At 35.8% G+C, this 144,179-nt stretch overlaps 1 protein-coding gene across 4 annotated transcripts; it reads right to left on the bottom strand.

The window, feature by feature from the left end:
- Positions 1–26,748: 26,748 nt before the first annotated feature.
- On the bottom strand, positions 26,749–129,642 carry HTR1E (5-hydroxytryptamine receptor 1E). Of its 4 annotated transcripts, XM_074187113.1 has the most exons (4): positions 128,471–129,642; positions 104,983–105,087; positions 37,043–37,185; positions 26,749–36,253 (listed from the first exon to the last, which is right to left on the bottom strand). In XM_074187113.1, the coding sequence occupies exon 4, from the start codon at positions 36,080–36,082 to the stop codon at positions 34,985–34,987; it is 1,098 nt and encodes a 365-aa protein (XP_074043214.1). In that variant the 5' UTR covers positions 36,083–36,253; positions 37,043–37,185; positions 104,983–105,087; positions 128,471–129,642; the 3' UTR covers positions 26,749–34,984. The 4 variants fall into 4 exon arrangements, with proteins under 4 accessions (XP_074043214.1, XP_074043216.1, XP_074043215.1 ...); XM_074187115.1 differs by lacking the exon at positions 37,043–37,185 and having other exon boundaries at positions 104,915–105,087; XM_074187114.1 differs by having other exon boundaries at positions 26,749–37,185.
- Positions 129,643–144,179: the final 14,537 nt, after the last annotated feature.

Genomic DNA, 144,179 nt, shown 5'->3' with positions numbered 1-144,179 from the left:
TTTGGAAGGAGTCTTGCTGAAAGAGAAGAAAAAGTAAGCTTTAAATAGAAGGATATGAAAAGAAAAAAGAGGAAAAAAAAGAACAGAAGAAGTGGAAGAGGAGGGGGATAGGAGAACAGAAAGAATAGGTAGAAAGAGAAGGTAGGGAAAAAAAGAAAGTCTTGTAACTCAAAAGCTGGATTGGCCTCTTTGTGTCTTCCTTCCATATATTTTCAGACCTCTTGATGAGAATACTGAAACAACTACTTTTCTACCTGATAATTACATTAAAGAATTGTGTTCTCTTTTCAGAACTCATATGTAAATTTGGACAGAGAATATTTCCAGATGTCAAAAAGGAGGATAATCACCCATAATCATTTGCATGTATGCATGTTACTATTAGAAGAAAACTAAAAAGTATTTCTAAAGATTGTAAAGTATTATGTAAAGCAAATGAAGATCTTAGGGCCACAGGTAGTATTACTGTTGTGCTAGTTGAAGGCAAGGGATTCAGAAGAGAAAGGTAGATAAGAGAAGTGAACATCTGATTAATATATAATGTTTGAGAATGGGATTTAGATTTCTGGGTCTTGGTTTAAAAAATAGTAATGACAGTTTCCTGGTTAGAGAATGAATACATTCAACAAAGAGTAGTAAAAATGAATTTCCCTTGAATCTTGCAAACAAGAAGCAACAATACAGCCCAGATATATAGTATTTTGTGCTTTGCAGTTTGAATTAAGAAGATTTTAAACTGAAAAGGACAGAAAAGGGAGAAAATTGTCCATACAAAGCAACAACAAAAATCAATACACCTGGGGGTACATGGTAAAGTATCCAACATAAAATTCATGTAAAATGTCTAATTTAATTTGATTTCCTAGCTATCACTGAGACTTGGTGGTATAAGTCTGTGAAAGGGTATAATTCAATCAAAAGAAATGGGAGAGATATAAGTGGGAGTGGAATAGTATTGAATTTAAGAAGATATACTTCTACGAGGAAATCCAGGAACCAATGTTGGAATTATACAAATAAAGTGACTAAAATACCATAACTTTTGGACTAGAGACTCCATTTGAGGTTATCCAAGGAAGTTATCAATAAGAAGAAAGTTCCTATATTTATAGCAGTACTTTTCATGATAGTAAAGAATTGGAACCAAAGTAGATGGCCAACGATTGGGGAATGATTGAACAAATTCTAGTACATGAATGGAATGGAATATTACTATGCTATAAGAAATGATGTATATGAAGAACACAAAGATGTATGGAAAGATCCACATGAACTTATGTAGAATGAAGTCAAGAAAGCAGTGTGTGCAATTATAAGAATGTAAATGAAAGGAAAAAAGTAATCACATATAAAAAACAAAAGTTAACATAATAAAATTATAAAGATAAAGCATAACTTTAATGAAAAGATATTAGAGGACACCTCCAACTTACCTCTTCATGGAGATGGAAGGTTCACAAGAATTACACATTTTGCATGTTTTCATAATTTTTTTCAATGTATTTATTAATTTACTTGATTTTTCTTTTTTCTTTTTTGTTTTGTCTTTTAAACATTTTATTATATGAGATAACTCTCTGGGGGTGGGTAGAGAAAGAATACTGGGGATATCTATAATTATGTAAAAAATAGAAGACATCAAAAAACCTTTTTTCAAAATGCTCAGCTTACTACTTTCTATTATGCTGCCTTTTCTGATCTCCAGATACTAATGCCCTTCCATACAAAATGATTTTTACACACACACACACACACACACACACACAGAAATACAAAAGCACATATTATCTCACTTGATTTTAAAATCCTTGAGGGAGGGGACTATTTCATTTTTAGCTTTTTATATCCGGGTCCCAAAACAGTGCCTAAAAGACATGTAATAAGCACTTGATAAATGCTTAGTGATTTATTATTAACCCTGACCAATCACTTAACCTCAAGGTTTTTAGGCAACTCCTGGGATTAATTAAGTCATAGACTGGTTTTGATTTGTGTAGGTAGAGGTAGTTCCTACACTTGTAGTCTCTCATCATGACATCATTAATTTTTTGCATATTCCTTCATGAATTCACATAAGAGACTGGTTGATGGGGACCAAGTCCTTAGAACATATACAGTGTGCTCTGCCCTCTACCTGTCTACTCATATAGGAGGCTTTGTGAGCTTGTTTCTATAAATGTGTAATGACATTTAATGGAGGAGACTTGCCCTCAATTCAGAGAATGCATAGGCATTCTGTAATTGTTTCTAATCTCACAGCAAAATGAAGATGAAACCTTTAAATTGACTCCTAAGCCAGAACTGAAGATATATACAAATGACACCCTCAGGTTAAATCATACCTTTTCTTTCTCTTGATGTTGAAGGTGGAGGTGAGGGAAAGTTTGAAAATCCTGTCTTCTTTTTTAAATGTAATTTTTTTATCAGCAAAAATATTATTTTAATCTGCCCACTTCCTTCAAAAAAATAGAAAAACAAAACCCTTGTAACAAATCAGTTTTGAAGTTGTTTTACCTCTCTTTTTATATTTTATATTTTTATTTTATATATTTTATATATATATTTATATATTTTATATATTTATTTTATATTTTTATATTTTATATCATAATTGTATTATTTTGCTATTGTTAAGTCATTTCCAATCATGTCTAAGTCTATGTGACCCAATTTGCCAAAGATACTGAAATGGTCTGTCATTTTCTTTTACAGATCATTTTAGAGATGAGGAAACTGAGGCAAACAGAGTTAAGTGACTTGCTCAGGGTCACAGAACTAGTAAGTGTCTGAAGCTGGATTTGAATTCAAGAAAATGAGTCTTCCTGATTCTAAATTCAGTTCTCTGCTTTGTCATCTAACTGCCTCAGTTGAATTACAGTTATGTGTGTGTGAGTGTGTAATTTTATCCCCTTCACTATCCCGAAAACCCAAGAATTATATCGTTAGAAAGTACTTCTGTGACTAATCTAGTCCAATCCATACCCAGAAAGAATTCATTTTATAGTATACCTGAAATTAATTATGCTTCCCCTAAAGACTTCCAAAGAAGGGAAGTAATAATAAGATGGAAACTTTGTTCTTCCTTGGTTTTCAAAGAGACCAGTAACATAATGGGGTGATGTCTTGACTTCTTGTGAATTGGATTTAAGTGAGGCACAGTTGTGAAAAGTCATCAACCTCACTCTATCTTCTTGAGACATTGAAGTTCACCGGCAAGATAAAAATCAAGACTATGATCCAGGATGCAGTAGATGAACCTTGGCATCTTTGATGCCAGAGACCTTTGTGTATGATTAATTTATGTGTTGAAAATTTATGGGTGGACTGCTACTTACAAGATCTCATTCCCCTTTCAGCCTGGCTTAACACACACATGATGGAAACGTAAAGAATAGATAATGGGATGGTTGTTTAGATTTTGAACTGGTTAGAAGATGAAACTCAAAGAATAGTTATTATTGGATTAATGGGAACCTAGAAGTCCCTGGTGATATGTCTTAAATGGTTTTTCTTATGCTACTTAATATTTTTAATCAATGATTTGGATAGAAACAAGGATGATGTACTATCATATTTACAAATGATGAAATAGGATTAATAGCTATTCTATGAATGATAGACTCATAATTCAAAAAGATCTTATGGGCTAGAGCAACAATTGTTTGTGTACTTCTGGGGGTTGCTGAGATCTTTTCAGGGGATCCTGATAATTCTAAGATATTTTAATTTCAATAGATATAACTCACATAAATAAAGCTCTTTTAAATTTCAATAATTTTTAAGAGTATCAAGATTTCTGGAGATTAAAAAGTTTTCAAACTATTAGACCAGAATCTTGGGTTTGATCTAATAAGATGAAATTTAATAGGGATTAAAATAATGTTCTATATTTTAATTTAAAGTTTACTTCAATTCATGAGAAAAAGATGAAGGGGTTTTCATGATGAGTTGATAATTTATGAAATTATGAAAAGGAACAGGCATGCCAAGTTTTGAGGGTACTTGCTCAGAAAGACTATTACTGACATTGGGTAAATGGGGTGGCAAGTAAACTTCAATAATCACAGAGTGTAGAGATAAGTGGTGAAAGTTATAAAGAGGCAGACAGAGGGATGAAGAAATGAGATAGAGAAGGAAGGCAATGAGAGGAAGAGAATGGGAGGGGAAGAGGCAGAAAATAACATTCATGGAAGCATGGATTAGTTGGGAGCACTAGGCAACATAGTTATTTTTTAAAATATTTTATTTGTTTTCTAATTATATACAATAGTAGTTTCTACCTATAATTTCTGTAAGGTTTTGAATTTTATAATTTTTCCCCCAACTTCTCTTCTGTCCCCATCCCCCCACAGAAGGCAGTCTGACAATCTTTACATTATTTCAGTGCTATACATTGATCAAAATTGAATGTGTTGAGAGAGAAATCATATCCTTGAGGAAAAAATAAAATATTAGAGATAACAAAATTATGTAGTATGTAAGATGATTTTTTTTTTTAAAAAATTGAAGGTAATAGACTATGGTCTTTGTTTAAAATCCATAGTATTTTCTCTGGATACAGATGGTCTTTATCATAGGTACTCTAAAATTGACCCTGATTATTGCATTGATGGAACGAGCAAGTCCATTAAGGTTGATCATCATCCCTAAGGGCAACATAGTTCTAAAGGAGATGGAGGCATGCTCAAAGGCAGTAGTTTGAAGTCTCATTTTTAATATAGTTTTTTTGGGAGACATTTCTATCTGTGCCACTTGGGGTTAGTTCATTATCCAAATTATCCCAAATTTATCAATAAACCTTCAAAGTTACATCTCAAAGGTATCAGCACCATTTGATGTTTGGCTATCTGGAATTATGAAGGTCTAGATTTTGTCTGGAATTTAGATATTATAGAACCAGAAAAATTAGTTAGCAGTGTGACATGGCAATCAATATGGTTAATGCAATTCTAAATTATATGAGAGGCTCAGTGTTATGAAATAAGAAAATGATAATTCAGCTATACCTTGCCCAAATCAGAGCAGAGATGAAACAATGCCTTCAGTTCTTGCTCTACATTTTAGGGAGAAAGCAAAAGAATATCCAAAGGACAGTAACACTGAGGGACCTTTAAACAATGCAATATGAGCATTGGTTTAAAGAATTTGGGGATGATTAGCCCTGGAAATTTATGAAGGGCATAGTAGATATCTTCAAGAATTTGAAAGAATTGGAAGAAGAATGGAAGAGAAATATGAGAAGATAAATGAAACTCTGTATGACTACAGTGGCCAGATCTCAGAATGATACATGGAAACTGTTTAGAGGACTTTTAAGAGATAAGGAAAAACTTCTCAACAATTTCAACTCAGTGTGAAACTGGTTGTCTTGGGATATATGTTTCCTCTTATTGGTATTTTTTGAGTTCGGTCTATATGATAACTCGTTCAGAATGTTGTAGGTGGAATTTTTATTAAAGTCCATATTGGATTAGATGACTTCTGTGATATATTCCAACTTTGAGATTTTGTGATTTTAAAAGTGCTAGCACTTGCAGACATATAACTAAATGAATTATTAAATATTTAAAATATTTTTTAAAATAGCAATTCTGTTGAGTGTATTCTTTCAGACAAATGATGTTTCTGAAATCAATTTTTACCTGGGGGAAAAATGGTTAGCAATTCAGGTTCACTAATAAATTTTATTATTTATCTCTTGATTATATTAATAAGCAGAAATAAAAAAGTGAACTCTAATCCATGTATCCTAGGGTAGTAATTATAATAGTCCTAAGCAGATCTCATATAAATAGAGAGATGTTGCTTCCTTTCCTGGATGCTTTGTGAAGTAGAAATATGGTTCAGGAAGTTTTTATGCTTTATATATACATAGTATATACATATTAACATACACACACATACACACACACACATATATATATATATATACATATATATATATATATATGTACATGGGTCAAGTATAAGTAGCAAAAAGTAACTTTTCTCTTAAAAAGTAGCATATACAAAATAACTTTGAGATATCATCTCACACCTATCAGATTGTAACCAATGTGGAGAGAAGTGGAAAAATTGGGATACTAATCCACTGTTGGTGGAATTGATCATTTTGGAGAGCAATCTAGAATTATGTTCGAAGAGTTGTAAAACTAAAACTGAATACAGAATTAATGTGAGTTAATTTTGGGTGAAGAAATCATGGAGAGCTCTCTGACTTAGGAGGGTAAGAAAAGGCTTAAATTTTAATTCACAGGTTACTATAAACATTCACAGGTTAATTCACAGAGTTCTCCGGTAAGGTAAAGAAGGTGAGTTTTTAAGAAGACTGTAAGTTTAAGAAAAGAAGAAACAGCTACAAGTTGGGCTGATGAGAGCATTAAAGACAGTTAAGAAAGGGAAAAGAGAAGGGGAAAGGAAACAGTCACTAGACAGTAGCTGGGCTGGGATCACATGAACCTAGCAGCATGGAGAAGAGGGTAGGCAGAACTTGGACAGGCAGCCTAGCCCACCTCCTGTGTGGGAAGGAGTCAGAAGAAGAGGGTCAAGGAGTAACCCACCTGCATGTGACTGGAGTCAGGCATATAACCTTGGAAGGCTAAGAGGTGGAAGAAGGGTAAGGGTAAGGTTGCTTTGTATTATCTTAGGGAATTTATATTTGAGGAGAGGGTTGGACTGAACAATGGGGAGGAAGTCAGAGGCTCACAGAAAATGCCAGACAAGCACAAATAATAGTTTCTTATTATTTCAGGAAAAACTAGACAAACATTTCTCTTAATATTTCTTCTTCAACACTTTGATCCAGCAATACCATTATTAAGGTGATCAGAAATAAGGAAAATAAATATATTCTAAAATATTTATAACAACTTTTTGTGGTAGCAAAAACTGGAAATCCTGGGATTGTGTCTCAATTGGGGAATGGTTGAATAAATTATAGTATATGTTTATGATAGGATACTACTGTAAGAAAAGGTGAATAGGTTGATTTGAGGGAAAAAAATGGAAGCATTTTCATGCAATAATGAAGAATGAGATGAGCAGAACCAAGAAAATATCATATACGGTAATAGCAATATTATTAGAATAACTATAAAATCTAAACTATTCTGGGTATTATTTTATTTTTTTGAGAGATAATCAGGGTTTAGTAACTTGTCTAAGGTCACACAGCTAGTAAGTGTCAAATGTGTGAGACCTTAACTGAAGTCAGTTCTGACTACGGGAATGATTCTCTATCCACCGTACCACCTAACTACTCCTTCTGAATATTATTAATATTCAAATTAACTACAAAGGAACTATGAAAAAAAGATTCTATCTACTTCCAGAGACAGAACTAATAAATAGAAATATGCATAGTAGGTTTTATATACATACACACACACAAATGTGTGTGTCAAGAGAGAGGGAGGGAGGGAGATAGTTCTCTGGAACTTAAAAATAACAAAAATAAATTAAATAAATTAAATCAAAAGTAGTATACATATTCCTGAGGAATTAATTAGTTGTCAGATGACCATGTGGTTGATTAGTCCTTTTATTCATATCTGACTTCATGTAAACCTATTTGGGGTTTTGGCAAAGATACTGTAGTAACTTGCCCACAGTCACAAAGCTAGTAAGTGTCTGAGACCATATTTGAACTCAAGAAGATGAGTCTTCCTTATTCCAGGTCTAGTATTCTATCCATTGTGCCAGCTAGCTGCCCCTTAAACTTCTATATAGTGTAGTAGACAGGGACTGGACTTGAGAACCCATTGGTCTAAGTTTGAGACCTTTCTCTGACATTTCCTAGATGCCCAATCTTAATCTTTACAAGCCACAGATTCCTCATCTCTTAAATGGAAGTAGCAATATATATATATATATCTCTATATATCTATATATAGATATATATATATATATATATACATATATACACATATATATGTATATATTAATCGCTTCATAGGATTGTTGTGAGGATAAAATGAGATAACTTTGCAATTGTAGTTACTATATAAAGTCCAGAGATTATTCTAATAGTGGTTTCCCAATAGTGTGTGAAGTATATCAGGACTGATCAGATTTAAACATCCTCTTTAAGCTTATTTATCTGACATTTGAAAATGAGGGGATAGTTCACATTATATCCTAGCACTTAGCATAATGCTTTAGGGCAGAGCAGGTATTTATAAATGCTTGTTGAATTTTAATTGCATGCTAAAATTCTTTTGCCCTTGTGAAATTTTTGTTTTAATTTTCTCTGTCCTCACGGTGAAAATATGTCAAAAATGAAAGGGATATGTGCTTAGTCTTAAATTAGTGACTCTGTACAGAAGTCCTAAAGATGAAATCTCAACATTTGATTCTTCTTTTTTTTTTGTTACTTCTGGGCTCTTAAATTTGTATCTAGGGTAGTGGAATGGAGTTTCTGACAAAGCTCCACATCTAACATACGATATTAAGCCCTCACTTGAAAACTGAACCCTCTCTACTTTCCATTATGGTAATGGCACCAAAAGATGCATCAGGAGAACAAATCTCCAAAGGAGTCATACACAAACAGAAACATATGTCTGACTTCCTACCTGTCACTTAGCAAAATGAGTAAAGGATTCAGTCATATAGTGATTTCAGGGTAATTTCTCCTAAGGGAATCCAGTCATTTTAGCAGTTCAATTTATAAGCCCTGGAGGTAAACCTGGGTCTTACTCTCAACTATGCAAATAATCCAAATCAAGACTGAAGAGTGAATTAGAGTTGCCTTAACCAGTAATTATCTCTTTTCCAATTATCTCATTCAGGAAATGTTATTGCCTGAGGCCCATTCTGAGTGGTGAGCTATTGGGTACTACCTGAGTAGCCTGGGTCATACTGACTTCACTTCTGTCTTTGCTTCTCATTTGTAGACATTTGATTTCCTCCCTAGAATAGTTTTGTCCAATTACCTTTTGAGATTTGGGATTGTATTATTATTATTTATTATTATTATTATTATTATTATTTGTTATTATTATTACTTGCATTTGAATTCCTTGAACTTAGTGACTGGTGTATAGTGAAAACTTAATTAATTTCCTATTTATCCATCTGAATAGAAATTGCTTGTTTTATCAAATATTACTTCCACATTTTACCTCAAATTGGCCTACTGCATCTTACCCAGGTCAACTCTATGGCTCTCAGGTAGGGAAACTACCTGAGTCATAACCAAACTGTGTAAGTCTTTGGTAAAAGTGCTAACAGTTTCTGCAACTACAACAATGACAATTATAATGATGACATAAGTAAGTAAAATTTATATAATATTTTAAAGCTAGCAAAGTGCTTTATATTTCATTTGATCTGCACAGTAAGCCTGTTAAGTATGGGAAATAAGAATTCTGAGAGTTAAATTTTCCAGATATTTAAAGTCAATTAATTAATAAGACTGGCTAATGATCAATAAATTAATGATCAATAATTTCTCTCTGTAAACAAAGACAAAAATAGCTGAGTCTTGAGACATCTTAAATCTCCCTCTTCTATTATCTAACTTGCCAATTTGAGCAGAAGTTGGGAAATGCTGCTTTTTTTTCTCCTCTGCTTCCTCTACCTCTTTTTCTTTCTCCTTCCTCATCAAATGTTGACCCTCAATGCACTTGAGTGCCATATCTTTACATGTGGGTGCTCTGGCCATAGGAATATAATTAATGATTGCTTATATACTGTGTAAGATATTTTGGGGTTTGCGATCAGATTAAAATTTTTTTTCAAAAAGCTGGGACAATTATTTTTTGTCCTGTACAGTTTCCATTTATGATTTCTTGAAATATAGGTCTGAAAAAACAAACTTTAAAAAAGCCCATTGTGTTTCAAGTGGAGTTGATTGACTGTGCCTTTAAATTGAATCACTCTGGCTTTCATTGAATGGCCAATAACAGTACTCTTCCCCATAATCTCTGTGGTTCATTTTTTAGGTTTTGATGGACTAAAATGAGTATAAATAGCAATGTGTTTTGTTCAGGCCAGAAACTCTGAGGAAGACTCCTCTCTCAGATCTATATCTTTGTGATAGTAAATTGAGTGATCCTTTGTCTCAATCTCACCTAGTCACTGAAGGAGCATAGCCTCAGATAAATTGAGATCTGGGAAAGACCTTAATTTACAAAGGCCAAGGTCACCCACTGCATTTTGGACCATCTCCATTCTTCTTGATTTTGATAACCCTGGAGGAGAGAGTGAGGCTGATGACTTCAAACCATCCTGTCTCATTTAAATCCAATTTACTGGCAAGTCAAGGCATCACCCTCATGTTGTCATTGTTCCTCTTCCAGATTGAAGGAGAAACAAAAAAAAAGCCATCAACAACCTTGTTCAGTCTTCTGACAGGGTCCTCCCCTGAGAAGTGAAAAACAACTATTATTGGTGGATATTTAATGAGAAATGGACTGAGAGCTTTAAATGCTTCCTTGATTATTTCATCATGGCGGGGGAGGTCAGAAAAAGGTTTAGTCATGAATTTTGAACCTCCTCTAGCAATCTGGGTATTCCAATTAGGTTCTCTCTAGTTTTATTTCTCCTTCATGAGTAGGCCACCTCAAACTCAAATAAGGAACCAAGATCACAAGCACATCTCCACTGTCCCTCCAAACAGGGATCCAATGCAAGCTGGGTCCTGGTTCAGGTTTCCAGTTCAGTGAGACCCATTTTAACCTAGTTAAGGAACAAATGCTTTGGGTCAAAATGTCAGCATTATAGCATTTTGGAATTAATTCCAGACTTATTTAAAAGTAATAATTTTCTTCTATCCAAATCATGCTTCTTGAGCTTTGTTAATTAAGCAATCTATTTAAAAGAATTCTATTTCAGGCAGGTGAAGCTAGTAGATAATGGATATAAATGAAGGATGTAATTAATATTGCAATTCTTATTGTTATCTGTATGGAGATATTTTTTGCCTGGGTGACTGTGACTGTTCCAAGGTAGGCTATTTTTAAAATGTAACAGATCTTTGTCTTTTCCAAAAAACCAAGACAAAACATTGGGTTATAATGGGGAAAATATGTGCAGTTTAATTCATAGATTTATGTTGTTTATCATTCCTATTGATCTGCTTGGTTCTTGTTTTTTAGAAATAATCTTTTCCTGTCTTCCTCCTTGTCCTATTCCTTGGATGACGGAAAAAAATCAAATATTAAAAAAACAATGAAATAGGATTTGAAACCTAAGTTTTAGTGTTGGCCTATTCACTTAATTGGTTTGAGACCTTAAATTAGTCACCTAATCTCTCTGGGCCTCATATATAAAATGAGGAACTGCTAAGTAATCTTTAAACTTCTAGTTCAGATGTTTTGTTATTCTAAGACAATGACTTCTAGGAGATACTGTGGCACAATGTAAAAATAACAAATAACAATGGAGTTTTGAATCAAAGGATATTGATAAACTCTGGCTCTGTAACTTTTTATTCATATGATTTAAATAAAATAATTTCACTTCCCTCAATCTCTGTTTCATCATATTTAAAATAGGATTTTCTGCTAGAACATCTATAAAATTCCTTTCAATTCTAACAAAAAGCTCCTTTAGTTTCTTAAACTACTCATGTCTACTGGATGACCCATTGTTTCTTTCTAAAGATATTGCAAGTTCTTCATATGGTGAGTCTTTCACCTTCTCTTTGCTAGATTTTGGTGACTTTTTTTACTCCTTTTTTCCCTTATTCTTTTAGGAGTTGTTTGCATTAGTAATTTAATGAATTTAAGTCTACAGTTTAATTATCTTTTCTTTGAGGTGAAAAATGTTCCTTACCTTCTAGGACAGGATTTCCCAACAAGTTAGTAGAATGAATGAATGAATGAATGAATGAATGAATGAAAACAAATACATTAAACGTGTCAAGAGTTGTTATGCTTTTTATACTGATTCGTTTCTAGAGATCTTTTTAATAGGCAGGCTTTGGGTCTGAATAAACAGTGAAAGCAAAGTAGCAGAAATCTTCTATCAATCATGACAAGTACTGCCTTTTCCCCCTTGCCTGTATTAAGTGAACTATAATAAACTGTACTGTACCCAAGTAATAATAATGTGTCCCCAAACTATACAATCAATTTAGCCATTCCCATAGAATTCAAGAACACCTCTGTTGTCCTGGATGGTCATAAGTGATAGAATTGAAATATTGTCCTGCTGGGCTTGTCCTGGGAAGATCTAGGCCCCAAATTGATTGTTTTATGACCCACTTCCCCTTCCCTTTCCCAATTACATATTCTCTACCTGAAATACAAGGCAGAGAGCCACGGAAGGAACAATTCCATGATTTGAAAATCAACTTTTTTTCAATGGAAGTCATTAATAAGCTACCACTTGATTACTGGCACTCACTCTCTCTGGCTTTCTCTGTCATGCCCAGGTGAGAGAATGTCTCAGTAAAAATTCTGTTAACATTAATTAGTGGCAGCAGGTCTCTAAGGGAGTGGTCATGGAAGAGAGAGCCTTAAACTTTCCACTATCTGAATTGAGATTAGCTGCCCTGGAAAACTTGTTCCAGAGTCCCAGTTCACCTATCTGGTGGGTTCAATGCTTCTGTTTCCCATTCCACTTTGAACAAGTCCTATTTTTATTGTGAGAAATGTTTCAGAGACCTGTTCTTGACCAGGATCACTCAGGGGTAAGGAGAAGGTGAAAGAGAATTATTAGAGAAGTGAGACAAGAGAAGGGCAGGTAGTAGCAAGACTACTGGTAAGGAAGTTGGAACAGAGGTGGCCGGAGAGGAGGGAGTGAAGTGACACAAAGCTGGGGTTTCCATGAAAGAGTTCCTAGAGAAGCACCCATTTCATTGGTCATGAAGCCTAGCCAACCCAGATGTAGGTGCTATAACCTAATTCTAAAGTTTTCAGGGATTCCTAATGAGAAAGGGTTGACTTCTGCCTCCAACCATTTTATTCTAATTTCAAGGGAAGGAAAAATCATAGAAAACACTTTTAGAACCATGCTAATCAACCATGCCCAGGTCAAGGCAAACATCCATAGTCATAATAATCCACTCACCTGTAATTACCATCCTAAAGTTGCAATTGATAAAAATAAATCAGATAAAGAGTGTCCCTCAAACTTGTACTTATTCCCTTTACCTACAGCTCATATGGTGTCATAGAGGACAGTGACAGGGGATCTCCAAGGAGGTAGCCACCTCAGTTCTTTTGTATCCATGTTGTTCTATTTACTTGCATTCTTGGCAGTCTAATGGAAGAAATCATACATGTATGAGATGTATGAGGTGGGAGTCTTGGTCACATAGGGATAAAGGAATAATTGTGGTCTACAGTCCCTTCTCTCTTCCCTATTAATCCTTTCATAGACTTTATTAAAATAATAATATTTAACATTTATGAAACACTTTAAAATTTGTAAAACACTTTACAATTATTATCTCAATTGATCCTCAAAACAAACTTGGAAGGTAGGAACTATTATTATTATTTGTTGTTCAGTTGTTTTCCAGTCATGCCTAACTCTTTGTGACCCCATTTAGAATTTTCTTGGCAAAGATACTAGAGTGATTTGCCATTCCCTTCTCCAGCTCATTTGGGAAATGAGAAAACTGAGGCAAAGAGGATGATGAACCCAGGGACATTCAGCTAGTAAGTGTTTGAGGCCAGAGATGAACTCCAGAAGTTGAGTCTTCCTGACTTTGGGACTATGCTCCCCAGGTGCTTGTTACTATGTGACCTCTAATAATATAATAACAAATTTCTGGTTTTTTGGCTTCCTAAGGAACAGAAAGACATAATGGATTCAATGCTTCATATCAAGGACTGGGATTAAGGCCATTACTCCCATGCATTAATGTTTTTGGTGGAGATGAGGCAGTGCTGTTGGGGATTATTTAATACTTCAAAGCTCCAATGATTCTGGGATTTCTTCAGCATGGTGCAGATTGTCAGCCATCTGGGCCTGTTTATCTTATGCTGCTTATATCCATAAGTTTACCACAAGGCAACCTACTAAAATTCTGGGGGCCTTCTATCATTCTCTCTTGACATCATAGAGATACTAACAAAGAACATGAACTGTGGCAGATGGATGGTACAATGAAGCATGGATTAGAGCTGGAGTCATGAAATTCTAAATTCATATTTGCCTCAGACATAATTTGTTCCAGTTTCCTCATCCATAAAATGGAGCTATAATAGAAATTACCTCATAGGGTTGTTGTAAAAATAAATAAGAATATTTGTAAGGCAATTTGAAAACTTTAAAGTTCCACACATATTCTAATTATTATTATCTATTTTTCATTCTGTGATGGGACCACCCTATCTGCTTTTTAGAGCACTTTTCTTTGGCAAGGTAATGGGGTTAAGTGACTTGCCCAAGGTCACACAGCTAGGCAATTATCTGAGGTCAGATTTCAACTCTGATTCTCCTGACTCTCTATGCTTTATCCACTGCACCACCTAGCTGCCCCTCAGATCACATATTTCTTTAAGGGCATCATTTATGCTGCCTGTAGCTATTTTTAATGTGTTTCAGCTTGCATATACTCACCATGCTCCTCTTCACTAACCTTTGAGAAATTTTTTCAAAGAGTTAAAGAAGATATTTCAAGACTGATTGGCTGAGTACCCCATTCCAAACAAAAGTACTTATTGAGGTAAATGATCCCCAATGAAGACTTGAAAAGGAATTGAGAGGAAGAGAAGTTGCTTAAGTGGAAAGGAGAGCACATACAGCCCAAATAGCCCTCATATTTGGGAATTAAAGTATTCACTTTATTGTCCCTCTCTGCAAATATCCCAAATCTGGGTGCAGACAACACCTCAGCCATTCCCGGAAGTGGTCCCATTTCAGACTGCAACCCATTCAATTACATTTAATAAAAGCTTTATTAAGGATCTACTTAGATCAAGCAACTGTGCAAGATACTGGAGGTACCAGACTAAAAGCCAAAATAATACTTTCATTCAAATAGCTTCCCAATATTTATGTAGTAGGGAAATCTTGTAAATTCATTGTGCAGTTTTACCTTTTTCATAAATGCAGATACTTTATCTTTCTGGATCAGAGTAGGAATTTGAGGACTTTGTCTTCATTTGTTCAGACTCTGTTTTTCATAATTGTTTACCAAAAAATGGAAGCTTTAGAAGGACTTTTTTGTTATTAGATGAATTTCATATTTCCTACTACTAATAAAAATGGAAATTCCTACTTTTAACTCAAACAGCCTTTCAAGTAGTTTGGCACAAGAAAGCTGGCATATTTTACAATAACATAGAAGCACCATGTACTTTGCTCCCACTCAATTTTTCAAAGAACCTTGCTTTTAAGGGACTGTTTTTATAAATTTGATTATATTTGTAATAATTTTAAATAAGGTATAGAAGTCTTTTACATAATTGATTCTTTGTGAAGCATGCACTATGTTCAAATGAGGGACTACATTTTAAACTATCTTTTGTACATTTGCTTTTCATTCTTGCATCAACTTAGCTTCCTCTATGAGTAGTTCAACATAATTCTCCCACATTATATGATTTTTATTTAAAAAAGCAAATTATTTGAATCAAAACAGCAGTGTGGTCTCACTTTACATTCAGCAAATTGGCAAATATGATAAAAGATGGTAATAGTGTCAGAAGGGCTGTAGAAAATTAGAAACACTAACACACTGTTGGTAGAGCAATGAATTGGTTCAATTATTATGGAAAGCAATTTGGAATTATGCTAATAAAGTGAATAAAATATTTGCACTCTTTGTTCTAGAAATCCAACTGCTAGTCAAAGAGGGCAATGATAAAAAGAAAGATTTCACATGTGTCCTAAAATTTATAGGAACACTTCTTATAATAGTAGAAAGCTGCAGTCGGGGTGGGGGGGGGAACCAGATGCTTATCAATTGGTAAGTGATAAAACAAATAGCATGAATGTAATGATGAATATGGAGACTACAGAAAAATGTGGAAAGACATAAGAACTGATGAAAATTAAAGTAAGCAGATGGGCAGCTAGGTGGCACAATGGGTCGAACTCCAGTCTTGAGTTGGGAAGACTAGTCTTCCTGAGTTCAAATTTTGCCTCAAATACTCATTAGCTGTGTGAGTGGGCAAGTCACTTAAACCGTTGGCTTAGTTTCCTCTTCAGTCAAATGAGCTAGAAAAGCAAATGGCAATCTAATATCTTTGCCAAGAGAACACCAAAAGGTTCATGAAGATTATATGAGCAAAAAATGACTGAACAGTAACCACAACAATAACCAAAACCAGGAAAACAGTTTATAAAATAACTTAGAAAACCATAATTGACAGAATAACAATATAATTGAAATTGAATACTGTGAAGTTATATTGACCAAGCTTATCCTTATGAAGAGATATGAAAATGCCACTCTTTGGCAGACCTGGGGAGGGAGGAGTATGGATGTGGAATAATATGTACAATGCCAGACATGGTCTATGTGTTGATTGGTTTGCCAAATCACACTCCCCCTAAATTCGCCTGAATTTTTTAATAAATAAAGGATGACTCTGGGAGTAGAAGAAAGAATTTTTGGCCAATCTTTGAGAAATGTAAATGATATGAAAACAAACAATATTCTTACATGGCATTGTTGTCAATAAATTTACAAAATTGCAGAGGGAGCAATTCTATATTGTACATACATATTGTACATATATAATCAAATGAACACTTGCTGCTTCATCCACTTACAATGCAACATAGATTTTTGTTTCTCAATTGCTCATAAGGTCTTCAAACATAGAAAATTCTTTCTATTACAAACTTCAAGTAGAATGATTTGAAGATTCTTTTTATCTGTTTTGCTTTGCCTCTGACTACATATTTTCCCTACTGAATAGAGTCTTTGTAAAAATCTCTAACCAATTTTATAGGAAGCAAATGTACTTTTCATATCAAAGATAGGATTTTAGAAAAAAAATTCATTTATTTATAAAACATCTGATTTTCCCTGGAAAATTTAATTGTATCAGGTTTCATGTTTTCTGCAACTAAACATTGCTATATACCTTATCTATAACAGTACTTATGGATTGTCCTGACAAATGTAGTAGATTACATTTTCTAGGTTTGGGCTATTTATTTTCCTGTATTTTTGTTAAATTGTTTCTATTAGTACTAGTCCTGGATGTCTCTGGTGAACTTTCTTTTCAAAGGAATACCATTTCACTCAAAATAAATGAGACAATGGGCCTCAGACTTAATAATTGCCTTGCTGTATGATCTTGGGCAAGTCATTGTCAACCCCATTGCCTTAAATAAATAAAATAAAAAAAATGAGACAATAAAATTTGAAACAAATTTGTTTAATTTTTGAAAGTTTCAAAAATTATTTCTATTCTTGGGTTATCTCAATTAAAAAAGTTTCAGGATTTGGGGAACCAAAATGAATGGCATTGAGAAATATAGAAATTTTTGGTTTTAATTTTTTAATTAAAGAAAGGACTTTGGTTTTTGTCTTTATTTCTATTTTTTTTGCAAATCAATTGAGGTTAAGTGATTTGTCACTTTTAATTTTTAACACAAGTTTCCATACTTTGATTCAAAAATAGCTAGTTGTGACAACAACACAATTGACCTCTATCTACCCTATGTTTGCTAATAGTGATGGTGGCAAATAATTTCATCACAAGTCAACTCAAATTTGATCTCATTTGTGGATACCATATTAAATAATCAGTGCTCAGACACTTTTCCTTTCTTGACTTTCATGATGTGACTCTTTATCCTCCTTTCTATATTACTAATCCTCCTCAGGTTCTTTTGAAGGACAATCACAAATCACATTTAGATGTCCTTGTCCTTACCCTTTCCTCTTTCTTTTCAAAACACAAAATAAAGGGGAAGGAGGAGAAGGTACCCAAATTGGAACATGGTAGAGAAAACCTGAAGAATCAGTAGTAGAACCTGGAGAGAAAGACATGGTTGACTTGGGGATTTTCCTTAAAATGGAGATTCCTGGAGAAATCAGTCAATCAGAAGAAGGGGCTGGAGTCTACTTCCAGTGCCAGGAGTTTAAGAACATAGTATACTTCTAGGAGTCTTTCAAGTATTTTCCTTATTCTTTTTAACCAATGACAAATTTTTCTCTTTTGACAAGAATTCTTAAATATCATCCTCTTTTCTTTTTATTTTCTTTTTCATAGCTGGTTTTCTTCACTTGTGTCAGTAGATTTTTTACCCCTTTGAAACTTCTAGGTTTTCTTTTTTCAACTCAATTTCTCTTATTTGGAAATCTGGTGGTGCCCTTCATAGAAAGTGTTGATGTCTGTGCAAAATCACCATTCTTACTTTTTTCCTCTGAAGCTATCTGGGTCCAGTGGTGAAATGTGGATTAGAATGAGTGGAGATGGCCTTGGATACTGTGGGAGACTTTAATCTTTTTAAGCTAATGCTCATAATGTGTTTAAGGCAAAAAAGAAAAATGAAGCAAAGAATGGCCACTTTTGCTTAGTCCAAAGGAGAGTAAGATTCCCAGGATTTCTGGCCAAAACAGAAATATTTGGAAGGGGAAGGGAGAAAAAAGACATTTATAGCATTCTGATGGGCTAAGCACTTAAAAATATTATCTTAGTTGATCCTTATAACAATTCTGCAAAGGTAGGTTCTGTTATTCCCATTTTATCATTGAGAAAACTGAGGGGAATGCAAGTTGTGTCCCGGGTCACACAGGTAACAACTGGCTGAGGATAGAGTTAAACTCAAGTCTTCCTGAATCTAGACCCAGTGCATTATCCATTGTATAATCTACTTGCTTCTATAAGGAAGAGAGATGGTTTGGGGTTAAAAGATAATAAGTTGTGTTTTGGAAATGTTGAGTTTAAGATTCCTAATTGATACAAAGTTAAAAATGTCCAAGTCAGTTAGTGATGTAGTGGTGCTTGGGGGAAAGGGAGAGAGAAAGGGAGTTTAGGAGAAAGCTTAGGGATGGCTAGGGAACAAAAAGAGAAGAATGCTTCAACCCACAACTCTCGAAGTATGGTGATGATACAACTGAAGTTTGTATCCTCTCAAATTCAATCATTTGATATATCCGTTTTCTTTCAATAACATTTCTTGCCTCTGTTCCCTTCTCTCTACTCACAGGTCCAAATCAAATCAGGCTGATGATTTCCTATTAAACTAGATTCAAACATCTGGTGGTTCTTATTACCTCTAGGAAAAAAGGCAAACTCTTCAGCATGATTTTTAAGATGCTCTATAGCTTGGCTCCCATCAGTCTTGCCAACTTTACATTCCTTTCTTTTATTCACTTTATGTGGTAGTACAACCACACGATTCTACTTCTTATCTCCCTGTATTCACACACATGTCCCTTGTGCCTGGAAATACTCTCCCTCCTGCTTGCCCACTTGCAGATTTTTTTTTCTAACCTATCAAACCTTAGCACAGGTGCTATCTTCTGAAGTTTCCCAACCCCCCCTGGAGCTGGTGTTCTTTACCTCCTTAAGATGTCTGATATTAAGGTTCTGGTAGAACCAAGATGGTAGAGCACAGGCCAGGACCCAACGGAATGCTCCCAATAATCCCTTCCAAACAGCTTTAAAAATAACTGCTCCTGTCAAATTTTGGAACAGCAAAGCCACCAAAAGGTCAGAGGGAGACATTTTTCCAGCCCAAGATGACCAAGGAGGACAGAAGGAGATGTCTGTGACACCAGGGTGAGCATAAGCCCAGAGATTTAGTGGTTGGGCCTTGGAGGTGGTCTCACCAGTAGTAGCAGAAGCAGCAGCAGCATCATTGGGAGCCCTCAGCCAGAGACAGTAAGGGGTTCTGACAACTGATCAGATAGAGGTTATCCTTTTTGGGTATAGAGGGTGCTGGTGGCAGTTCCAGGCCAGGGAAGAGGGCTTGTTATTGATCACAAGGGAGTAGGGGCTCTGATCACAGTTCCAGAACCAAGAGGACTACTAGCATAGTAGTTGTGGCTGCAGGAAAGCAGGGATCCTTCCTGGGCAAAGAGCAGAGCTAAGGCCAAGAGAGTAGTAACCACACTTTTCCCAGGATAAATACCACCTTGGAAGCACTGAAAACTTGCTGACCTCAGAACTAACTGAAAATCTCAGCTCAAAAAAGCTTAAAGCTTGGCACAATGCTAGGTGAGCAAAATGCAGCCTTAAAGTTCAAAGTGAAGAACCAGGTTGGGAAAAGGAGCAAATAACAAAAAAGGAACTTGACTGTTTTAAACTATTGTGGTAGAAGGGAAGGGAAGGTAGAAGGGAAACCACTGTGATAGCTATATGTCCAACAGAGCTTATTTAAGATAATTATTTTACTAATTTTAGGAGCATGTTAGTAGTGGCAATTAAAGTTTCAATCTTGGAGTCCAATTATGATTTGTGAATATATGTATTAAGAATTTAGTCCTGTTCTTACCCAGGTAGACTGAGAGGGGCTCCCTGAAGTATATATCTCTGTGTATATTTAGATAGGACACCTGACTCACCAAGAGAGAGACAGAGAGAGAGAGAGAGAGAGACAGAGAGACAGAGAGACAGAGAGACAGAGAGAGAGACAGAGAGACAGAGAGACAGAGAGACAGAGAAAGAGTGAGAGAGAGATCAAAAATAAACAGCACGGTATGATATATAATTTGGGGAAATTGGAGCTTTTAGAGCTGTGAATATGTGGGGAAAACTGGCACCCCAATATATCCTATGATTCCTAGTGTATAACAATCCAAAAGACTGCATAGAGTGGATTCTTCCAATAAGATCATTCTCTTCTTTCTTTCCTTACACAGTAGTCAAGAGACTTGGCTTTCTTGGCCTCTCAGTCAAGCAGGAGTTAGCTATCCTTCCAAACACAAGTTGTTATTGATCCTTTGTTTTTGAAGAAGACTAATGAGATCATGGGACTATGTCTTGACTGATGCATTTAAGTACTGTGGTATTTAAGTATTTAAGTATTAAGTATTATTGCATTTAAGTAAGGCAGAGTAGCATACGTTTATCAGCTTCACTCTCTGTTCCAGAGTCATTGAAGTCGGGTGGCAAGACAAAAATCAAGATGACTGGTGATGGTCCAGGAAGTGGTGGATGACCTTGGCATCTTCAATGTCTGAACAAGCTCTGTGCACTACACAAAACCTGCTTCAGCCATCTTTGTGGCCACTGGAACAAATTGTTGTCATCTTCCCATTCCACCAGAGCAAGTCTTCCTATTCTTGGGGTAGACTTCTACCTACTTGCTAGTGGGATTGAGACCTGTTGCTTACCCTCCACCTTGCTGAACTTGTCTGTTGAGATGGTTTTAATGGAGTGTGACCAGTGCATATACTATAACTTCTTGAAGATACAGGTGAGAGTTGGGTAATGGGTGAGCTCCACAGGTGGATGAGAGACCGTGAAAAATATTAAGCAAAACCTCACACCAGAGCTCCACATACAAGTAATTCACAGTCATGGGGCGTTTATCCATCCAGAAGCAACATCAGTTCGCTTCAGTAAGGGTAGAATTACAGAAAACTGCAAAAATATGCAATGCCATTGAATTTTTTTGTGTGAATTGGGAAAAAAGTAATTTTTCAATTATAATTAAATATAACTGGTTTTTGGGGGAACAAAGTATATAGGGTATCCTCAGGAAAGAACAGTAGAAATTGTTAGGAACAAAAATACAGTTTTGAGCAAGATAGGTGATTTAATTAGGCTAGTTCTACTGAGCTGTGAATATCTTTTTTTTCCTCTCCTAAAAGAGGAGGTGAAAATTAGGTTCCTTCTGTCATTTAGTTTTAATTAATCTCAGATTATCTTAAACTTCACACTAATTGACAAGAATTTAAAAATGTGGTGACATGTGGGGATGCTAGAAAAATAATTGTTTTGCTAAATATTATGGTTTGCTTGACAGCTAAAAAACTCGTAGTGCAAGTGTAAAATGTGATTTAGCATGTTCTACTCTGTCAATAACATTGCATGTCTCATCACCTAAAAGGATGCTATTTTCAGCTTACTTGATGTTTACAACATTTTTCTTAACCAAAGCTCTTTATGTCATCTGAGTATTTTATATGAGACCATACCAACCTTTTATATATATTGAGGTCCTTCACTTTTTTATTCAAAAAAACAAGCATCATAAATTCAATTGCAGAGACTCTATCATTATTTCCTAAAGATACTGCTTCTCTTTGCCTGTTCAAGTCCTCTTGCATTTCCTTTTCCCCTTCCCTGCTTCCTGAAAAAAATGCAAGCATTTACAGTTGGAAGTTAACTTTTAAGTTAGAAGTTACAGTTGAAAGTTATCTTTTAAGTCATTCAGCCCAACTCTCTGATTTTACAGGTGGCCTAGATTTTTAGAGGCCCAGAGAGTCCAGATAATTTGCTTAATACCACCCAGGCAGAACTGTGTTTGAGTTCTGTGTTTAGTTCATACAAAGGGTTCAAATGGAACTGGACTTATTCTCTGTGGGGAAATGTCCACCGCAGTGGTATCCTTTCAGCCATAACTTGACTTGCAAATCCTTCCCTTGTGACTCAGAGCAAGCCTCATCTCTAGGAAGCCTCTACATTAGTGTTTCTTGTCTAGGATGTAATATCAGACAGACAGGAAGCACTAAAACCGAAATTTTGACATCACAGTTAGTCACAAATGATTCTAAAAAGAAACGAAGAATGAGACAGCTAAAGAAAACAAAAAACAGGGACCCCCTAGGTGGTACAGTAAATGGAGCCCCAGCCCTGGAATCAGGAGGACCAGAGTTCAAATCTGGTCTCATACGCTTACTGTGTGACCCTGGGCAAGTCATTGCCTCCAAAAAGGAAGAAAAAACAAAACAAAAACAAATTTTTAAAAGATATTGAACATAAGAGACCTATCCAAATATAAATCTCAAAGATTCAAAACATATTAGATTCAGAGGGTACCTTAGAGACCATCTGGTTCAAACATCTCACTTGGCTTGAGGACCAGAAAGGTGAAACAAAACAGACAAATAAATGCATTTCTATAGATATGTTATATACATGTGAGGGGCAGTATGGGATATAGAGTTGGCCCAGGAGTAAGAAAAAGCCAAGTCAAACTCCCTCTGTCACAATGTCTATTTGACACTGGGAAACAATATTAACCCTTTTTTATCCCAGTTAACAACTCTGTGATTATGAACAGAGAAAATGTAGTCTGTATTGGGAGAGGACATTCATAACCAGTTCATCATCTTTTATATGTTTCATATATGTATATATATATAATATTCTCAATAAACATGTATATGTATATGTTTACCAATACACATTATATACATATTTACTCATATATATATATATATATATGTATATACTTTTGTATATATATGTTTTCCTATTCCTAAACCAATGGTTTCATGATTAAAGAGAACATGGCATATGAGCTCATAGGTATAACTTTTATAAAGAATTTATATTTGCCTTTCAGGAATACCTAGAAAAGCATTCTTTTTAAATAGAAGGAACCAAAAAGTTTGTACTTTTTTCCTGTACTTTAAATCAGTCTCATTCAACAGAAAAATAGTGGAAAATTTGTCATAGGCATGAAAAAAGGCACATGCAGATTCTTATAAATGGATGCTTTTTCTCAAAAGGGAATGTCTTCCAGTATGAGGTATGTATAGATGGAGGATTACTTAAATTTCTCAGTAGTGATGAGGGGGAGTAACAATTCTATTTAAGGTGATATCCATACCTACACTCACTCACACACATGGACACACACACACAAACACACACACATTGACAACTGTCAATTCAAAGATAGTTAGTATATAATAAATCTTTCTGGAGCCAGTTCCCTCCTTCCTCCAAATGATAGGCTCAGGAAGTAATAGGAATAGATGGCTGGGAGGCTGATAGGAGAAGTTTCTGAGAAAAGGGTCTGAAATACATATTTATTAAACTATTTCAATAGTCAGTTAACTGTACTGAAGAACACAAAACATGGAGACATATCTATCTTCAAATTCTGGAATACATATTCAATTATTATCATGACTCTATGGGCTCCTTGAGTCCAGGGAACCACATTTTTGTCTTTTGTTTTTTTTTTTTAGTCCTCAGAACTTAATTTTGTTGCTGGCACATTTGTTGGGAGCTTTCTTGGCAAAGACAATGAAATGGTTTGCCATTTCCTTCTCCAATTCATTTTACAGATGAGGAAACTGAGGTAGACAGGGTGAAGTGACTTGCCCAGGGTGACATAGCTACTAAGTGTCTGAGGCCACATTTGAACTCAGGACAATGAGTCTTCTTGACTTCAGGCCTGGCTCTCTATTCAATGAACTGCCTAGTACATAGTAGGCAACAAATATTTTTCTGACTGAAAAACTGCTACTTTTAGGATCCTCAGTTCATTCTACAAATTAACAAGATCTAGGAGCCTCATTGAAAAAGGAGGAATTTTTCTGAATGCAGAACAGGAAAACAAAAGAGTCGATCTCTAGCTCTTTGAGTGGTGAAACATGAAGGAAAACTTTGTTTCCCTTTGTTCATTAAAGGGTTTCTGAGTTTGATCTCATTGGCCATGGAAATCTTTTTTTTTTTTCAAACTAGTAGGCATCTAAACTTTGAGTTCGGTAGTGAAAGTGAAGTGATAGTTTACACAGAGTTTGCTTAATGAGGGACCAAGGATTTCTTACTTTGGATATCTTGCATTCATGACATATATCAGCAGGCAAATACTGAGGCTAGAAAGGACTCTCATAACATTTACTTGTCGACCTTTGCAGATGATTCTCTTTCCAAAGTAAGTGACTAGTTTTTGAATTCTAGGTGAGTAATGAGAATGTATTTTAAGACTAGGAAAAGGCAAATGTCCTCTGGGTGTAGTTAGTCACAAGCTTGTGTGAGGTTGAGTTTCTAAGATTGGTCCCCATAGAATAATTTTTATTATTTTGTGACCTATTTTGAGAAAGTTCTTACAGATATTAAATAACTATACATAACTTAGTTTTACATAGGTTTAAAACTAAAATCTCTGCTGTTTTGGAATATATAATGATAATGTATAAGCCTTGATCTCCATTATTATCAGACCAGATAAAAATTTTTCCAAGACTTAACTAGATCTTCCTAAGGGAAATCTGTTCCCTTTTTAAAATAGGTTTTTTTTTAAAAAAAATAACTAAAAACTGTATGTTTTTGTCCATTTCATCTTGTAGAATTTCTTCATTTTTTTTGTCTTTATGACTACTCTAAAATGTGAGTCGGAAAATGGGTCAGAGTTCTTTGTTTAGCCAGAAAAACTGTCGGTCAGACTGTCTCTCCAAGCAATTGCTGGTAAAATAACAAAGTGTCTTTGACAGATGTTAGCTAAATGAAGAGTGTAGATTGTTTATTCCTCTACATCAAAATGGCAGAGTTCTGAGTTCTTGGTAACCTCTATGTGGGAAAAGAGAGCTCCTGGGGAGAGGCTAATGGCTCAGAGCTCAGATATGAGTGGCAAGTGGTGATACATTTAGGAGGGCATAGGAATGGGGTCCCTGTCATTTGGCCTCTAAATATTACTCCACTTGGGCTTTAGTCCACCTTGTACTAGTCTCTGACAGTTGTTTTTTGTTAGGAGCCTGTCTGTTTAGCCATCCTTGGGAATACCTTAATTATTAGCTGTCACCTCATTACCTTCTACCTATTTGAAATAGGTAAGACATAATAACATACTCTCTTTCTCCCCCAACACCCTGTTTTATCCTCTCTTCGACTTTCCTCCTCCTCCTCCTCCTCCTCCTCTTCCTCTCTGTTGTGTCTATTTGTCTCTTTCTGTCTCTCTGTCTCTAGCAAGAACAATATGTTTTAGGAGAGTGGATAGTAAGGTTGTGTGACTGGCTCTAGAAGGCACCTTTCTATTGTGAACAGGGTTGGAGCTCCTTGATTTAAGACTGAGCTTGTCTCTTGAAGATGGGAATAGGTCTACTTATTTCTAGAAGAGAATTTGGAATACCAAAGGTGTGATTCTGCATCCAGGTCCCAGGGAGTGCTCAATGAATGGCTCTAGGGAGAAGGAAACCAATTATACATGATCTAGACTGGAAGAGATAGGCAGGGCTTTTAAAAAGGGTTTATGAATGTTTTCTCTCTTTGCTCCATTGGGGGAAGAGTAGTGGGTGTGGCTTTTCACCTTCCCTTAAGTTTCTTCTTGGGGGAGAAGCAGCATCTAGACAGTTAAGCTCAATTGGTCCATTCAGGACTTTTCAGAAGTAGTCTGTTTGTCTCTGTACCTTTCTCTGAGCCCCTGTCTCTCTCTTCTCTCTCTCTCTCTCTCTCTCTCTCTCTCTCTCTCTCTCTCTCTCTCCTCCCACCCTGTCTCCTACATAAAGTCTTTTCTGATTCCCACCTCTCCCAGGTACTAGTGTCCTTTTCTTTAAAAAATTACCTTGTATTATATATATATATATATATATATATATATATATATATATATTTTTTTTTTTTCTGTTCAATAACTTAAATATATGCTGTTTCTTCCAAAGGATGTAAATTACTCCTTGAGAGCAGGCACTGCTTTATTTTTTGTCTTTGTATCTCCAGTGCCTACAAAGTACTGGCACAGAGAAGACATTTAATAAATGATTGATTAATGTTAAGGCAGGTCAAAATGGTACCAGGAGAGGTAATCTAAGGTTATCCTATTTATGTGTCTTACTATCTTTAAAGTGACTGTTAAGCAAGGATGACCTAGAGTCATCTCTAATTGGCTTGCAAGAGTCATATAAATTATAAATAATAATATTTAATAATATTTTGACAATTCCAACAAATTTTCATTTAATCTGTTTTATTGATTGTCTAGACTGAAAACAGTGTTAATAATACAGAATATACTTAAAAGAGTGTTAGCTTATATCCACTTTCCCTCCCAACCTGGTTGTTAAATATTTACCAGAACCCTAGTATTGTCCTTGAGCTTAGCAGGAGGGCAGTAGAAGGCTCAGAGAGTGATATCCTCATCAGACTGGAGACTTGATGACTGTAGACTAATAATAATAATAACAATAATTAATAATAATAATAACTGATATTAATTTAGTTCTTTAAGATTTGCAAAGTACTTTACATCCATTATTCTTTTGAAGTCTTATAATATCCCTACTGTTAAGAATTATATTTGTTTATAGACTCATAGGGTCACAGGCTTTAGAACTGCAAAGGACCTCAGAGTTCTTCTAGTCTAGTCCTCTCAACTTTATAAATGATAACATTAGGGTTCAGAGAAGTTAAATCATATGCCAAGGCCAGACAGCTGTAATTGGAGAGCTGGGATTTGAGTTTGTGTTGGATTTTTTCTTATTAAGATTGAATTAGAAAATTTCCTCCAAAGTCCATGTACTTCCTATTCCTCATTAAATATCTTTCTTCCTCTCTTTAAAATATATTGGTTTTATTGTTTCATTCAGTTCATCAAGCTAGGCAAATTATTCTCCACTCTCTAAAACTCTGTGTGGGAAAGAGGATGCTTGCTTGTACTCCAAGATCCCTTCCTCTCTCTCTCTCTCTCTCTCTGTCTCTGTCTTTGTCTCTGTGACAATATTCTATTAGTTATCTTTTAACAATCCTCATTGATTCAAACTTCTGACAAAGGGCTTTGTATTTATCTGTCTTTCTGTCTTTTTCTGATTCTTCTCTGTTTCTATCTCTTTTTCTCCTTCCTTTCCTTCTTCCCGCTCTCTCTCTCTCTCTCTCTCTCTCTGTCTCTCTCTCTCTCTCCTCTATCTCCATATTTACCCCTCCAAGACACCCCATCCCCACAAATCTAGGCCTCTATGATTCCCTTAGTTAAGATCCCTAATAATTCACTTGTTTCATGGCCCTAGAAAGGTGGCAGAGATAATGCCTTATTCAAATCTAAGTCAGGAAGAACTAACTTGTACATAAAAGATCATTTGCATATAATATACATTCCTTGAAGAGTCAGCACTTGGTGTTCCAGGTGCAGTACTGGACTGGGAGTCATCAAGATTGGAGTTCAAGTCCCATCTCTGACACAGTGTCCAAATACTCACAGCTAGGTTAAAGTTTTTATTATAGGACACAGGGAATGATGGTTCAGACCTGAAAATATGGATGGTTAATAAGTTTGCTTCTGGGGTCTGTTTTCCCCTTTAGTCCCTACCCCAAATCAAAATCACCAAGAAGAAAATAGGACACTCCATTACTCATTTTTGGAAACTAGTTTTTCAAACATCCACATGCTCCCAGCACTTATCAAATACCCCATGTATTCTCATTGACCCAATCTTCAGTTATTTTTATAAAAAAATAAAATGAACTAATTTTTAACACCCCATGTCCTCTTTCCCATTAGTCTGCCACCATTACTTTAGAAGCTGAAAGACTTCTTTGAAGAACCAAGGGCCACTTTAAATTTTTCTTTGTTTCAGGTGTTACAATACCAAATACTGTTAGTAATGAGTTTCTGTATTAGTAGTCTGGTGCTTTAAGGATGCAGATGCTTGAGTACTCAGAACTGTATTCAAGGTCTTTCCATCCTGATTGAATGTACCAGAATTTGTATTCCATTAACAAAATCTTCAAGAACTAAATACTCTCTTCATACTATGATGTCAAGAAAGAGGATTTTATGAAGAAAATCTTTGAATATTTTGTTGTAACTAAATATGAGGTTTTCCTGAATCTTCTGAAGTTCTATAAAAATTGCTGAAAACCTGAACATCCTTATTTTTAGATGTCATTGCTATTCTGGTACTTTTGCTTTTGGTTTTTTGTTTTAGGTTTTTTCAAGGTAAATGGGGTTAAGTGGCTTGCCCAAGGCCACACTAGGTAATTATTAAGTATCTGAGACCAGATTTGAACCCAGGTACTCCTGACTCCAGAGCCGGTGCTTTATCTACTGCACCACCTAACCATCCCATACTCTGGTACTTTTGAAAATGATCTAAATCTGCCTAGATGTCAACATGGAGAACGCTAGTTTAAGGTAGGATTTGTGTAATCTCTATAAACTTTCTAGTGATTATTTTAGCTTACAAACCCTTCCATACCAGTCCTGACTTTTTTTATTGTTTAGCCACTTCAGGCATGACCAGTTCTCTGTGACCCCTGATTTGGAGTGTTTTTGGACAAAAATCCTGGAGTGGTTTGCCATTTCCTTTTACAGATGAGGAAAATGAGACAAACAGGGTTAAGTGACTTGTCTAGGATCACACAGCTGTTAAGTGTCTGAGATCAGATTTGAACTTTTGAAGATGATCTTCTTGATTCCTAACCCAATGCCCCATCTATTGCATCTCCTAGCAGTCCTATCATATTCTTTTCTGAGTTATTTGCCTATCTATCTCATCTACCTCCCTTCCCCCATTAGGTTCTAAGACCCTTGATGACAATGTTGTCTTTTTGTTTTCATCATAGGATCCTTGGGTGTAGAGTTAGAAGGGGCCTTAGGGCCATCTAGTTCAATCCCTTTATTTTTCAGATGTGGATATTGAAGCTGGAGAGGTTAATTAACTTATTCAAGGTCATTCTTTTTGCTCATCACAGAGTTCTGCCCTTAGAATACATGAAATAAATGCCTACTTCTGAACTAGGGAAAGCAACATGGTGCAATGGGACATGTACTGACTTTGGAATCAGATGAGTGATGTTAAAATTCTTCCTCTGATGTTCCCTACCTGCATGACCTTAGTTGGTCACTTCACCTTAAAAGGTCTTGATTTCCTCATTTGTTAAAAAGGTTTTTTGAGGTGTCTTTCATCTCTAAGTTTGAATCCAATCTAGTGAGTCCTCTACAGTGACATAATTTTATAATATTAGTACTAGGTAAAGTACAAGGGCTAAATAACCTTATAGGCCAATTGTGGCAGGGGGATGAAGTCAGGTTATACAATAAGACTCTATGCAGTAATCCAAATTATAACAGATTTCTATTCCCTGTCTAGGAGAATGCCCTGACCTTTTTGATAATATTCTTATCAATCTTGATAATGTTCTTATTTAGCAAATCTACTTTTTCTTGAGACATGACCACCAGGAGACCACAAAAGCAGATAATCACCATTAGCAATGACAGTTCTCAAAAGCAGTAGGCAAGGCTTATTCCTTTATTTTTTAATGAGATTAAAATTCTTGGGTAGGGAAAGGATAGATAGTTTAATAGAGCAGCTCTGAGACATGCACAATGTTGATAATGGCTAGCAGCACCATTGGTCTAAATAAGCATCAACCTAGCAAGCCCCTTAGTACAGATATGAAAAATATACATGGGAATGTGACCTCAGTTGCAGTCTTCTTTCCTAAAATATTTAATGCAGAGTTGTGTGTTAATCTTAGCATTTCTGTGCCAGCTATTAGCAGGGGCAGGGGACATGTACTACATATATGGTCTCACCTCCAGATTATGGATTCCTTAGCTTCCCTTCTATATGGAGATTCCTAGGGGCTCAGAATTTTGCAAGCCACTGCTCTCCAAATGCTGATAGTATTATATAATAGTGCATCAAAATATAAAGTTGAAACCCATTCCAGGGTTTGAAGCATTAGTGAAGCAAACCAGTCTGCTCCAACAGTTCTATCTGTACTTCCACAACCTAGGTATTAGCTCCTAACTCTAGAGCCAGGGCTCCATTCTGGCCATGTATTTCCTAGCCAGATGCTCCTTTTCACAAGTTTGCAATAAACAGTTTCTTTATAGACAAAGCCATTAACTAATCACTCAAACTCCACTCAGTTTTGTTAGAAACACATTCAGTTTCTTACTATACTCATTCAACAACCACCCCATGACCTATGATCAATATATGCAGGGACTGGATCTTGATATCACAATTTGGCACTCTTTTTCTGGGAAATGAGAGATAATTAGTAGCTTTTAGAAAGCTGTTCTCTGTTTTGCTCTGTATTCTAAACAGTGGGACCACTTTTAAACCACTGATGGATCTCCTCCTGCCTAAACAGCAAGTAGTTTCAGATGGCAAAGTGCTAATAAGCCCTCCTTTGGGCTCGGAGTTCAGGCCTACTCTATAATGCAGCTCAGGTTGCCCAAACATCTGCCTTGACCTATTTCTACTTGCTCCTGACTGTTTTAACTGAAACCATGAGCTCTTTTCTGTTTAGAACAGGGGTTATTAGCTCATGATCCATCATGTTCAAATCAAAATTCCATTTTGATTTTCATGACTGAAATTTGAGAAGGTTGAAAAAAATGTTATTTTTAGAAGGGGTTCACCTTCTTCATTAGCTTGTCAAATGGATCCATGACACAAAAAATATTTTACGATCCCTTTGCTAAGACCATAAGCATTGGCCAGATCTCTCTTGGTTAGCCAATTTCGTGGTCTTTGCTTTCATTATCTTACTTACACCCACATGAAAGTTATCCTCATGTAGGAAGATGATATTGACCCAGAATGTACTGGGCTTGTTTTAGGTTTTTGTTGATCTATCAATACTTTTACACTCGTTCCATCTTTGATCAAGTACACAGATTTGTGGGGAAAATAAAGACCTTAATAATTAGAACAATGTAGCACACTGGAAAGAACCCTTGATTTAGAGTCAGAGGACTGGGGTTTTAATTCAGATTCTGCCAATTACTATCTCTGATATTGGGCAGGTCGTGTAACCATTCTGGGTTGGATTAAATGGCCTCCAACTTAATTTTGCTCTCTAAATCTTGTAATGCTGCATAGGATCCTGCAGAACTTGAATTCTGAACAGGCTTAGGAATACAGTATATGACAATGAGAAAAAAGTTAACTAGCTTATATGCGTCAAAGGTCTAACTTTGACCTCATTATGAGGTAGCCTAACAAACTGTTCAATATTCATTTAGTATTAGATTAAAATGTTTGGTGCCAGCAACAATTTTTACAATTCACTAGTATTCTCATTTTTCTTCTAGGTGTTTCAGTGGGTTGGCACATTAGCTTTAGTTCTAGGCCTGAAGTCTGGAAAATTGGAGTTCAAATCCAGCCTCAGATACTTACTAGTTGTGTGGTCCTTGGCATATCATTTAACTTCTGTTTGCCTCAGTTTCCTCATTTGTAAAATGGGGATAAACATTGCACTTCCCAGAGTTGTGAGGATCAAATGTGAACATTTGTAAAGTGCTTAGTATAGTGCCTGGTAATTAAGCCCTCTATAAATTTTAGATATTATCTACTATTCTTCTACTCTGGGTTTTGATTCAGAAAAACACTCAGATATATAAACTCAGCTAGATCCAAGCTTTCATCACTCATCACTCAGAAATTGGAGAGAAAAGATTAATTCCCTAGTCTCTTTCCTGGGCCCTCAAATACACCTGGAACAATAGATGGAAATATTTTTCAGTTGCTTTGGTCATGTTTGACTCTTCAGGACCCTATTTGGGATTTTCTTGGCAAAGATACTGGAGTGATTTTTTCCCCCATTTCCTTCTTCAGTTCATGTTACAGATGAAGAACTGAGGCAGATAGGGTTAATTGATTTGCCCAGGGTCACACAGCTAGAAATTATCTGAGGTCTTTTTGATTCCAATCTCATGCTCTGTCACTTTATGAATGACATGATGAAAGAACCATGGAATTGGAGGCAGAGCTCCTGGTACCTGGATTACTGTCATTTGCTACTTCTATGATCTTGGGTGACTCAAGTAAACCATCTCTAGATTTCAGTCTTTTCATTTGTAAAATGGGACTGGATAAATCTGAGGGTCCATTCAGTTCTAGATTTATGATCATATGATTTGTATAAGGACCTCTACCTCCCATGGGAACATAAAGTCAGGAGAAGTTTCCATGGGACTGCCCTTTCTTCTAGTTCCTTCCTGCCACTGGATTAGAAGTAGTCAGGTTTGAGGTCCTTTGTAGATGCTATAGCAGTGACTTCAGGGCTTGCTTAGACCTGCTTAAAAAAGAATGGGATTTTGTGACTGCCCTGTTCCTTCTTGGTTCTGACCTACTGTCTGGTGATTACAATTTACATAGATACAAGATATTTCTAAAACTTCACAAAAACTTTTAGGAGAATGCTGTGAGTTTTTGCAAAGCCCTCTAGTCCACAATTATGTGAGTTAGGTAACAAAATCATTATCACCCTCATTTTACAGATGAGGAAACTGAGGTTCTGAAAAGATGTGTTTCACTGATGTCTGAGATAGTATTGAAAATCAGATCTTTTGTCTCTAACTTCATTGCTTGCTTTACTGTTCCAAGATCTCTCTTTTATTGATGCAAAAAATTCTAGGAACAATTTTTTCCATATTTAATTTTCTTAAAATTGCAGGATTCTAATGTAGAAAAGGAATTTAGAGATCATCTTGATTCATGGTCCTAAGTAGGAACCTGGGCCTTAATTGCTTTCTGCTAACCTAGTTCACTAGTAAATTCTAACATTTCACAATAGAGGTCTTTGGATGATGATTTCTCCTTAGATGAACATGTAACATTGGGTTTCTCTCCGTGTATGCATCTGTGTATTTTTAGGAATTTCTGTATACAAGATTGCTATAACCTTTCAAGTCGATTGGAAATTTTAGTGTGTCTGGAATATCATGTAGTTATATTATTCATAATTGCTGTTATACAGAAAAGTTTTGGGGACCTAAGGTTTATCCAGTGGGTGACTTCTGTCATGGCCAAATATTCTTATTCTGTCTGGTATACTTTCTTTTCTACTCTGACCGTTCTGAAAGCCCAGCCTCTTATCTTAAGCCATCTCTTCCTTTACACTTTCCAAATAGAAACTTGCAGCTAATTGGTGACACACTGCTAATCACACCAAAGGTAGAAAACCAATCAGACATCCATGAACAGAGTGTTGTCTCCCCAAAACACTGGGCCTTAATGTGTTTCTGGGGGCTACTCTGATACATGCAATAAAGATGGACTCAGAAATCCCATTAACCAAATAGGTGATAACCAAGTGTAACACTGTGCAAAGTTCTGGAAGGAACTTTTTACAAAAGCCTTCCTTCTCTTGCCTTGAAGACCTGATGACTTCTCTGGTTGTATACCTCTCCTCATCTTCCTTATCCCACTTTACAGGCTACTACCCCAATTTGGGGGATAAATAATGACTTAGTATCCTTGTCTTGCTGCCCCTTCTTCTCCCTCCATGCTCTTTTGGATATCTCCAACTAAGTTGTTTTTTTAAATGTGCCAAATAAATGCTCCAATTCTATTCAAGAAAAATTATCTTGCTTATTTCTTCAGTGAAGCCTCCAAATGGCACCAATAGATCCCCCTGTCAGACACTAGCTCTGGGACCTTTAGTAAATGACTTCAGAATTTCTGGTTTCTTGTACACAAATTGATGGACTTGGACTGGATCTCTCCTAAATCCTTACCTCTCACCCATAAGCCCTAGAAACGGAAATATCCCAGCAAGCAAATGTACTGAATAGAAGACTTTTTCTCTTGTTTCTCATTTGTTTATAAATTATTCTCACAATAAACAACTTATACAAAAATCCCCAGAACATTCTGGGTTCTTTCTGAAACTTGATCTGGTTTATTTTATCGTGGACCATGGGAAATAAAAATTCTTGTTTCTCTGGTGGATGTTTGGCTTATTGGGCTGTGGTGAATACTTTCATTGCAAGGATGCAAGCTGGGGTTAACAAGACAATGATTCCTCTCTATTTGTTATATACAACCATTCATTTTCTACTTGGATCTGTATGCATACAGACACACAAGGTCAAGTTTTATGCAAATAGTCAGACATTGGTTTGGCCACAAACAGACAAAAGAATCCACTAAAAAACATTCCTATGAGCAAGAGGACTCATTACAGGAGTCACTGGGGCTGCTAAGATAAATTATTTTCCTTTTGGTCACTTCCATTTTGGTGCCACATTCTAGACCCGATATTATGTACCTTACATAACACTGGAGGTAGAAGACAGCTTCCTGAATGTTGGGACCCTCAAAAAAAGAGCAAAAGACCACCCACAATATCCTGCTACATCCCTTTCCCCACTCCCACAACCTACAAACTGTCTTGAATCATCCATCTTTAAGAGTTCACTAGTTTAATGTCCTTTGTGCATTTCACAAGACCAGGTAAAGACACTTGGTTTTCTCGCACTTTTAGGAATGTTCTCTGCACCTGATAAGCCTTTTAAAGGCCAGTTTAAAATCTTCATTAAAACTTGTGTAAAGTAGAGGGTTGATAAGAGAATTCACATAACCAAGCCATGTCAAAAAGTCAGCCACTTCAGATGACACAGTATAAATACTCAAGCCTACAATGAGCTCCTTGATGAAAAATGGCAGCCAGGATAAAATGAATGCCCCTAATATCAGTCCTAGAATGCGAGCAGCCTTTCGTTCCCTCGTGCTGGAGATCTGTTGGCGATCTCCAGTCTGATCCAAGTCATTGTCAAAGGGGGGCATCCTGACTGAGGTGTGGATTTTATCAAATTCTGTGGTTGGATCAGAAGTAGAGAAGTCAGACACGCAGAAGGTCTGGGTGAGCTTGCAGCTTGCAAAAGAATTCTGGCTGTCGGTGCTTCTGTTGCTCAGGTGGCGGCTGGAGCCACGTTTCTGGTAAAGATTTTTGGCGGCATGGTAGATCCTATAATAGAGAATCAGGATCAAAGTCAATGGGATGTAAAATGCTCCAAGTGTGGAGTAAATGGTGTAGATCACATGGTCGTGCTGGATAGTGCATTGGCTCGGGGGAGGACTGAGAAGACGGTGACTTCTCCAGAACAGAGGAGGCATGGAAATGAAAACTGAGATGGTCCACACAGTGAGGATCATCATTCCAGCCCTCTTTGCAGTTCTTTTCCTGGCATATTCAATAGCATTGGTGATAGCCCAGTACCTATCCAAGGCAATAACACAGAGATGGAGGATTGAACAGGTGCAGCAGGTCATGTCAACACTCAACCAGACTTCACAGATAAAGTAACCCAGGGTCCAGGTGTCCATGACAATGTATGTGATACTTAAAGGCATGACGAGAATGGCAACCAGGAGGTCAGTCACAGCCAGGGAGCAGATTAAATAGTTTGCAGGTTGATGGAGCTTCTTGGTGGTACAAATTGCAATAATTACTGCTGAATTCAGGAGTGTAGTCAAGGTAGTGATTACCACCAAAGTCATAGAAATAAGCATCTTCTCTGTTACTGATTTAGATTTAATGGCCACACTGGCTTCTGTTGTACAGTTTGTGAAATTCATTTTTTTAATCCTCTTTTTCCTAGAATCTACTATAGGAAATATGGAAGTTCTCTCCTTTAACCAATCATTCAGACTTCAACACATCTGAGTCATAAAGAGGTTCTAGGTGTTCACATGCTTTCCTTTATATGGCATTTTCACAGGGTATGAGGAAGGAACCCATAGTTTTTCCTGGGGGGGAGAAACAAAACAAAAATCTGTTGGTTCAGTTAATGGACAATAAACATCATAATATCATTTGTGAATAAAAATAATTGCTTTATAACATTTTTCTTTTATTTTCTGAGTAATCATAGCCAGTCCCCCCTGCCATCATTTTAGATACTATTCCCTTTCTCCTATCTATAAAGAGAATTCATCTTTATTTCTTTATTTGTTGCCTTACTGGAATGAGGAACAGACAACTGGTTTTGAAGCCAGTAAGATATAGTGTGCTAGCAGAAATGCTCTTGCCATTGGATATAGGCTAGTGTCCCTCTCAACTCCCATATTTGGTCACTCTGCCTCTTTTTGTTTGTTTGTTTTGCTTTGACTATCTTTTTGATTTAGTTTTTTCTTTTCCTCCTCCAGTCCTGCTTATGCTTGGTTTCCTTTAATTCTAAGGTTAGGATTACCCAGTGAGGGACCTAAAATCATTGAAAAGGTAGAAGATTTACAAGATCTTGCCTTGCCACAAAGGGGATTGATGTGGTATGAGAAATATTTACCAGGGCCCCACAATGATTGACCTGGGCTGGTTCCTGTCTTTAAAAGTTTTTGAAATTGTTCCTAAGATTTTGGTTTTAGAAAATTAAAGCCCAAATTTTGGCATGACTTTCTGGTCACATAAGAATATAGAAAAGACCCATCCATGTGGAGTCAGGGCCTTTCAAACTTTCTTCAAATTACCACACCATATCCTGATGACTATATATGTTTCCATATGGAGATAAGGTAGGAAGACATGTATCTTTTTCTTACCTTTTACCTCATTTCATTCTTATTCTGAATCTGAAACAACACACTGGCTAGAATAAGCTTGGTCCCAAACACGTAGTTTTAAGTTCCATTTCTGAATCATGCTTCCTATGCAAGCCTGGACAACTTCTCAGCAATCTAGACAACTTTCAAAGATTAAGAGTTACAAGAAAAGTATATACCTGCATTTGTAGAGAAACGTTTTCACTGAATATTTATTCTTATAAAGTAAAATTATCAGATCATTACCAAGTAATGAGTCTATTTTTCTACTTGAATTAATGTTTCAACACATTAGATTTGAACAATTCAATTCCATAAATATATGTCAAGAATCTACTATGTCCTGGGAACTGAGGATAAGATTCCCTGCCCTCAAGGAGGTTATGATCTAACATAGGGAATAAGATACATACAAGTTTTGGGTGAAATGCACAAGAGATGTGAAAAGAACGATTCACTTCCAGGTTTGCACCTGGATAGGGGGACCTTCAATGGATAAGGAAGAAAATAATTTTTTAAATTTAATTTTTAAAAAGTTAATGAAAATCCATTTTTTCTTCCTACTATCTTCCCCTTACTATTGGAAAAAAAAAGAAAACTTTTAACAATAGTCAAACAAAAGAAATTCTTATTTTGGCCACATTAAAAAAATATTCATCTCAATGTACATTTACGAAATCCATCACCGCTCTGTCAATGAGTCAGTAGCACCTTTCCTAATGAGTCCATTGGAATCATGATTGTCATTACCTTGATCTCAGAGTTCCTAAGTTTTTGAAAGTTGGTTGCCTTTATAATAATTTTGCTATTGTTTAAATTTTTCTAGTTGTGCTCACTTCACTCTATATCAGTTGATACAAATCTTCTCGGATTTCTCTAAAATTGTCTCATAATTTCTTGTAGCACAATAGTATTCTATCACAGTCATATATTTGTTCAGTCATTCTCCAGTTTAGATTCCATTTATTTTTTGCCACCACAAAAAAGCTGTTATAAATATTTTTGTATACTTGAAGTCCTTTTCCTCTTTTTTTGATTTCTTTCTAGTATAGACCTAGTAGTGATATCTCAGGGTCAAAGAGTATGTACAATATAGTAACTTTTAGAGAATAATTCCAAATTGCTTCCCAAATTGGCTAGATAAGTTCACAACTCCATTATAGTGCATTAATGTACTTAATTTCCCATAGTCTCTCCAGAATTTTCATTTTTTGGTTAATTTTGCCAATCTAATGGGTATAAGGTGGAAGCTTGGAGTTTATTTAATTTTCATTTTCCTAATTATTAATGATTTGGAGCATTTTTCATTTGGGTGGTGATAGCTTAGATTTCTTCCTTTGAAGATTGCCTATTCATACTCCCTGACCATTGTGAATGTTCAGAAAATAGATTGGGGAATGGCTCCAATTCTTTTAAATTTGAATTTAATGTGTAACTTTGAATCAGAGAAACTTGATGAGGGAAAGATTTCAATAGGCAGACATGGAGGAGACTCTTCTCCAAAAATGAGAACATGGTGTTCAAATGCATGATGACGGGAGAAGATAAGCCAATTTTAGGGAATACTTAATAGTTTAGTTTGGCTTTAGTTTAGCATGCTTGAATGAGAGTAGCATGAAATAAGAATGGAAAGATAATATGGGACTAGATTGTTGAGTTCTCAAATCCTTAGTTAAGGAGTATATAATTTACTTAGTTGAAAATGAGAAGAAATTGAAGACTTTTGAGCACAGTAGTAATTGTTGTTCATTGGAAAGATTACCTTGCCAGCTGTGGGAAAGTTGGATTGGGAAATAGGAAGACCTTGTATGAAAGTAATAAATCCAGTAATCTATGAGAGAGCTAATGAGGTCTTGAACTAGGCTGCTGATAGTGGGAGTAGAAAAGAGGAGAGGATATAAGAGATATTACAAAGGGAAAATTTAAAGGATTGGCAATTATAAATATGAAGAAAAAATAACAGAATAAAAAAGTAAAAAAAGAAAACATAACTCCAAGCATTTAAACTTCAGAAAGTAATGGTCTTGAACATACTGAATTTGGTGTATTTATGGTATCTCTTCATGATATCCTATGGACTTTTGAATCAGTAGGACTTGAGCTCAAGAAAGACTCAATTGAGAATGGAAATATAGATTTGGGAGCCATCTACATGGATAGATAGTATCCTTCTTGGGAGTACATGAAGTTGCCAAGGAAGATGTTGTTGAGGGAGGAAGGAAGATGGAGAACAGAGTCTTTAGATGAAACACACATATGAGGCAGAAGCAGTTGATGGACCCAATAAGGAAAGCAAGAAATTGAGGGAGATCAAGAGAGAACTATATTTTAGAAGCAAAGGGAGGAGGGAATGTCAAGAAGGAAAGAGTAGTCATTATGTATCAAATACTTAGAAAGGATCAGGCAAGGTAAAAATTGCAAAAATGTTCATGTAATTGGGCAATTAAGAGGCCCTAATAAAGAGGTGGGGATTGAAGCCAGGTACCAAAAGGAAGGTCATTTCAATTAGGTCTTCTTCACACTTGAAAGCAAATTTTAATATTTGTGTTACATGACAGCTCTGCTTTTTTCCTGTGACCATGCACAAAGTGATTTCAGTCTTCTAGTCTTGTAACCAGATCTAGAGAATGAACCAAATAATGTCTAAGGTCTCTTATAGCTCTAATTTTCCATGATTTAAAAAAAATACCTTAGGAATAACACATTAGGGTAAAATACATATTTTTCTAATATGCAGCCTTTAACCAAATTTAAACTTTTACAAGCAAATAGTTTCAAGAATTCATCAGTGTCATAGGAGAATTATACAATGAATCTAATTTTTCTTGACATTTTAAAATAGCTGATTATGCCTTTCTTTAGATAAAGAGAAAAAAAGAAAAATATTCTTTACTTTGAGGTTTATGGTAAATTGTTCTCAGGCAATTCATTAAATGTGAAAAAAGTAGCAGCACTAAACCTTAAAACAGTTACCCTTTTAAAATAAGTTCAAGAGGAAATGGATATTTATGATAAAAGCATTTCCATGAGGCAGGCCTGAAAGCCAAGCTTTCATTGATCAGCCAATCAACAACATTTATTGAGTGCTTCTCAAGAAAGTTACACAAAGTTCATCTGGGCTAGGATCACAAAGTATTCATCTAGAGTGATGCTGTCCAGTCCAACACAAAGTATTGTTTGCGTTTTTATTTATTAGTCCAGTCAGTTAATAAACTCTATTAAGTGTTAAGTGCTGGGGTACAAAGAATGGTGAAAAACATTATGTACTTTCAAGGAATTTACAATTTAATGGAGGAAGACAACACAAAAAAGGAAACTGGAATAGAGCATGGGAGGTTATCTGATGTGGGAGCATAATGATGAAGTTCAGAGGAATGTAGCTTATGGGAAATGATGGATAGTTGCCCTGGGTTCCCTCCTTAAATGAAATATCTGGAAGGAGCCTCTACTGTCCTCTGTCCATCCTCTCCAGTAGGGATAGAGGTGACGTCAGGGGCAGGAGATATAATTTTCACAGATGAAAGGAAGCTTTTCTAGTGACTGACCACATCCTAGAAGACTATGATCTTAAGTTCTTTTGAGGTACCTAAATATACAGTGAAAAGAGTACTGGTCTGGAACAGGGGCTCTTAACCTAGGATCCATAGACTACTTACAGGTATTTATAGGTAGATTTCAAAGAGTTTGTGAACTTGAATGGGGGTAAAATACATCTTTTTATTTCATTATTTTTTTGATTTTCTTTGTAATCCTCTTCTTATTTTAGAAATGAGAAAGCTGAGGCTATGAAGGTTAAGTGATTTAATCTAAAGACATACATGTAATACATGAAAATATGATTTTAATTCATTTTTCTATTACTCTAAAGCAGGTATTCTTAACATGTGTGTGTGTGTGTGTGTGTATGTGGTGGATGCTTCTGATAATCTAGAGAAACCCATGGTTCCCTTCTCAGAATTTTAAATGTATAATATATATGTGTATATATATATATATATATATATATATATATATATATATATATATATATATATATATGGAGAGAGAGAGAGAGAGAGAGAGAGAGAGAGAGAGGATTACAAAGAAAACCAAAAAGTATTGAAAAAAGACATATTTTTCCCTCATTCAAATTCATAAACTCTTTGAAATCTACCATAAATACCTTTAGTAGTCTATGGATCCTAAGTTAAGGACTCCTGTTCTAGACCAGTACTCTTTTCATTGTATACTTAGATGCCTCAAAAGAACTTAGGATCATAGTCTTCTAGGATGTGGTCAGTCACTAGAGAAGCTTTTAGCTATAAAGTTTCACAAAGACATCTCTATGTGATTGGCTTCCTCAAAGTCCTCCTATGCCCCAAAATTCCTATGTTGCCTATCTCTTTCAAACTAGGTACTACTCTTGCTGGTCGCATAGAGTACTATGCCGGGTACTATTATATTTGGATTTGTACATTACAAATTCACCTCAAATTTATCTGGATGCAACTCTTTTTGAGGATCTGATCATGAAATATGGTAAATATGTTATTATTCTTTTAAAATATTTTATTTATTTTTCTTAATATATACAGTCATTATTTGTAAGAATTCAGGTTTCACATTTTTTCCTCCCCTTCCCTCTCCCCTCGCTCTGATAGAAAACATTCTAATATAGGTTATACACATATGAAAAGGAAAAAAAAAACATCAGAGAGGAAAAAACACAATAAAGGAGATAACTTTAAAAAATTAAAGATGGTAAGCTTTGAAGACAATATTATTCTTGCAGTTGTCTCCAAGGAGGCAGTGCTACGTGGGCTCTGTCTGCCTATACCTGCATGGGAATTGTCTTCAGGTTTAGTGAATAGAATGATTGGTTAAATAAACTGTATATAGAAGTAGCAAAGACCCAATAGGCTAACTCTGGTTCTTGACTTAACTTTATCTGAAGTCATGGGTCAATACCAAGTGAGGTCTAATCCCATCTTTTTATGCCAATAATTATGAAAATGTGACACACAGTTTATAAAAATCATGAGATAGGGCTACTGTTCTATATACTTTGTGATTCTTTTTGTGCCTTTATAAGTCCAATGGGTGTCATCTGAGCTTTACTTGCTTTGTTTCTGACCTAGGTCAGTCCAGCCCTTCTTGGTGGCTGAGTTCCTTATCTTAATGTCAGACTTATAGCAAATACTAAGCCGATTTTAGCCTTATTAGAGCTCAGAACTCCCAAACTCAAACAAACAGCCTCAGTCTATCTCAGAAGCAATGATCACAAATACATGCCCCTACCCTTGGTTCTTTTTTGTTTGTTTTCTATTTAGTGACATGGTATTCCTCTGCTTGGTTCTTCTCTCTGTGCCTTGTTTTTCTGTTTCCTTCAACAATTGCTATCACCTTCTTTTGGACTCTCTCACTATCTTAGACATAGCAAAACACTGAAATTATTTCTTGTTTATTTGAAGAACTCTGTGAGTATTATTTATTGTATTTGGTGGGTAAGACATTTATTCAAAAATATTTTTGAACATCAATTAGTAAACATTTATTAAGCTACTATATGCCAAGATATATTAAACTCTGGGGATTCAAAAAGAGGCAAAAGACAGCTACTTCTCTCAAGGAATTTACAATCTAATGTGGGAGAGAAAGAGAGAGAGAGAGAGAGAGCGAGAGAGAGAGGGAATGAATTAAGAGAAATTGAGAAAAGACATGATTTTAGATGGGGGAGTTTTGGAAACCAGAAGGAAGAGATGAAGAGGGACAACATTCTAGGCATCATAAAAGACAATCAGAGATATTGCCCAGAACTGAGAGATAGATTATTTTGTTTATGGAGCATTAAAGAAATAAGCATTACTAAATCAAAGAGTACATAGCTAAAAGTAAGGTATAAGAAGAATGGAAAAGGGAGGGGTTGGTTATAAGGGCTTTTAATGACAAACAGAGCATTTGGTATTTGAATCTGGAGGTGATACTGAGCTACTAGAGTATATTAAGTAGAGTTGAAACATGGTTGGATTACACTTTAGGAAAAATCACTTTGGTTCTGAATGGAAGATGGATTGGAGTGGGGAAACACCTGAGGCAGTCTGATCCACCAGTAGATTATTGCAAAAGCCCAAGCATGAGGGGATGAGGGACTATACTGGAGTGTGGCAGTATCATATGATAAAAGGAGCTGTTATTTGAGAAGTGTTGCAGAGGTGAATTGACAAGCAACAGATTGATTATGGGGGATGAAAGGAAGGAGTCAAAGATGACTCTTAGTCTCTGAGCTTGAGGGACAAGGAGGATGATATTGCCCTCTACATAAGATGAAGATGAGATTGGGGGAGGTCCAGGAGGAAAGATGAGCTCTATTTTGGACTTGTTTAGTTTAAAATGTTCATTGGATATGTAATTGGAGATACCTGAAAAAGAGTTCAAAATACAAGATGGATGGATAGATTTGAAAATTATTGACTTGGGGCAGCTAGGTGGCACAGTAGATAGAGCACAGGCCCTGGAGTCAGGAGTACCTGAGTTCAAATCTGGCCTCAGACACTTAATAATTAATTACTAGCTGTGTGGCCTTGGGCAAGCCACTTAACCCCATTGCCTTGCAAAAACTAAAAAAAAATTATTGACTTGAAAGTAGTAATTGAATCCATGGGATATGATAGGGAGAACACCACATGAAATAGTATAGAGGAAAAATAGAAGATGGCCCAGGACAGAACCTTGAGAGATACCTTATGGTTGGAAGGTGTGACTTGGTTAGATTTAGCAAAGGAGACTAAGAAGGAGCAGTTGGATAGATAGAAAGAGAACCAAGGAGAGAGTGCTTTCCCAGAAACCTAGAGAGAAGAAAGTACCAAGTTAATGATAGTGATCAACAGTGTCAGAGGCTGCATAAAGGTCAAGGAGAAGGAGGATTGAGGAAAGGTCATTGGTTATGGCAATTAATAAATCAATGGTAACTTTGCAAAGAACAATTTTGATGGAAAGCTAAAGTCAGATAGTAAGGTGTTAAGAAGAGAGTAAGAGGAAAGAAAGTTGAGGCACCTATTGTAGATCGTCTATTCCAGGAGTTTAATTACAATGGCAGAAGCCTTATAAGAGGATAGTTAAGAGGGATGCAAGGATCAAGTGAGAGTTTCAGCATGGTGGGGGGCAGGGGAGAGACATGGCCATGTTTGTAAGTAGTAGAGAATTAGACAGGGAGAGATTGAAAATAAGTGACAGAGTGGGGAATGACATAGGAGACATTCTCTCGAAGGAGATAGGATGAAATGGAATAGCTTGTGCATAATTGAAAATCAACTCTATTTCTGACTGCATTCCAGAAAAACTTGCCACCCCTTGCTTCCAATATAAAATAAAATTTGTCCTTGCTAGCCCTGAAAAAAATCAATAAAAACATTTATTAAGAATCTACTTTGAACCGGGGAATGCAAAAAGAGGCAAAAGACAGTTTCTACCCTCAAGGACGTCACAGTCTAATGGAGGGGAGGATAACATCAAACAAATCTCTGCAAAGCAAATTATGTTCAGGATAATTAGCAGGAAACTCTATAGAAAAATTCAACTCTCACTTTCTAAGTGTAGGAATCCCTCAAGACTTTTCCTTCTCTCTATTCTTTATTCCTTAGTGAGCACCTTTGTAAGTATAATTCCTAGAGTTGTAACAGGGGACCCATTATGTCAGCTCCTCCAGGATACTTACATAAGGGGTATAATTTTTCTCTGTAGAGGCATTCTTATAATTTGAATTATATGATATAATTTTTTTGCCCCTTTGATTGATTCCAGAACCTTGAAGTTTCTATCATAATGTCTTTCTCTCAGAGCCTACCTTCCCTTTTGCCATGCCTTCATCCTTCTTGAGACCAGGGGTTCATAAAGCACCATTCATGCTAAAGGGACATTGATCAACTTATCTGAGAATAATAGCCAACTCCTCTCCTGGCCCAACTATGCCAGGATTGTTTATCTTCTGAACTGTTCCCTCCAGAACCAAATATACCCCAGGTACAAGGACTCCTATTTATGACTCTAATGACTCTGGATCATCTATCTTGTCAATATGGATTATATCTAAATCTATCTATCTATCTATCTATCTATCTATCTATCTATCTATCTATCTATCTATCTAACCTTCATAGCTCCAACCTTCAGTTTATTATATTCTAAAATTATAGAGGATGGACAATATTATTTTATAAAGCAACAAGAAAAGTTGAAAGAAAGGATCAGATTTATAGAATATTTGGCCAGATTTTCATCTGCCTACTGGACATCTCCACCTGAATGTTCAGCCAAGCATATCCTAAATCAGACTTATCCTTTTCCTTCTTCCTCCCTCTATCTTCTTTTTTTTAGCTTTTTTCAAGGCAATGGGGTTAAGTGACTTGCCCAAGGCCTCACAGCTAGGTCATTATTAAACATCTGAGGTCATATTTGAACTCAGGTACTCCTGACTCCAGGTCTGGTGCTCTATCCACTGTGCTCTATCCACTAGCTGCCCCGTTCCTCCCTTTTTGTTACCCTTCCTAATACCCCATATCAAAATAGTCACTAAGTTCTTCCTGTTGATTCTACCTCTGAAATAAATCTTGGGTCTTTTACTTTTTTTCCATTCCCCCACTTCAGACCTTTATTACCATTTTGTCTAGACTTTTGCTATAGCCAATGAGGGCTCTCTGCTGACAATCCCTTGTAATACTTACCTTTCCCAAATAATTCTAGCTAATTACTTTTGATAAAATGTGCTTTAATCTGATTCTCTGGCTCAGTACACATTAATGTTTTCCCTTCAGTTTTGGAGATGTCCAGTGGGCAGTTGGTAATCTGAGAATGGAGTTGGAGAGATTAGGACTGTATAAATAGATCTGTCAATCCTCTGCATAAAGGTGATAATCGAATTCATAGGAGCTGATAAGATTACTAATTGATGCCATTTAAATGGTTAGTAGAGAAGAAGTCAAGAAGAATAAAGAATTAGAAAAGATCAGATTTGGCAGTAATATCGTTGGTTATTTTAGAGAAAGTAATTTCAGGTGAATGATGAGATCAGAAGTCAGATTGCAGAGAATTTACAACCAAGTAAGAATAGGAAGTAGAAAGACTGAATATAGATGGTAAGTTATGAAAAGGAAAAGAGATATAGGATGTTAGCTAGTAGGAATAGTCAAATTTAATGAAAGACTTTTAAGGCTGGGGAGAGATGGGCATGTTTGTAGGTGGCAAACAACAGCAATAGGGAGAGGTTGAAAAATCAGTGAGACTGAATGATAGAGGAAATGATGTTCTGGAGAAGATGGAGAAAGAATAAAATCAAGGGCATATAGAAGAAATGGGAGAGGCAAAAACAGGGACTTGGTAGTGCTAATTTTATCTTGGGTACAAGGCATCATTTCATGGGACATTTAATCATCTTGTGTTGAAGGACTCATAATGATTGTAAACAAAGGGATCTACATTTTGATTTAAAAATGAAAGAATTCAAAGCCTTATAAATTACCTTGAAGCCTCAAACTTTTATAACAATAATGGTTTATGAAGAGAAAAGGATGGCATAGGACATAGTGAATACCAAAGGAGATTATGAAAAGAGAATCACTAACAGGAAATAATTAAATATATAACTACACCTGAATCACACACACACACACACACACACACACACACACACACACACACACACACACATATATATATATATATATATATATATATATTCCAGTGATTTGATATAAAAAAAATTAAAATCAACATTAATGTATTAGGAAAAAAGAAAAGAAGCCATGCTGCAGAATTTAAATGTCTTTATTCTGATCTATTGCAAAAAAATGGGGAATGGATAAAGGAATAGGCATTGATATGAAATATGGTCACATCCTCTGGAATTTTGATTTAAGTAAAGCAACTGTCATGATGAGGAGTCCAAAATGGACTTCACTCAGGAAAGAACAAAAAACAAATAGCAACCCCTCAATTCACTCAGAAAATGCTATGTCTTCTTGTCAACTTGAAAGTAACGATAGTTGAGAGCAATACAAGTTCAGAATATAAACTCCTTTTCAAAATTATAGAGGATGGACAATGTTATTTGATAAAGCAACAAGAAAAGTTGAAAGACCAGATTTATAGAATATTTGGTATGAGACCCAATTAAGCTAACTTATCTCTATAAAATTTAAGAATGGACTTGGAATTTGGACAAAAAAAGAGAACAATAGAAATAATCATGTAATACTACAACCTTCAAGGGATCAATATTGTAGGTCACCCAGAGGGCAATGGAGAGTTACATAATGGGTATAAATAAATTATAGTATATAATTATATGTTGTCATACAGTAATGAACTGTATGACAACATGTTTGACTGGTACTTACAAAATGTCAAAAGACCAAGGTCATCCTTATCACATTGGTTGGACCCATTTGGAAGATTATAACAGGACGTGGTCAAGAGTTACAAGAATTAGGGGGTGGAGTCAAGGTGGTGGCATGAAAGTAAGAATTCCTGGAAACTTGTTCCCCCCAAAACTCTAAAAGCTATCAAATTTTGACTCTAGCCAAAATTTAGAGGGGGCAGAACACACAGAAAGACTGAGTAATATAATTTCCCAGTCCAAGACAACTTAGAAGTTCCACAGGAAAAGTCTGTTTCACCAGGACTGGGGGTTGGAAAGAGCCACAGCAGCTGTACAGCTGCAGCCACAGCATAGCCACAGTGCAGCTGGGCTGGGCACCTGGGTGTCTGGGCAGAGGGGGCAGTTTCCAGACTTCTTGGCCCAGGGATCACCAGGAACAGCTGGAAGGGGTGGTAAGAGAACTTTGCCACACCAGAGTAGAGTGCCAATATCAGAGTAGCCCTGCAGTGAGAACCTCCAGTGGGAATCAGTGGAGATACCCAGCACTTCCAGAGCCCAATCCACAGATGGTAAGGTGGTCAGGGGAGACTGCAGAGGTTTCTTTGTTCTCCCTGGAGCAGGACTCTGCTGTTTGCCCACACTCAGATATAGGTTGCAATTTGGGCTCCCATACCACCATATCTGAGCAGGGATCATCCTCACAACTCTAGGGCAGAGGGGAGGGCCTGTGGTCATCCACATCCCAGAGCACAGACAAGACAGCAGTCAGAACCTCTCAGAAGATCTTGTAGGAATTAAGGTCCCAGTGGAGCATCCCCAAAATCCCCCATACCTTTGGAAGTGTGGTAAATGAGTCATAGGCTGAGGAAATGAGAAAACAACAGAAAAAGAAGATTCTGACCATAGAAAATTACTTTGGCCCATGGAGGAACAAAAAGCATACACAGAAGATGACTAAATTGAAGCTTCTGTATCTAAAACCTCCAAGAGAAATAGAAAATGGGCTCAGGGTATAGATGAGCTCAAAAAAGATTTTGAAAAGCAATTAAAGGAGGTAGAGAAAAAATTGGGAGGAGAAATGAGAATGATGCAGATAAATCATGAAAACCAAGTCAACAGCTTGGTGAAAGAACACAAAAAAAATATTGCAGAAAATAATATATTAAAAACCAGTTTAGGCCAAAAGGAAAAAGCAACCCAAAAGGCCAGTGAGGAGAAGAATCCTTTAAAAATACAGAATTAGCCAGCTGGAAAAGGAGATAAAAAAAGCTCTCTGAAGAAAATAACTCCTTCAAATGTAGAAAAGAACTAAAGGAGGAGAACTAAATTAGAAGAAAATGTGAAATATCTCATTGTAAAAAGAACTGGCCTGGAAAACAGACCCAGAAGAGATAATTTAAAAATTATTGGACTACCTGAAAGTCATGACCAGGAAAAGAGCCTAGACTTCATTTTTCAAGAAATAATACAGCAAAATTATCCTGAGATCCTAGAAGCAAAGGGTAAAATTCTATTTATTTATTTATTTATTTTTCACTTTTTTTATTAAAGTTATTATTTGAGTTTTACAATTCTCTCCCAATCTTGCTTCCCTCCCCCCACCCCACCCCACAGATAGCACTCCATCAGTCTTTACTTTGTTTCCATATTGTACCTTGCTCCAAATTGGGTGTGATGAGAGAGAAATCATATCCTTAAAGAGAACAGAATTCTCAGAGGTAACCAGATCAGACAATAAGATATCTGTTTTTTTCCCCCAAATTAAAGGGAATAGTCCTTGTACTTTGTTCAAACTCCACAGCTCCTTATCTGGATACAGATGGTACTCTCCTTTGCAGACAGCTCAAACTTGTTCCCAATTGTTACACTGATGGAATGAGCAAGTCCTTCAATGTTGAACATCACTCCCATGTTGCTGTTAGGGTATACAGTGTTTTTCTGGTTCTGCTCATCTCACTCAGCATCAGTTCATGCAAATCCCTCCAGGTTTCCCTGAAATCCTATCTCTCCTGGTTTCTAATAGAACAATAGTGTTCCATGACATACATATACCACAGTTTGCTAAGCCATTCCCCAATTGAAGGACATTTACTGGATTTCCAATTCAGCAAAGGGCAAAATTGAGGGAATTCACCAATCATCTCCTGAAAGAGATCCCAAAAGAAAAACTTCCAGGAATATTATAGTCAAACTCCAAAACTTCCAAGTCAAAGAGAAAATACTAAAAGCTGCCAGAAACAAACAATTCAACTACTGTGACTCTATAGTCATGATTACACAGGATCTGTCTGCGTCTACATTAAGGGCTCAAAGGGCTTGGAATATGATATTCCTGAAGGCAAGAGAGCTTGTATTACAACTAGAATCAACTATTCAGCAAAACTGAAAATCCTCTTTCAGGGGAAAATATGGACTTTCAGTGAAACAGGGGACTTTCAAACTTTTCTACTGAAACAACAAGAGCTAAACAGAAAATCTGATTTCCAAGTACAGGACTCAGGTGAACCATAGAGGGGGAGCGAGAAAGACTAATTATCAAGACCTTAATGATGTTGAACTGTTTGGATTCCTGCATGGGAAGAAAATACTGATAACTCATATGAACTTTCTCATTTATAAGAACAGTTAGAAGGATCATATATAGACAAGACACAGGAAGTTGCTGAACATGATGGTATAATATAGTAAACAGATGGAGTCAATTGGTGATAAAGGAGAGAAAGAATGGGTTAAGCTATTTTACATAAGAGTCAAGAAAAAGCTTTTACAATGGAGTGGAATGGGGGAAGACAAGGGGGAATGAGTGAGCCTTCATTCTCATCAGAAATGGCTTAGAGGGGTGTCTAGGTGGTGCAGTGGATAGAGCACTGGCCCTGGAGTCAGGAGTACCTGAGTTCAAATCCAGCCTCAGACACTTAATAATTACCTAGCTGCAGGCCTTGGGCAAGCCATTTAACACCATTCCCTTGCAAAAAAACCCTGAAAAAATGGCTCAGAGAGGAAATTACATACACACTCAATAGGGTATAGAAATTTATCTTACCCCAGAGAAAAATGAGGAAAAAAGGGATGGAATAAGGGGGCACAGGGGAACAAAAGGTGGGGGGAGTAGGTGATAGAAAAGAGGGAAGATAGTGGAAGAGGGTACTCAGATACAACACTCTTCTGAACAGGGACAAGGTGAAAGGAGAGAGAGAATGGAATAGATGAAAGTGGGGAGGAATAGAGTGGAGGGAAATACAGCTAGTGATCACAACTGTGGGAAAAATATTGTAGCAACTTCTCCGGTGGACTCATGATAAAGAAGGCAACTCATCCCAGAGATAGAGCCATTGGAATCTGAACACAGACTGAAGTACAATTTTTTTTCTTCCACTATTCTTGAGGTTTCTCATCTTTCCAAGAGTGAGGGGGTTTTATGTTGACTCTCACAAACAAGATTATTACAATAATATAAAATAAATAAACCAAACAAAAAAAGTAAAAAAAAAGAGTTAAAAGAATTAGGGGGTGGAGCCAGGATGGTGGCATGAGAACAGCCTTTCCTAGGAGCTCTCCAAAATATTTCAAAACCCTTAAATTTATGACTAAATTTTCAAAAGACAGAGTATATGGAATGATCTAGTGAGGCAATTATCTAGCCCAAGGTAACCTAGAAGACCATAGGAAGGCTCTGTTCCATGGGGTTGGAGGGGGCAGCAGTGCAGCTAGGATCACCACTAGAGTGGAAGAGTTCCAGCCCTTGGTCCCTGGGAGTGCCAGCTTCTGGAGCAGAAGCTGTTTCCTGACATGCCAACTCAAAGAGCACAAAGCACAACTTGGAAGATCAGCCTGGAAACCTCTGACAGAGTGAGCTTCAAGCCCAGGCCAGTGTGACCCTGTACCTCACCTCACCCCAGACCCCAGGAAATGGATGCAGGCCTTTGGAGCTGCAGGGCAGGTGCTTCTAGAGCACTCAGCCCATGGAAGGTAAGGGAGTGGGAAGGGACTGTTAAGGTCTCTCCTCTGTCCCTGAGACAGGACTTGAGTGCTTTGTCCATCTTCAGATCCTTGTCACAGTCTGGGCCTCCCCATTGCCTTAGAGTTGGGACCCTCCTCATAGCTCCAGGGCAGAGGGCTGGGCTTGTGGCCATTCAACAGATCAGGAGAGCAGTCAGAGCCTCTCTTAAGACCTTGAAGGAATTGAGGTCTTTGCAAGGGTGTCCCAATAACACTCAAAAGCTCAGGAAGCACCCCCAAACCAGGGCACAGGCTGGGGAAATGAGTAAACAGAAAAAACAGAACCTGACCATAGAAAATTACTTTGATCCCATGGAGGATCAAAACACAGAAGATGAGAAAGTGCAAGCTTCTGCATCTAACTCCTCCAAGAAAAACAAGAGTTTGGCTCAGACTATGACAGAGCTCAAAAAAGATTTTGAAAATTAAGTAAGAGAGGTAGAGGAAAAATTGGGAAGAGAAATGAGAGAGATGCAGGAAAAAAACAAGAAACTCAAACCAGCAGCTTAGTCAAGGAGAGTCAAAAAAAGGCTGAAGAAAACATGTTAAAAACCAGTTTTGGTCAAATGGAAAGAGCAATTCAAATAGTTAATGAGGAGAAGAATACCTTAAAAAGCAGAATTGGCCAGATGGACAAGGAGATAAGAAAACTCTCTGAGGAAATCAACTCCTTCAAATAAGTAGAATGGAGCTGAAGGAAGCTGATGACTTTGTGAGGAATTAAGACACAATAAAACAAATCAAAAGAATGAAAAACTAGAAGAAAAGGTGAACTATCTCATTGAAACAACAACTGACCTGGAAAACACATCAAGAGGAGACAATTTAAAAATTATTGGGCTACCTGAATGTCAAGATCAGGAAAAGAGCCTTGACTTCATTTTTAAAGAATTTCTACAGGAAAATTGCCATGGCATCCTAGAAGCAGAGGGCAAAATAGAAATTGATAGAATCCATCAATCTCTTCCAGAAAGAAATACAAAAAATACCCCAACTCCCAGGAATATTATAGCCAAGTTCCAGAACTCCCAAGATAAAGAGAAAATATTAAAAGCAGCTGGGAAGAAACAATTCAAATATTGTGGAGCTGCAGTCAGGACTCAGTCGCATCCACATTAAGGGCTTGTAGGGCTTGGAATATGATATTCTGGAAGGCAAAAGAGCTTGAATGCAACTGAGAATGCAACTACCCAGCAAAACTGAACAACCTCTTCCAGGGAAAATATGGACTTTCAATGAAATAGGAATTTCAAACAGCCAGAAACTGAAACAGCCAGAGCTGAACAGAAATTTTGATCTTCAGGTGCAGGACTCAGGTGAAGCATAGAGAGAGCAGATGAGAAGGGTAAATTATGAGGGACTTAATGATGCTGAATTATGTTTATTCCAGCATGGGAAGAAGATACTGATAATACTCATATGAACCTTCTCATTTAATAGAGCAGTTATGAGGAGCATATGTAGACAAGGTATAGGAGAGAGCTGAATTTGAAAGTATAATATATTTTAAAATTGGAATCAAAAAGTGAAAAGGCAATATATATATATATATATATATATATATATATATATATATATATATTTACTGAGAGAAAGGGAAAGCAGAGGTATAATAAGCTAAGATATTTCATGTAAAAGAGTCAAGAAATAGCTTTTGCAATGATATACAAGGGGGAGGTAAGGGAGAATGAGGGGACCTCCATTCTCATCAGAAATGGCTTAGAATGGAAATAACATACATATTTAATAGGGTATAGAAATCTAGAAGAAAAAGGAGAGAATGGGGATAGGAGAAAGGGGACAGGGGAGGGGAGGGGGATCAAGGGAGAGGATAATAAGATATAACGCATTTATGTTTTTAGTTTTTGCAAGGTGGTGGGATTGGGTGACCTGACTGGGACCATGGGGCTGGTTGGTTGCTGGGTCTCTGGGGTGGGACAGGGGCTAGAGGCCTCCTAGCCCCAGAGACAGTGCTCTGTCTGCTACACCACTTGGCTGCCCCATGGCACACATTTGAAGAGGGACAGAGTGAGAAGAGAGAGAAAATATAATAAATGGGAGTGGGCAGGAATGGATGGAAGGAATTACAATCAGCAGCAACAATTGTAGAAAAATATGAAAGTAACTTCCCCAATGGACTTATGATAAAGAATGCAATCTATCCCGGAGCAGAGCTGATGGTATCAGAATATAGACTAAAGCACATTTCTTTTCCTCTTTCTTTCACTTTATTTCTCACAAGGATTTTTATTTTTGTGGGGGGGAGGGGGATTACATTTACTCTTACAACAAGATTATTTTAGTAATGGGTAAAAAAATGCAAATTTAAATGATATAAAATAGATAAAGAAAAAAGTTACAAGAATTAGAAAATTGAGGATTCATTGAAGTCTACACCATTATAAGGAGCAGTCACATCAAAGAGATAATAGATTCTTTGATGTATACTGATTTTTAAAAATAATTTTTACTCTTTTTGTTTTTATTAGTTTGTAATCTTACTGAAAATTTGATTTCTGGCTGCACTTAGGTTTTGCATAAAACAGATTTTTAAAAAAATATATAGCCTATAATTGGATCTATATAGTAATAGGGAATTATAAGAAAAAGGGAACTATAAAAATTTTCAGAATTCTGAACTTTGGAATTCCTTTTGTTCGGTTTGTTGTTTCTAAGAATAAAATTAAAAACATGAACATTTTAAAATTTAGTACAATCAATTCTCACTGGAATTTCTATGAGATATCGACTTGCCTTAGAGACTTATCCTTGATTGTATATTTAGAATATTATCATCTGAAGTGGCTAAATCTTCCTAGTCAATTAGTCAATCTAATTCAAGTGGATGCTCCAGATCAGTCTGAGGTCTTGATTCTGTCTTGGTTTGCTCTCCTTCTGATAATATTGAGCTTTATCAGGTCTTAGCTGAGTTCTTTGATTTTGGAATTGGGAACTAGAAAGAGCTTTTATGCTCGATTTTTTTTCCAACCAGACAACCTTGGGTGATCATCTATCTGCTTTCTTCTGATTAGAAATGGCTGGAGGAAACTTTGGAAGTCACAGTATTTTGGCATCCAGTTGGTATTCAATAGGGTGTCACTAATATTACTACTTTCTAATTAAATAAAACATCCTTTAATATAAAGGAAATCTGTAAAAGTGTTATTCATATTTAAGTGGTAATAAAAGTAGACTTTGTGAAGTAACTTAAAATCTAGCAGGTATTTGAGATTTTATTAGCATACTTTAAGAATTATGAAGTGAAATTACTTTCTTTGCTATACCCTGATTCCACCTTTGAAAAAACAAATTATTTCAACGAATGACTGGATTGTTTTTTGACTTCTAGTATATAGAGAAAATTTCTTCATTATATTCTGAAATGTTTTTGAAAAAAATAAATGGGGCATAATTCACCCTTGAAGAAACAGTGCAGTATACAACTATGTATTTTACTTGCATGGAGTATTATATCCTTTAAAGTTATCACCTTGCTCATATGGGACTTTCCAATCTCACCCAACTTGGCTTTCCTTTTTGCAGGTATGTTGTGCATGAACAAGAATGATAGGGTTAATCTATTTTAAAAAAAAATCGATATTAATTCTTTTTTTAAAGATTATTTTCAAGGCAATGGGGCTAAGTGGCTTGCCCAAGGCCACATGGCTAGGTAATTATTAAGTGTCAGATTTGAACCCAGGTACTCCTGACTCCAAGGCCCGTGTTCTATTCACTGCACCGCCTAGCCACCTTAGATATTAATTCTTAATGAAAGCTGCCCTTTGATTCTTCATCCTTCATACTAGCAAGTCATACAAAAGATTCATCGTAGATTTAGAAGTGGTTCAACCAGTTTTCTTCTTTTACAGATGAGTTAACTGATCCAGTAACTCAACCAAGGTGAGCTAGCCAGGTCAATGGTAGATCTATTAATGGAACTGAAATCCTCTGACTAACTCCAGGAAACTTTCTATTACACCACTTTGTGTTTCTCATGTAAAAAAGAAAATAAGTTAACATTACATCAAACTAGTAATCACCAGTTTGCCAATAAATGACAACAATTTGTTCAGTCCTTCTGGCTATTTCCTACTCTAAGACCCTATTTGGGATTTTCTTGGCAAAATCTCCAGTTCATTTAACAGATGAGGAAACCCAGACAAAGAGGATTAAGTGACTTGCTCAGGATCACACAACTAGTAACTGTCTGAGGTTGGATTTAGAGCTCAGGAGAAATGAATGTTCCTGATTCCAGGTTCTGTACTATAACTACTATGCCACCTAGCTGTCAGTTTATCTTTAGATATGTATTTATTGGGGTAGATAGGTGGCACAGTGGATAGAGTACTGGCCTTGGAGTTAGAATAACTGAGTTCAAATCCGGCCTCAGACACTTAATAATCACCTAGCCCAGTGGCCTTGGGCAAGCCACTTAACCCCATTGCCTTGAAAAACCTAAAAAAAAAAAGGTGTGTATTTATTATTATGGCTGGAGGAAACTTTGGAAGTCACAGTATTTTGTCTTAAAAAGAGGAGCATCATGGGGTAATGGATAGAAGGCAGACTTTGGAGTCAGGATGAGCTGCTTCTCATATATACAGATTATATAACCATGGGTATGTTTTTAAACCCCCCAGTGCCCCAGGCAACTGCCTAGGAAAATAAATTACAAACTGGTACTCAAATCTTTATGGGTGTGGAAGAGATTTCACCACATTGGCAGAGGGAATAGTAATGATAATAATAATAATAATCTAGTAGTTATATTGTGCTTTAAAGTTTGCAAAGCACATTATAAATATTACTTCATTTTATGTACCAACTCTGGGAGGTAGGTGCTATTTTTTTTAGGGTTTTTTTTTGCAAGGCAAATGGGGTTAAGTGGCTTGTCCAAGGTGACACAGCTAGGTAATGATTAAGTATTTGAGGTAGGATTTGAACTGAGGTACTCCTTACTCCAGGGCCAGTGCTCTATCCACTGTGCCATCTAGCTTCCCCTGTAGGTGCTATTTTTATTTCCATTTTTACAGAGGTGAAAACTGAGATAGGCAGAGAAATGACTTACTAGAGTCACATAATTAGTATCTGAGGAAGAGTTGAACTCAGGTCTTCCTCATTCCAGATCCAGACCTCTATTTACTGTGCCACTTTAATTAGTTACCACATAAGCCATTTCTGCAAAAGAAGTTCTTTATACCTATGAATTCCATGTCTAGACCTATTGTCCTCTCCATTCTTCCTCCCAAAAAAAACATTTTAGGGAGAGAAGATACCAAAATAATGGAAAAATATGTATGATCATACCTTTTCAAAAGGTAATTTACCCCCTCCATCAATAAGTACCTGTTGAAACACCTATTTTGACTTTATATTTATTTTATATAAAGGGCATTTTTCATGAAAATAAAAGAACATAATTAGAATAATGTTTTTGCAAATAGTTTTCTACAATTACATCTTAAAAGTCACATAATTAACTGAAAGATACAAAACATGAAATTCAGAATTATCTGGGATTCTGAAAATTCTGGGAGATACAAGATCTTATTGTGCTTATTCTTGGTGGATTATGAAAGCCAAATCTTTAACACAGTTATACATTACAGCCTTAAAAATCTCTCTTCCAAAAAAGGAGTCTCTCATGCATATGCTAAAAGCAGATTTCATTCTCTGAAAAGAATAATGAATAATGACTTGCTGAGTGATCTGATTATTATAAATAATGAAGGTTTAACTCAGGTGATATGTGCTTATCATTTGTGTTTGCTATTATCATAGAGAAATGTTAGCAAGTTCAAATGGAAGATGGAATCCTTAGAGATGGTGAGGTCTTCCAGATGTCTGTTTATATATGGCAATGTGCTGATTCCAGTAAGTAATCGAACATTATATAATCTCATCCATGAGAGCTAACTGCTCAAAAAAGTGAGCTTAGCAATCTATATAATAAAAATAAAGGGGTTGAAAAATGCCTATTCAGACCATGACATGCACTTAGGTGGCACATCTAGGAAAGATATCACATCATATAATGCAGATGGAAAATAAACTCAACCTAGATTTGAATAGTGGGGTAGATAGGTAGTGCAATGGATAGAGTTCTCAACTTGGAGTCAGGAAGATTCATCTTCTGAATTCAAATCTGACTTTAGATACTTACCAGCTCCATCACCCTGGGCAAGCCACTTAACCCTCTTTGCCTTAATTTTTTAATCATAAAATGAACTTTGGAAGGAAATGGCAAACCACTTCAGTACTTTTATTAAGAAAATCTCAAATGGGGTCATGAAGAATCAGACAGGTTTAGAACAATTGAACAAGAACAAAATTAAATAGAAGGAGGAAGGCAGATTAAGACATATTTTGGGGAAGTTATGGTGCTTTTTGATCCAAAATCACATCTTTAAAATGCAAATGTTCTATCCCTAATGCCCTTTGATGCCTGTGTGAGAATAAGTGGGTAAAATATCAAGACACTATCTGAAGAATCAAGGTTGCAAGTGATCCAAAAGACAATGTAAAGATGATTGGCAGACATAATACTTAGGTAGGTGACACAATGGGTAGACTACAAAACTGGGCTTCAGGAAGACCTGAGTTCAAATTCCATCTCATACAGCACTATCTATGAGACCATAGGCACCTCTCTTTGCCCAGGTTTTCACTTTTGTAAAATGGAGATAATAATCTCCCAAAGGTCATTTTAAGAATTATTGTTCATTTGTTACAGTCACATCCTGCTTCTTCATGACCTCATTTGAGGTTTTCTTGGCAAAAATGCATTTCAAGATGAAGAAACTGAGGCAAGCAAGATTAAATAAGTTATCTACACAGCTAATTAGTGTCTGAGACCAAGTTTGAACTCTATCTACTGTGCCACCTACCTGCCTTCTGTTAAGTTCTGTTAACCTTAAAGCACTCTTATTAGCATTTTTCTAGAAATGACTTCTTTGCAAGATTCTTTTGAAGTATATATTTTATTTGATCTCTCTACTCATAATACTAATGATTATGATGACAGCATTAAATAGCATTTTAAGGTTTATAAAACTCTTTACAGATGTTATCTCATTCAATACTTTTTGGGATGCTTTTAGTAGCTGCTACTTTCCCCTTGAAACATCTTTCCTTTACTATAATTAATTGTTTCTGAAATTCTAAACTCAGCTGGCACTGACATCGGTTTTTGGCAGCAGTTTCTGAATTTGGCACATGAGCCATCTATCAGAAACTATTCCTAAGAAGGGACAGAAGGTATTCTGTACTAAAGTTCAGTCTGTTAAATATAGACTATTTCAATGCCTGGCATGGTCTAGATGAGAATAGAAAGGAAGGCTTTGAAGACAACTGGTAGGGCCTAGTGATGAGATGGGGAAAGGGATTTATTGTCTATTGGGGGTATTTGGAGGAAGCTTTAGGGCTGATTATAGTACAAAGATTGTCAAGGATACAGAATGTAGGATGAAATCATGCATGTGTCAACTTAGACCCTTAAGAGTGATTGGAGTCAGATTATCAGGACAGTGCGCAAGTTTTTAGTAGGGAAATATATACTTTAGGGAGTGTATGTATGTATGTGTTTGTATGTGTGAGTGTGTATCAGTGTATGCATATCAGGTCCTTAGCTATTTTAGACTAACCAGAATAAGATGTATTGTAATGCTACAACATTAGGGATAAAAATGTGATTTAATGAAAATGACTAAGGTACAATTTGCATTCACCATAAATCTTCTAAGCAAACTTTCATTTTTTCAGAGCACTTGTCCATCTATTATTTCATTTTATTTCATTTTATTATTTTGGACTTTTGGCAAGGCAATGGGGTTAAGTAAGTGACTTGCTCAAGGTTACATAGCTAGGTAATTATTAAGTGTCTGAGGCAGGATTTAAACTCAGGTCCTTCTGACTCCAGGGCAAGTGTTCTATCCATTGCACTACCTAACTGCCCCCTAATTATTTCATTTTAATTTTGACCCTAGTATCCTTCAAATATATGTACTCTGCCCTTTCTTTCATATAAACACACTGGCCTATTTTCACAATAAGTCATAGAATTTTAGAGCTTGAAGAGATCCTTACTCTTTTTTTTAATTGAAATTTTAATTTATTTTTCCAATTACTTGCAATGGTAGTTTTTCAACACTTATCCATTTGCAAATTTATGAGTTCCACATTTTTCAGTCACCCTTCCTTCCCTCTCCCTCCTCATGGTAATGAACAATTTAGTAAAAGTTGTACATGTATATTTGTGTTTAACATATATATTAGTCATGTTGTAAAAGAGGAATTAGATTTAAGGGGAAAGAAAACCCATGAGTAAGGAAGGAAAAACATAAAAGAAATTGCAAAAAATGTGAACACAGTAAGCATTCAGACTCTATATTTTGTCTGTAGCAGGTCATCCTTGATCTCTGAATTTCTGAGAGGAGCTGCATCTATCATAGTTGATCATCTCACAATGAGGTTGCTAATGTGTACAGTGTTCTTTCTTTTGGTTCTGCTCCCTTCACTCAGCATCAGTTCTTATAATTCTTTCCATGCTTCTCTAAAGTCTGAATGCTTTTGATTTCTTTAGAACAATAGTATTCCATAATATTCATACATTATAACTTGTTCAGCCATTCTCCAGTTGATGGTCATCACCCTTTGTCATTACAAAAATAGTTGCTAAATATTTTTTTGAACATGTGAGACTTTTTCTATTTTTAATGATTTCTTTGAGATATAAAGCTAGTATTTGTACTGTTGGATCAAAGTGTATGATCAGTTTTATTGTGCTTTAGACATAGTTCCATATTGTTTTCTAGAATGGCTGGATCAGTTCACAACTCCATCAACAGTTTATTAATATCTGAATTTTCCTACATTCTTTCCAACATTGATCATTTTCCTTATTTTTCTCATCTTAGCCCATCTGATAGATTACCTCATAGTTGTTTTAACTTGAATTTCTCTGATCCATAATGATTTGGAGCATTTTTTCATATTACTATAAATAGCTTTAATTTCTTCATCTGAAAACTTTGACCATTGGTCAAATTGACCAGTGGTCATAACCTTTGGCCATTTATCAATTGAGAAATGACTTGCAATCCTATAAATTGGACTCATTTCTCTTTATATCTTAGAAATAAGTCCTTTATAAGAAATACTAGCTGTAGGGGTGGGTAGGTGGCACAGTGAATAGAGCACCAGCCCTGGAGTCAGGAGTACCTGAGTTCAAATCTGGCCTCAGAAACTTAATAATTACCTAGATGTGTGGCCTTGGGCAAGCCACTTAACCCCATTGCCTTGCAAAAAAAAAAAAAAAAACTAAAACAAAAATACTAGCTGTAAAAATTGTTTCCTAGCTTTCTGCCTTCCTTCTAATCTTGACAGAATTGGTTGTTAAATTTAATATAATTAAAACCATCCACTTTGCAATTTATAATGTTCTCTATTTCTTATTTTGTCACAAATTCTCCCATCTCCATAGATTTGACAGAATATTTTTTGATCTCTTAATTGGTTTATGTTATCATCATTTTATATCTAAATCCTGGACCCATTTTGACCTTATTTGGTATAAGGTGTGAAATATGGGTCTATGCCTAGTTTTTGTCATACTGTTTTCTAGTTTTCCCAATAATTTTTGTCAAATAATGAGTTCTTATCCCAAAAGCTAATAAGATCGTTGGGACTGTGAAACAGTAGATTACTATAGTCATTTACTACTGTTTCTTTTTTACCTATTCTAATCCACTGATCCATTACTCTTATGTCTTAACTAGTACCAGGTAGTTTGAGGACTACCACTTTATTGTATAATTTTAAATCTGGTACAGCTAAACTACCCTCTTTTTCATTTTTTCATTAGTTCCCTTGATATTCTTGACTTTTGTTGCTCCAGATGAATTTTGTTACCTTTTTTTTTCTAACTCTATAAAATAGTTTTTTGGTTGTTTGATTGGTATGGCACTGAATAAGTAATTTAATTTGGGTAAGTTGTCATTTCTTTAATATTAGCTTGGTCTAACCATGAGCAATTGACATTTTCCCAATTGTTTTAGATCTGACCTTTTTTGTGAAAAATATTTTTATTTTGTAATAATGTTCATTTAGTTTCTGTGTTTGTCTTGGGAGGTAGATTCCTAAGTATTTTATATCTTTATAGTTAATTTAAATGGAATTTTTTTCTATCTCTTGCCCTTGAGTTTTATTATTCATATATAGAAATGCTGATGATTTACATGGGTTTATTTTATATCCTGCTACTTTGTGAAGTTATTGTTTCAAATAGTTTTTAGCTGATTTTCTAGGGTTCTTTAAATATATCATCATATCATCTGCAAAGAGTGAATGTTTTTCTACTTCATTGCCAATTCGAATTCCTTCAACTTATTTTTCTTCTCTTATTGCTAAAGCTAACATTTCTAAAGCTATATCGAATAGTAGTAGTGATAGTTCGTATCTTTGTTACACTCCTGATCCTACAGGAAATATTTCTAGTTTATCCCCATTACATGGGATAATGTTTGTTGATGCTTTTAGATAGATATTATTTGTTATTTTGAGGAAAACTCTATTTATTCCTATACTCAAGTGTTTTTAATATGAATTTTACATTTTGTCATATACTTTTTCAGCATTTTGAGATATGTTTTCCTGCTAGTTTTGTTACTGATATGATCAATCATTTCGATTGTTTTCCTAATATTGAGCCATCCCTTGGGGCGGCTAGGTGGCGTAGTGGATAAAGCACCGACCTTGGAGTCAGGAGTACCTGGGTTCAAATCCAGTCTCAGAGACTTAATAATTACCTATCTGTTTGGCCTTGGGCAAGCCACTTAACCCCATTTGCCTTGGAAAAAACCCCTAAAAAACATATTGAGCCATCCCTGCTTACCTGGTATAAATCCTATCTGATTATGGTGTATTATCCTATTAATACCTTATTGTAATCTCTTTGCTAAAATTTTTCTTAATTTTTTTGCATCAATGTTCATTAGAGAGCTGGGTCTATAATTTTCTTTGTTTTGGCTCTTCCTGGGAGATCCTTACTCTAATATAAACATTGTTTTCACTATCCCTCTGAAATTATCTTTTTGGAGTCTCTGGTCAGACCCACTAGAACTGGAAAGTTTGTCCAATTCACATTTTCTTTGAAGTAGGTCAAGAATTAGAATACCAGCAGCTAAATATAGACTATTAGTTTCCTGTCTCACCCATATTAAGACTAGCCTTGCTAGTTGAGCATGATGAGACTCAAATATGCACTGGGTTAAATAGGGACACTAGATTACTTTTTGCTGTAGGGATATGCATATAAATATGGTAGTATAATCTAGGCTTTTGACTCTTCATATGTTCAATCATGTTGCTTCCCATATTTGAATCAGTTGTATTTTTCTTACCACAGAGACCTGGTCATGTTATAAGAATCCTAAGCTAACTATATTAGGTGATATAGTACATAGAGTAAGATAGATCTAGTATTAGGAAGAACTGAGTTTAAGTTTAGTCTTAGGAACTTAGGAACTGTGTGACCTTGGGCAAGTCACTTAAACTTTGTCTGCTCAAGTTTTTTTCACTTGCAAAAACACCTACCAATGAGGTAAATTATCTGGCATAGAAGAGGCCCTAAAGAGATTTTACAGAGTAGGGGAAGAAGACAGAAGGCAGGGGTGAAAGAAGCACATGAACCTTACTTAATAGGAATTGACTTAAAGATGAAATAATATACATACTCAGTAGGGTGTAGAAATCTATCTTGTCATAAAGGAAAAGTAGAAGGGGAAGGGGAGAAGAAAAGGGGGAAGATTGATAGACAGGAGGGAAGATTGGGGAAGGTAAAAGTTAGAAAGAAAACACTTTTGAGAATGGATAGGGTAAAAAGAGAGATTAGGAAAAGCAAGGGGAAATAGGATGAAGTGAAATACATAGTTGGTAATTATTACTATGAAAAACTTTTTTACTGCAAGTTCCTGTGATAAAGACTTCATTTCTCAAATTCATAGAAAACAATCAAATTTGTAGAAATAAGTCATTCTTCAATTGACAAATAGTCAAAGGCAAATGAACAGGCAGTTTTCAAAGAAATTAAAGCTATTTATTGACATATGAAAAAATATCCTAAATAGTTTCTGATTAGAGAAATAAAACAACTATGAGGTACTACCTCACACCTATCAGATTGGCCAATATGATAGAAAAGGAAAATGACAAACATTGGAGGAGATGTGTGAAGATTACAATACTAAAGCACTACTGGTGAAGTTGTACATTGATACAACCATTCTGGAGAGCAATTTGAAACTATGTCCAAAGGACTATGTATATTCTTTGACCAACCAATACCATTTATAGGTCTGCATCCTAAATACATAAGAAAGAAAAAGAAAAAGGACCTATATATAAAAACATATTTATGGCAGCTCTTTTAATGGTGAAAAAGAACTGAAAATTGAGGGAATGTCCATCAATTGGGGAATGGCTGAAAAAGTTTTGTACATGATTGTGATGGAATGGTATTATGTTGTAAGAAATGATGAACAGGGTGCTCTAAGTAAAACCTGTAAAGACTTACACGGAATGATGCAAAGTGTAGTAAGTAGAACCAAGAGAACATTGTATACAGTAAAGTACTACTATGAATAATTTAGCTCTTCTTGGTCATACAATGATCTAAGACAATTCTGAAGGACTTTGATGAAGGGTACTGCCCATCTCCAGGGAAAGAACTGATGAAGCATAAATGCAGATCGAAGATACTTTTTCTTTAATTTCTTTATTTTTTTGTTTGTGCTTTCTTTCACAGCATGTCTTGCATAGAAATGTGCTTTGCATGCCTACACATGTAAAACTGCTTACCTTCTCAATGGGGGAGGGGAGAGGAGAAAATTTGGAAGTCAGAATTTGAAAAAAGTATGTTAAAATTGTTTTTACATTAATTGGAAAAATATATATTAATAATAATAATACCTACCTCCTAGGACTATTGTGATGATCAAATGAGATAATATTTGTATTCCTTTGGAATCCTCAAAATGCAGTTGAAATGCATGGTAACTTGTGGATCTGATTACTGACCTTCTCTTTTTGGAGATCTCTGAGGAACTGTGGAACGTGAGGTATCTCAAGACTACATATAGGCAAACACCAAATTCCACAATAGGAAGAGGAAGTAAGTATACATTTCAAATTAGATGTGGGTTAGTAAACTTAATGTAGTTTCTTGGTTAACTTCTAAATTAGATAATTAAGAAGATTCTAAGTATTTGTGTGGAGAGGTAATCACTGAAACTGACAGATTCATTAAGAACAAATCAATTTAGACAAAAACCCTTTTCCTTTTGTGACAGAATAATAGCTAATAGAGTTAGGAATTTTATCATTTTATAAAGGCATTTGACAATGTCTTTAAGGTATCCTAAGGGCAGGTGGATAGAAATCCCTAGAATCTGAAAAACCTGAGTTCCAATACAGCCTCAGACTCCTACTAATTGTGTGACCCTGGGCAAGTCACCTAATCTTGTTTTCCTTAGTTTCCTCAATTGCAAAATGAGCTAGAGAAGGAAATGTCAAACCATTCCAGTATTTTTGCCAAGAAAAGCCATGAAAGGCAAGACACAACTGAGATAATTAAACAGCAACAACAACAAAATTATAATATCTTTAAAGAAACGATAGAAGGAAGTTAATTGCAATATAATATGAATAGGTGATTTGACACAGTCAAGAATGTATCATTTAGTGGAAATATATCAACCTGGAGGAAAGTTCAAAGTGGGGCATACCAACCTCTTTTCTGGGTCCTACTCTGTTAAATATTTCTTTCAATGTCTCCATAACTAGATTATGAAGATAGAGAGACCATCCTTATCTCCAACCCTACCACCATCCCATTAACACATTTCAGGCTCAAGAAGCCATTGATGATGATGATGATGATGATGATAATGATAATGATGACATATTTATATATCATGTCCAAAAAGTTTTAGTGTAGTTACAAGTACTAAAAGAAAACAACTAGAACTTTAAAAAGGACTATGACTTTTGGGATAGCCTATTTAAAGAAACTTACATCCTTGTTGTCGTCATAGTTCATTAAAACAGTTGATTGGACCATAGAACTATTAAGTTCAAATCTGTGAGCTTAATATGTGTATGGGTAGGTTGGCTTACTCTGTCCCAAAGCAAACACTATGTCACTAATACAACCTGTCATGGTCCTAAGAGCAGATAATGGAAAGAGGATGCCTACATCATTTCATCACCACTATCAGAAAAAAAATCACCTCAATGTGTAAAGTATCTAGTTACTAAGGCTGGTTCAATATTCTGTCTTTGGTCATCAAAGACATTATTGTATATTTATGCCCATGTATGCCAGAACTAAGACTTTGATGTACTCTATTTGATATGTTAATGAATGAGGATTCCAGGACAAACTAAGTCAAACCTTATCCTCTCCTTGCCAAGCCTGAGAATCTTCTACCCAAATTCTGGGACATGAGATACTATCCTAAAATTTTACCACTTCCTTAAAATGGAATAAAATCCTGTTGTCCACAGGAGAGGAAGAATACAGACTATGATATGGATTCTTGAGAACATAGGAAACCCAACTCATAATGAAAAGATGGCATTGTAAAATCTCATAAATCTCATTAGATATTTTGGTATTTAGCCATCTTGGTTGAAGAGAATACTAGTTTTGAAGTCAGAAGTCCTGGCAGTGAATTCTAGCTCTGTCACCTGTGAAACCTCAGTCAAATGACTAAACTTCTATATTTTCCTTTATTAAAAAAGAAAGTGAAAAGATGAATTCTAAAGTTCTTTCCAATTAAAAGTTTATGACTCTATCATTCTATCCTGTTTGACTTTGGACAAGTCTGCCTTTTTTGGTCTTAGTTTTCTCATCTGTAAAGCAATAGATTGGATCAAATGACCTTCAAAACTCCTTCCAACTATAAATCTATAATACTATGATAACTATAAAAGCAAAAGTAAGTGCAGGCAAATCTGAACATGATTTTAATTACAAGATCTCAGTAGCTTAGGGTTGGAAGGAGCATTAGTGGCCATCTAATGCACTTCTTGCCTGAGCCAAAAGACCTTCTACAAGGTATGACCAAAGATGATTCTCTTCTGCAGTGTAACTGACAAGTGGTCATACAGCTCCTTTCCTGGTTGAAAACCTCCAGTGAGTGGGAAATTCTTAATCTCTTGAGGAAGTTCAAGACATTTTGGGATTTTTCTATCTGTAAGGATTCTAGACCAAAGAAACTCCAAGGGTCAGTATCATTTTTAATTTTGTCTTTGTATCTATGTTTTTGAACACTATTTTCTATATAGTTGGTACTTAAAAAATGTTCCTTGGGATTGAATTTAATGAATAATTTTCTTCTAACATAGAGCCCATTTCTGTAACTTCTTATTCTGTCCCCTGTGGCCAAATAGAACAAGTTTAATACCATGACACCTTGTAAATACTTGAAGACAGTTAAGATTTCTCTAAGTTAAACACCTTTAATTTTTTCATTTATATCTCAGATGACACAGTCTTCATTTCTTTCGTCATCCTGGGAAGCCATCTTGACATTTCAGTTTTGTCAATGCCCTTTCAAAAATGTGGTATCCAGGAGTGAACAAAATAACCACTGGCACAGAGAGTTATTGTTCTGTCATTTTTGTTGTAATTAATACTTTTGGACCCCATTTGGGATACTGGAATGGTCTGCCATTTCTTTATTCAGTTCATTTTGCAGATGAGGAAACAGAGGCAAGTAGGGTTAAGTGATTTGTCCAGGGTCACAAAGCTAGTAATTGTCTGAGACCTGACTTGAACTCAGGAAAATTAGTCTTTCAGTTGTATAGATTAGGAAAAGAATAAGCTATGTGGAAATAGTATGGAATTCTTAATCTTGACTACTGTCTGATGAAGATAAAAGACCTCTTCTCAGAATGATATTTTTAAATGTATAAAATGAATGATATTTTAAATGTATAAAATAAAATACTTAGGAATACAAAGGAGGCCATTTGTATTGAAATACAATTGTCAAAATATAAAAGAAAAAGTCCATAGACTTCAGTTTAAGCACTAGATTATACAGTGTCAAAAATCCTTGTGAGTTTTACTATAGTTGTCACCACAATAGTCCTTTGAAATTCTGAAATACCTAAACAAGTTATATTACATAAATGCTATGGAGTACTATTGTTTTATAAGAAATCATAAGCAAAGGGGCAGCTAGGTGGTGTAGTGGATAAAGCACCGGCCCTGGAGTCAGAAGTACCTGGGTTCAATTCCGGTCTCAGACATTTAATAATTACCTAGCTGTGTGGCCTTGGGCAGGCCACTTAACCCCGTTGTCTTGCAAAAAAAAAAAAAAAACCTAAAAAAATCCCAAAAGAAATCATAAGCAGTCAGACTTTAGAGAAGTATGGAAAGAATTACAAGAACTGATGCTGAGTGAAGGGAGCAGAACCAAGAGAACATTGTACACATTAACAACCAAATTGTGAGATGATCAACTATGGTAGATGTAGCTCCTCTCAGAAGTTCAGAGATCAAGGATGACCCTGAGAGACATGCTATGAACATCTTTCAGGGGAGGTGGGTTTTGAGTTTTGCCTTAAGTATGGGTGAATTGAAACTATCTCTGTCATCAATCCCATTACTTAGCAACTCTGGGAGCTTATTTCATCAATTAGCAATTTTCTCTTAGATATTCTATGGAGTCTGAATGTATAACTCTTTTTCTTCCTTTTTTCATGTTTTTTTTCTTTCCCCTTAGTTCTAATTCCTCTTTCACAATACGACTAATATATAAATACGTTAAACACAAATGTACATGTACAACTTTTACTAGATTGCTCAATGTGGAAGGGGAAGGGAAGGAAGGGTGGTAGAAAAATTTGGAATTCATAAATTTGCAAATGGATGAATGTTGAAAAACTACCATTGCATGTAACTGGAAAAAAATAAAATTTCAATTAAAAAGAAGACAAAGAAATTCTGAAATTCTTTTTTAAAAAATACTAATTGCTTATCAGGATAGCATATGTTTCTCCAAATGTTATAAATAGAAAAATTGATTGGAAAGTATTTGAATGGGTGTGCAAAGGTGTTTTTTTAATTACTAAGCCTTTTTCAGATATGATTATGGTTTTATGGTCCTGTTAATCACTCAAAAGGCATAAATGGCCATGAGCAGGCACAGCTGTGCAAGTGCACAAAATACATTCTCAAACAAATTGGAGAGTTAAAAAGTATGTTCTGGCTCTGGTATTATTCCTAAATTAGCTTCAGTTTATTTTTGAAAAATTACAAACAAATCCCCTTTTAATGAAGTCTGTGAGTAAAGAAATGCCTTGGGGTGAGTTTCAAATGATTTTTGTCCAATGGAGAAGAAAGGAGAAAAAACTAGTTTTTTTTTTTAACATAAGAAAACAATATTTGTTCAAAGCTGAATTTTGTTTCCATTGTTTAAAAAAAAGTTTATAATTACTCAGCTTTACATATTTTTACTTGAATGGGAAGCAGCATAGGGAGGGGGGTTAAGAGGGGACATGAGTCACTCCTATGAAGTTCAGAAATAGTGATATCTCTTCATTTTTGGAGACTGGTAGGTCTCTGGGACCTTCTGAAGCTTTTCCACCCCCTCCTCCTGTTTCACTTTGGTGCTAAGCATTTACTGAATCTCTCTAGGGTTGCAATCAGATGATATGTTGGTGGGAGGACAGCTCAAGTGATAAGGTATCATATAGGAAGCTGACAGTTAAACTTTAAATTCCCTGAGTAGAGTTCTTAAAAAGAGCTTTAGTAGAGAGCAAGTCATTCAAGCGAGTCATCTTTCAAAACTTATTAAGTTAATTAGAGGAGTGACTTCTCTTGCTAAAAAAGAGAATTTCTCCTGGTTGGGTATAGGCAGCTATTAGTGAATTTTATTAATGGATTAAAATTATTATTTGATAGCAAATGATAAGGTTTTTGTTTATTCTAACAGGTATATGCAATTTTTGCTAGGTAGTACTGGGTAATAGAATGCATCCTGGGGACCTGGGTTTACATTTTATCATTTTTGAGACTATAGAAAAGATATCATGAAGAACTAATAATAACTTACATTTATTTAGTTCTTTGTTGTTTACAAAGTGTTTCCTCAAAAATGTACATATCTGCATTTTACAGTTGATGAATTTTGACATTAAAAGTTTGACATCTTTCAGGGGAGGTAGGATTTGAATTTTGCCTTTCAGTATGGGTGAAATGAATCTGTCTCTGCTCTCCCATTTCTTGCCAACTCTAGGATCTTATTTCATCAATTAGTAATTTTCTCTTAGATCCTCATCTTTCCATATTCCCTGACTTCTTTCATTGTGCTTTCAAAATTTTTCAGACTTCTTAAAACTTTCTTCCTTTAAATCTGATACTGTTACTTCAACTACTGCTCCATCTTCTACTTTTTTTAAAAAGCTCCAATTTTTTTTGGCAAGGAAATGGGGTTACATGACTTGCCCAAAATCACACAGCTAGGCAATTATTAAGTGTTTGAAGTCGGATTTGAACTCAGATCCTCCTGACTCCAGGGATGGTGCTCTATCCATTGTGCCACCTAGCTGCCCCTAAAGTACCAAACTTTCAAGAAAGAGGAGTCCACACTACTTCTAATTCTTACAAGCACTATCTATTCCTCAATGTATTTTCCTTTAGGAAGGATATCTCTTGCAGTCTCTTTTATCACTCTATTGGAAAGGTAACCCATTGTATTGTCTTGACTTAAGCCTTGCCACTGGTATATTTGATGACTCTAGGAGGAGAGAATGAGGTTGATAACTTTGCTCAGTTCTGCCTCACTTAAGTCCAATTTACAAACAAGTCAAGACATTACCAAATGAAGGATAAATAACAATAATATGATTCATGAACACTGGCAAGTAATATAAGTTCTCCTCAGCTCTGTTTTTCATGTATAAAAAGGGGCACAATACTTGTAGCATTTACCTCATAAGGTAATTTATATATAAACTGATGTTAAAACCTTAAAGAACTTTATAAACGTCAGTTGTCATTAATGTTAAAGTAAATTAAGTGACATAGAATGGAGAATAAAATAATTAGCATGATGGCAATTTTATATTGGAATGTTTATAGAATGAAGAATAATGAGAAGTAATATAATGAAAAGTACTTGTTTTTGAATCATCTATTCATGTTAGCTAGACATCAATTCTGTTAATAAAATTGATACACATATAAAATAAAGATGCATTAAACTGTTCATGCTATTTGATCAATTTTATCAAACAGTACAGAACTCTCAATGAAAGTCAAACTCATTGAATTACTCCATCAATAGGAATATTTTAGATACTCCCTGCAGATAGTCTGTGAGCTGAAGGCAGAATTGAGATAAACAAAAGGAACAAAAAAACTGCCCTGGACTGAATTACTTTCACTGATCTCAAGTTGCTTCTCTATATACATATTCATATCTTAAATACTAATATTTTTCATAGAGAATGAAGTAACTTGATCTTAAGAGAATTAAAATGATAAAGATGTAAGGTGGGCATAAACTGACTGTAGCTTCTTAATAACAATTTTTTTTAGGGTTTTGCAAGGCAAATGGGGTTAAGTGGCTTGCCACACAACCACTAAGACCACACAGCTAGGTAATTATTAATGTGTCTGAGGCAGAATTTGAACTCAGGTACTCCTGATTCCAGGACTGGTACTCTTCTACTGCGTCACCTAGCCGCCCCTTGATAACAACAATTTGCATGTATGAAGATGCATTAAAAGACATTGTTTAAAAAATGGATGAAAAAAAATAAAGTTGGTTGAGTACATTTTAATGAAGATTTAAAATAAGAGAAGGACTACTCTATTTGTATCATGTTAACCCAAAGATAACAAAGGAAGAAATCCTCTGGCTCACTGAGTGGATCCTATTTGGAGCATTTTGAGAGATAATAAAAGATTAGATAAAATTAGATAAGGAAAAAGAATTAGACCCTGAATAACTAGAATCAAATTCAGAATTCTTTTGCCTATCAATATATTTATTGCCTGAGCACCTCTCAAGATTCTCAAATTTAAACAGATTATCACTGTAAATTCTAATAATCTGAAATATTTTCTTTGAGAAAGAATATTCTAAAGTCTTTTTACTTAAGATCATAACAGTAGTCTGAGTTTGAACCCATTTCTTTAATTTTTTTGTAGTCTAAGAAATACTATGCTATTAACTTTTAAAAATGTTTTTATTCCATTAAAATTTAAATTAAATAAAACAAGATTAAAATTGAATGAGAAAGTACTCAAATGTTTTCTAACTAAATTAGAAGTCAATGCTTTAAAAATAGTATTGAACATTTATCAAATTCCTTTTATGTACAAGGCACTGTACTAGGTCTTGGATATGTAAAGACAAAACCAAGAGTCTCTGACCTCAAATTCAACATGTCCAAAACAATATCCAATTTATTTTTGCAAACCCTCTACTTTTTCCAACTTTCCTACTACTGTTGAGAGCACCATAATTCTCTCAGTCACCCAGGTTTGCAACCTTGGTTATCATGTGCCATTTCTCACTTGGTCTTACCAAACATACCAAATCTGTTGTCAAGTCTTGTTATTTCTACTCTCACATGATCACTCATGTCATGTCCTTCTCTATTCACTTAGATTGTCACAAACATCTCATGCACTCTCTCCTCTTCAGTCCATCATCCATTCCAGCTGCCTTGTTAAAGCACAGTTCTGATCAAGTCATACTGTTATATTCTACTCATTTTACTCCAATGACTATCTAGAGCCTCTAGAACCAAAGATAAAATATTTGTTTGGTTTTAAAATCATTTACAATTTGATCCTTTCTTACATTTCTGGCTTTCTTACACCTTAGTCTCTTCTACATATTAAGATTCAGTCATACTGATCTTGCTGGTCCTTAAATTTTATGAAACTATATCTCTGAATTCCAGACTTTTTCACTCACTGGCTGTCCCCATACCTAAAATGTTCATCTTTCTCGTTTCCACCTTCTGGAGAGATTCTACTCAAATCTCTTCTGTAAAAAGTCTTTCCTGTTCCCCCTCTTCACTATTATGCCTTCTCTTTGAGATTATCATTCATTTACCTTCTCTCTCTCTCTCTCTCTCTCTCTCTCTCTCTCTCTGTCTTTCTGTCTCTCTCTGTCTCTCTCCATCTCTGTCTCTCTTTCTATCCATCCATCCATCCATCCATCCATCCATCCATCCATCCATCCATCTATGTATCAACATTTATTCATCTGACCATCTTTATATCTGTTTGTCTGTCTAATCTATGCTTTGTATGTACATAATTATTTTTATGTGATCATTTTAAGAGAGGGAAGCCTGTTTTTGCTTTTTATTTTATTCCCAGTATCTGTTACCATAGTTAGGGCTTAACAAATGTTTTTTGAGTTCTTAACAACAAGATACATCTACACTGCTAAGAATAGTAAAAGGCAATTAGGTGACACCATGGATAGACCTGAAGCCAGGAAGATGCCTCTTTCTGAGTCCAAATCTGGCCTCAGATACTTACTAGCTGTGGGACTCTGGGCAAATCATTGGTCCTATTTGCCTTAGTTTCCTCATTTGGAAAATGATTTGGAGAAGGAAATGGCCATTGATTCTGGTATCTTTGCCAAGAAAACCCCAAATGAGATCATGAAAAGCAGGACATGACGGAAACAAGTATAAAGGAGAGACATTGTAGGGCTCTAGTAATGTTTGAGGAAGGGAAATAATAAAGTAAGGTTTTATGGAGAAAATAACCAAGCCTTCTTTCAAATCTGAAAGTGAGAATGAGGAAAGAATGATGCCTAGAGGCAGAGAAGTCATATTAAGTTTGGGAAAAAGCCCCTAGTAATCTAAATCCACCTGTAGTATAAAGTCTGAGAAAAGAGTAATAATGTCAGATAAAGCTGGAAAGGTAAGTTGAAACCAGGTTGTTGTCTATTTTGTTGTTGAGTCATGTCTAACTTTTCAGACCCCTTTTGGTGTTTTCAGGGCTAATCTGCCATTTTCTTCTTAAACTTTTTTTTGATGATTCTGTTTGTCCTTTGTTCCTGAAGAAGACCGTGACATCAGGAGGTGATGTCACAACATGTACATGAATTGGATGTCAGTGAGGGAGGGGGATGCTGTACTAAGTCACCGACCTCACTTTCTCCTCCAGAGCTATCTGGATCCATTGACGAGATATGAATCAGGATGATTGGAGATGGCCCTGGATGGGAGTCAATCAGGGTTCAGTGACTTGCCCAAAGTCACACAGCTAGTAAGTGTCTCAGGCCAGATTGGAACTTAGATTCTCCTGACTTCAGAGCTAGCATTTTATCCACTTCTGCCAAGACAGTCATCTTGCTGACAAATCAGGCTGGAGTATTTTTTAACTTAGAGGCAACAAGGAAATACTGACTTTTTTGACTTGTGTATCAGCAAACTTATTTTGGCAACTGTGTACAGATTTCTTGTTATTGAAAGAAACTAAAGGCAAGGAGATCAATTAGGAAGCTATTATAATAATCAAGGCAATTGCTAATAAAGATGAACAAAAGTAATTTAAGAGAGATGACAGCTATAATATGTTATAAATAAGTTATAAATATAAATAAGTATAATTAACATGACCTGTAAATGAATGGAGATGGAAAGTTAGAGAGATAAACTAGTCAAAGATGACTTTGAGGTTATAAACCTCAGTTATTGAGAGGATGATGCTCTTGATAGAAACAGGGAAATATAGGTATTTTAGGGTGGGGATAGATGATGACCTCTGTTTTGTTCATATTGAGTTTGAGGTACTCAGGGAACATCTAGCTGAAAACATTAAGCAGACAGTTGGCAACAAAGTATTGGAATTTATAAGAGATATTGCAGGATACAACATTTTTGGAGATGTCTGGTTATAGATGATAATGGAAACCATTGGAGTAGATGAAATCATTCAGGGTCAGAGAGTACAAGGCAAAGAGAAGGCTGAGGACTGAGCTATGCCCATACTAAGCAGCAGAATGATGCAGTAGGAAATAATGGGAAGGACAAACCCAAGATTGTCAAAGACAATTGCAGACCTAGTACAAACACAGGCCTAGACTTGGAGAGTTTCTTTGGATTCTGCACAACTCTCTCCCTGACAAGGTAGACTCCATGGATCAGATTGTACCATTCCATGAGGTTATCAAATGTATTTGTAAATAACACATTACATTTAAATAATATTTCTATCATTAAAGAAGTGTTTTATTTTAAAATAATTAAATTACATATGTATATACATATACATATTATATATTACAAATATATTATGCACAAACATATATATATATATATATACATATATATATATATATATATATATGTATGTATGTATAAGAGCTAGGTTTACCTAAGAACTGGCTCCTAGGTACCCCTCCTATGTGTGGCCCTCTGCCTTTAACTCAACTCAAGGTAATTAAAATGCTCCGTTTTAGAAAACTGATGTCTGTGTAATTTATAATGACAAAGCTTGGTCCTGAAAAAGAGATGAGAAAATGCATCTTTCTCCTTTGCTGAGATGGGAGAATTGTAAAGGAAGGGGGAAAAAGACAGAAAGAAGCAAAGAAGGATAGAAGGAAATAAAGAAGAAAGGAAGAGAGACAAAGAAAGATGGAAGCCAAAAAGAAAGAAAAAAGGAAAGAAAGAAGGAAGCCAAAAAGAAAGAAAAAAAGGAAAGAAAAGAAGGAACGAAGAAAAGAAAAAAGAAAAAAGACATTCTTAGGCATCTAAGATGCGCTAGACTCTATGCTAATCATTTATCAAATACTATCCCATTTGATCCTTATGATAAACCTGGGAGCTATGGTAATCCCTATTTTTAATTTAAGGAAATTGAAGTTAAGTAACTTTTCTAGGGTCACACAGTCAATAGTGTCTGAGGTAAAATTTGAACTCAGGTCTTCCTGACTCTAGATCTAACCCTCTAGCAACTACATTACCTAGCTGCTTCTACAGGGGCATAGAATACTTTATATCCTTTTACTGCAAGACAGGATTTGTTGGTTAATTTTAATTAAATTGTGAGTTCTTTGAGAGCAGGGACTGTCTTTTGCCTCTTCTTGAGTCCAGACTGAGCACACAGTAGTGTGCTTAATGTTTATTGGCTAATTGCTTCTCTGACTTTGTCTCTGTCTCTGTCTCTCACTGTCTTAGGATGACACACTATGTGAGGGAGGAGAGAAGGATATATTTGGAAATAAATGTGTTATCAAAACAAAGGATATCAATATAATGTTAAAAAGGCTACCATTAGAAAAGTGCCTTTTGTACAAAGTCACATAATAAAGTATATAGCAGGTCCCTATAGGAAAAATTATCTACCCTGATAAATGCCTTTGTATTATATAAAAATAAAATGGAATGAGTTTAAAGGGATTAGTTAAAGGATTCAAAAATATCAAATCTTAATTAAACAAGTTCTAAGCACTTTGCTTTCTGTTAGGGTAGAAATAAACAATGTTTTCAATATGGTTAAGTTCCACAATGTATTTATAGCAAATCTCTTATTGGAGAGCTTGACAACTCCAACACCTTGCAATTACCTTGGTTTCCTCTCACATGGAGCTCAAAGTACATCAAAATTAAAAGTATTTCTTTAAAGTTTGACACAGAGGAGAGTCAGCCTCTGCTGGCTTCCAGCAGGCTACTTCCTAGATAAACTGTTCTTAAATCAATCACGCAGTGGAAATCAATTATTTCTCTAGAAAGGATTTTCCTTCTGACATTCTCTAAATTCAGTATGAAATACAGAGGAAAAAAATGTAACACTGGACTTAAAAATAATCTTTCATGATATAATTCATAGATGGTTTGGGGAAAAGGAGGATGCTTTGAAAGAGACAGAAATTCTTTTTAGTCTTTTAGAGAGTGTTTAACTCTGATAGTCTTGCTGGTTTACTCTTAGAGAGGAAGGAAGATGAAATTCTGGTATCACTCTTATACTCCAAGGTTGTTTTTGACTTGTCTTTGAAATGAATGCTACCATCCTTCACTAAGCTCCTTCTTATCCTTTGCCTCTCAAAGTTCTGCTTACCTTGTTCTCTTGAACTTAAATAGGCTCTAAACAGTGTCTGCTTTCTCTGATCAGATAATAGGGACTTTACTCTGGAAGGTCTGGGGCTATGAAATTGTATGCTAAAGTGGAACACGCTTCAATTACATCTTTAAAAAGGTAAGATATTCCCCTAAATAGATTTTCCTGATTCCCCCCCCCCCCAATTTTACCCAGTCACATTTTATTACCTCTGAAATAGTCCCATTTTACATTCTTTCTTTCCTTTAATATCTCTCCTCTGTCATGTGCTTTCTTCTCCTGAACAGTTAGTACTATTATCTAAACAGACTGAACTTTTAAAATTGTGAGAAATCTTAGTCTAGAAAGAAAACAAGTAAACACTCAGAGTGTGGCACCGATTAACTTGGTAGCCAGTCCACTGAGTAGTAGGGTGCTATTAGGGTAGTTAGATGGCACAGGGGATAAGAGTATTGACCCTGGAGTCAGGATGACCTGAATTCAAATCTAGCCTCATAAACTTACCAGCTTTATGACCTTGGACAAATCACTTAACTGTTTGCCTTAGTTTCCTCATCTGTAAAATGAGCTGGAGAAGGAAATGACAAATCACTCTAATATTTTTGACAAGAAAATTCCAACTAGGATCACAAAGGTTTGGACAAACACTTCTATGAGTTATAAATGAGTTGCCCATCTGCATTGGTTGGACTTTCCAAACCAGGAATCTTTCATGCTCATGAAATCATAGAGCTGAACATCTTTCTCTCCTAGAGAAAAGAGGTATGCATGGTGGAAGGAAGAAGTAGGGCATACTGCAGACATAAAAGTCTCCACTAAAGGGTGAAACCTGATGACATACTTTCTATTTTTAAAAATTATTGATGTGTTTTTGTTTTTACATAGCAAACATTTATACACTACTCCCACTGTGAGAAGTCTTTTTTGATAAAGTATAATGAAGTAAAACTAATAATAAAATGACTTCTTCTGAAAGTGCATGCAACATTCTCCATCTGTAGAACCCTCTGCATTTTTTAATAACTATTTTCTCTCCTTTTCACTCCCTACTCCTATGGAAAAAAATAAAAAATAACTATGCAAAGTCAAGAACAAATTCTTTCAATGACTATGCAAAAAATACAGACGCTTAATGGATAGCATATTTTATTACTGGTTCTCCAGAATTACAAAGGTCAAATAGCTTTCCAAGGTGTCTTTTTTATTGGATACATTATTTTCCAGGTTTTGCTCATTCATCAGTTTATCATCTTAAAAATATCCTCAACATATCAAAGAATTCATGCAACCTAATAAAAACAGATAATCTTTACATAACACTTTTTTTAGTTTGTTTTTTTTTTTTGGCAAGGCAATGGGGTTAAGTAGCTTGCCCAAGGCCACAGAGGTAGCTAATTATTAAGTGTCTGAGGCTGGATTTGAACTCAGGTACTTCTGACTCCAGGGCTGGTGCCCTATCCACTGAACCACCTAGCTGCCCCTATATAACACTCTAAATCTCCCAAAGCAGTGTGCATATGTGATCTCATTTGAGCATCACATAAGCACTAGGGGGTAGGTATTACAAGCATTAATTTCTCCATTTTACAGAGGAAAAACTTGAGTTTTACAGAGATTAAATAACTTGCCCACGCTCACACGGCTACTAAGTGTGAGAGATACAGTTTAAACCTAAGTCTCCTTGACTTTAGATTCAAAACACTGCCCACTATAAACTGATATCTTTCCATCTTAACACATTAGATGGGCAGTATCAGTCTAGGGAAGTCAATCAAACAGTCACTGATGTACAGCTGGTACATGAGGAATAACCCTTTACGGCTGTTTGAAAACTGAATCCTCCTCAAACTCTGAGCATTAAATGGGTCTTTTAGGAAATGTTTTCCCCTGGAGATTATATAAAATATACAATGCTCCTCTTCTGAATTCATTTTCCACTTCATTTCTCCTAGTTTTGTGGAAATAGTATACATACACATAAATATTTACCTGTAAAACAATGAGCTTGATTTATTCTACTCAGGGCAATTTTCTGCTCAGAATATTAGGAAATCATTGTTCATAGGTAAACAAAATGACACTTGAAATTTGTTATCCTTTAAAGTCAAATGTTAATTTTTTTGTATCATTTCTTGCCTCCTCCTTCTTTTTTCATTTATAACTAGTACTTTCAACTTTCCCAACAATTTTTTTACCAAAATTGCTAAAAAAAATTAGCAGAATTGCCCAATGCCACCTTTTCTTAGTCTCTTATTCTTTTTAAAAATTATTGATGCTTTTTTCATCATTCTTCTTCCCACTCTCCCCTCCCCAGCTCTAATCCTCCCTTTTAACAAAGAGTAATAGTACCCTGCTATTAAGAGAAGATAACAAGCCACAGAATATCTTGGGGAAAGGACAATTTTAAGCCATAGAATTTTAGTGATTATTTAGTGATCCCATTTTACAGGCAAGCAAACTGTGGCTGAGAAAAAAAAGGATTGAATTATCATGTACAATGCAGCTAGAATTTCTATGGCAAAGATGAAAGCAGAAGTCTTGATTCTTGACCCTCAATTTTTTTATTTAAAAAAAAATTTTAAGCAAGATTAGGGATAGAATGAAGGGCTGAAAACTGAATTATAAAGTTTTGAAGAATAGGAGTTGTTGATATTATATTTAGCCAGCTATTCAAATAAAACTTTGCTATATCTAACTGCTGAATTAAATATTTATTTCAATACAAAAGGGAGTATGAATAAAATATGAATGATTATAGATTATTGGAATATTATGGAAATACTCTTCAAATTTACATAAACATTTTTCACTTTTTGTTAGTCATAAAATGATGGAAGATTTTCTATTTCTATGGAAATAGGAGAAAACATTTTTTTTGCCTATGGGAAAGACAAAGACTAGATTTTCTGTCAAAGCTGGAAACCTGGATAATTAATGATTATGAAATCAATCTATATTGCAAAAAGTTTTTGTCATCATGAAATGAGATACTTTAAAAAGTTACAGCAGCAAAATGGATGCAGCTCTAGAATACACATTAAAATATATGATCATGTTTTCTTTTATTACAGATATGCTCTGTTCTCTTTAATGGAGTTCTACCTGTGCTATCAGAGACAGCTTGGCATTCAGCCCAGTATGTTCTTGATTGTTGGTCCTGAATCATTCATGATCTGATTAGAGCTGAGTCTTCACTGTGTTCACCTTTTCTTTGGCCTTGAATTTCTCCATCCTTGTAGAAAACTAGTATTATAGTATCATTGCCAAGATTCTTTAGTTGTTTAGCACTTCCCCATGGAGCATAACTAAGGCAGGGTAACTGAAATTTAAAAGGTCCTGAATGATGGAGTCACAGCTCAAACATGTTTAACAGTAATTGTTAAAATTTCAGTGTGATTGTTTACTCTCCAAAAATCATCAAAGATACAAATCAAGCCTTGATTTATTGTTTTGTTGATTGTTATTTTTGAGAGAAAGTGATGATGAAAATGTTGATTCAGATTAGACATTTTATTTTTCAGAAAGCTGCTTGTTAGGCACTTGCCAGCACAGACCTGATTTTAACCAAACATGGAAGTGGCTTAACTAGTTTTGTGATGTATAGTTCATCATTGTGATGTGTAGTTCCGAGGACCGGGGAAAATTAGACTGCTATTTATTCACAACTCAAAGAGAGCTAATAGGTTAGTTTACAACCTCATTTAGGGCCTATATAGTGATGGTGGTGGTCTTTGAACAGTGGTAATTATAATTACAATTTGAATGCATTGCTGAAATGATCTCATATATGAAATGAAAAATGAATGGAGAAGAAAAAAAGATGAGGAAGAAGAAGAAGAGGAGGAGGAGGAGGAGGACAAAGGAGGAGGACAAGGAGGAGGATGAGGAGTTGGGGCAAAAGGGGAAGGATATCCTTTGAATAACCACCTCCCTACTATATTCTAATAATCTAGTTAGTTCTTTTAATTATGTCAAAACTATATGTCAATTATATGTCAGCAAGTAGAAGACATGAGGGTGGTTGGTGATTTCTAGAGGCCAGGTAAAATCTGACTCCCTTTTATTAAAATCCTGTTGAAATAAAGGGGTAGACGGAGAGCAAGAGTGGAAAAGAGAGAAGCATTATCTGGAGACTTGGAATTCCCAAGATGCTAATGGCACTCCTTAAGAACCAAATAGTCTTGAGAAATCTTGGTTCTTGCTAATGAATTGTGAATTCTCAATAGGTTTTTAGAGGTAACCTGGGCATTCTTACTAATGTTATCAGTGATGAATGCCATTAGATTATCCACTGTTAACAAGGGAAGCAAAGACAAGGCAGCTTTACATACATGGCAGATATTGGTTTAAAAGCACATCACCTCTGATGAATGGACAGGTGCTGTTATGGATAATTCCTAATAAATTCTTCCTCTCCTTGTGTTACCAAGGAGTTGGTGTAGTCCAAGTACCTCCCCCCACCCCCATTCCCTTTCACTTTGGTGATTTGTGAGTTGGCTGCTTGTCTCTACTTGAATAGAGTAAAATTAGCACTCTGAGAAATTGTACAGAGAAATAGTTGTAGGATTATGTGACCAGAGACCTCTGCACCCACAGTGCTGGGAATTCACCACCTCCTACCTCCCTATATGAATCACTGAGTGCTGTTTCAGTGGACTGTGTCTACATGCATCTGAGTTCCAACAACAAGATCTCTGCATTCCCTGGGACATGACGAAATCTGGATTCTGTTTTGGTAGACTTCGAGAAGTGTTAAACTGCCTTTGGTGGGTCAGATCAGGAGGGGAAGGTGCTGCATTTTGTCTGAGAATACAATTCTGAGATGTGTTCCTAACAACTTTATCCTTAGAGCATCCAGGGAAAAATTCATCCTTTAAAACTTTTTGTTAGGAACCAAAGGAGCTCTAAAACTATTTATAAATTATGCTTAGGTTTGTAGGAGTCTGGTTTCATAATGGGATTATTGGTGTTTCTCTGGGGCTTCCAGGGATAATGGCAGGCAAAATTCAATTCTCCAGAATTCAATTTTCTCCATTTGAAAATCAGATAGTATTTGAGTAGTATTGTTCTGGCATTTTCTCCCAATACATGACTATTAATAAGGGATCATAGTCATGAACATTTTGTTCCACTTGACCTTGCTGTTTTGGTTTTTCAAGGCAATGGGATTAAGTGACTTGCCCAAGATCACACAGCTAGGTAATTATTAATTGAAATCACATTTGAACTCAGGTCCTCCTGACTCCAGAGCTGGTGCTCTATCCTCTACCTGGCTGCCCCCTTGTCCTTGCTTTCTTATTTAATTTATGAAGAGCCATGATAGGGTGGCAAGAGTTCTGAATTTAGTATTTGAGAACCCGACTTCAAATCCTGACTTTTTAATTTACTAGTTTTATAACCATTGTCTAGACACTAAAAAGATAAGTGCTTTAGTTTCTTCATTTGTAAAATAAAGAAGAGTTATTTCATATGATTTCTAAGATCTATATCTTATGATCTCTTGATTTTAAGAAGCAAGATTTCCAAGTGGGGGCATAATTAAAATATTGAAACTCTACTAGCTCCTAATTTTGAACCATGCAGTGCATTTAAAACTTTCTTGGACTAGGCGTCATAAGAGCTAGGTTCAAAGATCTGTCTTATAACATAATTCCTATGTGTCCTTGGACAAGTCACTTAATATTTTTCAGTTTCTGTTTGCTTAAATTAATTCTAACATTCTTTCCAGCTCTAGATGCAATGACCTTATGAATCACAATGTGAAACTTTTTGCTTGAAAAACAAACTTTTTTCATTATTTTCCAATTATATATAAAAAATATTTTCAACAATCATTTAAAAAAATAAATTTGAATTCCCATTTCTCTCCCTCCCTAGCCTTTCCTCTCTCTTTGAGAAGGCAAGCAATCTGATAGTGATTATAAATTTGAAGTCATGCAGAATATATTTTTATATTAACCATGTTGCAAAAACCAAAAACCAAAACCAAATCCATACAGTCGCGAAAAATAAAGTAAAAAAAAAACATGCTTCAATCTGCATTCAGAGTTCATCAACTTTCTTAAATGGAGGGGGATACCATTTTTCATTATAGATACTTAGGAACTGCCTTGGGTCATTGTCTTCATCAGATTAGTGTAGTCTTTTACAATTGAATGTCCTTACAATATTGTTGTTAACTTTTACAATGTTCTCCTGGTTCTTCTCAGTTCACTTAATATGAGTTCATATAAGTCTTCTTGGGTTTTTTAAAAACCATCTTGCTCATCATTTCTTATAACAAAAAATATTTCAACACAATCATATATTACAATTTGTTCAGCTATTCCCCAAGTGATGGACATCTCTTTAGTTTCTAACTTTGCCACCTCAAAAAGAGCTAATATAAATATTTTTTCTACAAAAAGATCCTTTTTTCCTTTGATTTGGTCTTTTTGAGATACAGATACAGACCTGGTACTGTTGTTCCTGGTCAAAGGGTATGCTGTGTTTTATATCTCTTTGACCACAGTTCAAAATTATTCTTCAGAATGGTTAGACTGGTTCACAACTCCACCAACAGTGAAATAATAACCCATATTCCCTTCCAGTATTTGCTATTTTCCTTTTTTGTCATATTAGTTAATCTAATAGGTGTGAGGTGATATCTGGATTGTTTTTTTAATTTTTCTTGTCAGTAGTGATTTAGAGCATTTTTCATATGATAGCTTTGATTTCTTCTAAAAACTGCTTGTTCATATCCTTTGACTATTTTTAAACCTGGGTATAGCTCTTATTTTTATCAATTTGACTCAGTTCCATATATATATATATATATATATATATATATATATATATATATGTATGTATATATTTGAGAATTGAGATTTTTGTTAGAGAAGTTTGCTTAAAAATTCCCCCTAGTTTTCTGTCTTCCTTTTAATTTTGACTGCATTTATTTTGTTTGTGTAAAAGTCTCTCTTAATTTCATATAATCTTTTTTTACTTTCTGTGTTCCTTTCTATATTTTATTTGGTCATAAACTCTTCCTTTATTCATACATTTGACAGGTATATTTTCCCATGCTTCCTTAATTTACTTATGATCACAGTTAGGTGATATAGTTGATAGAATTCTGAACCTGGAGTCAGGAAAATAATGCATTCAGGTGACATTTACTCTGAGTATAGGTCCCTCAATTTTCTCATCTGTAAAAATGAACTGGAGAAGGAAATGGCTCCAGTATCTTTGTCAAGAAAACCCCAAATGGGTCATGAAGAGTCTGAAATGACTGAACAACAACTTTTGATGTCTAAATTATTCATCCATTTTGACTTTATCTTGATATACAGAATGCAATTTCTTTCTTTTTTTTCTTCAAGGCAGTGGGATTAAGTGGCTTGCTCAAGGCCACACAGCTAGGTAATTATTAAGTGTCTGAGGTCGAATTTGAACTCAGGTACTCCTGACTTCAGGGTCAGTGCTCTATCCACAGCACCACGTAGCTGCCTCAGAATGTAATTTCTGCCAGATAGCCTTCTGGCTTTTCTAATAATTTTTGTCAAAAGGTGAGTTCTTGTGCCAAAAGTTTGGATCTTTGGGTTTATGTTGCACATCATATCTATGCCCCAATTTGTTTAGCTGTTCTTCAATCAATGGCACCCCCTATGTTACCAATAGCTGCTATGAATATTTTGCCAACTACAAAGTCTTTCTTTTTTGTTTCTGACCTCTTTTATGTGTGGCTAGGAATGGGAACAACAGGTCAATGTGAATGAACAGTTTAGAGATTTATAGATTTCCAGAATTAACCCATAAACATTTATTGCCAAGCTTTTATGAGAAGCTATTTATTTAGAGTGGCTTGTATAAATATAAATCTGTATAGTCTATGTTTAAATCTTTCAGAGTATTGGCTAAATGTCACTGAGAACACATTGGGTATAACAACATTTTCAACCCTTGCCTTCAACACATTTTAGATATATTTATCAATTGGTGGAATAACAAGATTGTGGGTGCTTTACTGTGTTTGATTCCAGTGGACTCCTGTTAGAATCACCACACTGATGTGAAGAACAGAAATGCAACATGTAGTTTCATTAAAATCACCTTTTAGCTTGTCTTTATATAATAAGGGAAGGAACACTGGTGTTTATAATCAAAAACTATGAATTTACTCTCTGGTCCAGCCCATACCTGAATAGGAATCCATTCTCCATTATACATGATAAGCAGTATTCAAATGTTTTCTTGAAAATCTCCAGTAAAGAAGAACCCATATGGTGATAGCATAATAAACTGGAAAGCATCCAAGAGTAATGAGAATTGTGAAAGACTTCATCAACTAGGCAATGCTGTGGATAAAGTAGCAACAGGAAGACGTGATTTCTGATCTGCCCTCAGATGTTTACTAGCTGTGTGACTCTGAGCAAGTCATTTAACTGCTCTCTGCCTCAGTTTCTCATCTGTTAAATGGGAATAATAACAGTACCTATCTTCTGGTGCTGTTATGAGGATCAAATGAGATAAAATGTTTAGCATAGTGTCTGTAATAGTAAGAATTGTGTTAATGTTAACTTGATGATGATGATGATGATGATGATGATGCCATAATAGGCAGCTGAAGGAGCTATGGCAATATTTTTAGATTTAGCCTAGAGAAGAAAACTAGGGAAAGACATGATCGCTTTCTTCAAGAACTTAAATGACCAACATGTTGAAGAGGGAAGAGACTTGTGTTTGTTTCCAGGGGACATGACTAGGGACAGTGTTCAGAAGCTGCAAACATGTGAATTTTGACTTATGGTGAGAACACTTTTTAATAGTCAGAGCTATCCCAGAATGGAATGGGCTGCCTCTTGAGGGATCGCAAGTTTCTTCTTAATGGAGGCGTTCCAACAAAGGTGTTCCAAAAATATTTTGTAAGAGTTGGATGAGATGACCTTTCAATTAATTCACTTTTTGCTCTGATTTTCAATGACTCTGTGAAATTTTTTTAGGCCCTGATAAATCAATGAAACAAGGTAACACTTGTCATTTTGCCTTAAAATATCAGAAGATTTTTTTCTGGAGGAGAATGAATGATAGAAATGAAAAATCTGAAGCAATGCAGTAGATTCACCAAGAATTCTGCCCTAGAAACATCTATAAGCTGGTGGTTCTAAATTAACCCTTTATACTTCAAAGCTGGGCCTATATTGTTGAAACTATCAAGGAGACTGTGGACTGACCCCAAGGGGTATTTGATGAACAAATCGGATGGTGAGAAAATAGGTTGCATTCCCCCCACTAGGTAACCAATCTGAATTTATCTAAACTACCCCACTTCCATCAGACTGAAATACTCTGCCCCATTCTACCCCTGTACTTTACTGGCTATACTAGATAGGGACTCTCAGAGCACTCTGAACCTATGTCACCTCATGGCTGCCACAAGGGGTTTTGCTTCAGTAAAACCAAAATCTGCTCTCCATATACTTTCAGTTGTCAGCGGGAAAAAAAAGATTAATGTAGGGTGAATGGGCATGGATGGGTTGCAATTATATCTTCTATATCTTTAACCATGACATTCTCCTGAATTTCCTTATCTGTTTTTCACAATGCAAGTTTCCTAGGTTCTTATCCTTGAGCCTTCATTCAATTTAAACTCTTCTCTTTTAAAGTTGCCAATGATCTCTTCATTGTCAAATCTAATGATCTTTTCTTGATTCTCATCCTTCTTGACCTCTTTGCAGAATTTGACACTATTGGTCATTTTCTCTCTCTTTATTTATCTGGGCCTGACCTGATGAATTTTTTTTATTGTTTCACCTTCTTCACATTTAGCTATTTTTTTCCTGTCTTTTATTGAATCATCATCCATATCATTCACTCTAACTGTGGTTGTATTCCAATAGACTGTCCTGATCCCTCCTCTCTTATCTTTGTTCACTCTTTCTGTCTTTCTCTACCCTCTTGTCTTTTTATACTCTGTACACTATATACCAGATGACTTCCTAAACTTCTCAAGGTTTAATTATAATCTCTATGCAGATTCCTTCAAGATCATTATATATATCCCAAAATAATCCTCCTAAACTACAGTTCTACATCATTGAATACGTGGTGGACATTTTAAACTGGATATCTGATGGGTATCATCAAAAATAAATAAAACTCATTATCCTCTTACCAAAACCCAATTCAGCTCCTATTTTTCTTGAGGGCACCATGATTCTTCCAGTTGCTCAGATTCACAACTTTGGTATTTCTGAACTCCTCACTCTTCTTCATTCCCCTCATAACCAATAAATTGTAAAATCTTATAATCCCTTCCTTCATAACATCTCATATATGTCCTCTTCTTTTCAAACACATGGCCAAACAAAAACTAAACTCCAAAACCATACAAATTAATGAGACACTAGCCCATCTGAGTTCAGTTAGTCAATAAATTAGATATTTGCTTTGTTCTAGGCACTGTGTTAAATAATAAAGATAAAAAAAGACAAAACCGTGACCTTTGTCTTCAAATACTCACTTTCTAACAGGGGGGATAATATGGAAATATTTACTTGTGTAAAAGACATATATATATATATATATATATATATATATGTATATAGTAAATAAAAAGTAATCTCTGGGGGAAGTCACTAGCAGTGGGGGGAAGGGACCAGTAAATGTGTTCTGCAGAAGGTAAGATTTTATGTCAGTCTTAAGAGGAAGCCAGGAGATAGAGATTAGAAAAGAGAACATATCAAGAAGGCTGTAAGAAGGCATGGATAATGGATACTAGGTCATACCTGAGGAATAGCAAGGAAGCCAATATAGCTGGATAGTAGAATACACAGAGGGGAGTAAGTTAAGGATTTTTAGTTCAGGTACTTTTCTTCTTTTCCCTTGGACCATTGCAATATCATTCTAATTGTTCACTCTACCTCATTTCTTCCTTTTCTAATCCATCCCCCTAGACAAGTGTGAAAGCATTGTCACTTCCTTATGCAACAAATTCTAGTGATTCCCTTTCGATTGAAGGATCAAATATTATTTTCTTTATGTCATAATTTAATTTCTATTTTGTATTATTTATACAATGCACATTAATTATTAATCAAGAAATATTTGTTAAGTGTGTATTATTTTCCAAGTACTGTGTTAGGTACTGGAGATACAAAGACAAAAAAAAAGAAACAATCTCTACACTCAAGGATCTTACACTTTAATGGAAGAGACAGAAAATACAAATCCAAAGCTTGCATATGAAACCTGGAGGCTTAAATTGATAATCCAACTAGCAGTGAAGAATTCTTAGTGGTTCCAAGGTCTAGCTCCATTCTCATCCAATGGATATTCTCCTATGATTTTATGTCCAAAGAACCTGATACATCTTTATTTTCAAGTCAGAGGATTTAAGAAATTGATGGTCCTTCTACTGAGCCTCTCTATGCTTTTATCTCCTAACCTCTTGCCTTTCCTGACTGACTCAGAAGCCTTAATGGATTCCATTACATTCCTAGAGTGTATTTCCAACCCTCTGGAGTGACAACCTTATTTCTAGGCCAAACTTGAGATACATTTCATTTTGGTGAATTACCTATGCTTTTCTTAGTAAAGTAAATCAAGGAGCAAAACATTTTTTTCAGATTGCTTCCTCCCTCCACCCCCAAGTCCTTTTGCCACTGTCTAATTCAAGTAGATTGAAGATATAACTTGCATAAAGAACATTCTGTTGATCTCACTGAGTTTCAATTGTGTAAACTTACTGAATAGAATGAATAATTAGTCATCATATGTACTATTTTCAGAAAGTGGTGATTGGAACATGAAACTATAAAAGTGAATTTTAAAGATAATTAAGAATCTAGAAGACTAAAAAAATAGGCTTGCTTTTAAACTCTATAAATTTTAACAAGGTGGCAGTTTGCTTCAATGCAACAAGAACTCTGGTTTCGTTAGTTAAATACCCCAAGGACAAAAGTAAAGTTCAATTATCTGCATTGTGAATTATGTGTGGGTATGTGATCAAGAAAAGAGCACTGGAATGAGGTTCAAATCTTTAGTGCCTCTATATCTTGGGTAAATTATTTAACCTTTCTTGGTCTCTATATCTCCTCATCTGTAAAATGACATGCCAAGTGACTTTTAAGGTCCTTTTCAGGGCCACTAAATGGCATAGTGGATAGAATGATGGACTTGCTGTCAGGAATGCCTCATCTTTTGGAGTTCAAATCTGGCCTCAGGAACATACTAGCTATGTAACTCTGGACAGGTCACTTAACTGAATTTGTACTAAACTATATTTTAGAAGACCATCTTTCTACTTCCCAGAACAATCCTTATCATAGTATTTATCATCCACACAGAGACATCATTTAGTCAGTTGATAAGATTTTATTAATTATCTGCTATATGCTAGTCACTGTGCTAAGCCAAAGAAAGGCAAAAACCAATCTCTGCTCTTAGATCCCATCGCCTATTGAGGGAAAAACCATATAAAAGCAAATTATATTCAGAATAAATTTGGGGTGAATCTCAGAGGGAAAGCACTGAGATTAAGGAGACTCAGAAAGGTTTGCAGAAGATGAAGGCTTAGATGAGCCAGGTGGCAGAGAGAGAAGGTGGAAGCTTAGATGAGCCAGGAGGTAGAGGTAAAAGGTGGAAGCTTAGATGAGCCGGGAGGTAGAGATGAAGAAAGGGACTATTTAAGGCATGGTTGATAGCTCATGATCAGGACACTCAGGATCAGAAGAAGGAGTATCTTGATCAAGCGACAGAAGAGTTCATAGAAGGAAATAAAGTATAAAAAAATTGGAAAGGTAAGGAAAAAGCTAGGTTATAAAGAGTCCTAAAGACAAGCAGAGGATTTTATATTTGATCCTAGAAATAATGAGCCTGAAGTTTATTGGAGAAGGAAAATGGTGGGGTTTTGTTGTCACACCTGAGCTTTATGAAGATCACTTTGATATCTGAATGGAAGATGAATTAACCTGGTGAAAGATGAGGAAGGAAGACCAATAGTCTCTGATAGTATGTGGGGATGTACCAGGGGAAATTGCAGTGTAAGAAGAAAATGGGGGAATATACAAAATATGTTAGAAATGAGAAGACTACAACCGATTGGATGTGCGTGTGTGAGAGAGAGAGACAATGAAGAATTAATGATGAAATTTATGTTGCCTAGTAGACAGTAAGCTAGATGTGGATTAAGAAAAACCTGAGTTCAAACCCCATCTGGGAGAGTTACTTAACCTGAGTTCAAATTTCCTTATCTGTAAACTGAAGGTGACTACTTAGGTCTCTTTCAGTCTTAAATATGTGATTCTATGACCTGAACTATAGATTATTAAGATCTGACTTTTTAAAAATAGTATTTTTCCAATTATACATGAATACAATTTTTCAAAATTTGAGTTCCAAACATTTCTCCCTTGCTTACTCCCTTCTTTCTATCAAATTAAACAATTTAATATAGTTTATATATATATATATATATATATATGATCATATCAAACATATTTCCATATTAGCCATTGTTGTGAAGAAACAGATCAAAAGAAAAAATATCATTTTATTTCTACAGTAGATCTGTGAGATATGTATTATTGCTATCACTATTGTAAATCTGATAAAGAAACTGAGCGTGAGAAGGGGTAGATGATTTGCTCAGTGTCATACAGACTAAACATCTAAACCCCAGATCTTCCTGACTCCAAGTATAGGGTACTATCCAATGTACTATGCTGCCTGTATGTGAATGATGAAGACAAAAATAAGGAATGTTCTGGGAAGTAGAGGGATAATCTGTTAGAACATGAAGTTTACCATAGATCCATAACTGGAAAGGACTTCAGAGGTTCTCTAATACAGTCCTCTGTCCCATATTTCAGATGAGGAAGCTGAGGCCCAGACAGATAAAGAAATTTGTCCCAGGTTACATAGGTAGTAAGAAGGAGTCTGGGAAATAAAGTCAGATCCCAATGAGCAGCTAAATTGCAGAAAAACCTGGAAAGGCTTATATGAACTGATGCAAAATGAGAAATTGTATGTAAAGTACTTCAAAATCTTTTACAGAGATATAGAAATAACTGTTATTATTTAGCTCATTTCTGCTTGGAGAACTTAAGCTCATTTTACTTTTAGCTTCAGAATTTAAAGCTATAAAATTTCTAGTTAAGAAAGACAAAAATGGAGATTTTTTTTGTTAGGATTTTGCAAGGCAAATGGGATTAAGTGGCTTGCCCAAGGCCACACGGCTAGGTAATTATCAAGTGTCTGAGACTGGATTTGAACCCAGTTACTCCTGACTCTAGGGCCAGTGCTCTATCCACTGTGCCACCTAGCCGCCCCCAAAATGGAGATTCTTAAATAAGGATAAATGACTTTTTGTGTATCCTTAAAGCTGTTGTCCTCAATTATATCATAATGTCCTACTAATTTTTCATTTTGTAGTTTAAGTATCTACTATACATACACAGCCTCATATTAGAAGATTAAGCCTGGTGGTTTTCAGACCATCAAGACAGTTTTCCCTTAAGGGAGGCTGTAGTTTATAGACTCTATGCACAAAAACCATTGTTATACGATTAGGCCTGATGATTTTGAGGCCATCTTAACAATTTCCCCTTAGAGAAGACTGTAAGCTTATAGAACATACCTATGTAAATAAATACCAAAAATAATAATTTTTGAAGGTTGGTACAGTGGTGCCAAAATAATTTTGTCTCAAATGGTTTTTCTCCTTCATCTGCAATGCCTAAAATAATATTCTGTCAGCTTTTCTCCCTAGTGACAAACCCCAAAATAATATTTTGCTATGACCTCTTGTACTCAATTTGTCCAAGTCCAGAGAGACTATTCAAATTCATAGAATAAGAATCTCACTCTCAGAAAGGCACTTTGGAATACACCTTCCCCTCAGGCAGGAGTACCCCTTTTCTCCCCTCCATCAGGAACACTTCTTTTTGCTGGACCATCCTTTTTCTGCTGAATGGATCTTCATCCCAGTGTTCCCCAACATAGCACTGTCTTTGTGTGAGCTATGTTCTATGTTAGTGTATCTGCTTTAGTTATATGTTAGATCCCCTTTCCCTCTCTCATCTTCCCACTCTTCCTCATTGTTTGTAATAAAGCTTTGCATCGAACTGATTCCTATCATTTTTTTATGTTGTTCTCAGTACTTAAACTCATTGAGAGGTTATTTTCCCCAAAGTCTCTAGCTGGCCCACAGGTCTTTCCTTAGGCATAAACAGAATAGTCAGACAAGGACTTAATGTATTGATTGTAGCATCTAGTCGGGGGGAATATGGCACTATGAACCTAGTTGGAGAAAGAAAGGATCAATATGGATACCCAACATCCTCCCAGGAGGGATTCCCTTATGCCAGTGGACTCTTAAAACACCTGATATAGGAGAGTCAGTTTTTCTTCCTGATGACAAAACCCTTCCAAATAATTTTTTGTCTGCCAACAGTTTGTTTTTCTCCCTGCTAACAAACCCTCAAAATGATATTTTGGCAGAAAATACTAACAAATTAACAATGAACCACTCACTTTTAGGACGTACATGAATTTTTCTCTGTCTGGATATTGACTTATTATTTAAATTGGTGCCTTCTCATCACTTTCTTTACCTCTTGAATCACTTATACTTCATTCTTCAGCATTTCCATTACAACTTATATCTTACCTTTCATTTCTTCTTCTTTATGGTCAATGTGGTCACATATTCCTTTGCTTGGATTTTATTTTTGGTTCAAAAGAAACTACCACTCCATATTTCAGCAAACTATGTATTACACTATTCTTCAAGACTCAGATCTGAAAGCATGTGATTGAAAAACTAACTTTCTCCATCTAAAATAGACCTGTTTCTTCCTGCCTTACAAGCATATGAATCCTATATCCGATTAAGAAATAAATCTTTCTTGCTTCTAGCACAATGTCTAAACCTTGGGAAGACAGAATAATAACCATTTATGGATCTTTAACGCATTTTGGCAACACTTTCGCTCTCTTGAGTCACATCTTTCAGCCAAGTCATTTTTACAAGTTCATTCCAAGCTAAATTAAAGTGCCATAAGTCACAGCAAAAATTGATATTTATAGTAGGCAGTTAAATGCTTGTTGAATGAATGGCACAAAACCAATCCTTTAAAATGTAACCTGCTAATTCTTCCTGGATGGAACTTGTATTGGTACCTTTGGAAACATGTCTCCTTCTCAATATATTATTAAGGAGATAGTTGGACTGAAGGACTTATATTTACCAAGTACTTTAACTCTTTTGTTAATTTTGTATTAAATTGCTGGGGAACAGAAGATTGTGAATGGTTCCATGCCTACTCTTAATTTTTACTTTTTTTTTTTACCTCTAACAAATTCTAACAATCCTTTTCTTAGTAACTGGATTTGTCTTCATCTCTAAAATGAAAGGAGGTATGTGTCACTATTAATAATTTTAGATTCAGCTCAGATATTCTATAGTTCTACTGCTATGTTCTATCTGGCTGTCTATCTTCATCATCATCATCATCATCGTCATCGTCTACTTCATGTTGTTCTCTAGTTTTTTTATGTCTTTTGCTTTCACAACTATGTTGTTAGCTCTTTACAGCCAGGTACACAGTTTCTATGACTTCTTTTTCTGTCATGGAGCCTAGCACAGGGTAGGGGGACACACAGTAGGTGCTTGCTGATTTGACAAGAAGAACATAAGTCCAAAAGGCAGACTTGCAATTGGAGAAATAAATGCTATCTGCCCATAACATATTTGACCTCAATAAAGGAAAATGTTATGTATATATTTCATTGAAAGAACTATTAGTCATATCCTGATCTTTTTACTTATGCCTTCATGCATGAGCAGTGTTATCTTTAAAAATAAAGGGCAACAGTATACAGAAGAAAGTAGCTTAGTCATGTCTCAATAGACAAAAAAATCCATTGGGTCTACTGTTTGTAGAGGTCAAGGCAGAAGGAGAGTGGTGTCATGGAAAGAGTGGTTTTGGAATTAGAAGACTTGGGCATAGGATCTGACTCAGCTACCACCAACCTGGCTGACCTTGCACTTAATTCACTTAACACCTTTGAATCTTTAATCTCCTTAAATAATTAGGTTGAACTGGATGAATGTAATTTTCATTTTCCCTCTAGTGTGAATTAATTTGGAAGGAAAGATGGATAAAGCATTTAATAAGCTATTTTTATTTGATATGCACTGGAGCAAACTCTGGAAATACAGGAACAAGCAAAAGATGGATAACCCCTGAGCTCAATGAGGTTATATTTTAGAAGAAAATAAACAACACATAAAAGAGAACTGAAAAAAAGCAAGGGAAGAGGATAGGAAGCACAAGGGGAAGAAGTGATCTTGAATGTCATGAGCTGCTCCAGGATTGAAGAGAGCAATGGGTACATGGGTACTTTCTCAAATGGAGATTTGGGAAGGATCTCATCAATAGGAGGAAGAGAGACTATAGGGGATGAGGTATTGACAGTGTGAGAAGAAGACAACTTCTCTTGGAATAAGAGGTAGAGAGGGAAGTCCACAGAGTCATGGGCTGCTCTGGGTGTGAAGATGGGAATAGATATGAATGAGCACTCACCCACTACTGGATTCTTAACTGATGGAGAATGTAGGAAAGAGGAAAAGGAATCTTGGTTACCCATCCAAAAATACTTCCTCAGGTTTTCTCATCTCATCACTTCAGGTATCTTGACCATGCATCCAGAAAGGCCTTCTTAAGATGTGTATGGTTTGGTCAGGTTTGATTAAGGTGAATTTCATGACTTTTTCACTAGGCTGAAAGAAGTGTATGGCCAAGGATTTAACTAATAGGTAACCAAACCATAATATTGGTGGCGAGGCTGGTTAATTAGAGTGGGATGATTCCAAAGACTTGAACCTATATAACTAGAAAGCTGATGGTATCCTTTTTGGAAAGAAGGATAGGCAGCCTGGTGGACAGAATGTGAACTTGGAATCAGGAGACTTAAGTTCAAGTCTGACCTCAGATACTATTAACTTTGTGCCCCTGGGTAAGTCACTGAATCTCTCAGTACTTCAGTTTTCTTGATCCCAGAACCAAATAAAATAACTGTTTGATATTATATCAAATTCCATATTGGACTCATGATTGATCTTCATTTGGGATATTTTGTTCAGTTATCTATGAAGATACAAACCTGTCCTTGCCCAGTCTAGCCTTCCAGAATGGGCTTTCGACATGAAAATGTACCTTCTTATCTTAGCAGCCATAACAATGACAAAAACCCAATTAGCCATGGGACTAAAAAGCTAAATGCAAGAATGTATATAAATTTGTACATTAATTTTATTAGTTTAAATCTTAAAATTAGGATAGCATACTTTCATTTAGATACATTGTTCACTTGATTATTTATTTATATGTATTTTCACCTTCCTGTAATACTTATTTTTATGAAATTGTAATAACATTGAAGGGGAGAGAGACCTTTTACTTTTCTTCTACTCTTCTTTCATCTTTCTTTTTTTAAAAAAATCAGATGAACCAAAGTTTTATCTATTTTATTGATTTTTTCATAAAACCAATTCTTAGTTTTAAAAATGTTTATTAATTTAATTTTACTAGTTCCTCCTTTGAGTTTCAGAATTCTTTTTTTTTTTCTTTAGGTTTTTTGCAAGGCATTGGGGTTAAGTGGCTTGTCCAAGTCCACACAGCTAGGTAACTATTAAGTGTCTGAGGTCAGATTTGAACTCAGGTACTCCTGACTCCAGGGCCGGTGCTCCTCTATCCACTGCACCACCTAGCCACCCTGAGTTTCAAAATTCTAATTTGGTATTAAGTTAGGGGTTTTTATTTATTCTTTAAATTTTTAGTTGCATGGCCAATTCATTGATCACCTCTTTATTTTAGTCATGTAAGCATTTAACTATATAAAATTTTCCCTATTAATTGCTTTGGCTATATCCCATATGTTTTCATATGATGTTTCATCACTGTCATTTTCTAGGATGAAATTTTTGATTATTTCTATGATTTGTTATTTGATCCAATCATTCTTTAAAGTTAGATTATTTAGTTTTCAATTAAGTTAGCTTATCTTTTCATAGCACTTTATTACATGCAATTTTTATTGCATCATGATCTGAGAAGGATGCACTTAAAATTTCTTTTCTTAATGCTTATCTGCATTTGATTGAGAGGTTTTTATGTTCTAATAATGGTCAATTTTTGTGAAGTGTCATGTATCACAGAGATGAAAGTATATTCCTTTCTATCCTCATTTAATTTTATCCAGAGGTCTATCATATCTAACTTTTCTAAAATTTTATTCACCTTTTTAACTTCCTTCTTATTTATTTTGTGACTAGATTCATTTAATTCTGAGAGAGGAAGGTTTCTTTTACCTTTCTTTTTTTAGAGGAGATGTCCAATAAGTGTTATTGACTGACATATCTATAATTATTATTAGCAACATGATAATGAAAATACCCAACATAATATAGAAATTTAAACTTTATAAAATGCTTTACATACATTATCTCATTTTTTCTCACAACAACTCTATGGTGAAGTGGTTCTTATTATTATTTACAGATGAGAAAGCTGAGGCTAAGAGAGGTCAAATGACTTTCTTAGGGTCATTCAGTTAGTAAATGTCTGAGATTAGATTTGAACTCTGGTCTTCCTGATTCCAGATCTATTGCTCTACTCGCTATACCATTTGTATTTAAAATACAATAAAGTCTGAACTGTCAATAGAGCCATATTAAAATTGCTCTTTAATTTTACATTGTTTGGTTTATTCCAATTACTGTGACCTACAGATGCTTGGCAAGGTCTAACAGTTCTTTTGGGCAGGATATTATCTGATCTTGGGCAGTAAAACAAGATGAAAGAATGTATTTTTTTTCTTGCTTATTGAAGAAATTAGCTTGGTGATATAAATGTAATTGCTGTCTGTAACTGTTTGTGTCATCATGGATGAAGAATGTGACCAAGACTAGATGGGGTTAGACTGAGAAAGCTCCTTGAAGAATATGGGCCTAACCTGGTTAAAAATATAGGTATTCCTTTATCTTCCTGTAATATAAAGAATATTTTTGGAGGTAGGGGCAAGGTGATAAAATTTTGAGTAAAAGGTACAAATAATACTCTAAAACCTTACATCTCTTCCCGTAGATAACATGACTTTTGTTTGTTTTCTCAGTACCAAAAAGCTCCTTAATAATCGACAGTGGCACCTCTGCTGTAACAATACCATGGTGACGCACTTTGTTATGGAAAGGGCCTGGAGTGAATCATTAATTGATTGGTAAGGAACAGACAATTAATTAGGCTAACCAGATGCTCAGGAAAGGAGTAATAACATTTTTTATCCAAAAATATTAATCCTGTGCAAATTAAGACCCTAAATTTGATTGTGGTCACTAGTTTGGGTTCATCTAACTATGTTTTGAAAGAATGGAATAAAGTAAAAGCCCAGTAAAATAGCTAATGGGTGGAAGGGGAAAAATATATAATTGATTTTCCTTCATTTGTGATTTGACCTAATTAAGATGTTAAAATGCTAGGTGAATTACTTATAATGATGCAGAAATGAATAGAAGGTTTTAAGAGAAAAAAAAACGATGAGTACTATAGCAACAAGAATAATTTTTCTGAAATGTGTGCAGTAAGAATTATAAATAAATTACCTCCCCCCCAATTTCAAAGATAATATGGTACAAGTATTAGACTAGTACAATAGCATGGCAGCACACAAGATTGTCTCAACATTTTACAAAATTATAATCACATTGCTACTTAATTCTTATTAGGTAAGTACATAATTTATATGGAAAATAATTCTGTCCCTTTATCCCAACACTTAGCATTTTTAGGCATGGTTGGTTAATGTGGTATTCAATTGTCCTTGCATGAAGTGTTGAGTTTCAACCGGGAAGCCTTGTATTCAATTCCACTCACTGGAATTGTCACTCACCAGCAGTTTGACCATAGGCAAACAGCTTCATATCTCTATCACCTATAAAATGAAAATCATAATAACTATAATATATAGCTCACTGAGTGGTTATGAGGTTAAAATAAGTAAAACACTTAAGCAAGTAAAAAAGGTGTTTATTATAAATTAAATGTTACATTATTATTAACTCGCTCATATCATAAAAAAAACAATGTTTTAAACTTTTAATAAATACTGGCCTGGGGTAACTAGCTAGTAGAGTAGATAGAGTCATATTCCTGAGGTCACCAAATTGTCCAGGGTTGCCTACCTGAGTCAAATAGTTTTGGAAGTTGCCTTGAATTTGTCCCCATGACAGTAACTATTATGCCAAAATTTTTTTCTTTCCTAAAATCAGTTTTGATTTAGGCCCCTGAAGTTACAATAGTGGATGGGAGAGACTTGAAAGACCTTTTGGGCACAGGGAAGATGCTGTTGAACTTTGAGGAGGACAAACTGGTAGTGTTTTATGATATGTTTCAGTATGTTTAACATATGTCCATTCTACTCAGTTATTGTAAATTATTATTATTATACATGTTGAACTTCAATTTCCCCTCTGAAAACTTTGGTCATGAAGGTTTAATATTTTATTCTCCAAGAAACATCTAAAATAGTTGTATAAGTCAGAGTGAATGCTAATTGTGCTGGTGATGACCATTTTCTCTCAGTACTTCAGTTTCCTTGATCCCAGAACCAAATAAAATAACTGTTTGATATTATATCAAATTCCATATTGGACTCGTGATTGATCTTCATTTGGGATATTTTGTTCAGTTATCTATGAAGATACAAACCTGTCCTTGCCCAGTCTAGCCTTCCAGAAAGGGCTTTCGACATCTGTAAAATGAACTGGAGAAGGAAATGACAAGCTACTCCATTATCTTTGTCAAGAAAACCACAAAATGTAATCACAGAGAGATGGATATGATCCAAAATGACTGAACACAGTTCTTAATTTGACAGATAAGGAAACTGAGGACTAATGAGAATAAGTAGTTTGTTCAAGTCACCACTAGTTATATGTAGCAGAGTCAAATCTGACCTGGTTTCCAAATTCAGTATTTTCCATGGCATTGCCATTGATTAGCTATAGTTTTATGGGGAAAGGAAACAACCAATCCCCTAAAGAGTTGTTCACTTTTCAGTTCTTGATAGCAGACAAGGTAGAGGTGGAGGCAGGAATCATAATGATGGGGAAAGACAGACTTTGGGAAGGGGATGCCATGGCAACACGCCTGTGATAATGGCAGTCTTAGAAAAAGACTTCCCTCTGGAAATATTGGCCGTGAGGGTTTAGAGGTTTAGAGGTTTAGAGGTGGTAGAGGCCTGGGAATGGCAAGTCAAAGATAATTATCTTGGGAAGGAATGGAACACTCTGAATTTTGTCAATTGAGAGTAATCTCAATTCACTGTAGTTATAGTTCTGACTAAAAGAGCATAACTTAAAGTGCTTAAAGGTTCTATAGGTCATTTAATCCAAGCTTTTCATTTCATGTATGAGGACCCTGAGGTTGACAGAAGTATTATGATTTGTCCACAGTCACATAGGAAGTAAGTGGCAGAGCTAAGATTTAAACCCAGGTCTTCTGACACAAAATCTAGCAATCTTCCAACTAAACCCCATTTTTCTACTGAATAATAAAATCCTGATTAAATGTTTCATTATGATGCAGTGATAAATTTTAAGTTCTGGCAGGTTGTACCAACCTGGACTAGCTTTGATTATGGGCCCAGGGACAATTTATGGATACGTTGTTGTTGAGAACCAGGTGAGTTAAATTCAAAGAGGGTCTAGATGAACTAAAATCAAATCAACTCTACCATTGTTCTTGGGTGAGATTTGTCAATTTACCCCTCTTCTCCTATGGCCTTTTTTATAATTACCATAAATTTTTAGACCCAATGAATATCCCTGGTACTATTCCCCCCTATGTCTGCTATTTTCCTCCATTAAATTGGAAGATTCTTGAAGGCAAGGCCAATCTTAGCTTTCACATTTGCATCCCTAGTGCTTGGCACATAATAAGCACTAAATAAATGCTTTTCTATTTGTTCATTCATTCATTCTTAGGACCCCTGTGAATTTTTTTAGGTTGTTTTTTTTGCAAGGCAAATGGGGTTAAGTGGCTTGCCCAAGGCCACACAGCTAGGTAATTATTAAGTGTCTGAGACCGGATTTGAACCCAGGTACTCCTGACTCCAGGGCCGGTGCTTTATTCACTACGCCACCTAGCTGCCCCCCGCCATGAATTTTTTAAAATAATCCAAGAACACCTGCACTGGAGGAAAGTAGTATTCAATGAAATCATATATTTATAACAGGTACTTGAATCATGCACTTGAAATCATGCACTTGTAGTATGACTGAAGATATTTTGTCTTTTACTGAACACTATTTTCTAGGTGAAGGTACTAGAGTTGAATTATCTTATACAGAGCTATATCTAGGATTGATAACAAGGATTTTGTCCAAGGACAAGAAATTTAAAGTCTATTATTACCATTTATCATCCTCTAAGGAAGAAGGAAAGATAGAGTATGATGATGGGGTGGGGATATAGCTATGGTCAGGTTGAACTTAAATCATGATGATGAGGGAGACCACATTTCAACAGTCTGGGAATCAGTAGGACTTATTTTCCTTCTCTGATAGTAGATGAGGGTCTGTTTCCTCCTCTATAAACTCAAGGTAGTGTTTAGTGTCTCCACCAACTTGGATGAAATGAGATTTGAGCTTCATCTTAGTTCATTCTCAAATTCTGAGAGTTGCTTGAGCCTTGAGTGAGACATTTACCTTTTCTGATGGTTCAGTTCCTGGGGACCTTTTGATGTCCTTCTGAGTCTCTAGCACTCTTTGAGGATATGTAGGAAGGAGGTGGGGGTTGGGTTCAAGAAGTCTTTAAAATTCCCTTCCCATATCCCATCAAGCCCTTTGTAAGCAAATTATGCTCAATATTGAGATCATAGGTGGAAAGGTGGAGGGAACTTAGAGATCATCTTATATAGCTCTTTCATTTTACACTTGAGGAAACCATGGCCATCAAGATTGCATAGGTGGTAATAAGTGGCATCCTTTTGGTTTGAACTTAGGACTTATGTCATGTGTTATTCCCCTCTAGAGGTTGGTTTAAATAAGAACATACTTAATGGTCCTCTTTCCCTAGTTAGGAAATGATGGGAATGGTCTGTGTCTCCAGAAAGGGCTTTGTAATTATCTGGATATTTCTGACTTTTTCTATAGAGTGGTGCCCTATTCTTGCTCCAAATTTGAGGGTGCCTAAAATTCATATCTGGTCATATAAATGTATCACATTGGTTATCACTTTTATGATCAAATATAAAATCCACTCTGATTTTCAAAGCCTATTGTAATGACTTATTTCTACCTTTCAAATCTTCCTATATTTTATCCCTCTTCACATAGGCTATGATCCAGTGACCCTAGTCTCTCCGATATGACATTTCATCTCTGACTCCATGACCTTTCTTTCACTTCATAGCTAGAACATTCTCCCTCTTCTTCTTCTTCTTGGCTTCCCTGGATTCCTTCAATACAATTTGACTTCCATCTTTTGTAAGAGGCCTTTTCTTATCCCTTGATAATACCTTTTCTTGGAGATTACCCTCAGTTTCTCTACTATAGATCTTATTTGTACATAGAGGCTTGCAAACTGTTCCTCACCCTAAGATCACCCCCTACATTAAACTGCGATCTCTTTGATAGCAAGAACTATTTTCTTTGCCTTTTTTTTTTTGTATCTTCCAGTACTTAGCAAATTCTTATTAAATGCTTATTGAATTGACTAGGCTGACTTGACTTGGACATGGTTTCTTTCTTTTCTTTTTTCTTTTGGTTGTTTTTTACAAGGTAATGAGGTTGTGACTTGCCCAAGGTCACACAGCTAGGTAATTATTAAATGTCTGAGAGCGGATTTGAACTCAGGTCCTCCTGACTCCTCCTCCTCTATCCACTGCACCACCTAGCTGCCCCTTGGGCATGATTTCTGATACTTGCTCCAGGTTAAAAAAATTCAAGTTAAAGTTGGGTTTTTACAAATAAAATGCTGTAATGTTCATATCCTCCATAATGACTGAGGGGGACAATGGGATGTAGGTGGTGGCAGAGGGTCTTTAAACCAGATTGAGGAATAAGGAGGAGATATTGCAAGGGAAAGGACAAGGCCATCATTACTTTGGGATCTAAATTCTCTGAGGGTTTGGAGAATCTAAAGCTACCATATTTTGGTACATACCAGTGTCTATCATAGCACCAAATCTACCACGTAACATAATAGACTGGAAAGTGTCTGGATGAAGTCAACCAGGAACAGAAGGGGCCATAAATCCATGTCATGTAAGTATCATTTGAAGGAATGGGGCATATTTAATCTGAAGAATAATCAAGGCTATGGTAGCTGTGTGCAAGTATTAGAAGAGAGGTCATATGGAAAACAGATTCAACTTTTTCTGTTTGGTCTCAGTAGACAGAGCCAGTAGCAATTAGTAGAAATTGAAAAGAGGAAAATTTAGGCTTCTAAATTAAGATTAAATTCTACAAGTTCCCAGTCATTAGAGATGTCCAAAATTGGAATGGGTTCACTTAAGAGTGGACCCTAATGGAGGTCTTCATGCAGAGGACTGATGACCGTCTGATAGGTTTGTTATATAATAATAAATTGTGTATCAATTGGGCTAGGTGACCATTGATATTTCCCCAACTCTTCTACTCTGTATGTTTATGGTTTTGTGATTAGAAAACATTAACTTATCCTGGAGCATTATGAAGAGGTAGGAGAAAGACAAAGAGAAAATAAAATCCCCCCCCTTAATGACAAGGTAAAATGAATTAAGATCAAATAAAAAAATCATCCTCAGGGTAAGCTGATGTTTAAGAAGTTCTGTTCATAAAACAATCACATCAGGAGGCAGAACTTAGTTTGGGACTAGTCTTTTTATTCTCAGGGGAAGTTCTCTAATGTCTGACTCTTCTGAGCAGGAATTATCCCTGGGAAGATGCTTTGAGGTCTTTGAAAGTCCCTAGATTGCAGGTTGCCTGGGTTACCTAAATTCTATTGAGCAGGCTTAATTAAGAAGGCTTATGAATATCTCTGGTGGACCTCAGAGGTTCTGTATTTCACAATATGGCAAATCTTTTGTTACTTTATAAACTGAAGGACAAGGTAGCCCCATAATGAATTAAATTTGCTTTGGAGTTTAGTTACCAAAGATTTACTCCTTTCCTGGTGACAGCCTCTATACTCTAGAACCTGGCAAAGTCATTTCCACCTGATCTAATAAATATTTATTAAGTATCTACTAATTATAGATTTTTTTTGTTTTTAACCCTTGGACCAATGACAACATGAGGATGATGTCTTGACTTGAATGTAATTCAAGTCATCAGCTTCATTCTCTCCTCCAGAGTCATCAAAATCGAGTAGCAAGATATGTCAAAACAACTGACAACGGTCCCATTAGGAATATGATTAATAGAAAGAAAGAAAGAAAGAAAGAAAGAAAGAAAGAAAGAAAGAAAGAAAGAAAGGAAGAAAGAAAGAAAGAAAGACAGTCTTTGCCCTCCAGGTGTTTACAGTCTAAAGAAAAGAAAAACTTACAAAAGGAGGCAAGAAATTAAGGTTTGGGGAATGAGCAGAGGAATGGAATCATGGCTTATCTTATTCTGTGAAACTGAAACCAAGAAGAGAATTAGATTCAAAGCAGAGTAAGTTGAAAGTCCAACTTTTGGCTTCTACAAAGTAAGAATTTTATTATTTCTTCCTTCAATCTGAGGGTAGAGGAAGCTGAGGTAGTCAAAAAAAAGGAGTCAGCAGAATGGTAGTGAATTTAGAAGTGATGGGCTTTTCCTGACAGGGGTATCTTGTTCTGTGGAATTGAACCTCCTAGGTAGATCAATCATAGTTCGGCATTGAGAGGTAGCATTGGAAATAACAATAAGAACAATAAAATACTGAGTTGGAGTTGGAGGACCTGTCAATGTCATGCTCTTAATGACTTTCCATACTTTTGCACTGATTAACTTCATATTTATGCTGTATATATTTTATATGTACTTTTATCTCTTCTATTTGAGCATAAGTTCCTTGAGGGTAGGAATTTTTTTTTGTACTTGTATTCCTCATGCCTGATAATATTCTTTGCTAATAAGACATGATGACTAAGTACTTATTGATTGAATGACTGATTAATTGATAAATGTGTGACCAAGTTACAATCTCTTTAGGACTTAATTTTCTCATCCATAAAATGAGGAACTAGATAGCCTCTGAAGTCTCTTCTAAGTAAAATCTATGATCCAATGATATAAGGATCGTAGATACTCTGAACTTGTGCTCTCATGTGTAAAATGGTACTAAATACTATTTCTAATTCTCAGAATTTCTATTGAGTTTAAATTAAAGAAGATAAATAAACTACTTTGTAAAGGATTTAACCTGATGCAGTTGTATAAATGCCTCTTTAAACTGTCCACATATTGCTATAAAAATAAAAATTGTTAATAAGGATAGGGACTGGAGTCCTGACATGGTACTCTGGACTATTTCTTGCTATAGAAAAAAGGTTTTCCAGAGAACACTTGTGACAGTTAGATAAGGGGGTAAAAAAATCAAATTAAAATAAATCTCTTGCAGGCTCTGGGGAACATGTGACTTTCATTAAATACCAGCTGGAAACCTACTAAAAGAAGAAGAGTTGCTCAAAGGATGCTTCACATTCAGAGGAGGGAATAAAATGACAGATGAATTCCAAAAAAATAAAATAGGGCAACGTTGACACCTTTTTCAGGAAAAGTTCTTACCACCATTTGGGTTTTTTGCTTTCCTAGGGTACAAAGACACTATCCTCATTTCTTGTTCCCACTGGGTTTGTATGAATCCCTACTGACATAGTGGTACTGACAAGCTACTTTGCAATAGAATAAAGGAATGTTTTGACTTCATTTAGAAGCTAGTATTGGTTCCCAAATGCCCCTGTGCCATATAAAATGTTGTGTTGCTTGTGTTTATATTTAAATTATTCAACTTATTTAACTATAGCTGTTCACTTTCCAATTTGTGATATACATTTAAGAAGAAAGTCTAATATTTACTGCTTTTCCTCTAGTGAATTTTTTTGAGTTCTGACTCATGCATTTCCTTTTCATCTATAATACATTTTTTCACAAGAATATAAATATATGTAAAAATAAGTGTTTTAAGATGGCCAAAATTATCAACTTAGTAGAATACATTTGCTTAACTACAAATATGTTTTGCAGTACAGATTTTTCTTATTCTTATTGGCACTTATAAAAAATCAATCAGAACAGTGATTTATAAATGGAAATAACATGTTAGGAAGTGATATCTTGCAGTGGCAAACATATCAATTACATGATTGTAGTGATGATAGGAGATTCCCAAAAACCTCATTTCAAAGCTAAAGCAATTTAAAAATAATTTCTTACCTTGATTAAAAACAGTTGAAGTTTCAAAAAAAAGGCTTCATGCAAAGAACACACACACACACACTCACTTGTTCGGTGACTGTGTTTTTGATAGCACAATGGAAAGTGAAAATTTTCAGACTTTATACTTGATTTGTTCACTGTAGATAGCCAATTCTTTAAGCCAAAAAGAACTATAAAAGAAAAAATATATTTATAATTAATATTGACCTCATTATATTTGTAAATCTATTTGTAGAAAGTTAATGCTATGCTAAGCAAATTTTCACTTTGATTGGTCTCTATTGCTTCAGTGTAAGGAGGACCTGACTGTGTTGGAACCTTGCAAAGTGTCACTGAGGTTTTGCAGGAATGGCTATCATGCTGTTCTAAAATTTATCAAGAAGTGAACCACCAGAATAATGCAAGAAATTATGTTTTAAGATCTTTACATTAGAAATTTTTTTTTGATATTGAAGAGAGAGGTTTCTTAATGGGTAAATGGATAATTCCAGGCACTCAAGAAAAGCAGGATTGGTTAGGAAATTTTGCCAAATGATATTCACCTTGTAAAGAGTGCTTGTCATTCTACTTGTGAGGAAAAATGAATAAAAAGGGAAAAAAGTATACAAGTGACAATATCCTTCAATACCATATTCCTCTAGACCTGGTCATGGTTTTTTTCAGGTTGTCACATTTTTATTGACCAATGAGATAGAATGTGAAAGAAATGACCTCTCTTGTATTCTTAACAAATTATTGAATCAGGACCAAAGTTTTTCCTCTTTTCTACTTCCTCATTCAGAAATCAACTAGTTTGGAAATCTTACACAAAGACTTACTGAAGTTAAGATCTAATCAAAAGACAATATAAAAAATTTCTAAGTTTAGGCCAATGAATGGATTCTTGCTGATTGTGTTTGTTTTAACAGGTCTGGGAAAAATGTTGATTCTCCCTCTTGTCAGATAAGTGATAGGGAAATTGATACATCTTTTTGACTAAGTTTTGATTAATCTAAATTATATTCCCCAAGATCCTCATTGTAATACAGACCTCCTCTCATTATAAGATTTATTCTTTCTCATTAATTTTTTTTAGGTTTTTGCAAGGCAAATGGGGTTAAGTGGCTTGCCCAAGGCCACACAGCTAGGTAATTATTAAGTGTCTGAGACCGGATTTGAACCCAGGTACTGCTGACTCCAGGGCCGGTGCTTTATCCACTGTGCCACCTAGCCGCCCCTTTCTCATTAACTATTAACTAATCAGAGTTGATTGCCACCCTCATACCCATGCTTCCAAGGGTATATAAACACTTGAGGGGTCTTTGGCATGTGAGAGCATCACTGACCTCTTTTTATTAAAAATATGGTAACTTTAATAATAAAATGATTAAATTATTCAGAAAGATTACTAAAAGAATTTAAACATCATGAATGTGAGACCTTAGAGATCATCTGGTCCCTATTGTTTTATTATCAAGTCCAACATCACATAGCTAGTTACTAATATTCCAGCCTACTGGAAACTAGGCTTATATTTGAAGACTTTTCCCCATCATACAATGAATTCTTTTCATAACTTTTCTTAAGAGGATTAGTGTGAGGCTTTCAGGAGCTCTTCTACACACAAAGCATACCAGATTACTTTTAGTAACATGTATTTTAGCTGTCTCAAACTACTATCTAAAAATACAGGTTAAACAATGCATGGCCTTTACTTAGTAAGATTTTAAAATACAAGGTAAGTGGTATCCATTCTCTGAAGCAAGATGGGTGGATTTGGCTGTTGTTCAAGACGAAGACCTGCTTCTTAAATTTTAAGAATGACAATTTGAATATAATATTTGTAGTTAAAAATGCTTTATTTCCTGCATTGCATTCTTCCCTAGTGGGAATAAACTTCACAGAAACTATGTATGGTTCATTTACCATATGTTAGTTTCTCAGAAAGCCAAACATGAATTTCTGGTTTACTTTTAAAAGAAAACAGCTGGCTTTCAGAACATACACATTCACTGGAAGCTTCTTTAGTTAAGATGATTTTGCTAACTGGTAGCTAAATGATTCAATTTATTCACAATTAGTCACTAGTTCAATGATATGGAATATTTGTGCTAAAAAAAACAAACTAAAGGCTGTTGAGAGTTTCTCTTTTACTCGGAAGGAAATGATTTGGAATTGTCTCTTTCAGTGGATTAACCTGTATAATAAATTTGTGCCATATACTATACTAAGGGTTAGAGATAGGAATAAGGTAAAAGACAGACCCTGCTCTTACAGAGCTTCCAGCCTTATTGGAGAGACAACACATAAAGGATGATGTACAACTAAGTTAGAGACCAGACAGATGAGCTAAGTAAGGAAAGCCACTTCACCATTTGATGAACACATTTATATAAAACCAAATGCAGAATGGTGTTCAGTTCCATGTAGCCCATTTTGCTTTCCAGATGATAGTGGAGGATGGCCAGAAAAGGTAGAACAGATGAGAGCATTGGAATGAGGGTCATGAAAACTTGAGTTCAAATCCTGCCTCAAAATATTTTCCCCCTTTTAAATTAGTATTTTCTTTCCTTCAATTAACATATGAAAATAGTTTTCAACATTCTTTTTAAAATTGAATTCCAAATTCTTTCTCTTCCTCTTCACAGCAATCACTGAGAAGGCAAGTAATTTGATAAAGATTATGTATGTGTAGTCATGCAAAACATTTCTATATTACTCAAGCTGTAAAAGAAAACATAGACCAAAATTAAAAAAAAATAAAGTATGCTTTGATCTATATTCAGATTCCATCAGTTCTTTATTTGGGGATGGATAGCATTTTTTAGGGTTTTTTTTTACAAAGCAATGGGGTTAAGTGACTTGACCAAGGCCACACAGCTGGGTAATTATTAAGTATCTGAATCCAGATTTGAACTCAGGTACTCCTGACTCCAGAGTCGGTGCTCTATCCACTGTGCCACCTAGCCACCTAGATTTTAAAGAATTTATTTATTTTGTTTTTTTGTAAGGCAATGGTGTTAAGTTACTGCCCAAGGTCACACAGCTAGGTAATTGGTAAGTGTCTCAGGTCAGATTTGAACTCAGGTCCTCCTGACTCCAGGAATGGTATTCTATCCACTGTACCACCTAGCTACACTCTGGATAGCATTTTCTTTTTCCTAAGTACTTCAGAATTTTCTTGGATTATTGTATTTCTGAGAAGAGTGAAATCATTCACCATTAATTATCTTACAATTTTGTTGTTACTGGTGTACAACATTCTCCTGATTCTGTTCATTTGATTTTTGTATCAGTTAATGTAAATCTTTTCATTGCCTCAGACTCTTACTACTTATGAGACCTTGGGCAAGTCACTCTCTTCATCTCTCTTAGTTTCAGTTTCCTCAAGGTTTCTTCCAACTCTAAATCTATGATCCTAAGAAACATACAGTTTTTTTGAACCATCTAAAACCATTAACTGTAAAACTGTAAAAACATAAGACTAAATGAAGATATAACATGACTGAATGATGGCTTACTGTTCTCTTGGAGAGGCAAACAAAGGAAATGGCAGAGTCAATTTCATTATTTGCACAAAGATAGGAAGAAGCAAATATTATTCATGGAACATTAGACCATCTTATTAGGAAGAACTCATTTTTGGCATAAGAAAAAGATCACCATGAAGATAACTGGAATGTAGGAGCTAATTTCTATAGCAGAGGATGAAGAGGTAGAGGAATTCTATGAACACAAAAAAGAATTCCCCAAACCAAGTTAATACATATGTGATACTTGGTTATTTTAATGCAATAGTTGGGCACAAGAGAGAAGGGCAAAAACCAAATCTGTTTGGAGAATAAAATTTGTGCTTGAGAAATAAAAAAGGCAGTTTTTATATCATTCAAGGACCTCACATCTGGATAGAATGAATATTCTATTTAAGAAGAGAATAGGAACAAACTATAAACAGACAGCCCTGAACAAAATCACTGAAGAAAATGAATGATTATACCTTGATCAACAGGAAAAAAGTTGGTTTCTGATACATATCCAAATAGTCAATTTCTGTGTGGTCAGACCATCAACAAGTTAAAAAGATAAAAAAAATAATCATCAAATTAGAAGAAAGTCTCAGAAAATAATCTAATTCTAATGGACTCAACTTGATCTATTCAATTAAGGTATCAAAGTTCCAAACTGGGAAGCCACAAAAGACTAAGATATAGACCTGAATAATTACCATTTCCTGAAAAATTTGAACTGATATAAATAAGTAGTCATAATGAGTGTGCCAAAAATCAAAGAAACTACTTTGTATGGTAAACATTTTTATTTCTTTGCCATAGGAGAGAGGAAAAAGCCACTATAGACAATACCAGTTTTGGATATCAAGTCAAATGACTTGTAAAACAAGATGAAGGATAATAATATATTATGTGTATTATATGATATGATATGATATGATATTATACAACATAATAATGTATTACGTACACTGAATTATATATAAAATATGTGCATTACTTTCTAGGTTTTTACCAGTGGCTGTTTTTTTTTTTTTTTGGTAAAGCGAAGGGGTTAAGTGATTTGCCCAAGGTCACACAGGTAGGTAATTATTAAGTATATGGGGTCAGATTTGAATTCAGGTGCTCCTGACTCCAGGGCTGGTATTCTACCCACTCTGCCACCTAATTGCCCCAAGGGAATTTTTAAAAGTGTAAAAATACCCAGACAATGTTATTTGTCTTTATTGTTACTCACTTTGTGAGGGCAGGAAGGGTGGTATTACATAATGAAAAAAAGGAGGGTAAGCATCTAGAAGGGCTGCTAGGTGATTCAGAGGATGGACTGCTACACTGGGATCAGGAAGACTCATCTTCATATCTGACTTTGGACACGTATTAGCTGTGGGACCCTGGGGAAGTCCCTTAAGCCTCTTTGCCTCCATTTTCTTAGGTTTTTTTTCAAGGCAAATGGGTTAAGTGGTTTGCCCGAGGCCACACAGCTAGTAATTAGTAAGTGTCTGAGGCCAGATCTGAATCCAGGTACTCCTGACTCCAGGGCCGGTGCTTTATCCACTGCACCACCTAGCCTCCCTTGCCTCCATTTTCTTAACTAAAAATGAACTGGAGAAGGAAATTGTCAAACTACTTTAGTATCTTTGCTAAGAAAACCCCAATTAGAGTCATGAAGGATAAGAAAAGACTGAAAATGAGTGAGGAACAACTAACATCTAGAAGAACATAACTTCTAGATAATAAAAACAACTAGCAATAATTTAGAGATTTTTAAATAGATAATAAAAAGTTGGGTCAAAGTGGTAGGTTTTCCTCAGTAGTTATAACAGTGTGATCATAGGAATCAAGATTTAAGACTGAAAGTGACCTTTGAGGTGAACTAATTCAACACAAATGAGGTGAGGAAACAGGACAGGGGGAAAAGCTAAGTGATTTGCTCAAGAATACTTAAGATAGTAAGCAACTGAACCAGGATTCAAAATCATATTCTATATATATAGCCTTAGTGAGGTCATATTTAGGATTCTAGGATTTAGAGCTGGAAGGGTCTTAGAGACAACTTGATTAAACATCTCATCATCCAAACTTATGTGACAAAGAATCAATAATTTTCTCTTGCTGTGTTACCATTTGTAACTAGTTTTGCAAACCTCACAGTACTATACAAATGTGAGAAATTATTTTGAGAAAATTCATGTTTATTAAAATTACAACTGGATTTTCTATAAGGTTCCCAGCAAGATAGAATAGATAGAGTAGTAGATTTGGAGTCAAACAACTTAGATGGAAATAGTAGTTCTGTTACTTCCTTCTGTGATCTTGTGCAAGTCTCTAAATCCTTAGTTTCTGTTGTCAGTCAAGTGAGTTATGGCCCAGATCATTGATCTTTGTCTCCTTAAGCTTTCATCATGTAATTCTAAATAGAATCTCTCTGCATGCATTTGACATGCAATTTCATTCATTAAAACATCAATGTTGGTGCAAATTTTCAGAAGCATGCCTACCTACAATTTTTTTATTATTTCTACATTCCAGCCAGTGGTTTCATAAGTGTGAGGGACTTCACAGTGTGGAAACTCTTTTCACTAAAATAGACTGAAAGCTTATCTGTAACTTACAATCATAGAGAATTGCTTAGGAGACATTAAGAAATCAAATACCCTTTCTTGGTCCTGTATCCAACATGTAACAGGCAGAATTTGAACACAGATCTTTCTGACTTTAAGGCTGGCCCTCTATCTACTAAATTAAACTGTTTGTCAATATATTATTGTATAACCTTTATACAAAAGGAGCCTTTCAATAGCAGATTTTGATCATTGTGAATCATACCAATTTGTTTACTTGTCAGGGAAAGGTGAAGGAGGATGACAATGTAGAATAACAATTGGTGGCCACCACCACCACCATCAAACATAATTCATAATCAACAATTCATTTTAATTCAAAAGCATTTATTGAGAATATGCCACATTCTAGGAACTGTGCTATAAAGAGAAAAATGAAACCTTAAGGAACCTTCAAGGAACATCTATTATGTTCCTATTTCTATTCAATTCCATGACATTTTTCCTTGACTATTATATCAATTTTTCCTCATCACAATCCTATGAGGTAAGTTGGACCAGTTCAAGTTCTCCATTTTATAAATAAGGAAAATAATGAACAAAGAATTGAGGTGACTTGTTTAAAGTTATCCAGAAAATCAGTGGGAAAGGCAGACCTAAAATATAGAGGTCCTTATTCTTAATACAATACTCAATTATATTTCCTTTATAACCCTTGGGTGAGTAGCCAATACAATAAAAGTGATTGAGCATGTTTTCAGTTTAAAAAGCCAAATATTTTCTCAATGACAGTTATTTTTATTATGCACAAGAGAATGAAAACACCATGGTACACTCAAATTAGTTAAGCATACTAGTATAAAACAAAAACTGATTCTTCTGAATGATACCTAAGGTAAGTCTTGAAATCACTCAAAACCAATCTGGACTATGAATATGACATACCATGACTGCTGGTAATTGAATAGATTACTGTAGTTCAAAGATATTCGTTTTCTATAGAAGAATGCTAAACAGAAATGTTGCATATGCCAGGACATTAGAAAACAATGAATAGAATTTTTCCTTTCATTTGTTAAGCTGAAAAACTAATTAAACATATTTTGAGCAATGAGACTTCCAACTCCTCTAAAGTCATTAGGCTCATTACATTTTTCATTCTTATAATCAAAGAATGGGAAGCTGGAAGGGGCCTTAGGGATCCTGTACTTTAGCTCTCTTGATTCATTTGCATGGAAGAAGTCACACACCAGGTCTAATTCAGTTTTTCCCTAATATTACCAGTATCAAGCAAGGTGTCTGGGGGCATTAGAAACTTGTTTCCTGTGACTCAAAGATTAAATGTGGATTAAGTTACCATAATTGTTTGGAATCTATTTGGAAATTGTTTGGAAATTGAATGTTTTCAATGTGTCTAGGCTGGTTACCCTGAATATAAATTTAAAATTATTTGTTCTGATCCCTCTATTTTTAATCTAAAAGATGTATTAAAATAGGCTAAAAACAAGAGTTGAAATAGAGTGGTGGATAGGCAGTAGACCTGGAAGAGTCAAGAAGACCTGTTTTCTAATCCTACCTCAGAAGTTTTCTCTGACTCTTGGTAAGTCTCTTAACTGCTTGGTGCCTTGGTTTCCTCATCTATAAAATGAAGATATGGGTGTGGACTCAATCTCTTTAACATCCTTTCTAGTTCTGAATCTGTGATCTTAAGACAGAATAATCAGAAATCTAAATGAGTTCTGATAAGAAAATCTGAATACTAGGCAATTTTAATAATAACAGGCTTAAGTTTTACTCTACTATTTGGAAGTAAGGATGGGGATGGGAAGATAATGTTTATGGAAGTTTACATTTCAAATCCTCATTTTAGAATATCAAAACTTGCTGTAATCCAGTCTACTACATTCTTCCATTCTAAGCTTTTCATCACTGTGAAGATCTCAAGTAATTCCTTTCCTGCTTCAAATGTTCTTAGAGCCCTTTATTTGGATCTCTCTTGTACTCATCCCATTCTCCTTTGTATTATACTTATCTGTATCTATCCTTCCTCCCCATCCCTCTCCACATATACACACTTTAGAATATAACCTGCTTGAGAGAAGGAATTTACAATGTAGATTTAAAAAAACCCTACATATTCACAATGTTTTGCATACTGTGCATTTAAATAGATAATATAAGCTAAAATTGAGAGAGTTGAGAATTATATGACTTTTATGTGTATTTCTGAAGCCTATAAGATATGTTTGCTAGATTTAAAGTCAAGGTAATGGATTCAAATCATGATTCTCATATGCTGTGTGACTGCAAATTACTTAACCTCTCTGAGGCTCTTAGGCTTAGATGACCTCTAAAATTCCCTTCAAGCTCTAAATTTATGATTCTAAGACAATAATATACACAGTTAAGGAGCTGAATTACTATAAATATGATTTTTCAGGGGTGGAAATTATATGGAAGGCAAAGGGGGATATTATAAGCTGTGGTTCCCTCTCTCATTGTGTTTCTTTAGGGACTTTTTCTCCTTCCTTGCCCTCAAGTAGGGAGCAGGGGACAGAGTAGACTTCCCTGCTCAATCTGAACCCTATATTACCCACAAAAGGCCTGTAGTTCCCTGGTTATGACAAGGTCCCCTTCCCTTAGCTGTTTAGAATACAAACTCCTCATTGAAGAAACTAGAATTTCTTCCCACCTTCTTTGCACCCAAGTTGACTGCATTATTCCTTGATTTGTTACTCAAGGTTTCATGCAAAATTTTAAAACCTGTTTAGATTTTAAGGGCATCTAGGGAGCATAATGGATAGGGCACTGCACTCAGAGTTAGGAAGACTCATCTTTCTGAGTTAAAATATTAAGTAAAATTATAACACCTAATTCCCAAGGTTGTTGTGAAGATCAAATGAGATAGTATTTGAAAAGTGTTTTGCAAACCTTAAAGAGTTGAATAAATGCTATTATTATTGTTGTTGTTGTTAATAATAATAATGGCTTGCAATCCCAAAATTCAAAGCTAAAGAACAGTTAAGAAAATACTTTTTATAGAAGGAAATTGTGATATAACCCCATCCCCTTACCCCTCTCAACCCACACCAATGATTGAAAGAACAAATGGAATTGTTTTGAATATTTCCACCTTGGCCCTCTTTCCATTCATTATAAGAGTGTGAGACCCAGGAATTTCTAAGAACCCATTCAGTCTTTGTGCCTACTAACTAAAATCTAAACTTACCAGAAATAGAAAGGTATCAAGGATTAATAAACTATATCATTATAAAACTCAGATTTTTTTTCAGCCTACTTACTAGCTATGTGACTGTGTGTTTGTGTGTGTGCGTGTGTATATGTGTGTGTGTTTGTGTGTGTGTGTGTGTGTGTGTGTGTGTGATATCTATTTGGGGTAGTCTGGAAAAAAGTATCTTTTTAGGATGAGACTCTTGCAACTGAATCTCAATAACCTAAAAATAACTTTCCCCCTCCCCACTCCAAAAGCTTCCCCCCACCCTCATCCCCAAGTATTTCTTGCCTTGTCCCTTCTTTTCCTTGATGGAAATTAGCTTGTTAGCTAATTGAAAACATCTTGCTTATGACAGAAGAGGAAAATGGTCATTATAAAACATAGGGAATCCCTGTCTCAGCTATAAAAACATTCTTCTTCCCCAAACAGTATTTGGAAACAATCCAGGTGGGCTTGCAGCAAACTTGGAGACAAAATGAAAGCCTGGGTCATTGGTTTGAACTCTGGACATAGTTATAGAAAAAAACTCTCAAATGACTAGGGTTCTCCTTCATACTCTTCCATTGTGCTTCAAAGTCACCTCATCAAAGGCCTAGTCCCTTTCTATTGGCTAAATAATGGATACATCTGTCTTCTCTAAAGTTTCAGTTGTGTCCTTATTTATTAGGTGAATCTGATTCCAATATACTTTGATTCTTCTTCCCCGTTAGTCTCCATGCCCCTCGTTTTCTGAGGTTAAAAACACTTAACCTTCCTTTGTGTGAGTTAAAATGTGCTATATAAAGGTCTATTTTTTTCCTTTCAGATTTATGGCTTGACTTGCTTCTTCAGATATCTCTAAGGTGTAGACTTAGTGCTAGAAATGAGACCCTCTAATTTATCTCTCTTACATTTATAGATGAAGAAACTGAGAATCAAAAAATTGAAGTGCTTTGTCACAAGTCACATTGGTTTTACATGACAAAATTTGGACTTCAGTCTTGGCTCTCTGAATGCAACCAAGGTTCTTTCCAATGGTACCAAACTGACTCTCTCCTTCCTCAAAAAAGCAGAGAAAGTATATTAGGAATATAGCTGTTGTGGGATTCAATTTATGTAAGTAAAGTCTATTGTAAACCTAAAATTAACCAGATAACTTAAATGGGAATCTCTGATTTCACTGACTCAATAGTTCCTTTCAACAATACAGATTGTAACTCATCCATGTCTTCCCATTCTATATGCTTTCCTTCCATATCCTCAAAAAATTTCCCCAACGAAGGTCCATCCATTGTGATAGAGGCCTTCCTTACTTTCTTCCAACCCTACAAGGATACCACTTTTGAGGGCAGCTTCCACTTGTCATTTCTGCTTTTGAACCATGGCCAGCCCATTTTTTTTCTTGTCTTTATCCTTTATCCCTGCTCTTCTTAAAAGTTCTTCATTTGTTATTGATTATAGCCTAATCAATTACACTATGAATCTCTCAATGGCCTTCTAAGTGATATCCATCTTTAGTTCTTTGGAGATCATGATGTTCTGGCATCTCTACCAGACAGCACTCATAATTTTAATGTACTATATATCTATATCTATATATATATAGTTATAATTATTATTGCTATAGTTGTCGGTAATATTATATTCTTCATTGTAACAATGTGTACATACAATGTTTTCAATGTATCTCTCAGATTTTGAGGGAAACCCCATGGGAATAATTTTTCTTTTTAGTTTTTGCAAGGCAATGGGGTTAAGTGATTTGCCCAAGATCACACAGCTAGGCAATTATTAAGTGTCTGAGACTGAATTTGAACTCAGCTCCTCCTGACTCCAGGGCCAGTGTTTTATACACTGTGCCACCTACCTGCCCCAGTATCTACATATGCAATCAAAGAATTTATATTTATATAATATCACAATAAACCTGGGTGGTAGGTACTATTATTATCCCCATTTTGAAGATGAGGAGCCTGAGACAAAGGCTAAAGTGACCTGCCCAGAGTCACATAGTTAGTAACTGAGTGACTGAGGCTTGATTTGAATTTATTTCCTCTTGACTTAGGCCTGACATCTATACACTCTGCCACCTATTACTAACAACACACACACACACACACACACACAACATATATATATATATATATATATCCAATTTCTGACATGAATTTTTAGTGATATTTCCTTTAACATCTCTATTCACTACTTAGATGTTTGTATCTGCTTCAGAATTCTTTCAGTTTTCCTAATTTCCTTTTTAAATTGAGTTCTTTGAAGAATCATTAGGTCAGTTCTTACAGATGACTAAATTCTCACAGGTCAAAAATCCGAAAGACAAGTGTGAAAGACTAATACTAATGCAGATACTATGGCACTACCATCAAATCACTGTGATAAGTTTACTTTGGATCAATATTATTTCAATTGTCATATGTGTTTCAGGGTATCAGATTTTTGCCTTTATACTTATTAGTTTTGGCACTGGTTCAATGGGAGGGAAAGGTTGGAGATGAAGGGATTCAGGAACAACCTATGACACCCAAATGTCTTCCTTCCTAACTTGTGCCTGAAATTCTCTTAGAGATTCATGTTTTTAGATACTAAATTTCAAATCTCTCTAGGAAGGGACATACTTTATGCAACTGATACTCAGAATGGTTCTTTTACAACTTCTGGTTTTAGCAGCATCAGTCTTCTGTCTGATGCTATATTTTAAAGAATTACTTCAGAAAGCTATATTTTAGACTCTTTGGGACATATAATATAATCACATGACTCCTCTGATATAATGATGATAGCAAAAGTAGTTCCAGAGTCACAAAACTCTGAAAACTAATCCTTTGAACTTTTATCAATCATTTAAACCTCTGTGTAACAAGAGGAATAATTGGCCTATGGGAATCTATCCAGACATCTGCAGCCATCCTGATCCATATCTAGCCACTGGATCCAGATGGCTTCAGTGAGACTGGTGACTTTGCCTAGTCCTCCTTCACTAAAAATCAAATTTACTTTCATGTCATGGCCTTGTCTCCCTGATGTCATGGTTCTCTTTGAGAACAACTACAATAAAATAGGGTAGGTGATCATGTGGTTAGACTGAGGCATAAGAGATGTGCAGCCCAAGTGCTAACCTGGTACCAACAGAGCAGAAAACAACCCAAAGAAAAATTTTTGATATATTAAATATATCCTTTGAAAGTGAATCTTTCAGGTAACATGGATAAGAATTACACAGAAGATGTCATGGATGACTTGTGATCTGAACTCGTAATAATAATGACTGAATTTTTGTAAGGTTTTGATATTTGTAAGGTATTTTGATGTTTGATATGGTAATTAAAGAACTCTCTGTGGAGCTATAATAAAGAAAAAAACAAAGTTTAAGTCCTGCCTCTGATAACAAATTAACTGTGTGAATTTGGGAAAGTCACTTAACTGCTCAATGCTTAGGTAACTCTCCGAGGGGAAGAGAAGGTACTGATCAGCATTAGTAGAAAGAATAACCTCATTTAGTAATATCATAGACTGATGAAATCACAGGTCTAGATCTAACCCCTGTCCCTTAGACAATCATCTCATTTTATTCTCAGACCCATGTTGTGATGAAAGATTATTATAATTCCCATTTTATAGAAGAGGAAATAGAGATAATTATATTAAATGTCTTATAAACTTCACCTTTAATAGTGTGAGTAATCCCTCCATTAATGCAAAGGCTCAGAGAAGCTATCTGATCTTCTAGGGACATAAAGCTTAATCCATTTTTTAAGGTAGTCTCTGAATTCTATAGATTCTATATCTGATTCTGAATTCTATATCTTATCTAAACTTCAAATTCAGCAATCAGACTATATTCTGTTTCCCTCCTTGAGCCATCATTTATGAGAGAAATCATGGTGGAAAGGGGGCTCACCTTCTTCATCACCATTGCAAAATGCTGACTACCTCCAAAAGGCAGATGGATTCAGGATCTTTGGAAGAGGCAATATTCTCCCAGTCCCCCATACCACCATTTTTGCTTCTAACCTAGCCCTTATAGCTATCAACTGGGGAAGCCACTTCTATGGAAAAAGGGACCATTATCTCCACCAATTGCTGATCAACTACAACATGCAGGATGGTAATAAGCCACCCTAACTGAAGCCGAAAGGTACTCTGAGAGACTGACAGGATGCGCCAGATGAGTCAAAGGACCACCACCTTAACTACCATCAACTCAAGGACTCTTAACCCAAGCAAGAGCTTTGGAGTTAGTGACATTTAATAATGACATTATTATCTCCTGCTTTGCTGCAGTACCCTAAGGACCATGAGACTTTTCCATCTGACTGCAGTTGAAACCTTTAATATGCATTGCCTCTAACTTTAGAATGTAAACTCTTTAGGAGCAAGAACTCTCTAGTTTTTTCTGTTTGCATTCCTAGCACTTAGTATGGTGGTTTGTATACAGTAATTTATGTGCCCAATAAATGCCTCATTCATTCATTTGCCCCAAGCTACCACTAAACCTAAGATACCCACAAAATGAGATCATGGGTATGCTAAAATGAAGTGTATGAGGAAGGTTTTCATGGGACTGGGAGGGAAGAGGAAAGAATGAGGATCCAAGTTTCTGAAAGTAAAAAATATCTTAAAAAATCCAAAATAAAACTGTTTTACTATTCAGTCTGAGATTGCTCTAAAAAGGTTAAACTATCCTGAAAAGATGAGCCCTTCCTATAACTACCCTACCTTCTATGTTACCACTGAGGGGCTTGACTCTCAAATCTTTGGGATATTGACTTTCCCTTTAACAATATTATCTTATCTCATATTCAGTTTTTGAATACTGTGCATATTTGGACAATTTTCATTGAACGCAACAAATTACTGGAACAACCACCAGGCTATATGATGGTTCAATTGACTACATGTTGATAGGTAGTTATCTATACACATATAGGAGGTATATTTCATGGGTTTTTCTGTCTGAAGAATATATTTCATTGAGGTCAGGGTGCTGATGAGCTTGTGGTCAGTTGAGGTCATTCTAGGCCTTAGATGGTAGACACTATCTGTTGTCAGCACTGTATCAGAAACCTTTCTGATTTAACGAGTAAATGCACTCTATTGGTATAGTTTCTGAGAGCTCAAGGTCACACTATTAGATAATAGAGTAAGACTAGAGGAGACTGCCATTACAATCTTCTATCAATGGATAGAGTCCCATTTTGTCCTACTTAGGACAGAATCTTCATTAGGGTTTGTTTAGCAAACCCTTGGTCTATATACTTTTAACCAGTGATTTGAGTCATGTAAATATCATGTTATCAATTTTTAATCTACTAGATGCTAAGGAAAATAAGGAAAAGTTTTATATCTTATTTAAACTTCATGTCTTTCTGAGTGCCTAGAATAGTGATTGATATACAACTGGCACTTAAAATGCTCATTGCTGTTAAATAAGATTCTTTCTGGCTCAGGTTATAATTCTCTGACTCTAGGGAAGTTCACATTGTCTCTCTAATCCTGTCTGCTTTTACCACTGATCCAAGATATGTTCTCTTCCTCTAGACAGTTCAAAAACAATTCTGTTTTGGTTTTCAATTTAAATTCTCTTTAAAATTTCACCTGACTCTTCCCCATTTGCCAGGACCCAATACCACTCTGTTTCTTTTATATATCCATTAATCATCAACCTTTTACAATTGACTTCACACTTCTGAATACATAATATTTTAATATGGAAACCCTAAAGGTACTAGTGATTGGCAAGAATCAGAGAATTTTAAAATTGGAAGAACCCTTGGAGATCATTTAGTCTAAGGTTCCCCTCATCCAAAGGTCGTTTGACAGCATATCTGATAGAAACAGCTAATGGAAAATATTTACCCCTGGTCAGATCAGGATTATTAGTAATAGGGAAAACAAGAGAAAGTAGATAAGCTCTTCTATTAGAGGAAATTGATATAACAAAGGTCAAAGAACCATTGATATTTTATTAGGGGATAATGATATTTTTTGCAAAAAACAGAACTGCTTACTGAAAGGAATTATAGGGAAAGAGTAAGTTAACCCAAACAACAGTTCAAGAAAATTGGAAAAAGCATGACCCATAGTTTTCTGAACATCAAAGACTTAATGGACTTCTTATTCAATATTCATCCAACAAAATACTTAGCACCTATCACTTCAGTATCTAGGAATAAAAAAATAACACTATTGTCCTTACCTTCATGGAACTAGTAAGGAAAAGAACTGAACCTTAACTATTCCCCATATGAGGAAATCTTCTCTCCCAACACAAGTCAGTTGCTTCTTTGCAATTTATAGTCTTAGACAGTAGTCTAGAGCACTAAAAATCTTTTTTTTTAGGTTTTTTCAAGGCAAATGGGGTTAAGTGGCTTGCCCAAGGCCACACAGCTAGGTAATTATTAAGTGTCTGAGACCGGATTTGAACCCAGGTACTCCTGACTCCAGGGCCGGTGCTTTATCCACTACACCAAGAGGACAGATAACAGTAATTTTTCTGGTGGTAGAAGTGAAAAAAAGTTGGAGTGGTTCTGGGTTCATATATATGAGGGAAAGAGAGAAGTCAAAGAGGTACTATAAGCATGAGTAACTGATGAAAGATAAATGGTGCCCTTGACAGGAATAGGTAAGACAGGAGGAGAGTCATACTTGGGAGGAAAGATGAGGTCAAAATTGAACATATTGAGTTCGGATGCCAATGACTTTTTGCTTAGGTCTGGACCTATGATTGAGTTGTTGCTAGTCAGAATTTGAATTCAAGTCTTCCTAACTCAAAAACTGACTTGGCTTTTGTTGTTGTTCTTTCCCTCTTAACCCACAAAACCCCTGTACCTTCCCTAACATGGGAAAATATACAGGATCCATTTGACAAGGCTGATACAAAGTTTAAGAGAGAAATCAGGGATATATCCTCCTTTTCACTCTCTACCCCTACTCATCCACCTACACCCAAACCCACACCTATACACAAGCATATATACACACATACATGTATATTTGAGAATCAAGGGCACTGAGTCAATAGTTGAAACCATGGAAATGATGATCATGGAGCAAGTGAATACAGATAGGAAAAAGAGTTGAGCATAAAATTCAAATTATCCTAAGTGTTTAAGATAGTGGAAATCATGAGAAGATCCAGGGAAAGGCTCAAAGAAGGAAAGGCCATAAAAGTTGAGATGAAACAGGAAGTGATATTCCTTGAAAACCAAGACAGAAAATATGAAGGAGAAGGTAGTACACCATATAATGCATCAGAAGTCAGAGAAGCAAAATAAGAAATAACACTGAATTTTGTTATTAGAAGATCCCTAGTGATATCTGAGATAACAGTTTCCATATGAATAATGGAAACCAGATTGTCTGTCAAAGTAAGGAAGCATAGACTGGTAGTGGGGATCATTTTTTTTTTCAAAAAAGTTAATTATTGAAGATAAATATGCAAGTAAATTGGCAATAAACAATAATAATATATGTATTCAGTGCTTTAATTAAAGATTTATAAAACACTGCCCTCGCACTAAGTTAGGGCAATTATTATGATTCACTTTTTATAGCAGATAAATCTGAACAATCAAATGATTATCAGATGGTCACTTCCCTGGCAGAGTTGAGGAGTCCAAGTTATTGTTCTCGGGTTTTTAGGATGGTGACACCTGAGCATGTTCCTAGATGAGGGAAGGAATAATTTCAGTGGAAGAAATTGAAGTTTTAAAGTAAAGCAAGGATGATTGGTAGAAGGAAGTTCTAGAAGAAAGATGGGGCAGACTCATGGACAGAAAGAGAGAGGAAAGTTGGAAAAAGAAATGCTTCTGAGACAGAAAGGAAGGGGGGGATAATAGATGAATATTTGGAGAAATTTTAAGTAGAAGAGTGTTAAGCTGAGTTTTTAAGTTAGGCTATCTCTGTCTCCAAAATGGAGGCAAAGTCATCTGTGGAGAGTGAGGCATTTAGGGATGGAGGAGAACTGGAAGGAACTGATCTCAGAGCACAATCCCTTAGTTTTAAAGATGAGAAAACTATGCCCTAGGAAGGGAATGTGACTTGTCCCAGGTCACTTAGGTAGTAAAGCTCATTAGATTTTAAACTACTTGAGGGCAGAGACTATCTTTTGACTCCTTTTGTAACTTCATTTTTAAAAATAGTTCTTGATTCATAGTAGGTAGTTAATAAATGTTTATTGATTGATTGATCAGAGGTGGGATTTGAACCTAGAAACCTCCAATTCCAGAGCAAGTACATTTTCCATTAAACCATCCTGTGACCTATATATTCATATGTATATATATATATAATGTATTTATAATATATTATATGTATATATAAAATGTGTATATAACTCACATTTTTATATATGTGATATATAGGTATATATATATAAAATAATGTATATAATATGTATATATGCATATAATATATGTATATATAATGTATATAACATATAATACATGGATATATATAAACATATCCACTTGCATAATCAAATATGCATTTGTTTATAGTGTGTATATGTGTGTATTTATTTGTAAATATATATACACATATAGCACAATCCATTTTATGAGGCATAGAGTATCTTAATAAGGGGGGCTTAAAAACTGGTTTGAGAAATCATTTCTATCTAAGAAGATACCTTGTCTCTAATGGAAAAAAAAGAAGCCTTGTTTGAGGTTGGTAGTGTTATTATCTCCATTTTAGAAATGAGGAAATTGAAGCTGAGACTGATTAAGTGACATCTTAGGCTCTTCAACTGGAATATCTGGGAGAGAATTTGAACTTAGGCCTTCCCAAATCCAAGTCCAACATTATCCATTTCATCACCTAACTGATTCTTGTTTTGATTCAAATGGATAGGCTTTGGTTTTTGTGATCCTTTATGGATTTTTCTTTTATTTTTTTAGTTTATGGTGGTGGTAAGAACATAGGTTCAAGTGGATTCTGGTTGATCTTCCAATTATATCATTAGAACTGCTGAGATCTGATAAGTTAGATAAAAACTTCAAAAGCAAAGTTATCACTAGACCTCTGTATATTATTTATATATATTTCATTCCTACCTTCCTCCCCCCATCAAAAAAGGTACTGTGCTCTATGAAGAAAGCAGAATTACAGTAACCCAAAGGAAAAGTGAGATGTGCACATTTAGAGATATCTCTACTCCAAATGTTAATCCAAACTACTTAAGGCTAGACCCAAGCTCATATTGGTCTGATCAGCCATATAGTTAGGCACACTGTGCATTGATCCTGACATAGTGATATAATTTTGGTCCTCTCTGAGTACAAAGGACAACCATTTTTCATTTAGCATAGTTTTAGGTTTTTACAAGGCAATGGGGTTAAGTGGCTTGCCCAAGGTCACACAGCTAGGTAATTATTAATTGTTTGAGGCCGGATTTGGACTCAGGTGCTCCTGACTCCAGGGCTGGCGCTCTATCCACTCTGCCACCTAACTGCCCCCATTTAGGTTTTTAGAATAAAAACAGAATAAAAATTGTGAAGTCATTAAAAAAAGTGTACACTTTGTGCACTTTGTTGTAACATGCAACAAAGTAGATGTTTGGTATAAGCTAGGAAGGCGTTATATAAAGCTGAGTGATCTTAGGCAAGTCTGTTCTTCAATTTCTTCATAATAAATGTGTAGAACAATCTAACAAAATTATGATAGAGGTGATAAGAAGCAAAGATTTAGAATTTGAAGGGACCATAGACGGCACTTAATCTTACTCCCTTATTGTACACAGGTTCAAAGGAACTTATTTTGGGTTACTGATATGTTGTAGAGGGAATGCTTTTTCAATGATTGCTTTGATTAAATGATCAATGAGATTTCTTCTAAGTTTGAAATTTTTGTAGTGCAAGGGGATAGAGTCCTAGACTTGTAATCAGTAAGAACTCAGTTCAAATCCAGCCTCAGACACTGACTAACTATGTGAACCTGGACAAGTCACTTGACCCTATTTGCCTCAGTTTTGTCATCTGTAAAATGAACTAGAAAAGGATGTGGCAAACCACACCAATATCTTTACCAAGAAAACTCCAAATGGGATCATGAAGGATCTGACACAACTGAAAGAACTGAAAAACAAAAGCTATGGCCATAAAGAAAGAGTTTTGCAAAGGTTTTGGTGGCATAAAAAGAGAAAGAATAAATATTTCTATTTACAAGCAAAAATACTCTCCAGAAAAACAGAAATGCTAAAGCATATGCTTGTATGAGGTAAAAGAAACAGGAGAAAACCTACATAAAAATAAGGCAAAATATGAAAACGAAAGGAGAAATGAAAAGAAAATTTGAAGTTACTGTGGTTCTCACATAATTTATGGTATTATTTTTGGAATGTAGGATGAGTTTTTCTTGTATTAGGAAAAGAACTTTAAATATGATTAATGTGAATATTTTGAGTAACACTATTATATGTGGAATCTCTATCCCTGAAGATAGTCATAAAAATAAGAAATAACCACTTATTAGGGGAAAGGTGGAAGCTAGGAGGTGCAACCAAGAGTACAAGCCTGGAATCAGGAAGACTTGTCACCCAACCCTCTTCCCTCAGTTTTCTCATCTGCAAATTGAGTCAAAGAGGGAAATAGCAAATCATTCCAGTATCTTTGCCAAGAAAACCCCAAAACAGGGTCACAAAAATTGAATATAACTGAAACGACTGAACAACAGTCTAGACATTTATACACTGGGCAGTGGAGGAATGGACCAGATTCTCTTTTTTACAATATCAAAGGATCATAGATCTGAAGCTGAAAGGCAGTCCAGGGGACATATAGTCTAATCCCTTTCATTTTTAAGGAAGAGAAACTTGATGCTGAGGTCACACAGGGAGTAAGCAATAGAAATAGGATTTGAACATAGGTTCTCTAAGTTTGGAGGTAGTAATTACAGGATCACAGATTTAGAGCTTGATACAGTATAAGAGATCACTGAGTCTAACCTTTTCATGTTGTAGATGAGGCAATTGAGGGTACAAAGAGTTTAAGTGACTTTTTCAAGGTCATACAGTTTGTAAGTGCCTGATGAAAATTTGAACTCAGGTCTTCCTGACTCCAAATCCAACACTATCCATTTTACTATCTAAAGGTTCCTAAGGAAAAAAAAATGTTGACAGAATCATCTAAAAGTTGAATGGTTTTCCTGGGAACTATTGAGATGCTTCTTACTAGAGATCTTGAAGGTTTTTAGACTTAATGACTCTGAACCCCAAAATACTACTTTCCTGGATCATTCAGCCTTAAATAAGGGGAAAATCACCACAGAGATGGATTACCCCTTCCTTGACTCCACCAACACACATAATGACTATCTGCCACTGACTGGCAAGTAAATCTAAGAGTGACAGTACCCCTTAGACCACTGATCATACTTCTAGACCAGCCCCCACAGTCAGTATCCAGGAAACAACCCTCAAGGAGATATGGCTTGACAACTGCTCCTGCAAATGATCTGTCACGGCTACTGAAGATCCAGAAAAGAAAATCCTTGTCATCAAAGCCTTGGTACAGTCACTAGGTGAACATCAGAAAATGACTTGATTTTATCAACAGTAATGACAGTAAAGAATAGGAAATACCATCCACTTTGCCACTTTATCCCAAGAACCATGGAACCTTTTCTTCTAACTTGCAACTGAAACCTTCTCTATTTAATTCTCTCCCCCAGCTGAATGTGAGCTCCTTGAAAGCAAGACATTGTTTTCCTAAATGTATTCCTAACATTTAGTACAAGGATGATTTGCACATAGGTTTTGCACATAGTAAGCAATCATACTCAGACATAGGTTCAGATATAAGAGTAGTTCTGGCATCCTTTCCAATTTTTAGATTTGCTGATTTAAAGATCTCCCCATTATAATGTTTCCTCTGCAGATGAGATGAGAACTGGGGCAACTTCTCCACTGCTGAAGCACATATAGAAGATGGAATGACTCATGCTATCTGTTTATATTGATATATAAAAATTGGCCTCTTTTTAAATATCTGAAGATGATGAATTATATATTACTTTGTGGTCTACACATTTGTTCTCCTCTTCATTGTCAATCATCAATTTGCAGTTTGATTTTAGAAAGCAGCAATGTATTTTTTTTAAAGTACAACAAATTGAGTCCCCACTGATGGACTCACTTTTTCCTCTGTTAAGTGATCCCAGTGGGCTGAAAAACAGGTTTTCTAAAATTCTTAGTATAATTTTAAATTGTTTGTGCTTGAAACCACACTAAAATTTTTGGGACACCCTATATTTTAGATGGGAGGGAGAGAAGAGAAAAGAAGCAGTTTTAATATTTGCAAAATGTTTTCCAAAATGCTTCTATATACCCAAAATGTTTGGTGCCAGTGTATTTTAGGGCTCATAGAATTCTTCAACAACCCTTTCATTGTCTGGATGAGGAAACATTTATTTCAGCAGAAAAACAATCACTCTGGAAAAAGGCTGTAAATGATGATGGCATGATTCAATCTTCCTACATGAGATGTTTCACATGTGCCTAGCTAGTGAAGTTGAAGTCAGAGATCCATTTCTACCTGATGGTTTCCCTTTAAATATATGAATCAAAGAAAATATATTAGTGATGCCTTGATTCAAGGTGGTCAGATGTGAGCCTTTATTTTGACATTATAAATTATAGCCTTTGTATTAAAAAAGACATCTATTTTTCTATGTAGTTATTCACATACTTCACATACATACATGTGAGAATGGACTTGGAAAATGAAAAAAAAAACCAGATCATTCAGGGAAAGCTGTCTAACCTAAATATTCTGGTCATTTTCTCTAATGCTCTGATGAGGAGGACCAGGTAACAGGCATCTTAGTATGCAGAAAGCTATGTCCCTTGCAAGTAAGGTAATATTGGATTATCTTTTAATACTTAAATTTTTGTTAGTTCCATTTCAATGCCTTGTCATGATGGAGAAGTGATGGTGAATTCTTAAATGATATATAATACAGACAAATAATGGTAATCTAGAAAAGCTTCAGATATAGGTAGGTAAAAGAAATTGTGTTTCTCAATTGAAAGAAAATCTGTTTGCATTAACTTGATCAGGATGGAGAAGGCTCATCACTCATTACATTGGTCACTAGGTGGTACATTTTTGGGGCCATAGATTCCAATGAAACCACTTACTGACTGAGTCAGAAGGATAATTCTGATACTGGTTAAAAACCTCTTTTTTTTTTTTTTCTTTTTTGAGGGGGTTGATAGCATGATGGAGTGGATAGACACTGGATTTTGAATCAAGAAGACCTGGGTTTAAATTCTGCCTCAGTGTAATCCCAGGCAAGTGACATGTCACTTTGCCTCAACTCCTTCATCTATAAAATGAAGAGATTGGACTCAAATGGCCACCTAGGTTCCTTCCAGTTCTAGATACATAATTCAGTGATGAGTGCATACATATACATATAAACAAAAATATCAGATATCTATATCTATCTATATATTATAAATAAATGGCCAGCTGGAACTTCTTTTCATCTGCCTGTCTTATTTAAGATGTACTTTGGGTTAGAATAACCTGAATACAAACAAGTTGCAGTCTTATGTCCTGATGCCTTCTTTCTGACTTAGGTATCTCTATTATCAAGGTCAAATCCTTTGTTTACTTATTGAGGCATGTATGCAATGTAATAGACTTTTCCTAGATAAGGGTCTTTAATCAACTCCAGTTTCTAAATCTTCGCTTCTGCTGTCCTGAAAGCTGCTATGGATCATCCCAAGATTTGAATTCAAGTAAATAGTACTGACCCCTACATCCTTTATTGTATGCAAAAATACCTTAAATCCTTTTGGAAGTAGACAGAATATATAATCCCAAATATCCGAAATCTGGAATGTTTAAATATTGAATTATATGTGCATTCTTTATAACATATAATCCATCCATTCATCCACTCATATCTAGTCACTGAAAGTTAGTTAGCTCAGCTTTAGCATGGAAAATTGAATCTCCAGTAACTAAGGAGGAGCTGCCAACAAAGAAACCCATGCCATTCTAGGGTCCAGTGCTATCTGCCTGGATGCCCGATTATTCCAACCCAGTGCTTATCAGTCGCTCGGGTACCCTTCCCTAGGTACCCAGGCTCTTTCCCCTCATCATTGAGCTTTGGGCAATTGACGATTTGCTCCCGCCCTCAGGATATTTTGCCCCATCATCTTTACCCCACGGAGCATCTCCACTGCAGGGCAAGCAGCCAAGAGTCTCAGACTCTGGACTAGGGGGGAAAAGGGAAATTATGCCCCGGGAAGCGGCGTCCTGCTCACCTGGCCGTCCCGAGGCCACCGAATGCCACCGCGGCTTCTGCTAGCTCCTGGCTGCATGGTGATCGCTCAGCCAGCTGCAGGGGAACTAGTTGGGGGCTCCCGAAGGCTCGCCCCGCTTGTTCTTTCGTCCCCTTCTCTCCTCTCTATCAGGAGACAGAGGAAGAAAAGCTCTGCTTCTCACAACTCCTTGCGGTCGACTCAGTGTGGGGCAACCGCTAAGCCTTCACTTCTCCCTTCTGGCTTCTGGAATCCAGTTATCTCTGAACTGGCGGGGTAGGAAAGGACCCGGGGAGAGAGAGAGAGAGAGAGAGAGAGAGAGAGAGAGAGAGAGAGAGAGAGACAGACAGACAGACAGACAGACAGACAGACAGACGACAGACAGACCCTTCCCGAACCTTCCCAGAGGAGAGCACTCAGCCCGGAGCGGAGCTCGCCCTGCAGCAGGGGGCTAGGCTCCTGCAAGTCTCTGCCTGGTTCTAAGCGTGGAGAGGATGAGGAGAAGGAAGGGGAGGAGGAAGGAGAGGAGGAGTCCTTTTAAATCCACCTCGCAGGTAGCAGCTATTCAGAGCTCAACCTGCTCCTGATCAGACAGTTAGGGCTGGAGGGAAGAAGAGAGACTTCCAAGACAGTGGAAGAGAACAGGGATCTGAGCATCGGGCTCACTCAAGCTCCCCCAGTTTTGAGGTTACAGAAGAGGGACACCCCCTCCAAAACCCCGAAACCTCTTGAGCGGTGAGCGCCCTCCCAGGGGCTGACACTAGAGGGCAGCGCCTTCCACTGAATAAGACCTAAAGCGAGCAGGCGGGGGGGCGCAGAGACGACCGAGAATAAGGGTAAAGATCAGGGTAAGGTTAGGGAGAGGTAGGGATGGAAGAGACGGGCTCCTCCTCTCTCCCTCTTCTAGTCCTGGCTCCGCACTGCGGGTTGAGGAGACTAGGGCTGTTCAGAATTGGCTGCTGAAGGAGGGCCTTTCTTTTCTCTTGTAGAAGAGCTGGAGAGGAGGAAAAGGGCTGAGGATGGAGAGGAGGGGCAAGCTTGAGAGAAGGGAGTAGAGGGACAATGCCAGGCTCTTGGCATAGTCCCTTGTGTAGGAGGAGGTAAATTGCTCAACTCAAAACTGTAAGTGGTGATTTCCATAAATATGGAGGAGATGAGGGAAAGAAAGGGTATGTCTCTCTAAGAGAGTGGACCTAGGAGGAAGGAAAGGTTATTAATGAAGACTGGGAAGACATTTGAATTGATTCTCACGTGGCAGCCCATTTTGTAGCCTCAGATGACGGAATTTAATTCCTCCTTCCAACTCCGTGACCTTGAGTAATCTCAAACCTTCTTGGGTCAGTCAAAAGAGGAGACTGGACTAGCTAAGTTTGCAGGTCCTTTTCAGCTTTAGAGCTATAGCTCTGATTCTGTGGTTGAATTAGAACAGAAAGTTAGCTGAGAGGTCATCTAGTCAAATCATTCATTTTTATAGCTACAGAAACCTGGTCCCAGAGATTTGCCAGAGACCAAACAACTAAAGTTTTTAGAAAAGCAGATTGCTTTTTATAGTTGTTCATTGGTGTCTAGTTTCCTCACCTGTAAAATGAAGGGATTTGACTAGAAGGCCTCTGGATATCTTCTGATGTCAAATCTACTACCCTACAGCTCCTAGCAAAAGCTCCTGAAGAAATGAATTAAGGGTTGCCTTACCAGGCCAGGGATAATTATGATTTGAATTTGACTAAAGGGCTCCTCATAGCTAGTCCACCATTTCTGAGCTGGGATCCAGTAGGGCAAATGGATTCACATAGACTTCAATTCACATGTTTTGTTTCCAATTGGTATTCTCTTGAAGATGGTTTTATTTATTTTTTTATTTTATGATGGAGAGGAAGATTTGGAGTGGATGGTGGGTGTAACTACAGTAGGAGAGACACAGAAACCACAATGTGAAGCTTTTAAGCCCCAAGAAGCTTATGTGAAATAAGTTATATTCATAGTATGCCAAACTAGTTTTTTTTTAGTCAAGAACAGTATTATGGTTGAATTATTAAGGAAGAAGTCTTACAGCTTAATTCCAAAGGAGAATTTCATGTGCCTTTAATAACAGAAACAAAATAGGGAAAAATACGAACCCAGTTCTCCAACTCCTAGGATTCATAAATGAAATTAGTAAAGATCTATTTGAGTAAAAAGTACAGTTAAATAAGGCCAAAAGAATGATTATTCCCAGCCCTTGGACTCTGAGTTGCTTTTCTTGGTTTCATTCCAACCTCTAAGGAAATGGGATAACTTGAAAAGTTGCCACAGGAAGCATGGAAAACATTTTTCCTTCTATGAATGGAATGATGTTTCTGGCCCTGGTTCATAAAACCTAGACTAGGAAAGATAGATCAAGAGTGATGTTCTAATTCATCTTGGAAAGAAAGATGCTGTGATTTATTTATGGCCAGCATTCCAAAAAAAAAAAAAAAGAACAGCTTTAGCAGTCTGAAAACAAGGAAATGATAAATTTACCAAGGAGATAGAGGACATAGGAATATATTATATATTATTATCCAAGAAATTTGCATTCTTTAATCAATCAATCAATCAATAAACATTTATTAAGAGCCTACTATGTGCCAGTTTCCAAAGGAAATTTTCATGAGAATAAGCTTTGAAAATCAAGGAGTATCATGAAGGTCACTTCAAGGGACTCATGAGAGTCTGACCCTTGTTCTATCTATTATCTTCTAGGTTTTGTCATTTTAGTTAAATAGCTTACCAGTTTTAAAGTGAAGGCAACTCATTATTTGGAAGTTAATTTTACAATTTGTGGATTATCATTGCCATTTCATTTTGTTTTCATAGTCTTCATTCCCCCTCCCACCAACACATTTTTGGTTATTTTACTACTCCAATAACAAGGAAAGGAAGAGTAAAGAACACTGAAGGAAATTAGATTTTTTTAACTAGTTAATAGATGGCTCCAGAGGAGATGGAAATTTTGGCTACAATGAGGTTTTTACTTCTTTCAACTTCTGTAGCCTTTGGTCCTTACTCTGAAATTTAAGTTATCTGGAAGATGGTTCTTAGCAAATGGTCTGTTATTCAAACATTTCAATTAGAAATTTGAGGACAGAGTTTTGTTTTCTTCCTGCTCTATGACTATCAATAAAAGCAGTTTTCTGCTTCTTTAGTCCCTAAGATTCAGAATCATAGCTTGCCTACATAAAGATCTAATGCCCCCAATTCTTGCCATAGTCTTCTCTCTTAATTATGTCAATTATTATTTTTGCCTACTTCTCTTTTACCTATCCCTTTCACTGTACTATCTGAAATCCTTAGTCTATTGTTAATATTGAATTCTTCCTCATATTCTTGAATTTTTTTTTGTACGGCTTTCATAAGATCATTAAGTTGGAGCCAGAAGTCTTAGAGACCAGCTATTCCAAACCTCATATTTTATAGTGAAACCTGGACCTCATATATTAAGTGACTTAACCAAGTTCATACAAAGGAAATTGGAGGTGAAATTTGAATCCAGTCATCTGACCTGTGCTATTCTCACTGTACTATGCTGCCTTTTCTATCACAAAATGAGACTTATTTTTCCCCTTAAGGGAATTCATTTTCCCCTCTCTCATCACTCTTTAATGCTGAGCATTTCTTCTCTTATGTCCTTTCTTGACCAGGAGAGAAATTGGCATACTTCCACTTCCAAACCTTTTCTTTGTCACTACTATTCAGCAGCTTCTTCTTCTCAGATAAGAAAAGTTTCTGCTATCCCATCATATTACTCTAACTACCAGCCTCTAAATTAATCTCCCGTCTTGTTCATCATCTTACACTTTACCAACCTCTGACTTCTCTTCGGTGATTTGATTTTGATATCACCTTGATAACTCTTCTAAAGACCTGGTCTCCAATATTTTCAAGTCTTATGATCTATATCTGTAATTGACCACAGGTAATTCCTAAGGGGAGTCCCTCCTTAAATCTCATCATCACCCTTCTCCACCTTCAAGCTTCTGAATACTAAAGCATTGAACAAAACCTTCCATGAATTCTTATCTATTTTTCCTCTGCTTTATTCCTCATGAGCCTGCTCCTTGAGACTTCTGAGCTTTCATTCCACTTGCTTTTCTCAGTTGAATGTACCAAATTCACTTCTCTATCTTTCAACCTTAAGCCAATAGGTAATCACTTCAACTGGTTATTTTTTCCAACTTTGAATTCCTTAGCTCCTTGTTGTCCTGTTCTTCCTATGGTGTTAAGTGCCTTTTGCTACTCCAAACACTACTAGAAGTCATGAAACTGTTCTGACTGGGTCCACTACAGATTCATACTATTTAATCTCATCTGGGCTCTCCCTACTGTACAGCCGCCGGCTCAACTCTTTTCTATCAGTTCCCTAACACCTACTATTCCAAATCTTCTCATTTCTCAATCTCTCCAAAAGACTTAGGTTATCTTTCTAAATTTCCACTCTAAAAGACTTTCTATGTCCTTACACATCCTCTTTCTTTCCTTCATTCTCAGGGCACAAGATGATTCTCCTAGCCAAAGTTAACCCCTTCCTTGGTACCCTTTAATAATTTTTCTGTGTCCTTTTGGAGATTGTGCCATCAATTATTCCACTGCTTTTTTTCCTCTCCTTTAATCTATTCCTAACTACTGGCTTCTACTCTGTTGCCTACAAATATGTTCATTTTTCACCTATCCTATAAACAAGACAACACAAAACAATTCAACCAAAAACATGCATCTCCCTGTTACTGTCCTATATATTTCCTTCCCTTCAGGGAAAAACTTCACTGCTTCTACTTTTTCACCATCAGCTCATTCTTGCTGTCTAGGGTTCAATCTTCACCATTCTTCTGAAACAGCTCTCTCCTCCAGTTTTCTTTCATTATCAGCTCCAGGTGTTCTCTCCATTCTCATACACTTTGATTTCTCTACAGCAGCACATACTAGTGACCACATTACTCCTTCTGAATGCTCTCCTCCTTTAGTTTCCATGTCTTTGCTCTTTCCACCACCTTCTACTTCTTTGACTGCTCCTTCCAATCTCTTTTTCTGGTTTACTGTCTTACCAACTCTAAAGATAACCCATAATACTTTGTTCTATGCTCTTTTATTTAAAAACCATCTCTTCTTTTCTTCTTGGTGAATTATATATTCTTTCACCCTTTGAAGTATGAACTTCTTCAGGGCAGAGATATTGCTTTTGAATTTCTTTTCACTTGACACATATTAAGCTCTTCATAAATGCTGTTCCATCTCTCACTACACATCTACACTAAATAACTTCATTCCCTACAATCATAAGTCATTTTGATTACTATCACCATTGTGGTTATCCTCCTTTGAATATTCTCTAGCTAGCATAGAGTGCCAAGCCTTGAATCAGGAAGACCTTAATTCAAATTTAGTCTCGGACATTTAATAGTTATGTGACCATGGACAAGTTAATTAACCTCTATTTGCCTTAGTTTCTTCAAATATAAAATGGGGATAATAATATTATCTCCCCAACAGAATTCTTGTGAAGATCAAATAAGAAAGAAAAAGAAAGAAATCAGTGAAAGAAAGAAAGAAAGAAATCAGTTAAATAAAGGAATGAATGAAAGGAACTTGTAAGGAAGGAAAAAAGGAAGGAGAGATGGAAAAAAGAAGAAAGATAATGTACTGAGCTGATTACAGATTCAAAGCATAGAATATATATATATATATATATATATATATATATATATATACTTGCAATAGAAGTTCAAAGGAAATAGTAATGAATCAACCAACAAGAACTTAAATGCCTCTCAGTACCAAGCACTATGCCATCCTTGACCTCAAGAATCATAGAAAGTAAAGTGTTTTCTACTGCTCCATGGAGAGTATATATTCCAGTTTCTCAGGAAACAATTGGAACCTTATTTCCACGGGTTAAAAATTGTTAATTGGTAGGGAAGCAAATTAGTGGTGTAACTATAGATACAGTAGACTTAAGGATCAAAAATAGTTTTATTTTTTAGAGTTTCCTATCACACATATAAGGGGTGGTGGTGGTAAGAATGATTACGAACTTCAGGGAAATGCCACAGAGAGAGACAGAGAAAGAGAGACAGAGACAGAGACATAGAGATAGAGACAGAGAGAAAGAGGAGAGAGAGGGGGGGGAGAGAGAGAGACAGTGAGACAGAAAGACAGAGAGACTCAGAGAGAGACAGAGTAAGAGAGACAGAATGAGAGAGACATAGAAAGATCACTTCCACATAGCTCTTTCTCAAATAAGAGAATATATGTGAGGCACTTTGTAATTGGTAGAGCACTATGTAAACTCCATCCATTTGTTGATATTAATTAAAGTCAATAATCTGAAATATGGAGAATATATTTTATTCCTAAGGATAAAATAGTCTTTATGTATTCTAGGAGTGAAGCTGTGAATCTAGGCAATTTAAGTAGTTAGAATTCAGAATATAAGTTCAAAAAATCAACCTATGAGTTTCTGCCAGTTGATCAATAAATAATTGTAGCTCTGATGAGTTAGTAATTGTGATATTTAAAATTTTAACTCTCTACCTATGGTTCCATCAATAGGTATAAGAGTGAATAAGGAATCAATCAGAAATCAAATTGGAATACAGAATTGTGATGGAATAGTCAGAATATGTGAGTATTTGAAATCAAACAGAAAATTACCAGCAAAGAAAGTAGATAAGGAAAACAGGACTGCAATGAGTGCAGATATGCCCACAGAAGGCTAGATATTGGACTGATAAGGAAAAAAAATAATACCAGGATACTAAGAGTGATAAATCTTGAGATCTAAATTCTCAAAGTAAGAGCAGTCTACTGAACTGAAAAGGGAAGAAATGGGCACAATTCAGAAAAAAATTGCAGGCAAAGGTTTCTGTGAACCTCTTTAGAAACATTTAAAGCCTAGAGAAAAGGGACTTTTTTGAAGCATCCCATCAAAACCAAGCTGATGCTGTAAGCTCCTTAAATTATACTTATTTCTTTGTGAAGTCACGGAAATTGGTCAACCTAAAGTATTCACCAACTTACAGCAACTACAAGTTATGAAGATAGATATTATTTTCCAGTGTCTAATTAAATATTTCTTTCTTACTCAAAGAAACCTTATTTTGGGTATGTCTTTTTATTCAGGAGATATCTGTATTCAGACTAGTATGATATCAGCAATATTATTAGATTATAATTTCTCTGAGGGCATGTTCTGAACTTTATGTTTTTTTGTGTCCAGCAATTTCTAGTATAGAACCTAGAGCACAGTGGAACATAAAAGATTGTTGAATTAATGCACTGAATTATGTGTATGTATCAATGAATCAATTATTAATTATTAACCACCTATTATACATCAAGTAGGCAGCCCTAGAGTCAGGAAGATATATATTTTTACATTCAAATCTTGCCTCAGTTACTAGCTATGTCTGGTCTACTCCCTTCACTCTATTTTTCCTCAGTTTCCTCATCTGTAAAATGATCTAGAAAGGAAATGGCAAATCATTCCTGTATTTTTTCTGAGAAAACTCCACATGGAATCAAGAAGAATCAGTCACAACTAAACATCAACTGAACTAGGTGGGCTAGGTGCTGAGAATACAAGAGCAAAATATAGTCCCTGCCTTAGAAGAACTTTTAATCTACTAGAAAGGATCTATATTAGAGATAAGTTAATATATTATGTATGTAAAATAATGTTTGAAAATTATTTTCATTAATGGAGGGGAAATGAGAAGAATCAGTTATCATGTGAGTGGTAACATTAAATAGCTTTTGAAGGTAGGTAGATGTTGCACAAGATGTCAGTGAGGAGAAAGATAAGGGGATGGGGAGATAGAGCATCATGTAGGTGGAATTGCAAATAAGTTAGTTTGTCCAAAGAACAGGGAGTATGACTTGGAGTCTTCGATCAGCCTAGAAAGATAGGTTGGAGTTAGCCTATCAAGAGCTCTAGAGGTCACACAGAGGAGTTTGTATTTTAATCATAAAATCTATGGGAACCTACTGAGACTCCTTTAGCTAAAGAGTGACATGGTTAGACTTGTACTTTATGAATATCAATTCCTAAAGTAGTTGTAGGGATGATGAATTGAAGAGAAGAAAGACTGGATATAGAGAGGCCAATTGGGGAGTTATTGCAGTAGTCTTGGTGAAAGGCGATGAGGTGAACTATGTTTAAAACTACAGAATTTAATAGATCATTTGGAAATCAGAATCCTATGTCCACAGAGGATTTGTGCAAAACCCAAAAGTTTAGGATCTCATTGTATCTGTAACAAGATCGTATTGGTTCAGTTCATTTTGCACCAATAAAACCAAAAGCAAAACTCTATTTTATGATTATGCATCTAGAATATTTTACAGTTGTACCTTTTTGTCATAAGGAGATATTAATTAGAGAGCATGTGTGTGCTTGGAGAAAAATAACTTACAATGTGTCTCATGTTGACCATGGTGAATCAACCTTATCTATTAAGACAGAGCTGTAACTAGGGAAGGATGACCATGGTTTTGCCCTAGGGCTCCAAATTTAGAGGATGCTGACAGCACTTGCAGCACTTTAGCAATATAGAAATAATAGAAATTAACACCTAGCAGAGCAAGAATGCTTACTTAAAACAGGAAGCTACCAGATGGCATGGTGGGGTGCTTCTACCTGCCTCATCCTTCTCCCTCTCAGGATGCTTGAAATCACACTAGCTGTCTGATTTTGAAGAAGTCACTTAGGAGTTTCAATTCATCTATAAAATTAAGGGCTTGTGATTTTAAATAGAATTTCTCCATCTCCTCTTGATAGGTTTTAAAAACATATTGAGGTTTGCAAAATACCTTTAATATATCTCATTTTATCTTCATAGCACCTCTAGAAAGTAGGTGCTGTTATTATCTTCATTTACAATAACAGCACATACTTTCTAGAGGTGCTGTGAAGATAAAATGAGATATATTAAAACTATGAGAAGAGTGAGGCAGAGGTTAAGCGATTTGCTCAGAGACACACAGCTAGAAGTGTGTGAGGCTGCATTTTTATACATCTTGCCAACTCCAGTTCTGCTTCTCTAACCATTATACCATCTAGATGGTATATTTATATATATATATATATATATATATATATATATATATATATATATATATATATATATATATATAAATGTTGATGATTTTTGTGGGTTTATTCGTATCCTAAGTTCACTAAAAGATAATTAAAGATTTTTCTACTTTACTCTTTAGAAATATTTAAGCCATTTTATTCTTATATTCAATATTCCTAGTTCTATGTCAAATAGAAAGTTTGGCAATGGATACCCTTATTTCATACCTGGATTTAATGGAAAGGATTCTGTTTTATCCCTTTTATAAAAAATGGTATCTGATTTCTTGTTTCAGGGGAATTGTGGGAAAGCAAACACATTGATGTACTGTTAGTGAACCTGTGAATGGATACAACTATTCTCCAAAACCATTTGGCATTATACACAAATGTTATTAAATACTGTATGTCCCTTGACCCAGCTCTAACACTACCATATTCTATGAGTTTAAATTCCAGAAAGATAAAAAAAATAAGAAAAGTTTCTATAAATACAAAAGTATTTTTAATGGTCAATTTGCACTATACTTTATTTGTTGAACTTTTTTAATTTACATTTTGTTTATTTACACATTACTAAAATAGTCTTGTTGTAAGAGTAAACATAATACCCCCCCCAAAAAAATAAAAATCCTCATGAGAAATAAAGTAAAAGAAAGAGAATAAATGTGCTTCAGTCTGTGTTCTGATACCATCAGCTCTGTCTCTGGGGTGGATCACATTATTTATCATAAGTCCATTAGAGAAGTGACTTCCATATTTTTCCACAGTTGCTGTTGCTGAAAGTAATTCCCTCCATCCATTGCTCCCCACTACAATTTATTATATTTTTTCTATCCTTTCATTCTGTCCCTCTTCAAATGTGTGTTGTGAGGCAGCAAAGTGGCACAGAGGACAGAGCACTGGCCCTGGGGCGAGGAGGCTCCAAGCCCACATCCCACACCAGAGACCCAGCAACCACCCAGCCCTGTGGTCCCAGACAGGCCATCCAACCCCATCACCTTGCAAAAAGTAAGAAAGAAAATATGCTATACCTGACTATCCTCTCCCATGATCTACCTTCTCCTCTATCCCCTACATTACCCCCTCCCCTCCTCTGCCATCTTTTCCCCATCCCCTTTCTCTCTTTTTTCTTCTAGATTTCTATACCCTATTGAGTATGTGTGCTGTTTCCTCTCTGAGCCATTTCCCATGAGAATGAAGGCTCCCTCATTCCCTCTCACCTTTCCTCCTTCCATACCATTGCAACTCCCAGTACATTCCATTTTTACCCATTGATTCCAATTTTCCAATATACCTTCAAATTCAGCTCCCTGCTGTGCCTTGTCTATATAAGCTCCTTCTAACTGCTAATAGATGAAAAGGTTCATGTGAGTATTATCAGTATCATCTTCCCATGCAGGAATATACACAGTTCAACATCATTAAATCCCTCATAATTTACCCTTCTCATCCACCCTCTCTAATGCTTCATCTGAGTCCTGTAATTGAAGATCAAACTTTCTGTTCAGCTTTGACCGTTTCAACAGGAACATTTGAAATTCCCATTTCATTGAAAGTCCATCTTTTCCTCCTGGAAAAGGATGTTAAGTTTTTCTGGATATTTGATTCTTGGTTGCATTCCATGCTCTTTTGCCTTCCAGAATATTATATTCCAAGTCCTTTAAGCCCTTAATATGAATGTTGTTAAGTCCTGTGTCATTCTGATTTTAGCTTCATGATATTTGAATTCTTTCTTTCTGGTTGCTTGTAATATTGTGTCTTTGACTTGGGAGTTCTGGTACTTGACTATAATATTCCTGGGTTTGGGTTTTTTAGGGATCTTTTTTCAAGAGGAGATCAGTAGATTCTCTTAATTTCTATCCCCCCCCGCTGTTTCTAGGATATTAGGGCAATTTTCCCATAGAAATTCTTTAAAAATGAATTTGAGGCTTCCCCCCCTCCAGATCATGACTTTCAGGTAGCCCAATAATTTTAAATTGTCTCTCTTGGATCTGTTTTCCAAGACAGTTGTTTGTTCAATGAGATATTTCATATTTTCTTCTAGTTTTTCAATCTTTTGATATTGTTTTTATTGTGTCTTGATTCCTCATAAAGTCATCAGCTTCCTTTAGCTCCATTCCACTTTTGAAGGAGTTGTTTACTTCAGAGAGTTTTCTTATCTCCTTTTCAGCTGGCCAATTCTGCATTTTAAGGTATTCTTCTACTCATTAACTTTTTGAACTGCTCTTTCCATTTGACCTAAACTTGTTTTTATCATGTTTTCTTCAGCTTTTTTTTTTTTTGGATCTTCTTCTCCAAGCTGCTGACTTGGTTTTCATGTTTTCCCTGTATCTCTTTCATTTCTCTTCCCAGTTTTTCCTTTACCTCTCTTACTTGATTTTCAAAATCTTTTTTGAGCTCTGTTTTAGTCTGAACCCAACTCCTGTTTTTCTTGGAGGATTTGGATGCAGAAGCTTGGACTTTGTCATCTTCTGAGAGTGTGTTTTGATCTTCCATGAGACCAAAGTAATTGTCTATGGTCAGGTTCCTTTTTTTCTGTTTACTCATTTCCCCAGCCTGTTCCCTGGCTTTGGGGTGCTTCCTGAGCTTTTGAATATTATTGTGACACCTTCCACAAGGACCTAAGTTCCTTCCAGGTCTTAAGAGAGGTTCTGACTGCTCTCCTGGCATGTGCTCTGCTCTGTAGATGACCACAAGCTTTCCCCTCTACCCTTGGGCTGTGAGGAGGGACCCTGCTCTGCTTTGGCAGGATGGGAGCCTAGACTGTGACCAGGGCCTGAAAATGGACAAAGCACCAGAGTCCTGTCCCAGAGACAGAGGAGAGACCTTGATGCTCTTCCTCTACCCCCTTACTATCTGTGGGCTGAGTGCCCTGGAAGCAGCTGCCAGGTGGTGCGTGACAGGCAACTCTGTGGACCTGCTTCTGTTTCCTGAGATCTGGGCTGTGTTGAGGGCTGCAGCTGCACTGAGGAAGACCACTCTGACCTGGGCTTTGTGTTTGCACTGACAGAGGTTTCCTTGCTGATCTTCCAGGTTGTGTTTGGTGTTCTCTGAGTTGGCAGGTCAGGAAAAAGCTTCTGTTATCAGGAGCTGGTGCTCCCAAGGACCCAGGCACTCTGTGGGCTGTTCCCAAAGGGCTAGAATTCCTTTGCTGGGGTGAGGTGAACCTTACTCCTTCCAACCCTGTGGAACAGAGACTTCCCACAGTCTTGCAGGTTACCTAGGGCTGGAGAATTGCCTCACTGGATCTTTCTATGTCTTCTGTCTCTTGAAAATTTAGTTAAGAGTCATAATTTTAAGGTTTTTTGAAATATTTTGTAGAGAGCTCCTGGGAAAGCCTATTCTCATGCCTCCATCTTGGCTCCACTCCCCCGACCCCCCCATAATATTTTTAAAAATTTTTTTGTGATGGCAAAATCCTGGAGAGAATAAGCAGAACTGAGAATGGTTCAATATGTTGTGGCATATGATGTGACAGAATACAATCGTGCACTAGGAAATGAGGAAATATATAACTTCAAAAAGACATTGGAAGGCTTATATGAACTGGTGCAGTGTGAAGTAAACAGATAGAAAACAATTTATTATATAGCATCAATGTTATAAAAGTGAGGAAATGCAAGGATTTTAAAAAATGATGAAGAATGAAATGAGCTCAAAGAGAATGCTTTATGTAATATCATTACATTATAAGAATAAATATCTTTGGAGCAACTAGGTGGCGCAGTGGATAGAGCACCAGCCTTGGAGTCAGGAGCACCTGAGTTCAAATGTGACCTCAGACACTTAATAATTACCTAGCTGTGTGGCCTTGGGCAAGCCACTTAACCCCACTGCCTTGCAAAATAACCTAAAAAAAGAATAAATGTCTCTGAAAGCTATAAGGACTATAATCAAGCAATGGTCATTCATGATTCCAGAGGAGTGATGATGAAACATGCTAACTATGCCAGTTTTGATGTATTTAGGGTACAGAAAAAGAAAAAATATGTGTATACATATATATTTATTTATTGTATAAATTTGCCTTTATATTATAAACCACCATTAAGAGAAATTGTTTTATTACACTATGAATATTTCAGTGATTTTTTTTTCTATTTCAAGAGGATGGAAGGTAAGAGAGAGAAAAAATATTGCTTTTCATTGAAAAATATGTTGGAAATTCAACAGAAAAGGAATGTTACAAGAACTTTCAGATGAGGTTACTGTATTATTAGTTTAACTTAACAGTTCTGCTTTATTATGATAGACATCTTGTGGATTTGAAATACAGTGTTATCTGTGAATATTTTTAAAGTAAAAACAAAGCATGTTAATGAAATGTATCTAGAAAAAGTGAAATTGAAGGAATTGGATTTGATTTCTCAGGTGTCTTATAGCTTGGACATATTGTGGTTTTAAACATTAGAGAGTTATTCTTTTAGGTTAAGGAATGAATTATTTTGTTATGAATTATTCAAAAAGTATATCTCTACTCTATGCCCAACATCAATCATAGTTAGGACCTATGGGGGACACAAAAGAAATATATAGTTCTTTCCTTCAAGTAATTTTGTTAAGAAAATAGGGCAAACATATGAGATAATGGAAAATTGTCCAAAAGCATATATATTTATATGGTAAAGATGTACAGTACTATAGAATTGCTATAGAGAAGAATGGCAAAAGCTAGAGAAATAATGGGAGCAGCTAGGTGGGGCAGCAGATAGAGTACTGGTCCTGGAGACTGAAAGACTCATCTTCCTGAGTTCAAATCCAGCCTCAGACACCTTCTAGTAGTGTGACCCTGGACAAGTCACTCAATCCTGTTTTCCTCAGTTTCCTAATCTGTAAATTGACTCGAGAAGATCATTCCAACATTTTTGCCAAGAAAACCACACATGGGGTCATGAAAAGTCAGACAAAACTGAAAAAAACTGAACAATAACAGGATTGATAATAACTGAAATTTGTGTAGTGCTTTACATATATTCTCTCACTTAAGCCATACAGCATTCCTGAAATGTAGGTATTCCACTAATTAGTATTCTTCTTTAACATATCAAAAAAAAATAAAACTCAGAATTTAAGTGATTTTTCTACAGTCATATAATTAGTAAGTGTTGGAGATAGAATTTGAAATCAGGTCTACCTGGCACTACATCTAACCCTCTAGACATCATTATGCCATCCTGTAGAAGTAAAGACTTAATGGGGATGAGATCCAGGACCTGAAAGGATCATTATGATTTAGTTAAGTGTTGAGAAAGTGTGACATGATTTCAATATGGATGAGTTAAATCAATCTGACATGTTCCCCTAGAGTTCTTCCTAAATTTGTAGTACCATATGTCTAAAGCCTTAAAGGAGTTGCCACTAGATAACATTTACATAATTTAATAGCATAGATTACTTCCCCCCTACTCTTACTTCATCACCTCCATTTCCTGTTTTGTTGTTGTTCAGTAGTTTAGTTGTTGCTCATGGGGTTTTCTTTGCAAAGATATTGGAGTGGTTTGCCATTTACTTCTCTATTGGATTAAGGCAGAGGTTAAGTGACTTACCCAGAGTTATACAACTAGTAAGTGTCTGAGGTTGGATTTAAATTCTAGTCTTCCTGACTCTAGATCCAACTCTCTCTCCACCAAAATACCTAACTGCCTCTCTACTCCCTTCTATCTACTACAAGTCTGTTTTCCCTCAGCTGAATGAAATAAGTGGAAGAAAAAGAGAATAACCTTTTAAAGAGTATCAACATGTTATTAACACTCTCTATGAGGTGTTGGGTGTGTTCAGAGAAGACTGTGTGATACTGTTGAACACTTTCAGGGCTGCTTTCCACCTTTGTTGTTCACCTGATTCATTCAATTCTCACTTGTGGCTCCAAGAAGTTGTAGTCTGTGCAGTGGCCACATAATGGTAAACTGTTTCAGCAGACAGCTAAATCAGGGTACCTGAGGGTACCTGAGGGGGTCCCAAATCTTTCCATGAGTTGGAGGAAGTATCTTCCCAAGCTCGTGAAGATTTCCCCCAATGGACTGAGTTGTTAAGAACAATTAGTTGCAATGGCCATGAAAGTGGCTAAACCTTTGAAGATGCCAAGGTCATTCATTGCCTCTTGAGCCATCAATAGTCAACCTGACTTTGTCTTGCCACAGGACTTTGATGACTCTGGAAGAGTGAGGTCAAGGACTTTTTACAACTCTGCCTCACTTAAATCCTATTTATGTGTGAATCAAAACCGGTTTACCATTTTTTACCTATTTCAAAGTCCTGGGGGGACAGATGAAGCAGCAGGTGTGGATATACTGGAAGCTGCAGTTATAATCCTGAATACATGTAGCCCAAATCATCAGGCTGTTTTCTTACTTCTTCCTCAAAGAAGGCACTGTATTCATATGTGAAGTTGAATTGCAGTAGCTAAAAAAAATGGACAAATTGGATTTTTAGGAATATCTCTTCTCCAAATGTTCATGTGGACTATTTGTGCCTGAACTGTGGTAGCACCTTGAGATCATATTGGTTTGATCCGCTGCAATTGTACACTCTGTACCTTGTATCCTACATAGCAATGCTATTTTGGTCCTCTTCAAGAATGAAGGATAACAACCAATGCTCTACATGATTCCATAAGTAGGA

This window comes from Macrotis lagotis, chromosome 5 (assembly GCF_037893015.1).
Source record: "Macrotis lagotis isolate mMagLag1 chromosome 5, bilby.v1.9.chrom.fasta, whole genome shotgun sequence".
NCBI lineage: Eukaryota > Metazoa > Chordata > Mammalia > Peramelemorphia > Peramelidae > Macrotis > Macrotis lagotis.
Note: the sequence above shows the minus strand (reverse complement) of the source record. Positions and strands in the feature narration are given on the sequence as shown.

Excerpts from the sequence above, each read along its gene's own strand:
- HTR1E (XM_074187115.1), bottom strand. The coding sequence starts at position 36,082 with ATGAATTTCACAAACTGTACAACAGAAGCCAGTGTGGCCATTAAATCT.